Here is a 143,100-nt window from a genome sequence, read left to right on the forward strand (position 1 = left end):
AGTCACCAAGGCACTGGCCTTGCCAACACTGCCCTACACTGGCCACTTCAACATCTCAGAAGTAACAGTACAGACTGTTACACTTCAGATATCTGGATTCAGGGAAAATTTGTGGGTGAGCTGCAAATTACCCTCAATGGGAATTAAAAACCTCTTCTCTCACTTCTTCCCAGCTGCAGGGCTGGCTGCAGTGACACAGACCTGCAGACACAGATCCCTAACAACCACTCCAGGACATCAGCTCTAACTGGGAGAGAAGAAGGGATCACCCTCACGTGTAGTTTCCCATTAGTATGTCCAGGATGTGTTAAACCAGTCTTCCCTTTCTCTTAATTAATCACAACACTTGTGCACCATTCTAGATTCTGGTGCATTGAAATATGTCTGATATCCTACTCCACAGGGTATAAAAAGAAAGATGGGAGAAGAGGGAAGTTAGGTCTAGAGAATAATCTCACAAACAGCTGTTTTGTACCCCGAAACATACTTGTGAAGGAATTTATACATTTGGCCACATGCATTCCTGCAGGCCAGATCAGCTTTCAGTGAGAATTTAGAAATGAACAGACATTTTCTGCTATTTATAAGACTTTCCTCTTATCCAAACAGCTCATCAGACTCTTCAAAACGACCTCTGCAACTTACTAAAGCTACCTGGGTTTCCTACTGAACACAATGACTGAAAAGGTGGTGTTGAGGAAAACATTTATTTCTCATTCTATAGTATTTCTCTGGATTACAACACTTTTTAAAAATTACAATACTTGAAAAAACTTTACTTCCTCTTCCTCATCACTGTCAGTTACATTGACAATGTAAGTGCTGGAGGGAGTAGATGGGGGGGATGGCAAAACCTCCTCCACCACTTCCACGTCCAGCTGTGGCAGGGGGCTCAGAACTCGCTCCTCGCTGCAGGTGCTCTGACAGGACACAATTTCAGGGCCCCCACAGACGTGCTGATTCTCACGTAGCCTCTCTTCTGAGTATGCCCTGAAACGATAGTCTTCATCCAGAGTGGAAAATATCACCCCCTGCCTCTGGTTCCTCTCCTCATAAAAGCCAAAGCACTGAGGCACTGAGCTGGAGAAATTCCCGTAGCCAAACGGAGCTCGGAGTGGGAATGTGCTGCAAGGGAAGAGATTCAAGGTTGGCTTTCAGAAATGCAGGGCTGCACAGTGACACTGATGTTCTGTGCTACTCAGCTTAATCTGGTTTTTAAAACATACAGATTTAAAACTGTGCCTAATTTCAGCACTAGGGCTGTAACAAGAGTCATTCAGATTCTGCCAAAGGAACATATTGGTTGTTGATGCTAGTGAGAATAAGCAGTGTGTAAGCAGGCAAAATTTAAATCTAATAATCATAATAATTTGTTAGGTTTGCTACTGCACAGTCAGGAAAGAAAAATGATGCCCTGTAAAGAATAAGCATCAGATTATTGGTGTTTGAGCTGCCCACGTGCACCAGGGCATTGAAGCCTTCTGTGCATGTTCAGCCCAGCAAATACCCAAGGACATGTGCTAGCTTGGAAATTGTTTGATTAGGGGACCTCTGATTGAAAAGGAAGAACCAGGAATTACTCCTTACACAAGAGTTCTGCAGACACTTCCCACCAGGCTGGGTTTCAGAAATTCAGCACTTACAGCAATCACAGTGTACCCAGGAGACATCTCCAGGACACACACACACTTTAATTCTCTCTGACCATTTCCAGAGTGTATTTACATTATCTCTACCTAATGCTCTTCTGCCAGAATCAACTGCACTTAGACCCACAGAGTGGAAAGAAGATACTTCTGTTTTCCACAGCCTCAGGAGTGCCAATTACTGCAATAATTGTATGGAGCCTTCAGTAACTGAGCACGCATTATGAGCAGGCTGAGGCCAGGGGATCCCCCCACACAGCAGCTACAGGAAGGCAAGAGCTCCTTTCCCTCCCTCCTTTCCCTTTCCACCTGCTGTCTGCAAGTCAAAAGACTCTCTGCCTTTCAGCATATTTTTTTTTCTTACTGGTATTGAAATGGTTTCATTACCTCGAGGGGAAACAGCGAGGTCCAGGTATGAATGAAGGGTGGCAAAATGGAAACTGAGGAGCTCCTCCAAACAAACTGGCTGGTTGTGCAATGGGAGCAGACACATAGGCAGGTGAGGGAATAAAAGGGGTAGCCTGGGGAAGAGGTAGACCTCTAGGAAAAACAGAAATCCCTGGGATCTCACTGTTAGAGACAGAAAACCTGCCACTAGTGCTGCTGATGTTACTTGGGTTTCTGCTGCTGAAGCTCTCAGCAAAAACAGGTGCAGGTCTCTTGAAGGAGAAATTGAGCCCAGGTGACACAAAAGCTTCTGTCTGAGCAGGTTGAGCAAAGTGCTGGGATGAAACTACAGGGCGCAGGGGCAGGGTTGGAACTCCAACAGCCACTGATGTGGTGCTTGCAGCCGTGGTCTGGAAAAAGGTCATGGGCCCAGCGTGTTGGATGGAAGAAGCTGGCAGATGGATGGCTGGAGCCTCACCTTCAGGAAACAAAACAGTTATTGATCAGACACGAATACCGAGTTCTGATAAACAGCATCACAGCAAGCCACAGCATTTCTGGGTACAGACAGAGTAATTCTCCCTGAGACATTTTCCAGCAACTCATGTCATTCATCTAATGTGACACCGTTCTGAGAGATGGGTTTGGAGCCCGCACATTAAAGCATTGTTCCACAAAACCAGGGGTGGAAGGAAGCTGCTAATGAGGGTCTGGTGAGGCTATGCCTTGTCCTAGTAAGGCTTCACAATGGGTTGGAGTGTATCTTCAGCTCAGAAGACCTCACAAGTCTACTGATGTGAGGTGAAACAAATTTATAACAAATCTGTGTGCTGAGGTGCCTAAAACACCCTAATCTCCAACATGTTTCCTTTTTTCTTCCATGTTTCATCAATGAACGTACCCACTAGGCAATTTTACTTTGAAATGTTTTGCAGAGCACAAATTTCAATGTACACTTTCAAATCACACTTCATCAACAGGGCTGCCTTTATAGGGAAGGATTTCACCAGAACAAAGCTGAGTAGTCTTTTGTTTTAATATCTTCAAGTATTACCACACAGCATATTCAGGCATTTCTTTTTCTTGTATCATTGCAAAGAAAGCAGCTCTTTCCAGGATGCTTGAAGAGGAAAATGCCATTGCCTGGATCTGAGCTATTTGCTGTTGAAATCCACTAGCCAAGCACTGACAGAGCTCTTTCTTTACGGAATATGCAGATCAGCTCTTACACTGGTCTGGGGGCTCTCACACTATTTCACTGCCAGTGTGGATTTTTTATAAAAAGAATCCTTAGAGAGTATCTGTGAGGTGGAGAACAAATGAGGGAAAGAAGCAGCTGTGGCTTAACATCTTAATTAGAAAGGAATTGCTGGTAAATAACCACAGTTTCTCTGGGCAATCTGTGCCAGGGCCTCACCACCCTCACAGCAATGTTTCTTCACAATATCTAATCTAAACCTACTCTTCTTTGGTTTGAAGCCATTCCCCCTTGCCCTGTCACCACATGCTCTTGTAAATACAAACTCTTACTGGAACAGGTAAACGCTGAATTTTCAAAATAATTCACTACTGAAAACTCACAGACTGGACGTCCAATGCTGTTCTTAACATTGGAGTTGACAAAAGAGTAAGTAGGTGATGAGAAGGGAAGGGTGACAGCTGGATTTGTAGAGATGGTACTCCGGGAAGTGCCCGAAAATGCAGCAGAACCAGATGGTGGAGAACACTTCTTTTTGTTTGGCTGATAAACCCAACCTGTAAGAGATGAAAAAAAGATGCAGAGAGCTAATATTTTGCACGGTTTCATTATTTATCTAAAGCTATGTTATCTGCAATTTGGAAGGATCTGATAAGACAAATCCAAAACCTCCTCCTTTAGGCAATGGCAATGCTCCACTTGTTTTGGTGAGCTGGAAATGGGGAATTCTACTGGAGATGGAAATGAAATAGAAATATTTGGGTATTGTTTAGAAGTTACCAAGTAGTAGCTGCTTGTGAAATGAAAAAATACCAAACACTGGGGAGTGATGTAGCCAAGTGATGAGGAAACTACATTCAGGAGAACATGACACTCACTGTACTGTGGGCTTTCAGTGTTGAAGAAAACCATGACTATTCCAAATGTGGTCTTTCCTCATTGTTTCCTTAACTCCTTAAGTCTCACATATATCTGCAGGTTACAAGACAGAAAATACAACCCACTAGGAGCCCTGGATAGATTTTGGAAGGTCACGTTTGCCTTTGCCTGACAACATTAACTAAACACTAACAGAAGAATTTATTATGAATTTACACTGAACTGCTTGGTTTCTTACACAGGTTAACTCTTAATGCAATTTTAAAGAAACTTTTTTTTTTCTTTTTTTGAAAAAGAAGAGAGGGAGAGTGACGCTCTTTTCCTTGTTTATGCCGCATTAGGCAGGATCATGAATAAGCAGCATTACAACAACAACAGAGAAAGGATCACAACACCTGGTATCTCAACAGCTTTTTAAAAGTGTTCAAAGTACTTATGCTCCATTATCTTCTGAATAAATGAATTAGTTAAGTGTACAAATTTTAACACTTGACAAAGGGCTGAGAAACATTTTCCACACCGTCATGTGGGAACCTCAAGCCTACACGTTGAAGAATCCCACAGAATACAATGCTGTTTGTGCCTCCTGTAACATTTCCTGTTCCTGCTTTTAAGGAATGGATGCATGTGTCACCACAGGCCACCTGGGCAGCTGTTTCTGGAGAAAGGAAATTGATGCAGCAGGTCAACTTCACAACAAACTCACTCTCTGGCCATTACACTACTAAAGCATTCAGAAGAGCTGCTGTAGCTGCAGTGTTCTAAGCACCAGCTTTTTGGATGCTTTAAAAGATTCATAGTTTTAAGCCACACAGGACTGTGTGCTTGAAATATCTGTTGGGGCTTTTTCCGAACTCTATGAATTGCTATAATGTAAGAGATCAAGTTTACAAAAAGCCCTGCACTTCTAAAGCATTCAGGTAAATAACTAAGCTGTTTACCAGGAAATTCCTCCCTGTGCCTCAATTTTATTCTGTTGGCTTCCTCATAATAGGGCTGCTTCTGCTCCTCAGTGAGTCTGCTCCACTCCAGGCCCAGCTGGACGCTGATCTCCGCGTTGTTGGCCCCCGGGTTGGCTTTGGCCACGGCAGCCCTGTGGATCCGGGCCCACACCATGAAGGCGTTCATGGGGCGCTTCACACGGCCGCTCTTGGTCTTGCTGAAGGGAGTGTCTGGCATCCCTGTGCAACAAGGCAAGGAGAGATCATCACCCTCCAGGGAATACAGCAGGTCACACTCAATATTACACCAGAGGATGTCTGGCAGCAGCATCACCGGAGCTTTGGGACAGATGAAACTCGGGGCACATTTGGAGAGCAGCTCCTACAACATCCTCCACTGCCCTCTGCTGAGTCACTGCAGGAATCAGGTACCTGGCTTCTCTTATGTGTAATTATAAAAAAAAAATAAATAAAGAAACAGGGATTGCTAACACACTAGTTCGGATTTCAGTTGGCTTGTTTTCTTATGAATTTATAAATTAATCGTTGTATAGCACAGACCACACCACTGCTTGTTTATTATCACCACCAGAACTATGTAACCAAAGCCCTGAGGATGCAGGGACTTGGGCTAAGGATGGTGAGGCTGCTTAGTCTCACACCTGTGCACTCCCTACCTTCTCAACCGTGGGTATTGCTGCTTTGGGTTTCTGCTTGGGATTTTTTTTTCTTCTTTTTTTCTCTTTTTTGGGATTTAGACACTCATTTTGTTGGAGGAACCTGTGTTCCCAAAGGACTGTTACGTGATACCTGGATTTGGCTCTATGTAAACACAGGCTGCATTTAAATTGAGCTGGCAAGATGATGAATCCACAGGCCCCTTAAAACTGATCCCTGAGCAAGCAATTTCCTCCTGGAAAAGGTTTAGAAATTAACTCTTTCACATCATCAATAAAGGGAAAAAGTCCTTAAGACTTTACTGAAGTAATTAATTTTGAAAGTCTAGATATCTAAAAATGAAAAAAAGCTTCTAATACAGATGTTTCAAAATGCTCTTCATTTAAGATGTCCAGATTTTTTCAGAGGTATATGAGTACTTCATAGCTTTAAAAATCAAGCAGATTCCTGACCTTAACACTGCAATCACAACTCAGTGTAATTCTGAACAGTGTCCTAAGGGGTTTCACACAGACAGAGAGCAATGTGACAAAACTGCCTTGATTGTAACAAACCAGTACAGAACTCTGTGCTCCCGTGCTTTTGTGTCTTATGCTGACAAGACTAGTGCTAAACCCAGCCCGTGCAAAGGGATGGTTTTCTATTCCACGTGTGTTCTCCTGCCTGATCCCCTGTCACCGCTGTGCCACCCTGCAAGCCCTCCGACCACAATACCTGAATCCGAGGGCAGCACTGTGAGGGGAATGTTTTTGGTTTCAACCTTTGGCCGCTGCGGTAGAGGCTGCAATTGAACTGGCACTTGTTTTACCGGCACCGGAGCCACATGCATCAGCTGCGAGGGCACAGCGCCTTGGGGCTGTACGTGGGACCGGGAAGGTAAGGGCTGAAACAAGACCGGGATATTCTGATCTTGAGGAGGGTTCCCAAACTCGCACAGGGATCCGGCCGGGACATCGCTCTTCTCCACCTTCACCGGGCGGGCCTCAAAGGCCACGCTGGGTCGCTCAGTTTGGACGGCAGCCCTTCTCCAGGACTTATTCCCTGTTTGCTCCAGGACCTTCTCCTCTTTCTGCCGGTCACCGCTGCCCTTTTCATGGTCCCTTTCCCTCTTGATAGCACTGCGCTCCTCCTTCTCAACCGCCGCCGCAGCCGAGATGCACCTGCTCTTCTTCGCTGCTCCTTCGCTGTGCCCGGGCCGCCTCGGCTGCTCCTGCACTTGGACGCGCAGCCCTCCGAGGGGACCCAGCACCTCCCTGTGCCTGGGGGGCGAGGCGGGAGTGGGCCGGGCGCGGAAGCGGCAGTGCCTGGCCCTGCGCTCCATCGCTCCGCCGCCGCTCCTCGGCCGCCGCCGCCGTTGCGCCAACGCTCCCCGCGGCCCCGCGCCGCCGGCGCGCACCGAACCCGCATCTCGCACCAACCGCGGGGCGCGCTCCGAGCCCCGGCCCCGCCGGCTCGGTCGCGCTGTGGCCCCGTCCCGCGCCCACCGGTGGGGCCGCCCCGACCGCCCGTCCCGTGCCCGTTGCTCGGCGCGCTCGGCCCGCGGCTCCGCGCTCCGCAGCCGCCATGGGCACCGTTGGCGGAGCCGCCCCGCGCCCCGCCCACCCTCCGCCGGCACCAGCGAGCGCTGCTCCGGGCCGCCCACAAGGGCTCGGCGCCGCTCTTTCCGCTTCCGTGCCGGTCATGCTGCGCTGCTGCCGGGCGGGCGCGGCCATCGCTGCCGGCTTCGCCCCGGGCTCCCTGCGCGGCCTCGCCATGGCCAAGAGCAAGTTCGAGTACGTGCGGGATTTCGAGGCGGACGACACGGTGCTGCCCAACTGCTGGATCGTGGTGCGGCTGGACGGCCGCAACTTCCACAGGTGCGGGCAGGGCCGGGGCGGGCGCCGCGGGGACCCCGCGGGCGCGGGCTGGGAGCGCTGCCGAGAGCAGGGGCCCGGTGGTGCCCGGGTTGCGCTGGGCTGCTGCTGTCCTGCTCTGTGAGTCCTGCGGGTGCGGGGCTTGAGATGCTCGTGTCCCCCACTCGGCCTCTCCAGGGCGCGGAATTCCACCGGGATTTTGTTTCCACGGGCAGCTGCAGAGCCCGGTGGTAGGGAATGTTGTATTAGGTGTGCTGGGGAGGGATAGCAGCTGCTCTGCAGGGATGTGTATTGGTGTTTGGAGTCAATGTGTGGCATTCGCCTTCCCTCGCCATAAATGGGGCACAGTTCCCTCGGCTGGTAGATAACACAAGCTCTTGCTGGGATATTACCTCTGGTTGTGGTAAAGCTCTTGAGTTTTGAGAAGTTGATTGATAATGTTGCCCTTATTAGTCTGAGAATTAAAGACACCCTGTGAGAAAGGGAGTTTATGGAAAATAGTATTTGTTATCCATTTCCAATGAAAATACATAAACCAGCTGTTTTGAAAGACTGGTTAGGGTCGGATACTGGTGGGAAAGAGAATGAGTTATCCAGAGTGGATAATGAGGATTTTTGTTCCTGCTTTTCATTCCTGGAGGGAATTCTTTTGTTGATATTGTCATGATTCTGGAAGTCAATATTCATACAGAGCAAATATGAGGAAAATAAATGGGTTAGCATTTTAAGTAGCTTTTAAAGGGATTCTTATGCAGCCATTTTTCCTTGAAGGTTTTCTGAGCAGCATGAGTTCAAAAAGCCAAATGACGACCGTGCTCTGCACCTGATGACCAAGTGTGCCCAGACAGTGATGCAAGAACTGGAGGATATTGCTATTGCTTATGGACAGAGTGATGAATACAGTTTTGTTTTCAAAAAGAAGAGCAGGTGGTTTAAAAGAAGAGCAAGGTAAGAGCTGCTTTGATACTGAAGTGAACTTGTTTTTAACATCTCTTTATAATTCTTCTGCAGATTTGCCTTTATGAGGAGGTTACGAGGTTACAAGGAGGGCTGGTGCTTGCACTGCAGTTAGTTCAAGTTTTTCATGTGCATTCTTTACATGTGATCTTTCAGGAAAATCTGTTCAATAATACAGAGCTTGTAAAAAAGTTATATAAACAACTTGTTATATAAACAATCAAAGCATTATAAACAGACATTCTTTTAAGAAAATATTACAGTTCTGTAATACAGAGGTACAACAGTACCTCTGTTGTTCAAAAATCTCTGTGCCATTCCTCATCTGTTTGGCCATTATTTAAGAAATGCTGCCCTCCACTAGAGTTATCACTACTGATACCTCAGATAACCACAAATATATAATCACACTCATGTATTTTTTTTCTTTTTTTTCTCTTGTTCTGTGTTTGCAAGTAAGTTCATGACTCATGTGGTCTCGCAGTTTTCCTCAAGTTACGTGTTCTATTGGAAGGATTACTTTAAGGACCAGCAGCTTCTGTACCCACCAGGATTTGATGGACGAATTGTGTTGTATCCCAGCAACCAGAATCTGAAGGACTACCTCAGCTGGAGGCAAGCAGATTGTAAGTGTCCCTAGAAAAGAGAGATCTGTTGAGTTCACTTGCTCTGAACAGAAATACCCTTTCAGCCAGTATATTTCTATATACAGTTGTCAGTGAAAGAACAGCAGGTAGGGTGGTGGTTTTCAATAATATTAAACTTGTTCTGGGCTTTGTATGGGTACTGGCTGAAATTTGGAGTGTTCAGGCTACAACTACATTTATTTCATCCTGAGAATGAGTTTGGCACAAGAAATATTAGAACTGCTAATAAAATTAATAATTTAATTTTGATGTCCAGAGTTGGCTTAGCCCAGGTATTCTTCTTTAATGAAGAGATGTGAATATTCAAATTCACAGCAGGTAGTAATCAAAAGTGCTGAATATTCTGTGTTAGAACAGACAACTGGATTTGTCTCTAGACCTTTGTCAGTACCCAGTCACTACTGTCAAATGCAAATAATTTACATTATACATAAACACCCTTCAGCCTCTGCTCTGCCCTTTTCACTTCTGAAATCTGTCTTCTAGTCATGATATGCAGTACCTTAAAAACATATTATCAACATTGTATCTTCTTTAGAAACTGATTCTATTAATTCCCCATTACTCTTGGCTGTTTCTTGGATACAGCTGTGGAAATAAAGCTGTTTTTTCCTAAGTAGTCACTCTGATTTTGTAAATAATGGTCCTCACACTCATTTCTATGTTTTCTCTAGGCCATATTAATAACCTTTATAATACAGTGTTCTGGATGCTTGTCCAGCGAGGTGGTTTGACACCAGTGCAAGCACAGGAGAGGCTCCGGGTAAGAGTCAGCTGAAGTCATGGGTTTTTACAGCTAAAAATTAAATTGTAAGGTTTTCAAACTGTCTTGCTTGCCCAGCAGCCCTGGCTTGTCCATTCCTACTGTAATAAGTTTGTGGGTGTAGTCAACAACTTCTTCAATTGTGCAGGTATTAATACCACTAGCAAATAATGTAATTTTGGTGAAGTGTTAGCAGGGTTTTAAGTTTTCAGTTAGCAATTTCAGAAATCATAAAAATGTCATAAAATGTTCAGTATCAAACCACATGAGGAACAGTGGCAGAATTCAGGTCCTGTTTATTGCCAGTCCCTTCTGTAGTGTTTTGTCTCCTTGTGCAGACTTCAGCAGATTATTCCTGTTTTCTCCTGGAATCTGGTGACTGTCTTCTATTTGTCTTGAAAATGTAATAAAAACCCTCTCAGTTTTAGTACTCATTTGGCAGTTGGAATTAATTCCTCTGTTGAGAGAAGCAATTAAACTTTGTGACTTAAAGGTGAAAAACCTTTACAAATGTCTGTCTTGCTTCCGATATTCACCCCTCCTCTACCCTAGAGATACAATTTGTTTTTTTTTCTCTAAGAATATTTTTCTTTTCCTTTCCTCTCAGGGAACTTTGGCTGGAGATAAGAATGAAATCTTATTTTCTGAATTCAGCATCAACTACAACAATGAACCTTTGATGTATAGAAAAGGAACTGTCCTAATATGGCAGAAGGTAAAAAAAACCAAAACACTTGCTTTAGGCTCATATTTTAAATTGTTACACTGTGGCAGACAGACTGCACTGTAAGAGCACCACATGTATCTCCAGTGTATGTCTAGGATTAAATATAATTTAAAATTAATTATATTTGCCGTATAATTATGTGTAAGATGACTCATTGTTTTGGAGATGTTTCTGAGAGCGGTTTCTATGAGCATAGTATAACAACCAGTCTCTGAAGTCTGGCTTAGATACAAATTGTGACCATTGAGATGAAACCTGTGTCAGCAGATGACAATGGGTGCATCACTGGGGCCAGGCCCACCCCAGGATTAGGTCCCAAGTATGTCCATGCAAAGGAATTACAAACTTCTGTTCAATAAGGTGGCTCAGCTCATACTTGGCTTAGTCTTCTTCTCCTTTAAGGTAACTTGAAAATGTTCATTATTCTACAATTGCGTCATTGATTTAGTGGGAGAAATTCCTGTCCTGTGTTTTTTTATTAAATTATTTTTTATTAGAAATTTTTAATCCACTCTGGAGTCTTTTACATCTGCTAATATGTCAACTGTATTTTCAGGTCAATGAAGTCATCACTAAGAAAATAAAACTGCCAAAGGAAGAAGAAGAAAAAGAAGTGGAAGTGACCCGGACTAAGACTCAAGTTGTTCCCCTGCACTGTGACATCATTGGGGACCAGTTCTGGGAGGAATATCCCGAGATTCTGGCTGAGGACAGTTGATAGCTCTGATGAGTATAGCTGGTAGTTTACATTTTGCTCAGCTTGGGCTGTTGGCAAGTGAGGAATACGAATGGAGGCTGCCAGAGTTTGACCTGTAACCCTCTTCAGCAGTTACATTGGGTTTAGCACTGTTGCTGCCTGAAAGGAAGACACTGGTGCTGTCTGATATAGAAGGTTATGCCCACATGGAAAACTAAAATCATACTCTATTTTGAATGCTAGGAACTCATCATGAATTAAGACTGTTCCTGCCTTGTACACGTGTATTTATAAAAAGAGTATGTAGAAATTCCCTGTCTTTCTATAGAATTTTAAAAATGAGATATTTCATTGAACCACTGAACTATAAAAAAGCCTACATATTTGAACAGAAAATTATTATTTTGATTTTTGTTTTCAACTGAGATGGATCAGAATACTTCAATTGGGATTTAACATTAAATCTCAAGGTTGGTGTGTTTAGTCAGATAAGTGACAAACTGTTCAACTGCCTGATGTCTGATTCTTATTGAAATGCAATGAAGTACCCCAGCAGTTTTCTATGGTTGATTTTAAAAGTATTTGTCAAATGTACAGGATTTTTTACTTTTAAGAAATATAAATAATAGTACCCTCCCTGCTGTATTTTATTCTGTGGCCTTTCTCATTTCTGGGACTTGTACTAATAAGTGGTGACAGTTCTAAACAGTGAAGTTAATAACAAAGATCCTGTTGTACAGGCTGGAATTCTGTTAGGACATGGATAGACATCTTCCCTCATGTTGCATGGCCTGGGAATTCACCTGTCTCCTATTGTGCACAATACAGCATTTTTTTAAAAAATAAGCACAATGTAGCAGAACATTCCAGGTGCCTGAAAAGAGGGAGCCAGCAACAATTCCTGCTGCTGTTTTCTGATGTCTCTGGGAATGACAGGGCAGTGCTGCCCATTCCTGTTTGTTAGAGGGAAGGGAGGAGTGTGTGTTCCCTGCTCTATGCACTGTTCTCTTCTGGTTTAACTGTCACCTAAGACCCTTTTGTCAAAATCGACCTCTCAGAAAATATTTCTGCTAGTGGACAGGGGCTTGTCCCAGTGTAACTGCAATTGGAGGGAAATAACTTATTTCAGTGTAGAAATACAGCTGTAATGATAATGATAGGTGTTTATATGGCTGTTACTGCTTCTAACCAAGCTGGTTTCAAAAAAATCCCAGAACAGTAACTGGGCCAGTTGATGCTAATGAAGAGATGGTCAGCAGTTGGGACTGGCCATAAAAATAGAAAGAAAGGATCAAATGTGTCTGAAGAAGATCACAGTACTGAGTTAAATTCCAATGAATTCCCTTATCAGCCTCCTCTGTTTCCACTTCCTGCAGAAGAACTTCCACATTTAAGGCGATGTGGTTTTGGTGATTTTCTTTAAAAAAAACCAAACTGACCAAGTGCTGATGTAAACTTCAACTTTCCAGGTTCTTCCCGAGATTAGGCAATGAGTCTGAGTTTATAATAGCACAGGGCTTCCCCCTACTTCTCTGTACTGATTAAATTCATGGAATGAGAGGATGTATTTTGGTTTTAGTTTGCAGAATGGACTGCATGATTCTGAGGAAGAGGATGTAGCTTGACAGTGAGATAATGATTCAGAATGAATCATTGCACCAGTCATTTACCCCAAGAACTTTTTCTTTCTCTGTTGGTTTTTTATCTTCTAACACAAATGCAATTTATTTGGCTTTGAAATTCCATGGTACTGCTTGGTGCCTGACTTTGGACATTACATACGAAGCAACTGTTCCAGAACTGGTAACAGCTGGATTTAGGGCTGAGCTTGGTAACAGATGAAAGATTAAAAAATAACTTGGCAGTCATGATTTACATTTGGAAAGTATTATATAGGGTTTTTTTATTTTCCATGTAATGGTTGCCTGATACATTCTACTGTATTTTTATGTATGTACATTGTGTGTGTATATAAAAAACCTGTATTAGGTCATAGTGTTTTCTAATTAACTCGTTCTTACAATAATATGGAATACATCAACATAGCTGTTCACATATGGATGCAGACTTTGGAACCAAGAGAAGAATTGTCTGTACAACCATGGCCTTTAATTTGTATTAAGATAAATGCTAGAGAAAGAAACTCCCAGTGGTATCCTCATGCATAAGGGGTACATGTATATGAAAATAACTTCCCAAGCAGCAGCCTGATGTTGGTGGCACACACAACACACAGGTATTTCTGTAGCTGCAGGAGTCCTGTACTGTGACCCAGTGAAGAAAGAGGTTTCCTCTGAATTTGGTGAACAAACTGTGACTGATGTATTGCTGTAACAAGAAGCATTAAAGCTACGGGAACCCCTTATGAAACATTAATGGAGGTGGTGAATCATTATAGTAAAACCAATTAAAAAGTGTTTCCTTGCTGTTCCTGAGTGAAATGACTCTGCCCTGTGTATCCTTTAATGCATTAAACTGCAAATTACATTGCGACTGCCTGTTGCCCAGGTGGCATTTCACGGCCTGGGGCAGGGGGGTTGCACCAGGGGGGGATAACTGGAAATAATCACAGATTTCTTAGGGTTGGAAGGGACTCTGGAGCTCATCCAGCCCGGCCGCCCTGCCAGGGCAGGGACACCTGGGCCGGGTTATCCAGGAACGGGTCTGGGATGTCTCCAGAGAAGGAGACCCCACACCCTCCCGGGGCAGCTGTTCAGTGCTCTGCCATCCTCAACGTAAAGAGGCTTTTCCTCATGGTGAGGTGAAATTTCTTGTGTTTTAGTTCGCGTGCACTGCTCCTCGTCCTGTCACCGCCAAGAGTTTGGCATCATCCTTTTGATACCCTCCTTTGAGTCTTTTGGCCAAGCAGGCCCTTCTCCCGCAGCGTCTCTCATAAAAGGGAGATGCTCCAGGTCTTTCATCATCTTGGCGGCCTTTGGCGGGCTCTCTCCGGTGCCGGATGCAGCGGGGCTGTGTCCGTGCTCCCCGCGGCCCCTCACGGACCGCTCCCGGGCCCCTCCCGGGCCCCTCACGGACCGCTCCCGGGCCCCTCACGGACCGCTCCGGGGCCCCTCCCGGGCCCCTCACGGACCGCTCCCGGGCCCCTCACGGACCGCTCCGGGGCCCCTCCCGGGCCCCTCACGGACCGCTCCCGGGCCCCTCCCGGACCGCTCCCGGGCCCCTCCCGCCATGGCGGCCGCTCCGCCCTCAGGCCCGCGGCCCGCTCGGCAGCGCCCCCTGGCGGCGGCGGCGCGCGGTGCTGCCGCCCGCAGCCCGGCATGGAGGAGGACGAGGCGGGCGCGGAGCCGCGGGGCTCCCGCCGGCGCTCGCCCAGCCCCGGCCGCCTGGACGTGAGCTCCAACCGCTTCGACCCGCTGCTGGCGCTCTACTCGCCGAACACGCCGCTGCCCTTCCCCGCCGCGCCCTGCTTCAACAACCTCGCCGAGTACGAGAGCTTCCAGCGCGGCCTGCGCCGCCCGGGCGCCCGCCGCGGTGCCGCCCCCGCCCGCCGCGGTGCCGCCACCGCCCGCGCGTCCCGCCGGGGCCGGCCGGCCGCCGACCCCGAGCGCATCCAGCGCCTCCGCAGCCTCATGGTCAACCCGGGCCCCGAGCAGGAGGCGGCTGAAGGCGGAACGGCGACGCGGCGGCGCCGGGCACCGCGCAATGTCCTCACCAGGATGCCCCGTAAGGGCGCGGGCAGCGCGGCTCCGGGCTGCAGGGAGCCAGGGCTGAGGGGAGGCGGAGGGTGTGAGGGCCGGGGTCGTGCTGAGGTGGGTGCGGGGTTCCGGCTGGGCACGGCGTGGAGTTGCGGTGGAGTTTGGGGGAGTTTGGGGGTGAGAAGAGAGCGATGGCTGGCGGAAGGAGTGGGGTGACAATGGGGTGTGGGTGAGTGGTGTGGGGGGAATGATTTCGTTTGATGGAAATGACACTTGGGTGCAGAGGCGCTGGCACAGGTTGCCCAGAGAAGCTGTGTCTTCCACTACACCAGGTTGCTCCAAGCCCCATCCCTGGAGGTGTCCAAGGCCAGGCTGGATGGGGCTTGGAGCAGCCTGGTGTAGTGGAAGGTGTCCCTGCACATTGCGGGGGGATTGGGCTTTAAGGTTCCTCCCAAGCCAGACCCTTCCGTGATTCTCTGAAATGGTCTGCAGGAATGAGGAACAGCATTTCAGAGCTACTCAAGCAGAGATGACGTTGTTGTGGTGATGTTCTGCTCTGTTAATCGGTTAATTATATACATCCTCTTGGTTTTAAGGAGAAAAAGGATGAGACACTTCTGTTTTCTCAAAAGTACTATTTTAAACCAGGTATTAGCACCATGCTCTAACCAGCTGAGCTACTCTCAGGGTCATACTTGAGTCAGTCCAGGCTGTAGTGAAGCCATAATCACAGGGTAAGTCTGTAACAGACTGCTGTTACTTAGTTGCTAACCAAACATCCTGCAGGCAGAAACGCTGGCATTTCTGATAACGGGATGGCAAAATAGAGGTGCGAGACAGCTGTGATGTAAATGCATCAGCTATGATGATGATACATATTTCTTGTAAAAATGTTATGTGTGCAGGCAGGGTAAACATCCCCTAAACATGAAGAGGTGCTGCTTGTGCCCCCACACCAGGAATCAAATGACACTGCTGTCAGGTGAGATGGAATGTTAGTGGACTTCATTAAAAATACTGGGGTTCATTTTGGATTCAGATTATCTTTTCACCATCACCTTATTTTTGTTTTTTCTAAAAAGGCAAAGCCCAAAGTCTTCAATTCTGAGTGCCCAAGGCAAAAACCTTTTTCTTGCTTACACAGTAAAACACAATCTGTTCATTGCAATAGGTGCTGCATGATCTTAAGTATCACACTTAGTTTTCTGCACAAATGCAGACGTTCTGTTGGCACAGGATTTCCAGAAAAATTATCTTAAATATTGATTTCAGAACTTAAAAATTAAGAACCATTAAGTACCATGCTTAATATCCACACATCCGTGTCTAGACTTCAAAGAAGACTGGCACAACTGATACAGAAAGTGCTATTCAGCAGCCTGGGGTGTTTTAAGAGTGATTTATAGCCAAAATCCCCCTGTAATTGGGGGGTGTCCGCACCACTGGTGTTTGGAACTTGGACTGTGTTGGATCAGTTCAGGAGGAACTATTTATCATTACTTTGCATTCACCAAGAGGCAGAGAATTCTTGTGCAGGGTAGGTGGAAAGGTGTTTGACAGTGTTCTGAGTTATTTCAACTTTTCTCTTGAGGTTTTTCTAATTATGCCTCTTAATTGAGTCTGCCCTGAGGACAAGGACTTGAACTTAACCAGAATTTAGATCTTTATTTCACCCTTTTGAGGTGCTTGCCCTCTGCTTACAGTAGCTTTTGAGTAATTTTTCAGGGTCCTGGTATTAAGCATGTGCTTGTTTTATACGGGTAGGGGTTGGATTCTGAGTACCAACTAGGTAACTCTTTTTTCTTTACTCTTTCTCTTTTTTCTATCTATCGAAAAATTGTTCATGCTGGTCCTTAACAGCACAGAAGGCACAGGCAAATTTAGTTGTGTGCAGAGCCTGCTCATTGTAGCTCTTGGTGGTTGCAGAGGAGGTGTGTTCCCAAAATAAATGCCTTGCATTGCTGTTTTTATTTTTTCTGAGAATGTCAGGTTGTTGAAGGGGTTTTGGATGATCTGTTCTGCCCTTCTGCTCAGATGAAGCTGATGCTTTGCTGTGGAGGAGACAGAAGCTCATACAGCAAGGAAAAGTGGGCAGAGTGTAGATTTGGTGGAGCTGTGTAGTGTTCTCCTGGGTGATGAGAGGCAGAGGCATAGATGGAAATAAGGGTTGGATGTAGAATTCTGTAAAAAGTTGTAGATGGAGCTCTGACTTCAAGAAAATATTGGAACTTAAAATGTAAAAATAAGTCTGGATTTTAAATTATTATGTAAATTTTCAGGGTTGGTTAGGAAAAATACTGTTTTCTGGTTGGAATCATTGATTTGATATCATGATGGTGTCATCTGTGGTTCCTGTGATGGATCTGACAATCCAGAACATGTTTATTATCAGTTCAGCTGAAGGAGACACAGAGGCTCATGGAAAGACCCCCTAAACAAGGCTGGGAGGTGCAGAGACAGCTTATGCTCTGTGTGAAACCAATTTCCTGCAGTTATCCAGCTGGAGAGGGCTGGCAAGAAGACAATAGATCTCAAAAAATAAATGTGATTAGGTTAATTCAGAGGAAACTGATTTAGATTTCCCTGCTGTGGCCATGAATTACCCTGCAGATCAGCTGTTTTACACAGTCACTTCACAGGAAGCATTTTCTGGTGTGCAAATCTTGAACCCACAGCCCCTAAGGCACAAGGTGAGAGATCATCTCTGGTCACATATTTTATGAATGTGGAGAACCAAGTGAGATTTTAGACTAAGTCTTTTCCCTGACTCTTACAGCAATCCTGGGCCAGTTTTTGCACAAGCAAATGTGTACCAAGGCATGGGTGGAAGATGTAAATAATATCTACCCCTCTGCATAAGTTACACTTGCAAAGATTTCTGGTGTGCAGACAAGGCTTGTGTGAGCTAGGCAAGCTGCACGTTTTACTGAATTCCTTCACTTCTGCCCTGGTAAAAGCATTAGTGACTTGGGGTTTGGCATGGTTTAATTGTTGGTTTCTCCTTAGAGTAATTTTATTTCCTTGCCAAAGGCTTGTATGACTTTGAACAATATTCAGATGGCTGCTGAAATCTTGACTGAAACAATGCATTTTCATCAGTTTAAACTGGTCCAGTTTAGTTAGTTGAAGGATTTTGAGTCATTCATTGTTTCAGAAATCCCCTTGTAAAGAAAAGGAACAAATCTGCTACAATTCTTTATTCACAGCTCATAACTAATCTGAGATAGCCTTAACCAGGCTTTTGTCTTTTCTGTGGAGCTAACTCTGCCCCCATGAGCTTTCTGTTCCCTCTCAACCACTTTTATTTACAGTCCAGATTACTTGGCATGTTTTTGAAATGTAGCAAAAAGATTTTCAGCTAAGGCTGATGTGGCTATGGGCTATGTAAAGCAAAACCTTCATATTTTCTGGTCTTGGCTCTCCCCATTGTAAGAAGAGTTTTGGTGGTCTGGTAATGGCAACCACAGCGTCCTACAGTGCCTGGGGCTTCTTCATTGCTATTGTTGTGAGCACGAGTATCGTGCCAAGCTCTGCCATGCTTGTACATAGAGAGGATTTCTACATGGTTTTTAAATAGATAGGTACTGAAGAGAGAGGTTTTACAAGAATATGTAGTGATAGAAAAAGAGGAAATGGCTTCAAACTGAAAAAAAGTAGGTTTAGATTAGATAGGAGAGAGCAATTCTTGGCAGTGAGGGTGGTGAGGCCCTGGCACAGGTTGTCCAGAGAAGCTGTGGCTGCCCCATCCTGAAAGTGTTCAAGGCCAGGCTGGATGAGGCTGTGAGCAACCTTGGTCTAGTGGAAGCTGTCCCTGTCTGCAGCAGGGAGTTGAAAGAAGATGATCTTTAGTCAATCTTTCCAACTCAGGCCATTCTATGATTCTATTCTATGATTCTGTATATTTTGGTGAAGATTGGTGATGTTCTCTTCCTGTTCTAGTCCATGAGGGCAGCCCGCTGGGGGAACTTCACCGCTGTGTCCGAGATGGTGTCAGAATTAATGTCCACATCCGCACCTTCAAAGGCCTTCGTGGAGTCTGCACAGGGTTTCTGGTTGCATTTGACAAATTCTGGAATATGGTAATTATTGTTCCATCCATTGATTTGTTCCATCCTTTGATTTGTTGTATTTAAAACTTGAAATTTGCAGCAGGTTTAAGCAAATGACACACAGGGAAGGTTAATGTGGTTTTGTGGTTCACAGACTAATTTGCTCTGGTACCAAGTGCTGGGTTTCAGACTTTAGTGTTACTTGGTGTTGGACTGGTACATCTGGGGGTTTCCAAACATCTTAGAGAGGTTTTAGTCAAGAGAGAAGCTTTGAGGAGTTCCCAGCATCTTCAGAGGTTTTGTATAAGAACACAGGAAGGTGGGTTATGAGGACTGTCAGAAACTTCCAGAGCTTTCTCTGCAAAACCCAATCTTTCTGTAGTGGTGGATGCTTCTCTGATTTCTTTCACTAACATCACTGAGCTGCCAGTGACAAAAGCTTTTCCCTGTTTTCTGCCTTGTGAAGATCTTAAAGACAGTAGATAGAAAAGCAGCTATTAGATATCTGTGAGCCTGGAGGTGTGAAAAGTTTGGAAGTGGGGAGGAGGGAAGGATTTTGCAGGCAAGGATCACAAAGATTTTGCAAGTCATGCAAAATGAACTTTTCTGCTGCCTTTATACCTCAGTGTGATTTAGATGATTAACAAACCAGCTCCAAAGCACAGCTTGTTCCTGGAATGGATTTTCTCTCAGAACATAATTTCATAATACTTTGACACCAAGCTGGTCCAAAGCTGCTTCATGTTTTATTTTAATTTTGATCTTTCTGTTTCTTTTATCTTTTTCTAGGCCCTGACAGATGTGGATGAGACTTACAGGAAACCAGTAATGGGCAAAGCCTTCTATGCAGAACCTCAGCTCTCACTGACCCGAGTAGGTGACACCTCCTGTTTTCTTTCTTATTAGCATCTCCTTTTTCAAAGTAATAAAAAGGGAGCATTGGTTTGGAGCCCATGTTTACATTTGAAACATTTTACCTCCTTTTTTATAGATGACTCTAAAATAACTTGAACTGAGCAAAACCCCAAAATGTTTTCTGATCTTTCTGAATGTACTTCAGTGTTACTAAAGCTCCGCTTCAGAATCAGATCAGAGTTTCTGCCACTGCATAACGTGCTGAGCTTCTAGAAGCTCACTCTGTGAGTTTTGATGTGGGATTTGTTTGTGTGTTTTTTGCACCTGTGACTGATCAGGTCCGTGTTTGTCTTGCCAGAGGATTTGGCAGAGCATTCCTCTGGTACTGAAGTTCCTCATGGCACAGTCTGTGTCTGCAGCCAGAGAAACAACACAGCTCTTTGGTCTCTTGAGCTTCCAGTCTGGGTGCTGTGAAGCCCAAGATCTCCAAAGAACTGCACTCTCTAGGATCCAGCTGCAAATAGAGTTGTTTACCACACTGACAACTGAAGAGATGACAGATGAACTTCTGAACAATAAAGGGAAAAAAAAATGTGAAGGGCAGTGCCCACTGAATGGCAACAGCTCCAGGCCTTTTGAACATCAGAGAAGCATCACAAAAACATTTAAACTGTTTCATTGTGATGAGTTTGCTTTCAAATTCCTGCCATTTAAATCTGTTTTCTGGTAGATCCCACCCTTCCTTTTTTTAAAGATCAGTTAAAAATAATCAAGTTGTCATTGTTCCTTTAGCTCACTCTCACAGGCACTGGCGTTCCATCCTGTTGCTGGGAAGAGAGAGGCTAACCAGAAATCTCATTTGTCATTATTTCATAAAAGCTTGTCTGCTGCCAGAGTAAAAGCAATTTCTTTTCCAGTTTCAGCACCATGTATTCTTAGATTAATGAATTCATACAATGCTTTGATTCTGTTGCTGTAGCTTTTATTATTTTTCTGTTATTTGTGGTCTGCTCACCTCCCAGAATACCCACATGTCATCTTTTAGTTTGTTTTGGGGAGCACAAAAGATCCCTCAGTTTTCCAGTGTACAGACTTTGCCCCTTATCTTAGGGATTCATGACACAAGGATGGAAATCTCTCTGAAACTCTGACAACATTAAAAGAACATGGGGAAAAGTGAGCTGTAGGAGCAACTTGGTATATCTGTTTCTCCTGGCCAAAGTTAAAGGCTACCACAGAGCACTGTTGCTCCCCAAATTAAATTCCTTGGTGCTCACATAAGACAGGCATGACCATGCAAGAGACTCATTCACCTGTCACTGTTTGACTTTGGTAGGCAAACAGGGCCTTTATTGCTGGTGGAGATTTGTCACTGTCTTGTGAGCTGATTTGGGATTATACATGAAAATGCAATGTAGAAGTGTGGAACAAGGGGCCTCTCTTGCTTTATGAGTGTGGTCATAGACAAAACTGTATTTATCTTTTACAGCTGTTTGACAGACTCAAGCTGCAGGAGTCCTCGGGGAAGAAGGGAGCTGCCTCAAAGACTGTCTCAGAGGAGCTGGCCCTGACAAATGACTCTCAGACACTGAGCCTGAAAGCTGGATCTGGACGAGGGAGAGCAGAGGAGGAGCGTGAGAGGCAGAAACACTCGGGCAGAGCTGCAGAGAAGAAGGCCCCAGGTGACAGAAGTGACGCTGATGTGGGCAGCAGGACTGCCCACGCAGAGGGGGCCGGTGCTGGTGGGGCCCGAGCAAGGAGCCAGTCCCGGAGGAGGAGGAGGCCCAAGGTGGATTATCAGCAGGTGTTCACACGCCACATAAACCAGATCTTCATTCGAGGAGAGAATGTCTTGCTTGTCCATTTAGCACATTGACTTGGCTGAGCCTTTGTCAGAGTATTTATTTGATAGCATGACTTGCTGCTGCAGCTCCCATTGCTATTTCGAGTTGTCATTGAGTAGGATGGTGCCGTGGCTGGCTCCCCATTGCCACCACAAGGCAGGGGAAAGAATTGTAACTTGAGCATCCTGGGCTTGATGCCAAAGCAGCCTCCTTAGACCCTGCTGGGGGTCTCAGGGGAAGGTCAGCAATGCAGTTGTTTCTGTGATATGAGGGAGTTAGGCACACATCCCACTGTTCTTAAAAGGAAGCTAAATGGAGAGGGTTGTGAGAATTTTGGTGTACTCTGTTACAGGAGCTGCTTGTGGCACACATTTAAGAATAAGATCTGGACCTGCAATAAATCAGAAATGCTCTTTTGCACATTCTGAGTAACATCAAGAGGAAATTGCTATTGAAACCGACAGTTTATCTGCTGCTGTTACATGGATGTCCTCTTTTCCAGACATAATTCCAACAGTAATTTTAATATAATTTATAGGACATTGGAGTCACATCCTGCTGATGACTACTGGCTCTGCCATAGTTAGCTCTGTAATGCCCTATGTGATAGAAAACTTCTTAATTGGAATCTTTTAATGTAGGTGATGGCAGGACTGTAACTTGTTTCCAGCACCAAAGCTTAGGCACTTTGTAATGCTGTGCTTTGGCCCTGTGTCACCAGCAAGCAGATGATGTAGCTGATCCAGAGACCTCCCTGTCTGGAGTTTATCTGTGGGTGAAGATGGAAAACTATCCTTTTGTATTTCACCCACTTGCTACTTGGTGTAACAGTGAATCTGGCAAAGATTTGGTTTTTCTCAGGTGTGTTTGTGCTGAGCACACCTGTCCTGTGTTTAAACACCTTTCAGGCTCTCTCTATTGAAAGCAGAGCTGCTGTGTCTCCAGCAGTTCTCATGGAGCAGGAATCCTCATGGGTCTTTCCTGCCCATGTGAGGGATGCATATCTAATTCCATTTGAGCTTTGGAGATGTGCCTGAAGAGGTTTTGAAGTCTAGAAGTCAAACCTAACTCATCAGTGTTTCATTTTAGCAAGGCTGTTGAATTATTGCAGGTCAGGCCAGGGTTCTGCAGGTATAAACTACTTTCCAAAAAACCTGCCTGCAGAAGTTTGAGGGTAAATGAAGCTGTTCCATTGTGTAGTCTGTTCCCTTTGTTGTCAAAGGAGATTTCATGCTGCTATTCTGTATTCATCTCAACTGCCTTGTGCTTTGCAGCAGCTCTGTGTGTTTAAGCTGAAGTTGGGAAATTGCTTTATAGCAGGACTTACATTGCATATAGATGCCCTGAGTTCTCAAATTGAGTGGCTGTACTGTGGGTGACATGGATTTCTGTTGCTGCAGATGCAGCATTCTGCTTGCTTGGTCGTTAGGGATATGCTTGGTGTTTTGGAGAGTCACAGAAATCATTTAGCAGGCATTCTGGACACACAAAGCAGCTGTTTGCCTCTGGGGGAGCTTGAAACTTATGTCAACATTTCACATGACATGGGGCTTGATGAGCTCAGCCACTGAGCTCAAAGCCAAGTTCAGCCTGGGACAGAGTAAAAAGTACTGTTGAGGCAAAATAGTTTCATCAAGGGTAAAAAAGAAAAGAAAAAAATTAAATACTCTCTACACCTTCTTCTGAAACATTGCTTTACTGCTGTAATCCCAGCCCTCTGTGAACTGAGACTAGGCACTGAAAAGGTTCTTCTCCTGGAGGTTCTTGTTTCCCCTTCCTTCTTTACTTTTTGTGTTCATGTGCTCTGCAGTTTTTCCTTTTATTTCTTCTCTTTTTTCCCCCCTCTCTTCTGTCAGTACTTTGCCTCCTCAGGACATTCTAAACTCTGGTTTACAAAGACTGTTCTTGTTGTCCTGGCTTTCTGCACCCTTTCCTGGTTGGTTTTCTATGTACTAATCATAACCTTCACAAATTACTAGAAACATGTGAAGCTAGAAACAAGGTGCTTATCTCTTCTTCTGACATCCCAGCAGCTTTTATTTTAAGTGAATATTTTCTTCCTTACATTTTGGTTGTGGGGATTTTCCTCTGTTTTCTGGCAGCTTTGTTTTTATTTCAGCTGCTTGGGGTGATTCCTCTCTGCCTTTTCTCTTAGTACCAAAGGCCACTGGTTTGACCTCTCCTCTTTCCTTCATATTTGACCAAAGGGTGTCAGATCACCCTCAGGCTGATATACAGTGACAGCTCATTTTCTTGCTTTTCTTCACCTCATATTCTTATTTCTGTTTTTCTGTCTAGTTTATGCTTTGTGCATTAACTGAGATACAACTACTATGAATTTTCTGTGGCTGTGCTGTCCTTCCTTGCCAATTGACACTTCCCCAAGTTCTCAGTTGCTGCTGGAAGTCTCAGTGTTTCCTTTCATAATGGATTTTTCCCTGAAACCTTACAGATGTTTGTTGCTTCACGTCTACGAGCTTCTTTGTTTACATTTTATGAAAAATGCTGGTGCTTAGACTTAAGTTTGTGCCTTGATTTTTATATCATCCCTGACCTGTTCTTCCAGAATCATCACCTTGGTGAGCAAACCTAGTTAAGGATTATAGTTATCTACTTTTTTTGCACTACCTCATTGTTACAATGTTCCTCCTCTTATCTGTGAAGTTGGTTAAACTGCTCTCTTAATTAATGAATTATTTGTTGGTTCTTCATTTGTTTCCTACTTTCCTGTCCACCTTTCCATTATTTCCAAGCTGCTTCCTAATACTGCTGCTTCCTCTTCCACAACTTCAGATCTTCCAAAAGGTCTTCCTTTTCCCACTTTTACTGGCATTGTGTATTTTTAAGATGCATTATTAAAATGGTATCTTACGGATTTTGTCTCTTTCAAGCATTGTGATTGTGATGAAGCAAGTGGTCCTGTAGGTGTGTTGTCACTTGCTTGTTCAATACTTCAGATAATGTGGCTCTTTAAATAAAATTGAATGTCGTGTTCTGAAATGGATTCTTTTACCTCACTGAAGTATTCTCCTAAATCTATTAAAAAAAAAAAAAAGAAAACAACCTTTGGAAACAAATGAGCTTTGGTTTTCTATGTTTTTTTTAAATAGTTTCTGGTTGTTTCTTTCTATGGTTTTCCTTTTCCAAACTCAACATGATTTTTTCTTTTGTTCCGTATGTTTTTTGCTCCCAGCCCTTCCTCTCTTGCTGCAGGTGCTGTGAGCACAGACACACCAAAGTCTTTGTGCTGAGGAATGAAGAGTAAGAAACAGAGAGCAATGTGAGAGTGAAAAAGCTTTGAGCAGATGAAAACCTCCCTGGAAAGCATCCACAGGTTTCCACCTGTCCTGTATTTCTAGGACCTTGCTCAGCCTGGTGCTCAGCAGGGTTCTTAAAGTGTGTTTGGCGTGAGGTACCCAGTTTCTGCAGGGTGCAGTTTTCTGCAACAACTTCAAAGGAGCATTGGGATAATTTGAGAAAGTTTTAAAATGATTTCTTATTTCTGGGATTATTTCTTAGGAAATGTTTCTGCACGGGTGCTTCATTTTTTTCTCAAACACTTCTTAGGTTGTGGTAGTAGAAAAGGTAAGGCCAAAGGAGAAAAAATGCTTATAAAAAATGTGGGTTTGGTTCCTTCTCTCAACTGACTTGTCCAGCTTGTCAATGGCCTGGAAGGTTTTTTCTGACCTACAGTGAAGTAGGTAGCATGTCCTCCATGGGTGATTATTGAATTAATCAGTCAGTGCTGTTTTCCATCTGCTTCTTCTCCTTCAGTGTTTGGATGCTGCTTTGCAGCATTCCCTCAGCAGGGCAGTGTCTCAGCAGGAACAGGCCTGAATGCCCACTGGTTTTTACCCTTCCCTAAGGAATGTTACCCCATCCAGTTTTGAATCCAGAGAGTCTTTGGCTGTTCTTGATTTTCATACTGTTCTCTTCAGATTTTTGGAATTATTCAGTCAAAAAAATTATTTATCTTGGATAATATCACTTTTTGGAGTAAACTGATTTTTTGAAACTTTTAAAAAATAATCTTGTTATTTCTTTTCCTTCACTAAGTGCTAGGTTTTCCTAGTTTGTTGTTGCAGTCACCCACTTGCACCTGTGATTCACTGGGTGAAGAAGTGGGCAGGATAAAAGAGGCAGAGAAAAAAAGGTGTCTAATTTTTATTGAATTTGACATTCTGTCCAACATTATGCCCACACTCTCCCTTTCTGTTTCTTACTGGCACTGACCTAAGTAAGACAGGTGGAAATTATTTCATCCAGATTCTTGAAGGAAAATGGAGCAGGAACAGCAGAAAACACTGAGTCTATGAAGATGTTTATCTCCAGGTAAACTTCCTGTCTTTGGTTAAAAAAATCAGAGTTATAAGCACCAGCTTACACTGCAAGCTCTGCCATTGGATAAAATTGGAAGGCACAGTCCTGCACCCTTTCCAGAGGTGATTCCTCAGCCAGGACGGCTCTTGCCTGAGAAGCTGCTCAGGTACATGCCAGTGTCTGCCTCAGAGCAGAACTGCAAATACTGCCAATTAATATGAGGATGTTTTCTCTCCTGCCTGCACTGCCAAGTGTAAAATATCTCAGAACTACTTAATTTCATGCTTTTGCTTCTTGATATTGGCTTTAAAAATCCAAGTTTCTACAAATAGCAATCCTAAGACAGTCTGTTAGAACATTAGGAAAGGCTGCTGCTGACTAGAAATAGTATTGGAAAAGTAAGTTTTTACAGAATTTGTGAAATTCTGATTGTAATCAAAACATTGCAAACCAGGAAAGGCTGAGAGGGTTGGGATTGTTCAGCCTGGAGAAGAGAAGCTTTAGGGTGACCTAATTGCAGCCTTGGAGTACCTGAAGGGAGCTTACAAGAAAGATGGGGAGAGACTATTGACCAGGGCCTGGAGTGCCAGGACAAGGGGGAATGGCTTCACACTGACAGAGAGTAGTGTGAGATGGGGTATCAGGCAAAGACAAAGGAGGGGAGAGGAATTACTCAGGTGGTGATAACCCCTTGACATGGGGCTTTCTAGGCTGTGCCTTTGGCACAGTCCTGCCAGCACTGGGCAGTTGAGCTCTGTGGATGAAGGGGACGATGCTGAGGCAGCTCTTGAGTGCACCCCCCCTTACGCTGTGAGCCTTTCACAGCACCTGAGCTGCCCCTGGAATCCCTGCCAGGCTGCACCCCTGATCACTGACATGTTTGATCCTGCCTCTTAATATTTTACAGAGGAAACCCAGTGGGAGAAAAAGGAAGTAAGTGAATTTGCCCTTTTGGGTGGGGGTGGAGAAGGCTTGGTTTTCCTTGATGGCTTTCTGGGGTGCAGGAGAAAGGACTACTTTAATGGGGAAGAAGCAGAGATGCTTGTCTCATGATGTTCACAAGTCCTTTCAGATGTCACTGTAAGTGCTCTTGCTCTTAGCTGGTGGAACTGAAGGCCTGTCAGGGAAGGGAAATGCCTCCTGACATTCCTGGATAACTCTCTTATTAGCTTCTAGGTTTCTGGTGTACAGCTGGATGACTTTGTTGAAAAAAAAAGAGTACAACTGAGACTTTCAGTCAGTCTTGTATTCGTTCAGAGTGAAAAGTAGTTTGATCAGCTTGTGTGAAAACATATCCATCCTTTTTTGCTCTCAAAAGATCAGTGCTCTCCCTCAGGAAAGAAATGAAACTGCTCCTGTAGCGATTGCTTCTGATTTCCACTGCTTCAGAGCAAAGTGTAGCTGTGCCAAGGTGTCTTCAGCTGACACATTATTCTGAGAGGACGAGATGAGAGAAATGCTTGGTTTCCCTAAAACTAAAATGGGCATTCCAAAGGGAGCAGATGGGTTGACCTCTTTTCCAGTGGTGCACACCCACTGTAGTTGCAGGGGTTGGGACTTGTTAACCAACCAGTCACCTGTAAAACTTCCTTAGGTAGCCGCAGAGGACCAGCATGGGCCACTAGACTGATGTGGGGTTGGAAGTCAGGGGCTGATAAATTCTGCTCTCTTCACTGCCTCTCACTCACTGAATGGCCTTGGCAAGTCCCTTCCATCCCTCTCCCTGGTGCTCCACAGCTGTCACACATCCAAGAGCACTCCTTGCCTGTCTTGTGAGGAGCTGGGGAAGTGGTAAGTGCTATCCAAGTGCCAAGTGTTGTTATCAAAACTCTCTCTGTCAGGTAATGCAGATACATCAACTCTCTGCCCTCTCCAGGCTCGTGACTGTTAGTTAACCTCACCTTGGCACACAAAAACCATGTGGGGAATCAGGTACAAAAACACTCTTCAGTCTTGAAATCACTGACGTCTTCAAGGTCACATTTGGTGACTTCAATACCTGTTTCACAGCTGCAGTTCCATGTTTGGGTCAGATGGTGATAAATGAGGGTGTAACTCATTTGTAATTCCCTCTCTGTCTTCCTAAACATTTTATTTCTTAGGAAGCTGATGCTGCTATGAACATATTGGATTATACTGAATTTGCAATATTCTGCTTTCCAGATATAAATGTTTATATTTAAAATTGCTAAGACTGCAATGCAATAAATGTATCCATGTAACAGTTTGCCTCAATGCATGATTTTTTTTTTGTGCTCTACCAATACAGTGATGTGTGTCAGTGAAGGAGCTGGGACTGCTGTAGTTAGGAGAGATGCTGGGTGTGGAGAATGTGTGAATAAAGCACTGCTATCTGATCCCATAACTGGGGACAAACCAGTCATTTGTGTGTTCAAGAGGGTATTAATCGACAAAGTAACAGTACCATGATACTTGTCTTTTAGAGATGCAGAAGAGAAGCGAACTTCATGTTGATAAGTGTGACCACCAGTGGCCTGATCACCCAAAGGTCTGTTGCTTTAGTGTGTGGTCTTCCACAACGCTGTCAGGAGATGGTTTTCCAGGAACTGGGGAGGCCAGAGCCACTGCTCAGTGTCTGCAGAGCCAGTGGGGAACCTGACTTCCAGGAACCTTTCTAATCCCGTGGTAAGTGATGCTGATACGTTTGGATCAGAGATATCTTCTTAGGGAGAAATTCTTCCTTGTGAGGGTGGGGAGGCCCTGGCACAGATTGCCCAAGGAGCTGTGGCTGCCCCATCCCTGGGAGTGTCCAAGGCTGGGCTGGAGGGGGCTTGAAAGAACCTGGTGTAGTGGAAGTGTCTCTGCCCTTGGCTGGAAGGAGTAATTCCCACTGCAGCCTCGGAACTGTGGGATGAACAGGCGCTCCCTTTCTGTGCAGGGACCCTGCTCTGAGAACCCCATCCCAGGCAGGAGGGGATGCTCCCCTCTGGAGGGGCCCCCTCTCTGCGAAAGGATGGGGGAGATTGTCAGGGCTCTGGATTTCTCCCTTCCATGGGCACTAAATTCTCCAGAAAGGTTATCCAAACACTTCCCTGTGTGCTACAGCCCTTCAGGCTTCTCTTCATTCCCCTGGGAATCTCAGCCAGAGCCTCTCCCTAGGTCCGAGCAGCGCAGCCATGGGAGCGCCAGGCGGGCTCTGACGAGCAGGACTCCGCTGATGCTCCCGCCGGGAAAAACGAGAGATTCGGGCTCGCCGGAGGTACCCCCAGCCGTGCGGTGTGGGGTCTGCGGGGACGGGCCGGGCCCTTTTGGGTCCCGATCCCGATCCCGCTCCCGGCCTGGAGCAGCCGCGGAGCGCCGGGCCCGCGCCCCGCGAGGGGGCAGCAGCGGGCAGGGAAACCCCGCGGCGGCCGTGAGGGGACGGAGGGGACGGAGGGGACGGAGCGGCGGCGGCGCCGCGAACACCGCCCCGGGAGCGGCTCCTGCTGGCACCGTGTGTGCCCGTGTGTGCCCCGTGTGTGCCCCGTGTGTGCCCCGTGTGTGCCCGTGTGTGCCCGTGTGTGCCCCGTGTGTGTGCCCGTGTGTGTGCCCCCTGTGTGCCCGTGTGTGTGCCCGTGTGTGTGCCCCCTGTGTGCCCCCTGTGTGCCCGTGTGTGCCCGTGTGTGCCCCCTGTGTGCCCGTGTGTGTGCCCGTGTGTGTGCCCCCTGTGTGCCCCCTGTGTGCCCGTGTGTGCCCGTGTGTGCCCCCTGTGTGCCCGTGTGTGTGCCCGTGTGTGTGCCCCCTGTGTGCCCCCTGTGTGCCCGTGTGTGCCCGTGTGTGCCCCCTGTGTGCCCGTGTGTGTGCCCGTGTGTGCCCGTGTGTGTGCCCGTGTGTGTGCCCGTGTGTGCCCGTGTGTGCCCCGTGTGTGCCCGTGTGTGTGCCCCGTGTGTGCCCGTGTGTGTGCCCGTGTGTGCCCGTGTGTGCCCCGTGTGTGCCCGTGTGTGTGCCCCGTGTGTGTGCCCGTGTGTGCCCCGTGTGTGTGCCCGTGTGTGTGCCCGTGTGTGTGCCCGTGTGTGTGCCCGTGTGTGCCCGTGTGTGCCCCGTGTGTGCCCGTGTGTGTGCCCCGTGTGTGCCCGTGTGTGTGCCCCGTGTGTGTGCCCGTGTGTGTGCCCGTGTGTGTGCCCGTGTGTGCCCGTGTGTGCCCCGTGTGTGCCCGTGTGTGTGCCCGTGTGTGTGCCCCCTGTGTGCCCGTGTGTGTGCCCGTGTGTGTGCCCCCTGTGTGCCCCCTGTGTGCCCGTGTGTGCCCGTGTGTGCCCCCTGTGTGCCCGTGTGTGTGCCCGTGTGTGTGCCCCCTGTGTGCCCCCTGTGTGCCCGTGTGTGCCCGTGTGTGCCCCCTGTGTGCCCGTGTGTGTGCCCGTGTGTGCCCGTGTGTGTGCCCGTGTGTGTGCCCGTGTGTGCCCGTGTGTGCCCCGTGTGTGCCCGTGTGTGTGCCCCGTGTGTGCCCGTGTGTGTGCCCGTGTGTGCCCGTGTGTGCCCCGTGTGTGCCCGTGTGTGTGCCCCGTGTGTGTGCCCGTGTGTGCCCCGTGTGTGTGCCCGTGTGTGTGCCCGTGTGTGTGCCCGTGTGTGTGCCCGTGTGTGCCCGTGTGTGCCCCGTGTGTGCCCGTGTGTGTGCCCCGTGTGTGCCCGTGTGTGTGCCCCGTGTGTGTGCCCGTGTGTGTGCCCGTGTGTGTGCCCGTGTGTGCCCGTGTGTGCCCCGTGTGTGCCCGTGTGTGTGCCCGTGTGTGTGCCCCCTGTGTGCCCGTGTGTGTGCCCGTGTGTGTGCCCCCTGTGTGCCCCCTGTGTGCCCGTGTGTGCCCGTGTGTGCCCCCTGTGTGCCCGTGTGTGTGCCCGTGTGTGCCCGTGTGTGTGCCCGTGTGTGTGCCCGTGTGTGCCCGTGTGTGCCCCGTGTGTGCCCGTGTGTGTGCCCCGTGTGTGCCCGTGTGTGTGCCCGTGTGTGCCCGTGTGTGCCCCGTGTGTGCCCGTGTGTGTGCCCCGTGTGTGTGCCCGTGTGTGCCCCGTGTGTGTGCCCGTGTGTGTGCCCGTGTGTGTGCCCGTGTGTGTGCCCGTGTGTGCCCGTGTGTGCCCCGTGTGTGCCCGTGTGTGTGCCCCGTGTGTGCCCGTGTGTGTGCCCCGTGTGTGTGCCCGTGTGTGTGCCCGTGTGTGTGCCCGTGTGTGCCCGTGTGTGCCCCGTGTGTGCCCGTGTGTGTGCCCCGTGTGTGCCCGTGTGTGTGCCCCGTGTGTATGCCCGTGTGTGCCCCGTGTGTGCCCGTGTGTGTGCCCGTGTGTGCCCGTGTGTGCCCCGTGTGTGCCCGTGTGTGTGCCCCGTGTGTGCCCGTGTGTGTGCCCGTGTGTGTGCCCGTGTGTGCCCGTGTGTGCCCCGTGTGTGCCCGTGTGTGTGCCCCGTGTGTGTGCCCGTGTGTGCCCCGTGTGTGTGCCCGTGTGTGTGCCCGTGTGTGTGCCCGTGTGTGTGCCCGTGTGTGCCCGTGTGTGCCCCGTGTGTGCCCGTGTGTGTGCCCCGTGTGTGCCCGTGTGTGTGCCCCGTGTGTGTGCCCGTGTGTGTGCCCGTGTGTGTGCCCGTGTGTGCCCGTGTGTGCCCCGTGTGTGCCCGTGTGTGTGCCCCGTGTGTATGCCCGTGTGTGCCCCGTGTGTGCCCGTGTGTGTGCCCGTGTGTGCCCGTGTGTGCCCCGTGTGTGCCCGTGTGTGTGCCCCGTGTGTGCCCGTGTGTGTGCCCCGTGTGTGCCCGTGTGTGTGCCCGTGTGTGCCCGTGTGTGCCCCGTGTGTGCCCGTGTGTGTGCCCCGTGTGTGTGCCCGTGTGTGCCCCGTGTGTGTGCCCGTGTGTGTGCCCGTGTGTGTGCCCGTGTGTATGCCCGTGTGTGCCCCGTGTGTGTGGCCCGTGTGTGCCCGTGTGTGCCCCGTGTGTGTGCCCCGTGTGTGCCCCGTGTGTGCCCGTGTGTGCCCGTGTGTGTGCCCGTGTGTGCCCCGTGTGTGCCCCGTGTGTGTGCCCGTGTGTGCCCCGTGTGTGCCCGTGTGTGTGCCCGTGTGTGCCCCGTGTGTGCCCCGTGTGTGTGCCCCGTGTGTGTGCCCCGTGTGTGTGCCCCGTGTGTGTGCCCCGTGTGTGCCCATGTGTGCCCCGTGTGTGCCCCCTGTGTGCCCCCTGTGTGCCCCTGTGTGCCCCGTGTGTGTTCCCTGATGCTCCGCACGGCCCAGGGCAGGCCCCGGGAGCTCCGTCTCCCCGCCGTGTGAGCAGTGCTTGCGCAGCATCATCGCTCCCTCCGCAACAGGCCCAAGTTCCCCCCTGCAAACAGCCGTCCTGGAGTGGGGCACGGCTGGAGTCACTGGGACAGTCCTCACACAGTCACAGAATAACTGAGGTTGGAAAAGATCTCCAGGACCATCGAGCCCAACCTGTGACTGATCCCCACCTTGTCAGACCAGAGCATGGAGTGCCATATCCATCATTCCTTGAACACCTCCAGGACAGTGACTCCATCACCTCCCTTGGCAGCCCTCACCTCAGGTCAGCGCTGACAACAGGGGGTGATGGCATTGGTCAGAACTGAGTCCCTGTGTGTTGGCCTAGGTGCATCTCTGCAAGCTGACTCTGGTTTGCACCAGAGCCTGCAAACATGGGAACTCCGTGATGGGCAAAACATCACTGGATTTGTCACAGGGAATGTGCAGACATATATCTGAAGACCTTGCAGGGCAGCAGCACTTGGTGGAGGAAACCACGGCCAGGCCAGGCAGGAGCAGCAGCACAGCTCTGCCAGGGAACCCCTGCGGGTGTTGGGTATAGAGGAGTCCTGTAGCTGTCCAGCAGGGATGAGGATGCGGCTGGAGCAAACACCGGCTGTGGGAGCAGTGCAGGAGCTGGTGTTGGATCTTCTAGAACACATCAGGAAACAGTGGCTGGTGCCCAGGCTTAAAACAGGACTCTGTGGGTATCCTTATCTTGTCACATATTTACAGGCAGGAATCACAAATCATTTATACACAATGATGCATTGAAGTAAATCCTATAAAATACTGTTGTTTGAGAATGTGGGTGCTGTGGTAGAGTTCTGTGTAAATGCACCAGAACAGGCTGGAAGAAGGAAAGCAGCCCCTTGTTGTCCTGCCCTCCTGGGGACGAGGCTCAAGCTCGGTACGTTTTTTCCATCAGAGCGTGGTCAATGGAACAATTGTACAACGTGTTGATCAGGAAAAGGATGTGGGAGCTTAAGTGGAAAACCTGATGCTATCGTGCTAACGGCAGAGAGCAGCAGGAAGGATGGCAAACAGGATACTCACCATGCTCAGAGGAAAGAGCTCGGAGCTGGGGCTGCAGGGCTGGAGTCAGCCAGGTCCGTTCTGTGAGCTGGCACAAGCTGGACCAGAAAGCAGAACGTTCCTGGTCTTACACTCCTCTGCTGGGAACAAGGGCTCCCTGCTGATTCTTTTGGGGAAAAGCGAGCAACTGTTGGGCAGCATCCCAAAGTTGGTGGAAAAACCAACTGGAGAAAAAGTTACTTAACAGTTGCCTTGGAGGCTTGGAAATGAGAGCAGTGGGAAGCTGAAAAAAGGAGTGGGGGATACTCTTGGCATGTGAGAGCAAGGAAATGGCTTTCAGTTGTCTTCTTTTGGAGGACTGTCTCGAGGGGAAGGGATCCCATTTGGAATAAGGAGCAGTCAGTGTACATGGGACAGATATTGACTGCGTCTGGAGAGGGTGTTTGGATGAGAGGCACTGGCTGTGTTGGCTTCTGAAGTTGCTGTGTTTGTGGTGTTATGAAAAGCAGGGGTTTAAAAAGTTAATATCTCAGCTGGGCAGAGTATGCTGGTCCAAAGGCAGGTGTCACCCGGGTGGGCTCTGGTCCCCTCCCACATTGTGAGGGCTGGCAGGTGATGTCCCAACACTGAAATGAAACTGGGTGGTGGAGTGAAGGTGCACGGAATCAGATCATTGATGTAACCTTCCCCAAAATCAGCCCAGAGGTGTGAATTTCAATCAACCCCAGCCCCCTCCTGTTTCCTTTGGAGCTGGATATTCTGAAGTGTGTTCCTTGGTGTGTTGCTGGTACTGCAGTAACATTTGTGAGTGTGTGTAGCCTCATTTGCAAACGCTTTGCATCTGGGTTTGCCCACCCTCCTCATGTGCTGACAGTTTTATACTGATAAGATAGTGGCTATTAATTAGTTTATTTTAAAAGCAGCCATGTGCCTGTCATCCCTTGTTGGGTCAAAATGCTCTGAAGTCACCCATTCCTCAGCTTGGTGTTTTAATTAAAAGGACCCTTAAAAGAGGGTGGTTGTGTCTCCTGCTAGTGCAGTCATGGCAAGCCTTAGTGCAGCAGAGTGTGAATCACTCGCCCAGAGCATCCTCTACCCTGGCCTGACATCTATTAACAAGTGTAAACTAGTGAACAAAGAGCTGTGTTAGTCACAGTATCCAGTGTAAGGGTCTCCCAAAACTGCTGTAGGCTGACACGGAGAGATTACAAAAGGCTGCAGCCCCTGACCTCAATAAAGGCTTCAAAGGAATCTCCTGAAAAGTTTTTGCTGCCCAAAAAGGAAATTCTTCTGGTAATGTAGTGCTTTAATAGCCAAAACTACACCAAGGTTTCTGCTGACTGGGTGAAACAACGTCTTTGTTTCACGTGTGAATGCTGTTGTGTAATTTTTTTTTCTCCATTTATGGAAAAAAAAAAAAAAAAGAAGGACTTGAGGCTTACAGGATGAAGGTACCAGCTTGCTCAGGCAGCCACCTGCAGCCACCCAGCTGGGCAGGGCGTGAGGGCAGGAGAGGGGAGCAAGAGCCACACAGGCACCAGTCCCTGGGATGGGCTGGGATGCTGAAATCCCAGCTCCCAGAGAGAGAGGACAAGAGCAGGCAGTGACAGGACAAGGGGGGAATGGCTCCACGCTGAGAGAGAGTAACGTGAGGTTAGATATTAGAGAGAAATCCTTCCCTGTGAGGGTGGTGAGGCCCTGGCACAGGCTGCCCAGAGAAGCTGTGACTTCCCATCCCTGGAAATGTCCAAGGCCAGGCTGAACAGGACTCTGAACAACCTGGGATAGTGGAAAGTTGGTGGGTTGGCAGGAGGCTTGGAATTAGATGATATTTATGGTCCTTTGCAATCCAAACCATTCCAGGATTCTGTGATCTATGAGGACCCTGCCTCAAAGAAAACAGTGGGAAAATCAGCAACTGCTCAGGCACCCACATTTGCTGTGAGTCTGGCCCTGGAGCAGGAGCAGAGAAACCATTCCAGGGCCCCGGAGGAGCCCGGGTAGGAGGTGACAGTGCCACCCGGCCCGTGGGACTGCTCCGGGAGAGGCTGCGGAGCTGACACGGCGGCCGTGCCGGAGCTCGGGCGCTCCCCTCGCTGCCGCTGCCGCTGCCGGGCTGTGCTCCGTCGCACACCAGGTCGTTCCCTTTGCCCCAGCCCCGTTCGCCTCTTGTCAGGCTGCGAGTGCTGAAGGCAGAGCCAGACCCGCTCTGTGCTGTGCGCTGGACCGTGCTCTGCTGGCCGTCATTCCCCAGGCCGGGAGCCGCGGCGATGCTGAGTGCGGGGAGAGGGGAGACCGGGCGGGTCACCCGGCCGGTGCAGTCTGTGTCTAATTAAGTTGAAAACTGTCATCCTGTCTCTCTTCCTGCCTGCAGCCGGCCCGAGGCTTCGGCCGGGGGCGGTGGGCAGCTGACCCTCATCGCCACGGCTGCCCCTGTGGGGCAGGGCACGGAGCTCCCATCACTTTTCCAGCTCTTTTCTGTTTGCAGATATTTGACGTTTCCGTGAGCTGCAAGCCCCAGCACAGGGAGTGGAAGGTGAGGAGCACCCGCTGTGGTTGTATCACATCCCAGAGGCAATGTCCATGGACAAAGCTCAGGTATGACTGCCGGCAGTCAGCAGCTCCCTTTGTCTGCCCAGTGCCACTCCCTGGGAAGGAAAGTGGCTCTGGGACTGTTGTGTGTGTATGAGAGAAAGATGGAAAATGGTCCAGCACCAGGTAGGGAAATTCATGCGCATCAGACTGGGCTGGAAAAGCACTTGGAGGCCAGTTCAGGAAGCTCCAGGTAGGAGCAGACACTTCCTCATCTCCTTTACCCCTCTCAGGGGCACTTGGGAGGATGTGCTCTCCTGTCCGGAAGGTGAAGGGACAAGGGGCAAACAGCGGCAGGTGGAGAGAAAACTGAAAGAACCAAATTTCCTGAGTTTTAGGAATTTAACCCTTAGTGCTCTCCAATCCTGGATTTTGTTTGCAAATCAAAAATGGGGAAAGATTTTGGTAACCTTATAGTATCACCAACAGTTTGTTAAAAGACTAATTGCCAAGTAGCTTATGCATGTGGGACCATTAGTAATTCTGTAGCTATGCAAATTAAAACAGTGATGTATGATTTATAGCTTTAATAATGTTCTGAAGGCTCTTAAATTTTAATCACTTGCAACATCCTTTTTAATATTCAATTACTTTATTAACTAATTAGGTCACTTGCTGAAAAAGCACATAAGGCTGGTGCTATTTTAATATCAGCTGAACATCACAAAATACCTTTGAAATGGTGTAAATGGTTTATTTATTTTAAATAGATCATTAAGATGCTGTAATTAATAAATCAATTACAGAAAAAAAAGACAAGGAATTGATAGATGCCAAATCACAATAGTGGTGGCTTCTGTGCTTACTTTATAAACGTTCACAGAGATGCTGAACTTGGTGAATGTGGCCACTGAAGCACCTTCCTGGATAATTCATATTCAGCTAAAGGGATAAGGTCTGAGATATGCTTGGTTCATTATAGATGCTTTTTGTATGGATTTAGCTTTCTGATTGATAAAAGCTCCACAGATGACCTTGAAAAGTGAAAGTACTTAAAAGGACAGCCCTCCTTTGCCTCGTGCTCTTTTGTCTGCCTCAGAAAAAGATAAACCCGTGGCATCTGCGAGCGCTGCCGATGCCGGGCTGAAAGGGAGAGCTCCGGGCAGGGCAGGGGCGGGTCCCACTGACCGAACTGCTCCCCTCACCGCGGGCAGCCCTTGCTGCTGCCCGGGGGCTGTGGCGGCACAGCAGCAGAGCAAGGAGAGAAAATTCCAGCCCTGCAGAAGCCAGGAAAATGCTCGGCTGTAGTGCAGAGTTTACACCTCCCCTTCACACCAAACCTTGAAGTAAAACTTCACATCTCCGGAGTTAAACTTGTCACCGGTGAGGCTGCAACTCTGGAAGAGACTTTGAGTAATCTCTGTCTTAAACTAAGGGTAAGACAAACACTATTCTAGGAATTAAGTCAATCTTATTAACAGATTTTGGTTTAAATTATATTGATGTGATGACACAAAGTGCAAATTTTCTCTCTTGAGAAGCTGCTAGTAAGATCTGCAGTAATTACAGAGCACTCATCTTCCCATTGTAACTTCTCTTGCTTCCATTTTCTTGTAACAAAAACCTGTAAATCCAGGGGCAAAAAGCTTCATGTTAAAATTTCTGAACAGAAGGCTGCCCTTTACGATTGAGCTGCAAAGAAAACTACACCAAATCTCAAATGGTAGGGTTTTCTGGGAATTGAAACATACATGGTGTAAGTCTGGCTCTAAGGCAGAGTCCAGGTCAGGTACCAGACTTACCCCAGGTCCCAAACCCAAAATAAATCCTGCCCCTGTCCCCATCCCAGGGGCACCTGCAGCCCAGCTCCTCTGCAGCTGTCAGTGCCCTGGTCCAGTAGTGGGAAATAATGGACTGAGCCAAAATAATGGATTTTCTCTTAGGAAAATTCCACCTAGGTGCCATTCCTCACTGCTGCAAGAGGCTGCTGCGTGGGGTGTCCATCCCTTGTAAGGAAGGGCCCACTGGACTAACACAGGCTGTGCAGAAGGGATAGAGAGCCCCAAAATAAATCCAACTCACATTTTATGGGAGCTGCCACAGAAACAAAGGCACAGAACAACTGTAAGGTACCAAATGCTTGGGAGAACGTATGAGCTTCCTGCCTTGGAACGAGCACAGATACAACCCTTCAGGGGTCAGAGATACCTGTACAGTCACATGAGGTCACTGTCCCTGTTTTAAGGGGATTCGTTTCACCCTACAACAATCCTGTTGTACAACACGGCTCAGGGGCTGTTGTGAGCCTCCTAACAAAGCCCCAGCTCTCAGTCAAATAGGAGCATTTTTATCACATTCCTGTAACTTCTCCCCAGTCATTTATTCACGTGAGCGATTCCTGCGTGGCTCCAATCATTGGTGTGGGAAACCCCACACCCTCCTCTGCCAGACCCAAAAGGACACAGCTGCTGGAGTGGCAAATAAAAGGCCGCCGGTGCCTTTTCTCCAACCCAGCCGGTACCGGGAGAGATGCGGAGGCAAAGGGCGGCAGCAGCGCTCGGCGGGCCCAGCCCGTGCCCGCCCCGGAGCCGCCGTTAACCTCCCCCGCTCGATTCAATGTGACAGTGACACTTCACAGCACATTGCACCCAATCTCATTTGAAGCTGACAAAGATTGTTTCTGTTTTATATCTATTGGTTTATTAATGGCCTACAGCCTCTTAAGCAGATGCATATTCATTAGATAGCCAGCTGTTAGGAGGTTCCCAGATGTCGAAAGTAGCTCTGTCTTGGTATACATTCTTTTTTTTTCCCTTCTCATGGAACAAAGTAATTGTAGCTCGATTAAAGAACCAGTTAATTACTGAGCCAGTACCTTATGGCACGATTTAAAAAAAAAAATCTGGAAATTTGTGAGGAGTAAAGACATTTTTAAAAACAGAGATGAGCTGAGCCTTTGCTGTGTCGTACACACCCAGGAATTATGTAGAAGTAGAGATTGGATTACTCCATGTAAAGAACCCTCAGCTGCAGAATCCAGGGATACACTGAGGTCTGCAAAGGCACCTTTCTTCATTTTCCCCATTCTGCAGATTTTCTCTTACCTCTTATCATTCCTTAGGTGAATAGTGGATGCAGAAACACATAAAAAATGAAAATGAGACACATCTCAGTTTTTAAAGGTCATTTTACATGGAGAAGAAAAATTCCACAGTATCCCAGCTAGATAAAACTGTGACCAGATCATTGAACAAGCTGTAAAGATTGACTTACAAATTCCAGGGGCCATCCCTCTGAGTCTCACAACATTAACCCAGCTCACCGAGATGTCTTTGCAACTTCTTTTCTCAAGATCTAAAAGCAGCTCCCAGAAGCAGGGCTACCACCAGCATCGTCCCACCACCACCTCCAGGAAGCCCTTTGTCCATGGAAATGTTTAAACTTCTAAAATCAGCTCCAGGTCCATGGGATACGGGAAAAAAGGTTCCTGGGGATTGTGGTTTCTGCCTACCTGCACACAGCAAAGCCCCACTCTGTCCCAAGAAGGAGCTGCACTTCCATCACCAGGAGAGGAAGAAGAGTTTGAAACCCTGAAACAATTGAAAACCTGGAACAATTCCAAATTTTAGTCAGTGACGCCTTAGAATAAAACTTGTGAGGAAGGAAAAAAATTAAAACCAAAAATGCCCTCAGCATTAAAAACCTTAATCAGAAGCCAGCGATGCCACTATAAAATGTCATCTGCTGTGAGCGTGTTTACAGTCGAGCACAGAGGAACACGGAGGCAATTTTGTAGAGTGACTCCTGGAGCAAAGGCCTCTGAGAATAAAAGTGTCTTTAGATATTTGTTATCCTGTTATAGCTGGTATCACCTTGAGTATACAATGCCTGCCTGCATTATGTAAACACTTCATTGATAAATCCCTCCCCCCCTCCCCTAAGCTGTGTCAGACTGTTCTTAGCTGACAGATAGAGCTGAAACAGATGCTGCTATAAATACCCTTGTTTAGCCGTTTTGAATATAATTTCTTTTGTAGAACATGGTGGATGCTCTAGTTATCACTGAACTTGCACCTGTGCTGGAATTTATTACTCCTTTGTACACATCAAGATGCATTTTTTTAATGATTCTATAAAAAACCCAAACACAGTTGGGTTCTGCTGCCCTTTTCTCCTCTTCTGAAGTAGAGACAACCTTTACAAAGGATTGCACCCATTTTAATTGAACTCTTTTAAAGTTTAGAAGCTACACAATCCAGAGGTGGTAAAAGTTTAACTCTCAGGACCAAACACACAGTTTGTTTATAGAATCATGTAATTCTATATATTAAATTTTTTGTTTCTGTATACAACACCCAGTCAGCCAAAACTTTCTGGAAAGCTCACAGATACAGCTGTGCTTCAAAATGAAGCAAGCAGTTGTACTAACACAGCAGCGTGATTTTGGGTATATTTGATTCTATAATGCAGCAGGTGATAAGTGGTAGATCTGTCCCCATTCACTTAACAGCTCATCTGTATTTTCACCTGGAAAGGTAATTTCTAGTTTAAAGATATTATTTTGTTCGTACCTGAAATATCAGAGATGGATACATTTTATGGTATTCATCTTAAACAAGTTCAATATTGTTCTAAGCAAATACCCATTTTCTATTCAGTCTTTAAATGAAGATGTAAACCACATTCTGCTAAGCACTGCTACCTGTGATCCATGTGAACTGGGGAGAAAACTTCCAGGCTTTCATCACTGCAGAAAAGGTGCACAGGGACGTACCTGGCCCATGTTCTGAAAGAATCTTTCCAGGGTTTCTTTCCTGATGTTTATTTTGGTTTGAAGGACTTTGTTCTCAGCCCCCTGCAGAGGACCTGGCTGGCTGACAAAGCTCCTCTCACACCCCACACTCACTCCCTGCTTCATAAGGAGAACACTGATCCATGGATGAGCAGAGATCAGTTCATCCCTGTGGCTGCTCCCTGAGCCGGGGCACCCTCGACTGAGGTGGGCTTGGCACACAGACCCACCCCAAAGTGACCACGTTTTCCACTGGACTTACTCCAACCCTGACAGATCTGCTTCGTTATCACCAATGCCAATTAGAAGCAAAACCAAGGCTCCTCTGAAGAGACGTGAACAACCTGACCAGGGACACGTCCCTTCAGCCCAGAGCTGACTGCTTCACTGGCCAAACCCACCTCAGAGGGACAGCACGAGGAGCAGACTCATCCTGCTCACCCCAAACCCTCCAGGGGGGATTGAGAAGCACCGCACCCTCCAGCACAGGATAACAGCACCGGCTCCAGGTTCAGCTCTCCTCAGCCCCATCCCCAGCCCTGCTAGGAGCTTCCTTCCCACCACAGTTCTGCAGACACTGAACCAGTCTGAGCCTCCCCATCTGTTCCAACCAGAGCGTTTGAGGGTGATTATTCCAAATAAGAGTAAAGGTTTCAGAACAGGAACCAGAGCCATCTCTCCTACTCAGCCGCTGAAGGCTGCCTTGATTACTTTGATGTAACAACACTTGAAAGCTCCTATTCTTTGAAACTAATTTAAACACATTGAATTGTTGAAAGATTAAAAACCGCAGTCAGCTAATTACACTCACTCTCATCTCTTATTCAGCAAATGAATCACTTTTCATTACCACTTAGCTGAAGTACATGAATTTCTGCCTAATTAGAAATGTTGTAGATGGAGCATTAGCAAGGCTGGAGCGGGTCAGGATATCTTGCCTGCTTCATTTTTAATTCCTAACGGTAGAGCCAGATAGGAAAGGCTTCAGATAAGAAGTCATTAAACAATTTTAAATTATTTATAAAAATTACTTTGCCCAAATTATAATTATTTTTTTTCCCCAAATGCTCTCATAAACGTCAAATGGAATGAAAGGAAAAGCAGCCCAACATTGATTTTAATGAACATTTTAATGTTATGTATAACAGAACATTATGAATACAATGGAAACAAAGTTTTATCAATTTAATAATAAAAAAGAAATTCAACATAAGAAAAGGGAGGCAATAAATTTCATACCTACAGTATAGTGCGTATTCTTAACAATATTCCCAGCTTGTGAATATAACAATGTCTTTGTGTTCCAGGTTCTAAAATCTTGATTCATGTGAAATTAAATGCAGAATTACAGAAGGAAAAACAACCCCCCCCAAAACCTTAATTCATTCTTTTGCTTTCAGTAAATCAGTAAAATCTTTGACTGCTACAGGTCTCCTTTATTAATATATATATTTTTTACTCCTCTATTGGATTCCACAGCTGCTAATGCCATATTTACACAAAAGAATCACCAAGTGTTGTATAAAAGTTAGGATCCAACGCCATTGGATTAAGTTAGGTTCTACATTTACATCACTGAATGTGATCCACCTGCTGCTGATGCCCTAAACCAGTGGCTCCTCAGGGACGTTGGTGATAAAAAGGATGCCAAGCGCCACTGGAGAAGAACTCCAGGAAATGCATTTCTGGAGTCTTCTGAAAGGAAACCTTCCAGCAGTCTTGGATAAAGCTTCTCCCAGACCTGAATGGGATATCAGTTGTAAGATAATGTTAAGAACCCAAAAATCTGTTGATCACCAAATTGCTGAGAGAGGATTTTTACAATAAAAATTTGGGTAATACAGCAGCGTGGCTGGAACATTAGCAAAAGTATATATACATTCCAGGTCCCTTTGAATTAGCCATAGTCACATATGTAAGCCATTTTTGGACAAAAATATATATTCTTATAAAAAACTGATCATAGTACTTGAGTGACTTCACAATTGTGGACTCAGTGGTAGTAAAAGGAATGATCCAATTATGACAAAGCGATCAGGGAGAGGGGGAAAAAAAAAGTCAAAGCTCTTCAAGAAAAAAGAAAAGTATAAAATTAGATTCAAACATTTTTACCCAGTCCCCAATCTAGTCTTCCATCAAGTCTCAAAGTTAAAATTGGTTCTTCTACGTAGGAAAGGTTTTTTGATGGTCTTAATACAAATTATTTTGCAAAATCATCCAACACATTCCTTAGAAGAATCTCTGACCTCTCCAGAATTTGAACACTAGTTATTTCAACACTTAGAAAATAGCTTTTGGTTCTTTATGTAGACACTTTAACCGATAAAGAAAAAAAAAAGTATTGATCAGTGTTGCCCATCCCTTCCCCAGCTATATTTTGTGCAGCTAAAAATCCTTCATTCAGTCTGCCCATTTATCTTATTTTAATCTCGTTTTATTTATTTATTTTACAATCTTTATTTGCTAAAATTGGCAAAATTTGCAAAGGCATCTTGCTTGGGCTGTACAGTCCCAGGAGTCAGCGAGGTCATGGCCATGTTGGGTACCCCCATTCCTATCGTGCCCATGCCCGTGGCCGGCACTCCCACGTTCATGCCCATCATCCCCTGGTTCATGATGGGCGTGGGGGCCATGGAGCCCATGCCCATGGCCCCCGACATCACCCCGGGCATCGCCAGCCCCACGGGCCCCCCCAGCAGCGCTGGCTGGCCCCGCACGGGCAGCACGCCGGGCTGGGGGCTGAGGTTCACTGCTGCAAAGTTCTGAGTGATCACATTCAGCGGCTGTTGCATATCTGCGGCAAAGAGAGAGAGCAGCGGTCACTGCGCGGGGCCTGGGGACACCGGGGGGGTCAGGGGAGCCTGGGGACACCGGGGGAGCTCAGGGGGGCCTGGGGACACCGGGGGGGCTCAGGGGGGCCTGGGGACACCGAGAGGGCTCAGGGGGGCCTGGGGACACCGGGGAGCTCAGGGGAGCCTGGAGACACCGGGGTGGCTCAGGGGAGCCTGGAGACACCGGGGTGGCTCAGGGGAGCCTGGAGACACCGGGGTGGCTCAGGGGAGCCTGGAGACACCGGGGTGCTCAGGGGAGCCTGGGCACACTGAGGGAGCTCATGTATTTTAAGAAACTTGTGAGGTCACTGCTGTGAATACGATGGCCAGGCCTGCAGCCATTTTGTGATTCGGACATCAGGAGGAATTTCTTTACTGAAATAGTGGTCAGGTATTGGTAGGGGTTGCCCAGGGACATCTGGAGTCCCCATCCCTGGAGGTGTCCAAGGAGCTCAGGGCTCTGGGCTGGGTGGGGATGGGTCACAGGTTGGACTCAGAGATCCCTGAGGTCTTTTCCAACCAATAAATACTCTAGAGAAGTTCTAAAGATTAGAAAGTCAAGATATAGCAATGGTGCAAGCTCCACAGCAGAATCTGCACAGGCACAGCCTCCTGAACATACCAATCTCCATTTAAAGAACATCACTTGTGCCACAATGGCACAGTGGTTTACGAAACAAGTGTGACTAAAGGAAGGAAAACAGTAATGGAGAGAAGACTTGGATCTCAGGGACAGCCTATGGAACACAGACAGGGCTGAGTGTGCAAAACAGTGCAGTGATCACTTACTCTGTTGCTGCATCATGGTATTAAGCGATGGCTGTTGGGGCTTGGAAGGCTGCATCCCAGGTACTAAATTGTCCAAACTGATATTTACACTGGGATCTGACCAAGTTGAGGGTAGAGTTTTGCTTGCATTTTTCTGGACCATCTCTGTCCTTGCATTATAAAGTGAATTAGGTTTCGGCATCATCGGGTTCACGCTTTGCAGAGGCTAAAAAAGAAAAGTTTGTTGGGATTCACTTGAAACAATTTAGTGGTAGGAAACAAGACTAAACAAGTATTCAGTTTTCCACAGAAGATAATAAAAACCCACAAAGCCATGAACTCTTCCAGAGTAGGGCTGCCAGGTGCTGTTCTACAGTTACATTAAGGGAGTATTTGTAAGCAGAGTCCCACATCAGTGTGGGGTGACAGTGACCAGCAGCAGTTTTGAACTCAAACATGCCAATTCTTCCCTCCCAAGACCAAGCTGATCCAGTTTCCAACCCACTCCCCACTGCAGCAGGCACTTCTGTCTTCTGGAGAAGAGACCAGTCCTCACCTCCACCTGCTTGAGGATGGAAATCTGTAACATTCTGTGGAGAATGGCTTTCCACTACCAAACTCAACTGCTCCAACAAAGCAGCTACACCTTCCTAGGGCAACAAAGCCCACCTTCAAGGAGACTTCTCTGATTAGGAGGCAATTGAAAAAATTTCAATAAAATACTGATCACATCTGAGTGACCAGGTCTAATGCATTCCAGAAGAGGAGTGAGTTCATTTTCAAAGCTGTGATTAAGGAGAAGGTCATTAGCAAACTAGCAAGAGCAGCATACCTGTGACCTGGACATGGGCAAACTGACACCCACGGAATTGGAACTCATCATGGAGAAATTCATGCTTTGTGAGGAGGTCATGGTTGTCTGAGAGGGTCCCATCAAATCAAAAAGATCCACAGAGTTGGAAGCAGCTGGAGGCTGGCCCGGAGCTGGCTGTGAGCCACCGAAGAGCTCTAGAGCTGGCTGCTGTGCTGTGCTGCTGAAGAGCTCTCCAGACGGAGCACTGGCACAAGGAGAAGCTTGGTTGAAGGCACTCCAGTCACCAAAGTCTCCATTTCCACTTGTTGCTGTACCTGAAGGAAAGGCAACAGTGTGGGAGGAAGGGAGACAGAGAAGACAAGACTTAGAGAAAGGCACTGAGCAAATGCCATATCCCATGAACTGAAACAAATGAGAGCTGATCTGTGCCTGTCCAGATTAACATCTGCAGGTAGAACCTCCATCTGGACATCATTCCCTCTCATGAATATTCCAACAGTTTTAACAAGGTACGAAAGGAAATATGAAACACTCGTACACAGAAAGTAGAAGATGTTTGATAAGATGTCACCTGTGGATGCCAGGCAAGCAGGGACAGGTTTGCTTCAGTTGAAGTACAACTGGAAGGTAACTTGGGGTAGACTGGAGACTACAGTCAGAACATCCAGAACTTGGATGATATTTATCAACCTTTTTTTCTTGGCATTCTGGTACTTGCAGAGAGAGCAGTTGTCAGGAACAAGCAACTGGATAAAGCAAATTCCATCGTGATAACGACAACTACATCCAAATTTGGTTGTATACAACTGGAGCTTTTTGTATAAAACCATGCTGAGGGGAATAAAACCCAGAACTTTGAGAGCAGGTTGCCAGGGAAAGCTTATTGAGGTGATAAGGAATAAGCATTTCCCATCCACGAAGTGCTCATGTAAAACACATCCGGTTTTTTAAATTTGATTCCTGAACTAAATGCCTTGATTTGAAGCAGAAATTTCATTTTGATTCAACCATTTCTCTCAGTAGCAGCTTTGCTGAACTCTCGTAGTTCATCACTTCAACACTGTTCCATTTCAACAGATGTGGGTTTTGGAGACAATTGTTATTAAATCAGAACACAGAACTCAGAGCTCTCTCTGTATTTCTCTGTGAAGGCAAAGCCAACAGCGTGAGCTGTTTGTAGACACCTGCAAGGGCACCTCCTCAGCATCACAGATGTTGTGACACAAACCAGTGAACTGAGAGTGTGTCAAACCTTGGAGTCAAACAGGAGGAGATGTTCCCTCCCTCAAAACACGTGTTTCCCTATGAACAGGGAAAGTGTTGATTCACAGCAGTGATGGGGGAAGAAAGGCTTAAAACAGCATTTGCAGAAGATGCTGAATATAAAGCAACACCATGTAAAAGCTCACAGGCTACACAGGAATCACACTTGGAGCCTGGGCCACTGGCCAGCTCAGCTTTTTGGTTTTCTCTCACTGATTCACTTTTGGCACTTCAGCTACATCACAAACAACAGTGCTGCCATAGGAAATGAACTCTGAGTGCTGGTGAAGATTTAAATCATCTCTTGGATTTCTTTAGCTGACTGAACAAAGACTCAAACACGTAGAGCTGGGGCAGATGAATCCAGTGCCAGCCTCTATTTCCTGCCCTATGCAATGCTGCTTCCATAATGTATTCCACCCACTCATGGGTAACTGCAGCAGCCTTTTACACTTTGTGTAAATATTTATCAACACACACCTTCAACCTGTAGTCATCTCCCTTTACCAACACATTACAATTTAAAGAATAGTAGGAGAGTAAATTTGTTCACAAAATCCAAGTATTGCCAACAACTTCAGTGCATGAAGTGGGCTAATATTCATTAGCTCAGGGCCTTGCTAGAACATCTGCTTTGATCTTCCTCACAAAGAGGCACTATATTAGAATGTTTCAATTAGTATTACATATTAAAAATTAAAACCTACTTTAAATATTCTTGATAGATAAGTAAATGCTGAGTGTGCTCCTTCTGTGTTCAGACCTGTGCACTGAGCACCAATAATGGAAATGGGGGTAAAAGGGAGAAGGTTTTGCCCCTTCAGTAGGACTTCAAAGATGATTAATCAAGAAGGAAAAGATTTCTAGAGGGGCTTACACTGTTCAGGAATGATTAATCATTTCACAGGACTCCTTGTCCCTTGCATAATGGTGATTGGAATAGATTAATCATGTTAATGCAGATAAAGGATTGTATCAATTTAGACTGTATTAACACAGGAGTTATTTGCATAGTAGGCAGCTTTATGTTTGCAAAACAACTCGGGTTTGAACTGTGAAAGCCTGTAAAAAACCAGAGCAGCTCTTGCCTACCAAGTAAATTGAGGGTTTCTGAACTAACCCAGGCTCAGTAGAGCCTTCCCAGCACAGCAAAATAAAGCAGGAGATGTAAACACGCTGATTAAAGCTGCCTCCCAGGTAGATTTGCTGCTCAGCCTCTTTGCTGTTCTTTTCTCATTTCCCTGGCTGTGAAACTCCCATCACAAACACCACTCCTGCTCAAATTAACTTCACAAAGGACAGCCAGCCAGCTCTCCTCACTGCAGGGGTGTCTGCAGCCCTGTAGGATCCCACAAACATTCCACCAAAGGAAAATGGATCACTTTAGGCTGTTTCCAAGCATATTTTATTGATTTCCAGTCCCATTTTAAGGGAAACCTTTTTAGATGGTGGCCATGTCTCCTGATAAGCTTGTCTGTCTGCAGGTAAAATGTCTGCACTGAGCCAGGCTGCATCTTCCTTCCTCCCAGAGCACTTGTGGTCCAGCTACACACACACAGTTTACCCTGGAAAGGGAAGGCACTTTCAATAATGCCACACGGCCTCTCTTGCCCTCCTGCCACCCTTCAGGAGCTCTGCAATCCCTCAGTCAATCCTACCTTGCGACGATGGGAAACTCGCTGAAGCAGCAGGTGAACTAAAATCAGCAAATCCTCCAAAGGGGTCACTTGATCCACCTAGAACAGAGGGAAGCCAAACGCTGTTACAGGACTGTGCAAAGATCCATGGCTGCAAATGTGTGTGGGATTTATGAAGAAAAGCTGTTCTGCACTTGACACGATGGATTTATTGATTCTGCTCCCTAAGTCAACTCTGTTTTCCTGTTCATTGCCAGACTATGTTTATACAAGCCTGAGCAACAATAAACTGGATTATTTCCAACTGCCTTGCAGATCTTGCAGCTTTGTTTTCCATGGGAAGGACTAAAACATGCAAGTTTTGTCACCTCTAAATATAATTTCAGAGATATTAAAAAGACTAACAAGTTTTTAACTAGGGAGTGATGCTACCAGTTTGGCACTTTGTAAAATTAAAAATTTGGAAGCATAATATAAAAAGGCCAAACATTCTTATTGTATAAAAGTTAATTTATTATGCTTCCTATGAAAAATTACACGTCACCTTATATTTAGTTTTTGTGTTACTTAAAGCATGAATGATTCTGCAATGATCTTGAAATAGGACTTCAAGGACAGAGCTTGCATTTGTGTTCATTTTTTATAACTTTGCTTCCTTTCTACAGCAAGAACATTAAGTTTTCCAGCTAGGCATTTGTATACAACATATAAATAATTAACTTCTGAATACAGCATAGTAACGATTTTTCACTAAAAAGATACGGCCAAGGTATAAAAGCAGAAGATTTAAGATTTAAGAATCATATCGTAAAGCTGATTTTTAAAATAAACTCGGGAAAGTTACAAAAATCACCTAGTTATGGTTGGTACTGCTCTTAAGCAGGGATTCCACTGAGCAGAGGAAGGCAAGAAGTGGACCTGATCTGTTTGTCCTCAAAGATTTCACCTCCAAGCAGTCCCACCCTCAGAAGAAGCTGCAGCAGTTCAATTATTCTGCTTTTAGTGTTGTGCGTACATTATATAGGTTACATCACAGCTGCTTAGCCTGCAGTGCTTAGGAGGCAGCCAGGTGGGACTGGAACATCTGTGCTGCACTCAAACACCACCAGGGACAGCTTCCAACATCTGGTGCCATTTCGGAATTGTCTTATCGCTGCAAGACATTCTGCCCCATCTGCTGCTCTCAACTGGGTTAATTAAACCAGAACCATCTTCTTTTTAATAAATGGCCAGCAGTAATAAAAGGAACCATTCGCTTCCTAATACATGTGTACTTGTATTTCTTTTTAATGTTATTTTACTGTAGACATTGCCAGGAAGGCGACTGTTCTTCCAAGGGGAAATGCCTTCTTGCTGAGTGCGTGGTGCAGGATATAAAACACGAGCACAGAATGCAAGGATGGTCTCTGGATTTTCAGACACAGCACTGCAGAAACTCCTTTAACACCTCTTTCAAGAGGGAAACAGCTTCATATCGAGTTAAGAAATTTCTTCAACACAAATTCTGAAGTGATCTAATAAGCATCTTGTGTTTATACACAAGTTTTATTCTGACACTCAAGAATGAAAAAAGGACAGTGAAATATCAAACTAAAAACCTGATCTGATCCTGTTTACCCTGTCTACTGCACTGAACATTTTCAAGTAATTTTTTCCCCACATACGGGCTCACAGAGTTCAGAGCAGGTTAATGGTTTGAGAGTTTATATGCTGAATGAGCAACGCAGATGACACACTCCTGACCACATGCTTGAAGGAAAAAATAAAAATCAATGCTCCCTGACAGTGCCTAGGGATTAATTTAATTTTAAAAACAGAACTAGGTTCAAATCCAAAATAACCCCTTAACATCTTCAGTCAAGTTTAACTTTTCCTCACCATCTCTTGCCTGTTTTCAAGTGAAATTGAGTTTCAGAGAGAGGCGACAGAGATTAGGCTGGACGCAGTAACTCTCTAAAGAAAGGTTAAGGAACCTCAGCTCAGTAACGCCAAAAAATCCTCCCTGCATGTCTAACCAGGGGTTTTACATCTTCTCTTTCATGGCAACCAAGCACCCCCTCACATACAAACTGTGTTGCTCCAGTAAAGAGTAACACTGAGCCCAATCAACCCTTTCATACCTCCTCACCTGCAAACACAGAGATAAGCAAACCCTGAGTTCCCTGAGCTCACATCACTTCCCTGCCAGCTCCTTCACAGCACACATCAAAGGCTGCATGTGACCCCTTCCCTCTGCCCTGCCTGACCCTGGCAATGTTCCCACACCCTGTGCTCAAGGAGCAGTGGTCAGAACAAGTGACCTGCCCGTGGAGGACACTGCTAATCCTCTCAACGTGAGCAAGCCTCAAAGAGTCCCACACGAGATCTGTCACTGCAGATGAACCCTTTCCATCTGCCTGCTCAGGTCAGCAGAGGTTATTTAGCAGGACCAGCTGGTAATGTGCCTCTTCTCAGCACCATTTCTAAATGCTGCTTTGGAAAAAGGAGGAGAAAAGATAAAAAAAAGAAAAAAGGCTGACTACAGCAACGAGCCAAACTGATGGGAGATTTAAATACACTGCAATACAGAAGCTGCCATAGTTCTGTTTGAAATATGGGCAGGTTCACTTTGAAGAAGAAATATTTATTCTCAATAGGATCTTATTTTTATAAAAATAAAAACATAGACACTGTATATAAAACAAAAAAAGGTTCCAATCTCTTCTGCCATAAAAATCAGATGGAAAAAAATTCAGTATTGACTTGGGATAGTGGTTCTGATTCAGGATCTTAAACTTTCATGGAACTGTGGTAACTCTGGTACACATTTAGAGGATGAAGAACATGCTTTAAAATGAGTAATTTCACTTTTAGGTATCAACTTCTTTTTGGTTCCAGGGTTTGGATGAACCAAGTACCAGAGAAAATAAGACAAAGAAACAAGTTTGCCATATACCTCAGATGAAAGCTTCCATGAAGATTATCCATCTGCCCAGCCTTTGAACTGCACTATGAGAAATGCTTGAATATGAATGGATTGCACTTGCTTTTAGAGTTAATTATAAATAACTGCATTACATACACAGTTTCTGACAGACTGATCTAGCAGTTAATCTTCGTGCCCATAACATTTATTAGTCCCATGCAATAGCACACACAGTACCTTGCTACTAAGGATTCTTTCTAGGCAGTTTTCCATTTCTTCAAGTATTCATTTCTCAATTTATCTACTTTATCTTTATTCTAGCAACAAACAAACTTCTCCTCAGAACTGGAATAGACCCCAAACATACCTGTGGAAGCTGGCTGGCTGGCTCCATCAAACAACAGGTCCACCAGGTCGTTAGAGGACTTGCTGCCAGAGGGGACAGCAGCCTGGAGAAGAAATTACACCAGATCTCAACTCATGGTGTCATTATTCAAATGACATTAAGAAGTTTTCTGGAGTTTTGAAGGATTTTGTTTGCTTTGAAGAGATAACAGATTTGTCTTTAAAGCAAACAATCATGTGGCTAAATGTGAAATCAATAATGAGAAGCTAAAGGCTCATAGTTTTTATAACTGAAGAATTTGGTATGTTTTCAGTAAGTGTGCAGCTTCACAGAACATTTAACACTTCATGCCAGAATTCTCTTTGCTCCTGAAGAGGGTAAAACATGCTAATGACTATATTTAGAAAATTCTACACCTTAAAGAAATCACAACTAATTACAATTATACCGTTCCATAGACTGTTGTAAGCCCAACTAAACATTTTTGATAAAACAGCTCCCTTGAAGGCAGCATCACAAAACCTACCCTAAATTAGAATTTTTCTTAGAGGATAGAAGAAAACAGTTTCCAAAATGATGTGCTGTTGTGCTGTCTCACCTTTGTTGTAGGCTGTGCAGGATGAGCAGCAGAATTCTGTTCTGGACTTGCTTTATCTCCTGTGTAATGAGCTGCTGCTCCCAAGTCAATGGTTTTTGAAGGATTTGCTGAGCGTTTCTGTCTGATGGTGGTAATTTCTGTAGCTTGTGCAATATGAATGTGTTTTGTTGTCACAGTCTCCTCTTCATCCTTAAATTCAGCTTTGGGAGATTTGCCTCTTCTTGATTTTTCCTCATCACTGTCACTAGAAAAACAAAAGTGATAGCACAGCATTCGTGATGGATTTCTCAGTTCCTTGAGTGGACATTTGGCTTAAGCTATGAGTTTTGGTTATTGCACTGTCTTGTAGCACCAGTTCATGATAAAAATGCTGCTTTTTTCTACATCTGAGAGAGGAACTGTTTCACCCTTACATAACACATCACAGCACACAGCATTGCACCTGTTGTACTGTGGGGAAAAGCAGGTTATTTTGTTAAACGTGAACTGCAAGTCCACGACAGAGGATAATAGGAAATCAGTGTTTAAACCCAGTACATTGAATTACCCTCTGACAGGAACTCCCCCATACATTATGTAACCCTTCAGCAACAGAAAGTTAAGTTGGCAGGTGTGCTCAGTACTTACACCAAAGACAGAAAGCAATGAGCCACATTCTATACTGTCTTTTGGTTTGAACAACTCTTGGATTTCAGCTCATTTCCTTTTCCAGGGAAACAGGCTTTCATATTCTTTACGATGTTTGTGGGAAAAGAATGCTTACAGAATCATGCAATGCAATGTTACCATTATCAGAGCATGTAGAGTTGTTCTCAAAATGTACAAGAATAAAAATATCACCCTTCTAGGCAAAAACGTTTTAGATGTTGCTCTACACTATTTGAATCATTTGTTACATTTTCTACTTTTGTATTTTTATTGTCTTTCACAAAGAAAGTAATTGGCCCCCACCACCAGTCATGTTGCCTGTTACCATCAGGATTTGTACATAACAGTGAGAATTGCTGTGGAGAAAGCTTAAATACATTGGAACATATTTTGAAATTGTAATTCCCTTAGCAACAGAGTAGAAAGTGGAAGGGTTTTATATTTTAATAATGCATTAGAATACTAAAACTGAAAAATTTAAGAAAGGCTGTCCCTTTGTCAGAGGGAATGTGACAGTAACTGCAATATACTCTGGGGGGGAGCCTTTGTTCTCTGCTAACAATGGTGGCTTTTTGGGAACACGTTGCATGTGCCATTTCCTCTGTGCGTGTTACCTGCTCACCACTGGGGATGGCTCAGCTCAGTAACATCACAACACAAATGCTCACTCCTTTTTGCAATTCTTTTACTGTTAAAAAGATAAATTTCACAGCTGCTGACCAACCAGCAGCTCCTGGCCTTGGCTTGGGCCAGCCTTTCACAGGTAAGGGACCTCAAACGGCATAATTAAACTTTATTTTTTCACAGCACTTCAACCCTGCTGTGTGAGCACAGCCCTGCTGCCCCACCTGTGCACAAACCCCAGAGGGAAGCACAGCCACACTCCCATCTGTGACACCAGGATTTGAACAGGAGCTCCAGAGCAGAGGGAACTGCACATTATTGTGCTGTACACAGGGCATCCATCCCAAAAGCCCTGCAGGAGGGTGGAGGATGCTGCTGGAAGCATCCAACACCAGGACAACACAACTAAGGCTCAGTCCCTCCGTGTATTGTATTTAATACCTGCAATGCATTTCTTGTCCACACTACACAGTCCAAGAATGTTCTGTGGGCTGGGGAAACAGTGACAAGCAAAGTCTGATTGATACAGAACTGCCAAAGCTCAGTCTCACTAATGCAAGAATGGAAAGAGTCAGTCTTTGGTGATATACAGCAAAATAAATGACTAAAGGCTCTGAGGAAAGAAATCAAACATATATGCCAGAAAGGAGAAAAAATATTACAAGACTCAAATTTCTATGACAACCTGTACTGCTTCCAAATTCTCTCAGGAGAGCCACTTTTTATTTTTCTTTAATGGTCACATTAACAAAAAAATATTAGAGATTAATGTTTGCTCAAAGTGTGTTTACTGTGCTCAGTAAAATTGCACTGCTTTATCTGAGAATTGCACAGAGAACTTAAAAATAAAATTATAGCAATGTACCAAATAATTTAAAAACTTCTGCAAAGAAAGTATATAATTACAGCTTTGAGAAATCAAAGTATGGACACATGTTCTTTGCCTTAAGTTTTTTGTACTGAGGGTTTTTTTTTAACAACCTATAAGAAAACAAAAACAGTTTACTGAGTCTTTAAGTATATCTAAATTACACCCCAAAAAGTCATTCTTTAGCTACAAGTTGCCTTTAAATACGGCTGTTGCCTCCTTGCTCTCTGGTAAAGTTTTTATTTCCTTGAAGCAGTTTTTTCCATCTATGCAAACCACTGGCTTTTGCAAGTAAAGTCAGAAATCCACAAGTCTGGCCAAGTTCTTCTCGTGTGTAAAGACCATGGCTTCCAAATTTTATTGGCCACAGGTAAGATGTGTAAGACACATTTATTCTTTGTGCTTCAAGGCTTTTATTTGCCTTACAGTACTCAAGCAATAATGGTTTATAAAGTTATTAAGACAGAAACAATAGAACATAACAGCACGTTTGCCAGCTGAGTGAGTATCACCATTTAGTCACTTTTTCAAGTGAAATGGCAATTTAATTGTTATTATATGGCAGCAGGCTACAAATAAGCCAGTACATTTTGGCACTTTTTTCTACAAAAGATTGCTGAAGTGTGAAAAGACAAATGCAGAGATTTCATGAGGCATTTACAAAAGAATGTTATTTTAAGCCCAAGTTATATGATAATTAAAATTTCATGCCACCTTCAGTTTTAATATTTAAACATAGTATTTTGCTAATAGAGCATGCACTAAGGCATGTATTTACAGTATCTTTAAGGATAAATACAGACACTCCATATCCTTCAGTTCAATCTTCTTAGATCCTCTGATGGCTTCTGTAGAGCCAAACCTCTTCATTCAAACCCTTGGATAAAATCCCTTCCATGGTATTTGCTTCCCATGCCAAGAGAAGAGAAAAAGAAATTCCAGGCTGGGATTTGAAGCAATCTTAGAGAAGCTGAAGTGCTGCAGCCCAGACTCCTTCTTACAGCAGAACAACCTACAAGCACCAAACTGCCTTTGCTTATGTATGTCCCCAAAATTCCTCTTTTTATTCCAAGTCCCAAGTTTATCACTTTTATAAAATTTGAGACAAATACCCCACCTGACCTAGACCAAAAAAATAGGAGAAAAATCAAACAGAAGAGACAAGGGTTGCAAGAGCAAAGCAAAAATGAAAAATATAATATTAGCCAGGGAAAAAGCAGTGTAACTTGGGGTAGAGATGTACAGTGGAGAGTCACCAAAAGAGGCTGCTTTTGCTAAAAAAAGCAATTTAGACTACAGAAAGGACTGTCTACACCACTGAAAAATACAAGATTTTATCCAGCACAAGTAAGAGACAGCATCCATTCAGAAATAAAACAAAGGAAGTAAGATTTAAACAAAAAACAGAGCCTACTGTACATCCTCTATGTGAAACGTGGCTGGTGAGGTCTGCAGACATCATGGGAGAAGTTGCTTTTGAAAGATAAGTACAGAAATGCACAGAAATGTACCATTGTTACATGTGAAATTGTTTACTTTTCTTCTGATCCCTTCTCTTTGTAGTCCATTGATATTAAGTTCTAAGAGGGAACCCTGATGTGTGCAAAGAATACCAGTTTTATGATTTATTAATGCCTCAGCAAGAGGACTACATAGGCTTTCCCCCAGAAATGCTGCCATTGTTATTATTTTTTGTTTCTGTGCAAAATTGCTTTAGTTTTGCATCACACAGATGTGTGCATGTGTATTCTTATGTTCATATACATGTGTGAGTATCTAAAGATACTCTTGTAAAAAATATTAATCAAATCTCAGTGTAAATTTGAATTTTCAGTTGTTTCCCAAAAGGGAATCATTTAAATGTACTTGAGCACTTTCTCCACAGCAATTTCAGATCCTGTTAAGTACAAACTTGATCTCCAGATAATTAAATTCAATGCACCTGTTGAAGTGTGACAGATGTAAAGTTCTTTTCATAGCCAAAGCTGGGTAGATTTTCTCCCTTACTGAAGAAATTTAATGACCAGATGTAAAATACAAGAATTTTCTTGAAAAGCGCCAACAGAAATTGCCTTTTTTTTTAAAGAAATCACCTGCAGGCTGTTCTTCCTGAGATCAGCTCAGGGAAGCAGCCCTGTATCAAAGCAATTTCAATTTTCTTCCTTGGCACTCCAGCATTCAAAGTGTGTGTAGCATTAAGTGGCAGCCTTCAGCACACTGGCATATGAACACTGAATTGCTGAGACAAGGAAAAGCTTGGGCTATTTCAGCCAAATCCCCTGCTTTGCCAGCAGCTGGGGCAGTAAGGGAAGGCAGCCAAGAGCAGTTAACTACTGCCAGAGCCACACTGCTCCCCAAGGCCAAGGGGGACCTGCAGAAGCGCAGGAGGCAGGCACTGAACGCAAATCTGCTTCGCCTACAGACAAAAAGAATGGCAGAGGATTGTAACTCATATCCAGCAATGTCAAACTGCTTCTGAAGAGCAACCTCACAGCTAAATTCAGCTTGAAACAACTCCAGTACCTGCACCTTTCTGGGGAGTCTTCTCTGTCTTTCCTTCGGAACTTGCTGATGGTGTCATCGATCGTGCTGCCGATCTTGTCACTGAGCTCCCCCAGCTTATCACTGAAAGGAAAAGCTGACTTCTTATCCCACTCCTCGTCCCATTTGGACTTGGGCTCAGGATCGTATCTTTCACCTGGTAAGACAGAGACAAGAACTGTTAAAGGTACCAAATAAAATGCCTGTGGTCTTTGTGGAATCCCTTTCAAGCCCCCCTGCCCTACACACACACAAACTGTACAAGTTCACAGAGCACACTGAGAGCTCCCTCAGCGCTGAACCAACTCTGTCACAGCAAGGCACAGCATGGGACACCCATCATTAAGTGGCAGGAATGGAGACTCAAAGACTTTTGTTTATGACAGTGACACAAGCTCAGTGCAAGGCACATCAGGACGCTGCTGGGCTCTGCTGGAGAAGCACCAGAGGCACAAGAAGCAGCTGGGCAGGAAGAGCCCATGGCATTTCTGGAACAACCCCTTAGTGCAGGATATTCCATGCTGGCTGTGTGATCACAGATAAATCACTGGGCTTTTTATACTCTGACATTAATACACAAAAACATAGTACCAAAATACTGAAATACTTAATTTCCACACTATGCAATTAAAAAAAGTTTAAAAAAATTTCCAGAAGAGATGAAAAAAGAAAAGGCAGTAAAGCAACTCATCTTTTCAGGGGCCACCGAATACCCTGAACATCTCTCCTGAGCACTATTATCAAGAAATCAAACCCTTTATTTTCTAATTTAGTATTCCAGACCTCAATACTGGTACTTTAGATTACAAACAGCTGCCAGTTTTACTTGAAATAAGCACATTTGTTGTACAATCCCATCAAGGAAGTCTAAAACACTAAAGTCTTGTTTATTTATACACACACAGCCAACCTCAGTTTAATTCAAATGAAAAAAACATTTTAACAAAGACATGAGTATCAGAAGCACTGCACATTTTAAATTGTATTGTGATCTTGTATCAGATCTTTGGCTCAAAATATAGGTGCATAAAGCAAACCAAACCAGCTCAGTTTCCAGACAACATCTGTAGGCAAACATTTTATATTCAGGGCTATCATACACAGGAAACAAGCCATTTTTGTACATTTTTTTAAAATATGAAACAACAGCGATTTTTTTTTTACTTAGGCTGAGTAAAATTGAGTAACAGAAAGGAAGGACAGTGAAATAATCCCTACTTCAAGTTACATACAAATGATATTGCAGCTCATGTGATGCTCAAGGTGTACTCAATTAAGCCATTTTAATAAAAAGAAAATGATGATTGCAGCAGTAAAAGGTACAAAATTTGAATTATACCCGTCTGATAACTTAGTATCTTATAAGGTGTATTTTTAATAAAGACATAGGTGGAAGTCTCCAGTGGTATTTGTTTAGATCCATAAAACTTTTCCAGTAGAGAACCTGCTACAAATCCATGAGATACTCAGTGAGATCTTTATCATTGGAAAAGGAGACACTGCTCAGAAATGTACTGCTGTTAAATTTTGCAGGAGAATAAAACGGCCTTATTTCAGTTTATGTCAGGCTCTCAAGCATTTTAATGCAGATTCCTTTAGAGGGGTTTTCCTGTGCAATAGAAATTTTAAAATTAAAACAGACACTAAGTAAGAGCTCAGTATTTTCAGGACAAAATAAACTAACAAAAAATCTTAATACAATCATTTCATATTTAAATAACTAGAATCTTTCTGATTAGAAATCTCACTGGGAAAAGAGTTTGTTTTGTGCTGCTAGAAAGACTTTTTTTTTTGTACTCAACAAATGAAGGAATAATTCAAAACTCTTTATCACAAAAACTAAATACAAGACAAAGAAACTAGTCCTTTAAATTAAAAAACCTGAATGATACCCAAAGAGCACATGGAGAAATGATTCTACCCAGCCTACAGGGATAGATCACGACTCTGCACAGAGAAGTCAAAGATAAACTCAGTGAAAGAACAGAGGGACAGGTACTCAAAGTACAAATCCAGTGACTCATAAGTATTTCCTAAAATGAGAATCACCACAATTCCAAGCAGGTAGCAAAAGCCTAAAGGAATGTAATAAAACAAGAAATATCCTGCCTTGGAAATTTTTAACTGCTCTGCATATTTGGAAAAGGAAGAATGAAGAAACAACCTGTCAAAACCAGGAGGGATCAAATCTAAGTGGAAGGCTCACAGATAAGAAGAGTAAAAAACCCAGAAAGCGTCAGACACAAACAGGTGAAGTCTGAACCCTGCACAGCTACTGCTGAGCTCTTAGAGCAAACCCTCCTCTCAAAGAAATCACCAATTCCAGCAAACCAGAGCCTTGTGCCACTGGCACTTTGGTACTCATCCCTTACTAAAGTCAGCCAAGGATTTACTGAGGCCAAAGAAAACAGACTGGCAGCTGGATCATGGATGGCGTGCTGGGATACATCAGAGGGAAGCCCCAGTGCAAGCTCAGATCTCTGCTACACACTATGGCAGGGGCTGGGAGCAAGGAGAAACGCACTCGGTCCTGCATTTAAAGATCTGACAGATGCCAGGAAACACGCACAAACCCACAGATGTATTCCAAGGCTCCAGACAGCATTCTTTGGGAAAACAGAAGTGGATTGGCAATCCTTGGCCAAGGCAGCGCAGTACTCACTGTATCTGAACCCTCCGACACTGTCCGAGGACACCCCAATGTATTTGTCTTTGTTCTTCTTTGCCTTCTTCCTCTCTTCCCGAAGCCGATCGTCGTCCTGAGCGAACTCCACCATTTCTTTCACCTTCTGGCGGATGTTTATCCCCTGGTCCTTGCCATTCTCATCTGGGCAAGCAATGCAGGACAGAGATGGTGGATGGAAGATGGGAGGGAAAAAGGAAAATAATAAGAGGCAGCAATATTGAACACCAAATTGATAAAAAAACTTGAATCATAAACAGTGGTCAAAGATTTTGTGACTACTGCATGAGGTCCATGCATCTGTTTAAAAGGGACCAATTAACACAAAATTTAGATAAATGAGTTTGCACTGAATGGTGTACTTAAACATAGAAGAGATTAACAAAGACCGAGACAGAACTCTTATTCTCCACTTGAATAATTTTAACCCCTCAAAAATCACCCCTTTTCCTCAGTCATTTTTGCATAGCACAGTTTTTGCAAGTTTCATTGCAAGAACTCAGCCTCATGGCAGAACTGATTTTTTGAAAAACTGCTTTCAGTTGGGAAGTACTATAAGCTAAACGTGCTCCTTTCCAGCCTTTTTCACATTCAAAACACACACTGGCCTTGCTGCCTTTGCACTGTAAATATTATTTGGTGGGAGGAAAAAACCCCAGCTTCAAACAGATGTGTGTGTTTTGGAGCTCTAACCTTTTCTTCCCATATGATTAAAGCTATTCCTTTATGGACACCACAGGGGACCAGTCTCTAGTGCATATTTTAATATAAACCCCAACACTCATGTTGTGTTGGTTCTGTTGTTATTAGCCAGTCTTTTCTGCAAGTTCTTGTCTTCACTAATTAATACTCTAGGGCCCCACGTCTTGGATTCTGCACTCTTCACACAACTGGCAACAGTCACATTTTAATTAGACTGGGGAAGCTTCTAAGCTGGTTCAGGTGACTGACAACTCCAACTACTGTTTTAATTTGCTTATAAGATTTTTCTATTGCTCACCTACAAAGTGGTAATTTTCCAGGGATCGCAAATCATAAATGTGTTCTCTGGCACTTGTAACAACACGCTCTGATCCATTCCTTATGAGGTAAGCTAGGAGCAGCAAAGACTATAAAAATACAAAGCACCTTATGATTGCATGAACAAAAACTCTACCTTTTTTTTTTTTTTTTAAAAAAAACCCAAACCTACCCCCCTCCCCAAATTAGTAAGTAACTTTTCCTTTTAAAATAAATGCTTATTATATGGGTCCCATGGAAAAAAAAAAATTTCACGTGAATCTTTTGCTCTTTAGACTATCAAAACTGGATTTTTAAAACTTTTTAAATCACAGTTACCTTTGTCAGCTACTGCTTGTTTTAAGATAAATCAGTAGCAATTAAGAGAAAAAGTTAACCTGTGAAATGAAGCATTTTCTTTTGCCTCTTTTGTCACAATTTTCCAATGGCTTTCACTGAAAGATAACTTGTACAGGAATTTAAGAAGCCTTCTGCAGGATTCCATGGATATACAGAACTGCATTTCAGGATGATTTTAGACAAGTGACAAAACAAATGAAGTTTAAACAATACTTTAATTTCAGTTCTTTATGTCGTGGATTTGTACCTAGAAATAAATAATGCACTTTCTCTGAAGTAATGCCTTTATCAGCTGAAACTATAATTTTATTTCAACCAATCTAAACCTGATAAGTAATTCCAAGAAGTCTTTATAACATTAAGTAGCTATGTGTGATTGCATTAAATATTAATTTCTATTGTACTTCAGGGAAAACAATTACTACGACTACAAAACATCAAGCACCTGTGAAAAGCACAAACCAAGCTTTAGAATTAATTGTGTCTTGCTACAACCCTGCCATCAAGAAAAACAAAGTATAACCTAGTCTAATACATCAATTCTAAAAAAGGAGGTTATATTTGCATAATTCAATGAACATTGAACACCACTTTAAGTGCAGCAAAACACAATCTCAAGCAAAAAGTTTCTGTACCAAAGAGAAGGAAAATGCAAATGACTCTGATCTTTTCCAAAACACAATTAGGACATAAAACTGTCATGTAAGATCTGAAAGGAAACTTGGCCCACTCAAAGGTAAACTATAATTTTAAAGCATTACATATTGGCAGAAAATTAAGATTAGTCTGCATTTTATTTCAGGTATTCCTGAATTCCTTCAAAAATGTTTTCCTGATACCACAGTAACTTAAAATCTCCTTCTCACGGAGCTCTGCAGCAACTCCTTTGGGTAGATTCAAACTGTGGGTGCTACTCTAATACCTGAATAGCAGCAAAACGGAATTGCTCTGTTGTGTTCATTAAGTAACAACTTAAATTGCTTCTAAAACCAGAAATTCAGTGGGGTTTTTTTCATATACAGCATTTAAACACCTTTGACTTCACCAACAGAATTACAAAATTACAAAAAATTCTTTTTAGGGAAGAAATTCTCTGTTGCTAGAGGAGAAAGTGCAGTAGGATTATCTAAACAAGAACTCCACCAGGACACTGCAGGAGCACCAAGCCTTGATCCTTACACACCTTATAAACTCTCCTCCAGTTCTTTTTGTTGTCTTTCAGCATCCGAGTCCACAGCATGTTCATGAGCTCTGGAAACTGCTCGTACATGAACGTGGCCCTAAAGGAGGGAACAAAAGCAGCACAGAAATGTTGTTTTCCCGGGTTTGCCACAAGAGCCTGTTCAGACTCAGGGCTGGCAGTAGATGGCAGGAGTGATCTAAGCCCAGGCACATCGGATGACATTCAACAGAAAAAGCTGCCCCTGTTTTAACTCCTGCTTCAGTCATTTATATCCCAGGACTACAAAAGAAAAGGGTAATTCTAAAAATCTGAGGCAGTAAAAGAACTTCCACTAATTTGTAATGAAAATAATGCTGAATATGAACATCCTCATAACCACTGCAACCGATCAAACATGAGAATTCCAAACTGATTTTAACACAAAAAAAAGGCTCAAGGAAGAATTCAACTTGTTTTGCTGTTTTTGGAAAAGTTACAAGAAAACATTTTGAAAATAAATACTCCAAGAAAGTCAGCTACATTGAAAGAATAATAAGGATACATAAATGAAAAAATCATGAATTTAATAAATACCTGGGTTTCATTTTTGGTCTGACAGTTTTCAACAGAGTCTATGATTATGCATTAAAAAACTTAAGACTTTATTTACAGCAACTTTTTGGTATTATCAGTCTGAATACCACAGAGTTGATCTGGCATCAAATTTCACATTCTTATATAAAATATACCTTTCTTTTCTTCATCACTGAGTCAAATTATCACTTACTTGGCAATCTCTCCCATGAGTTGCCCTGAAGGTCCCCATGGATCATCATTGGTTGCTTCTCGAACCTTAGACTCTATTTCTGAATAATTCATAACCACATTGGTGCTGCAAAGGAAAAAAATTCACACACATGAAGATTAGCATCAAAACTGAGAAACACATGAAAACTTAATAATGACACTAGAGCGGATCTCACTTAATGAGATACCTCTACAGAATGGGAAAGAAAACAGCTTTAGTGCACAAGTTACCCTGAGGACACTATACACCACATTTAAGTTATCTTTAAGAAGGTTTTACTATTCTATTAGTCTTCAAGAATACAGATGAGAAACTGGGGATTACATTACAGCTGGATTCAGTCCAGTAAAAATGGCTTTGGGTCAAATTAAAATGCAAACTAAACCACCAGAGTCAAAGCTGATGGCTTCTGCAGCTAGGTATGGTTTGCTTACAGGTTTGTGAAGGTAGTGTTATTTCCAAGAGGCTTTATAACTCAATCAGAGGCAATTTTTTATTTGGAATATTACAAGAGAAAATCAAGAACATCAGTATCAAACAGGTGTTAGTGAAAAATTAACAAAAAATCACATGGAAGACTAAAGGGAGATGAGATCCACTAGAAAATCTGTTTCCTAGCTTGAATATAATTAAGAGAAAACAGCAAAAGAAGCTGCAGAGCACTCAGTTACAATTACAGCAACACAAATACTGCAAGGAGCTTGGGCTGTCTCTTTGAGAGGTCACAGAAAAACTATACTTGGAATTTTTTTTCTGTCATGTTAATATTAAAATAGTAAGTATGTGTTTTCTTTTAAAATTAATCTTTAAATCATGTAACTTATGAGCCCAGCAACCTCCTCTGTGCTCCTAAAAGCATCCAGATGTGTTTGATAACACAATCATTTCCCTCATCTTTTAAGGTAAGCAAGCAGCCCTAAAACCTCACTCACAGTGAGAACATTTGAAAAGTGCTCTGTGCTTCTGGAGCACCAGGGCTCCCACCAACAATGGAATCAGCAGTGAAAGGAGACCCAGCGGTCTCTGTTTCCCTTCATACCTGGAATGTACTGAAACAACACATTTACACCTAGCATGTCACAAGTTCCAAAGTTTACTTAAAAGTGCATCATAACTGATTCAGAAGCTAAGAAAAACCCCTGTGAGTACTTTCAACACAAACCAAGCCACAGCAATAAATTAATGAAACTGCAGGAATGATGTAAAGATTTATAATGCAATGTGGAGAAAGCATACGCTCCTTAAGAACCTCTTCTGAACCTGAATGACCTAAAAAGAGAAAAAAAAATCAAGATGCTCTGTAGTCATCCAACAGTTATCCCTCTGTCCATGTAGGAGTTTGCACAAAGCAGCATTCAAGCAACTGCTGTTCAATTTTATTTGGCATAAGGATAGCAAAGATCTTGGAACTGGAAGTTATAAACAGCAGAAACAAGAATGAAATCCCCTTAAGTCTGAAAGGGGACACAGAAGGTAATTGTTAAAACAGAATAAAATTTCTGGACTTAATCTTGGATTCTCAGCATGAGAATTCCTGCTGTCAGATCCTGATGTATGATTTTATTCAACTTTGTGTCTAAAGAGAGCATAAGCTACATGACTGAATAAATAATCACCAAGCTCACAGAATCTATCTATATTACAACAAGCATGTAAGAACACAGCAGCAGTTTGGAACAACAGCAATTAAGGTTTTACAAATTCATTTATGCTGAATGCACCTCAAGCTTCTGTTTCTGGTATTTTCTTTACTGTACATACAAATGTAAACCTATCCCATCTTTATTTCCTACATGAGTGGAAAAAACACAGCCCCAAAGCTCCAGGATTTGCAGCTTCCAGCACACTGGTTCCCTTGTCCAAAGCAAGGAAAGGCAGGGAACTGAATGGAAAGGTTCTGCTTGTTTTTATAACCCCTCCTTCTGCATTTGTTTGAGAGACTTGATGGAGGGGAAAGCATAAAATGAAGTATTTCCTTAATATCTTAGAGCAAAGAATTTAAGAATGGAAAATGCCTGAAGAGATGCAAACTTAGTGTACAAAAATAAATGGCAGCATTGGCTATGCAAGGGCTCAGGGCACGTGGCTAAAGCAGCAGTGGGGCTGGAAGGGGGAAACGGAAGGAAAACAAGGGAAATTAAGTAATGCCAAGAGAAAAAAGGTGCAGTTAAGCCTCTCTAAGTACAGAAACATGCTCGACTTCTAAAACCCTCCTGCAGAAAAGTTATTGTTCTCAGTAACTAGGAGAAAGCTCTTTTATAAATGCCAAGCTGCTGAGATCTAATGGAATGAACCATTCCAAACCAAAGCATCTTAGAGCCACATTTAATTCAGCAACAAATGTAAACTTCAAGGAGAGAAAAAAACCCCTCACTGTTGTATAGTTTGGCATCATTCCAGGTCACTTAAAAATAACCATTTCTAAAAAGGTGGAAATACAGTTTTATTCTTCCTTTCCCATGTTTTCCATGGCCCTCATTCCCTGCCCTACCCATGATTCCTGTGACCTCTGCAGCAAAAAAATAATTTATGTCCAGATGTGAAGGGAAAAAGTGACTAGCTTGATTACCAAGACTTCCTGTGATTGATATAAATTTAATATCCGAGGACACTTTCCGACACCAGGGGGGGCTCTCTGATTGGTTTATCCTGGGCAGCTTCCAGGGAATCGTGCTGGATCGCAGGGACAAACAAACAGCCGGGGCTGACAGAAAGGAACTCCTCAGGCAGGGCTCACACCCCCCTTATCTGCCAGGGGACATCTGGATTCAGCCCAAATCCTTCACAGAGACCCTGCACCACGGGAATATCGCGACAAGAACATTCACAGAAACTTTTGAAATGGTTAAAGATATTAAGCAGGAAAGTATATTTTGAAAGTTACATTCAAAATAAGGGTACAGCAATAAAGGGGTTGACAGGAACATCACAAACTGTTACATTCTTCTGTGTCTTACATTTAAGTCTATTAAACAGATTAATGACAACAGATGCTTTTTACTCTTTACTGCATCCCTCTCAAGTGATTTCAGTGCAATTTTCTTTTTTAAAAAATAAAACTGTTTTCAAAAGCCAAGAGAGGGCACTGTCACATCTCTATGGAACAAGCAACACTGTGACAGTCAGTAAAATGCTTTTAATTTTCTTGGAACTTTAAATGTTTGCATTTGCAATTTACAGCAACACTGAACAGGTAGCTCAAGTCTGAGACTTGAAATTCCTCTTAAGTGAATAAATGGACATTGCTAATCAAGTCAGTGGTAATAGCTATAAATACCTGACCATCTCCAACTGCAGGAGAAAAAAGGACATATTTCCCCTTAAAGGTTTTACATGTATTTTGTTAACTATCATATGACATATATTGAAAATTATTTGTACTGCATATCCTGAAATACTACTTTGTTCACAACTTTGTCGCATTTTTCAAAGAATTCAATCAATTGTAAATGGCTTCAAATTTTGTTCTAAGTTACATTTTGAGATTTGTACATTTGAGATAAAGACATCATCTGGGTCAAGGTGTCATACCCTACAGAGTGCTAAAAAACCAAAAGATAAGCAAGAGGAGGGGAGGAGAGGAGAGGGATGTGAGAGGGGAGAGCAGTATTGAACATATCTCAATTGTGTAATTTGAAGTAAGAATGATATTTGGCTGGTATTAGGGAGAACAAGCAGGCAGCAAAAAGAGACAAGAAATTCTGTACCTCCTAAAATAAAACTCAGATCAGAGAATCCGTGAAGGTACAGCCAAAACATTCATCAAGTATCTGCCACTCCAACCTTTACAGCTGCAATAGTCAGAATGCACTTAAACTTTCAGGCGTGAAAAGGATAAAAATCCTACGGGGCTGAGATTGTCCTCAGCACTTTTCTTTGAAACAGGAAAATGAAAGGCAGCTTGTGGATGGTCTGCATGAAAATAAAACCTTACACACTTCAGAGATGACACACAAACCAGGCAGACTTTAGGAGCAGCCCTGTCCTCCCTATCAGCAGATACTGAACATAACCCACAACGTGGACATAAATGCACATGACCACTAGTAAGTGATAAATGTTTCTGCAGAAAACTTCTGTTTGTGTTTCATTTCAACAGACTCCAACAGATATATCTGCATACTTTGCTCAGGCTTCTGATCTTACACAACACATGAATCAAGCTGTAATGCTTAGAAGGACAATACTGATGGGCATGAAGTATATTCTGCTCTAAGTTCCATATTAGTGCTTCATCACTGTTAGATTTTTTCCTACCTCCCCTATAAAATAGCTACAAAATAATTACTGAAAAAGATTTTTTTTTCTCTTCCAGACTACAAAATTATTTTTAAAATGACTTGTATGCTGGCAAAGTAAAATCATTGTACTTCCACCCAAGATGCTAATAAAAAATTAAATAAACGCTACATCCTGAATTGAAATGTCTGTTTCAGAGTGGAGATTTTTCATTGCTCAGAACCACAAGGTGTTCTCTACAGATTCATATGCTCTAACTGAAGTCAGTTATCTGTTAGGAAATTACAATCACTTGTACACAATTATAACTGTACTGCTTCTAGTAATAGCTTCCAATTGGTAACATCACAATTAGTTTTGTTGTGCCTGAACTAATTATCCACATCAATCATTGCTGCTTCCACACTAAAAAAAATCCCACCCTAACTCTCCCTACACCATATACCTTGAATCAGAAACTCTTTGGAAGCATGGATGGGGAGATGCAAGGCTCTGCATAGCGTCAGCAACATAAATGGAAGAGTATTTTCTCAGCTAATGTCTCCTCTAAAATTAACTCTTGAACAACTTTTCACAGCAGCAAACCTGCTAAAGGAAAAGATGCAACAATTTCTGTTTATGTGATTTAACACTTTGGTGAGAACCGTGGATTCAGCATGAAGCACTAGAAGGAGTAAATACTTCAGTGCCCTTGGTCTTCCCTAAAGAACATCACACAGATATTTCCCCTTCATGCTCCCTCTCAGCATCTCCTTTATCTTCCACATTCCTTCCATGGTCAGTGGGGTTCTGCTCCCTCACCACCCTGGCAATACATTCAAGTGCATGAAATCACAACTCATCAAGGAAGCTTGCAGTTCATGGCCACATTTTGGGAGCCATGCTCTTTGGAAGAACTGTTCCTAAGATAATCATTCATCAGGAAGGGAACAGTGTTATACATCAAATTTTCACATCTTCGAACATCACATAAACTCAGCATTTTGTGTGAATGCTCAAACACCAGCAGTTTCTTAAACATGCAGGAACCTTTCAACAGCATGTGCATAGCTAACCTGCACTCGAAAAAATAAGCATCATGAGAAAAGGAGGTATTTATACACTAAAGGTAATGAAAGAATACTAAATATCCATCCCTCCATTCAGAATGGAACTTACTTGAAAACATATTAAGGAATCAGAAAGCCTAACAGATCTTTGCCAATGCTTCTGCACAAATGTAAAAGCCTTGAATATGCCCTGGGGCGAGAGTCAGAGCACCCCATTAAAGCACGGGCAGGATTAGAGCTGCTATTGATGTGGGTGGTGTCACCGAGGACACAAGCACAACTCTGGGCATCAGAGCCACAGAAGATTTGTGAAATGCCAGGTCTAATCTTATGACAACGAAAATAACCAGGAGCCACAGAGAGGGGACATTACAACAGTTTCTTTATAGTGATGATAAAGGTATTGGATTGGACAGGGTGAGCCTAATTAGAAACACTTCTCAAGCCTCTGGGAAGCTGCCCACTGTGCTGAGGGACTCAGCCACAGGAACAAGAAATCTGGCTACACAGTTAAAATTTTTTTCAATGTATATTTCAAACCAATTACAGTATCACGTATACAAGGGACTCCTATGTGCATAATATTATGCCTTTAACTATTACTCCAAGGACACCACTGGATTATGCACCTTCTGTTTTCCTTTTTTTTTAATTTTACAACTGGGAACACTAAAATACTAAAAGCTGAGATGAGAAACTTTGTACATTTTACCACCATTAACAGTTTCCAATGAGACACCACTGTGCAAATATCTGCTTAAGGACTGAGCGCAGAAGAATAAAAAATTCAAGCTTTACTCACACGTATGTACCATACATCCAGTATGAACATTAATGCTATTCAAACAAACAGCAACACTAAAGAATTTTTTTTAAAAGAAAGAAATTAGTCTATTAGAGCAGGCAGGATCTAGATAAACAGAGGACAAGAGAAGCTCTGTTACTGTACAGCTCTATGAAGTGTGGTGCCAAAGTCTTACAAGAAGCATGTAATTTAATGTGCCAAAACAGACACAACATGATTTTATCTTTTGAATAACATGTTTAACATTACCCATTCAATAGGCAGTCTCACATACTAATAGGCAATCTCATTATTTTAGTAATTTTGTTAGCAGTTTCCTTATTTTTAGAAAGTTTTCTCCGTGTTTCCCGTGACTTTCACAGTGAATAAAGGCAAAGCACACTTTAAATTTGGCCATGACAGAACAGATGTTACTGACTCTGAATCAAATCTCATCACCTCAGCTGGAGCCATAGCAAAGGAGACCATTACAGTAACAGTCCTTACATTACACAGGGACAAACTGGAGAACTGGAGAAGGGACAAGGCAGGCCCTGGCAATATTTTCACCATACAGTTATCTAGAAGACCCCCACCCACAGACACACATGCATTTAAGATGAAGCCCTCAGAGAGGAGTGAACACCACCTCAATCTCACAATTCAACTCCTATGAGTCATGCATCTGAACTATTTTTAGTAGCTAGATTAAAAGGTTCCTGTAAAGGAGGGGTGGAAATGAAAGGAAAGCTTTCTGAGAATGCAAAGAAGTCGCTTTAATGTTCAATGATCCCTTTTTAAACTGCGTGCAGAAGTTAGATTCAACTACTGAGAACACACAGTAAATAAAAAAGCTACACGACTTGCCTGAGTACAGGATACATCTCCCCCATTCCCAGGTGTAGGAATCTTGGCATCTATTAAACTGTTAATTAGTTTCCAGAAACACTTTTGCCAATTAAAAAAATCATTTAATACTTATCCATCTGGGCATGAAATACTTTCAACAGAGCGTTTGAACTGGTGAGCTAAAAAAGAACCACACAGTGCTGCCTCCCAAAGCACCAGAGGCTGGGACGTGGAGCCAGCAGCAGCCCCCAACCAGGGGCAGCATCCATCAGCTCCACTTGATTCTGAGAGCATCCCCTCCTTTACATGGTCACTGCTCCAAGAAACTGGAAGTATTTAACACAAAGTCAAACAGAAAAATGCATTTCAGGACCAGATTTAAAAATGTATTTCGGGATAATATTTCACTACCCTGTGACACTGTCACTCATTATCTTAGAGAGCTCAACGTGCAGACTGGTTCACAGACAGAGGACATCATTTATCCACCTTTTATCCCAAACAATACAATGGATATCATTCAGGAATCTGTGCACCTAATGCTAGTAACAATTATTCAGCGAAGACATTAATTGCCTTCCAAATAAAGATGGTGCTGCTCTTCCTTTCAGTGAACTCATGTATTTCATCTCAGCCAGCCTCTCTCCCCTTGCTGGGTGAAGACAAACTAACTAAAAAACATGTAACAAACTTAATGCATTTTCATTTTGCTCCTGTCAGTAATGTCACTTTTGTTATAAAACATGCAGCTTAGATTTAGAGCCTTACAGATAAAACATATGGATACCAAATAGGAAGCCAGCAGTCCACATTCAACAAAGAAACAGATGGGGACCCATCTGCCAAAATGCCTGGTGAAATACCTCAGGTTACAGAGAGGTAACAGCACAACATTAGTGAGATTTGACCGTCTTAAGTTCTTTATTTTTCAGCCACTCCTCAGAACCATTACAAATATGACACCAGTCAGTTTAGTCCATGAATGCCAGGTATGATTCCAAACCTTCTATGCAAGGAGCAGTCAATACTCCTTCTGACCAATGATACAATCTCCTTTATGTACAGTAGGATTTGAAATACATTTTCAGCTTTTCAAGTTCACTTTCATAATTTATGTGGCAGATGTGCAAGGCAAACTGCACAGAAAGAGATAAGCCAAGAAAAACATCCTGATGGCCACAAATGAATTACAACTTGTGGGAGGAAGGAACTATAAAGCTATTTCCTGTGCCTTACAACTTCTAATCACAAAAGACTACCAAGTAAACAAAATAGCCCCAAAGCCACCACACACACAGTCAGAAGGAACAGTGACTTTAAAAATTAAATTGCAGCCTGGTAGAGAACTCAGACCTTTCACTTAGAGAAACCAACACTGAACCTTACTGAAGTCTTCCCTTTCAAAGTTTCCCCCTCTCAGAAGTTCCCAACTGCAGAATTCTATATCCTAAATGGTTTTGTAATTGCTTGCTACAGCTGAATTATTTTTTTGCAGATGTTGGGAACATGAAGCATGGGAAGCAGTTTTAAAGTGTATTTGTGCAAGGAACAAACACTTCCTCCCCCACTCGATTTAAGACCAATTTCACCTCTCGTACTGCAGATTCCCTGCAGTATGTCAATGTTGATACTTTCCTACTCTTATATAAAACAATCCCTTGTGGTTCACCAACAGATACATGGCTGCTTTATGTAGCTTAATATGTGGTAGTAAATAATTTCTCAAACTCATGAAGAATTTTGCCATGTGGATAATATTGATTGTGGGTTTGTACCACCTCTATACAAAGTGTGTACCTTCATTTAAACTCCAAACCCATTTCTTTATTTCCCCATTTTTAATGGGAAATTTCCATTCCAAACACCCATCCTCACATTATTCAGTTACCTTCCCCTAAACTTCACCCGTTATGGACTATCTTCCCTTCAAATGCAGATTTCTGCAGTTGCATTTTTAAAGGCTTAATAGTGTTATCATTTTATTATACTTAATTCAAAAAGCATTCTTTAAGAAGTAACTTACAAAAACAAATGCTACACTCCATCAAGTAGAATGAATCAAAACATTTCCTTTTAACTTACATAGTAAGAACGCCATAATAGTATTTCCACTGGTTTTCAGTATTAGTTTTTAGGCCACATTTTTAGTTTAAATTAGTGGACAATTACACCTAAAGCATTCTTGTGACAAATCCAATTAAACTTAAGCATGAAAATCAATTCCACAAACAAGTGGAAGAAAGCTGCCATTGAGGCCACACCTACACTTTGGTGGGACAGTTACACACTAAAGAGCAGCTCTGGTTTTGATTCAGAGCTAACAACGATGCTGCTACAGCCCTGTGCAGGATTTCAGTCTCCTCGCCTCTCGTGAGCGTCCATCCAGCACATCAGACTGGGGTCGCTGCTTTGCAGCTCCTGTTCCTGTGGATTTAATCTCTTTCAAAGTTCAACTCGCTATGGTCACTCAACAGCAGCTGTACAGTCCAAAAAGAAGTGGACATATGAAATTTGTGTAACCTTTCGTAACTGCACAACTAAAGAGACCCCCAGATCACTGAGTAATTACACAACTCAATTTACTATTGCTCAATCCTCACACTTATTTTGCTACTCTGCTCCTTACACTTCAGGTTTTTTCTTCTGTAACAATCAAGCTGCAACAATTTTAACTTTTTTTTTTTTTTTTTACACTTAACTACATCTCATTATAGAATTCAGGTTGCACTTCAATCTTCAAGAGTCAGCAAATGCCATCAGGAATTTTCTGTCAAATGATTCATCTTTAAATTTTTTCCCTATTTGTGATCCAGTCAGGTAACACAACTCCTACTGGAAACAAAGGTTTGACCAAGCAAGACAAAGCATAAATTAAATCTAATCCAACCGACACTTCTGTAGAATGCTTTTTATATTAAAAAATACTAGCACAAAAATGTCAATCCCAATAATCCCTGGTAGACAAGTACAACATGAAACTAAAATTTAAATACATTATTTTGGGGGAGAGAGAGAGAGAGAGAGGCACTTATCACCATAGCTTACACCCTCCAATGAACTGTGTTTCTTTGGGCTTTGTAGCATTCATATAACTTTGAGAGTAACTTCCCCTGAAGATAAAAAGCTGGTTTCAGATGTTCATAAGGTGTGGTCTAAGTCCTCCTCCAAACTAGTACAAGTGCTACTTCCTTCCTTGTATGCACACAGAATTGAGAGACCACTTTCATGTCCACAGCTCAAGTATTTTAAGAAATCTTCAGTAGATACTTTTAATGTACTCCCAGTCACTGAGTTTTCTAAAATTAGGGCACAATATTTTAACGCTGAGAGAGAAATATTTACAAGAAGGATAAGATCCTATCCTTCTTTCAAAACAACAAACAAAAGGGGTAGAAGTTTTCAGAGGACAAGGAGGTCATAGCTACGCTCAGCATGAGGCACCAGTGAGCTTTGAAGCTGTGCAACTTTAACTCACTTGTGTACCCCAGACTTCCTATTTCTGACCACAAAAAAATTTGAGAGTGACCTTGAATGGAGGCAGAAGATAGAGAGGAAATGAAAGAAACCAAACACCAACCTCACAGTAAAAATAATACTAACAGTACTTATGACACTCCACACCCTCCCAGAGCCTCTGTAGTGACCTCTGTACATGGAAGTACCTCAAGTTTTCAGAATTTCACAAGACGTGGCATTAATGCTTTAAGATGATACCCAAAAGGTACCACTGCTTTGATAAGCCTCACTCACCCTCTAAAGCTCCTGCAATTCTGTGCTCTTTGTAACCATTCCCTCACTAGTGTGAAATGTGTTCACCAAAAAAACTCCATACCAGAGTTTTCTGACACCATGGAGAGCTTATAACAGTTCTAAACTCACAGTAATGCACCGACTGGCCAAGGAAAGCTCCTGATCCCATACATGCTTGAAGTGTATTAGCTGAATAGTCACAGGTGAGAGATTTTACTAGGAAAAGCAGGAACCTTCCATGGGAGTCAGTGCACCTGTGAACAGCACAGCTCCATCCCCTGCAACTAATCACAATGAATTCTAAATAATCCAAACTTTCCCTACTCAAAGAACTGTTTCAATTATTTGTCAATTGACCGAGTCTTTGCTGAGGACAGAAGAATGGAAATGCAGTTATACAGAGTTTAATATTGCCAAAAACCACACACCCCAACATTAGTGGGCCATGCTTAATGATCCTTGTAGTTTCAGCTATCCTTTCATTGCAAGCCGAGTACCATTAAAACATTGCCCTAATTCCAGATTTATTACAAATTAAGCATTACTCTAAACACATGCTTGCTGTTCCACCAGGGAGGGCTGATTAAAGTTTAAACAATGAAGGCACTGAAGCTTTTAACACACAAGTTGATCATTCTCTGCTGCCATATCACCACTTTGGCACTGTGACATGCCAAGCACCCCTGCACTTTGCAACATCAATCGCCTTCTGCAATTCTTTTTGAGGAATAAATCTGAGTACAGGTAACTCCTCAAAGCTCTAACTACACAGCCGTGATCTGTACAGCTCCCCATTCAACCTGTGTGGTAGCAAAGTACTGCTAAGGAAAGCCTGGGACATGTTATCTCCTCAACACAGGCATGGTCCAAGCAGCAGGTGAAGCAACTGAACCAGAAAACCTTCAACTGCACTTTTAATATGGCCTTGTACCCTGGAAAATGTCCTAAGGCTGAGGCAGCAGCTGAACTGCACTTCTGAGAAGGAAAAAGGAAGAGGAAACAACAGCTTATACAAAATAATCAAATTGCAGGTTCATAAGCAATTGTTTTCTTTCATTTATGCAAATGCCCTGCAGTGGAATTGCTAAGCAGGAAGTATTCAGGAGGAGTGAGAAACACTTGAGATCACTACTTTTATCCTGGCTATTATAAATTGAAGTGCCTTATCATTTACTAAGCTTATTTCTAAGCTTACAGGAATTAATTCTACAGTTGCTACTGTTTGCAAAAATCCCAAAATGCACCCCTTCAACATCGTATTTCAGACCTTTTCTTTCTGGAAAATAATCAAAATAAAACCAGAAAATGAATACCTATGTCACTACAGAAAAACTGATGAGCTCGTCTTCTCAAAATCAGCTCCTTTCAGTCTGCTTGTTTGCTATTTGAAGCTGAAAGCAAGAATTATTCCATTATTCCATGAAGAGCTCCAGTAACTGCTACTCTCAATAGCTCTAATGCACCTGCAGAATTTCCTTTCATATCCAACACTGAAATCCAATCCAGAACTCCATTACATGGCAGACAATGCAAGGAAGATGCTGCCTTTATGTAAGATTACATGGAATATGTCTGGATGCAAGAAACTTATTTCTTGACTCCACTGTGCACAGACAGAGCAGAACACACAACCAAGGTCCTTCAAACTTCTGTTCCAGGGTCTCCAAAACTACTCAGTCCCTCTTCTCACAAAGGAAGCTGTTCAAAACACTGAATCTTCCCCTGCATCCCCCCTTGCTAAGAAGAAAGAACAAGAAATTCAACATCTTATAATTAAATTGCAATTAAGACTTTGCAGTTTCACAGCAAGTAGTTTGTACCCCTTTAGCATAAGTAGGGCTGTGCAAGGGAAACCTTCTCGTATTATAATCTGACAATGCCAAAAGATGCCCATTATATTGTGAAAGAGTAAAGGCAAGGATGCAGTGATAATTCTGCAGAATAAGCTGGGAGCATCCAAGATTTTACAGGTAGAGACAAACTACAGTCCTCTTCCTGAACTGGTTCTGCCCTCAGGCCTTTAATCCTGAACTTCCAGTTCCTAGGAATGGCACAATTATTTAGTTTTCCGACAGTAAATTCAAAAACAAAACAAAAAAACTCGAACACTTTCCTACTTCAGATCCTTCATCCGTTAATAAACCTGAATTACCACATTTCTTCTCTGCTGCAAGTTCATCCAAGAATAAAAAGTAGTCACCATAATCCTAAATAGACTAAACTTGCATAATGCCAATTGTCTTTAGTTATTCTATTTTCCATGAAGGCAGGTGACAACCTAGCAGTCCTTCTGCTGCTCTGTTAAGCAGCTGGACAAAGAAATTTTGGTTAATAGTTAATGACAAAGTGTTCTTCCAGACCTATTCACAGTTGAGTATTCAAAAATGGGCACGAGTAGTAAGAACACAGCATTCGCAATAAGTATTGCAACAGCAACATCATATTAATGTTATTTCATTAAAATTTTCAGGTTGGTATCTCACATTAACTAAAAAATGTAGCTTGGCAAACAAAAACCCCACGAGTTCACAAACATGCACTTTGACAGAAAACAAGTGGGTTTTTTTGTGAAATTAATCTGGTCAATTAGAGACAAATTAACTTTCACATTTCCAAGCCATGTTTATTTGTGGAGGATAATGATGTTTCCTCTCCTTTCCTAGGTATCCCTTTGTTAAACTGGTTCCTCCAGGAGATCAAGTAACTCATGTCCTAAAAAGGTAACAGGAGCTGTTCCACTTGCCTCAGAGACCCAGTTTCTGGTTCTTGTCCACACAAAGACAGTAATTTCAAATGACATCGTATATTTGCAACAAACAAATTTCACAATGGCTCAGCACAGGCACTATTTATTTATTTACTCATTAATGGTAAGATCACTGGATTTTTCTGAGCTAATGTCTGCAGCTTCAGGAGTTACCGTTACTGTGTAATTAACGAAAAAACAACACTGGCAGTTTAAAGGCTGAGACTGCACTTGCCAATTAGGAGTCTATTAGCACTCTGTATTCAAGCTGTCTCAAGAAATGCAATCATCTGTTTGGTAGCAAGGAGAGCTACAACACTGGGATAGAAGTTAACTCATTTAGACAATAAATACCTCTGAACAGAGAGTTTCCCCCCACACTTCACATGATCATATAGAGAAACAGTTTAAATAATTAAGTAATTGTCAAAACAAGGAATAATTGAAAGTGACAGTAATCTTTAAGATATCAGCTCTATTTGTAGATGTAAGTTACCAAGACTAATTTATTTTTCAGAAGATGCATTCACCTACTGCAACTCCAATAAAATTATTTAAGGTTATCAAAAGCCTTTTTCTTCTCTTCACATCCCAAACGGTCTTAGAGAACCTTTCAACCGAGTAGCCTTGTAGGATGCAAAACACACACCTCCAAAAAACCGCACAGGGAGGTATTTGTTTACTAAGTATAAAGTAATGTCTTGAGAGGAAACACTGAGCACAGTCTGTAACCTACATTAGGATGATTCTAAACAGCTTGACAGGATGGGAAGAGTAACCACCAAGAAACACATTTATTGCTCTGACTCAGACTGGAGTAGGGAATAAAACCCTCCCTAACTCCCAATAGGTCTCATTATTATTACAACATATTAAAAATATTGCAGAACAGTCTCATTAAATAAGTTGAATATACACTAATATTTCTAATTGTATCCCAAATGAACCAGTTAATATCTATTAAGCATGCAGTCAATATTTAACTGGTCAGGATAGGACACACCCTTTGGATGAAGGGAGGAGAAAGTACAACAGCTTAGAGGTGGTTTCCTTATAACCCATAAAGAGACACTGACAATACTGGTGTAATGGTAGTTTCATTCTTAGTGGCAAACCAAACACCTCTAGAAAGATTTAATCCATTTAAAGTAACAGTCTACACAGAATACCCACTTCACCACTCTGATATAACCCAGTATTTCTATCACAATAAGCTGCAGAAATTGAACGGAAAGCTTCTCATGTGAAGATGTGGTGGATCCTGAGATCAATTCAAGTCTGAATCCCTCAAAGTAGCACAACACAAGACACAAAACTGTATTTCAATTTATACCCTTTCTCAGAAGAATGGAACCAAAATATCGATGTTTACCCTCCCCATCACATCAGTGACACAAACAGAAAGGTTGGCTTGGGACCTTCAAGCTGTGATACACGATAGAAGAACCACTTCAAACAAACTGAAATTTGCAGCTAACAAACCACTAACAGTACAGTTTTAAATAACAAAAATAAGTAAAAATGTTTTATCATAGACAAAGTCTCCCACAGCCAATCTTCCTGTCCTTTCCCCATCACCACAAGCATCTGTGCTGCCAAGAGCAGCTGTTTGTAAAACGTGTGGCCAAATCAGTTATGAACCCTGAAACCATGGGGGCTTTTTAGCTGTTATCAGCAAGAGAGCACAAGCAAATACTGAACCACACACCAGGAGCACAAGGAAGGCAAAGATAGGAAATGGCCGGGTACGAAAATGAGTTAGTTCTCTGTGAGTAGAAGAATGATCTTGGAGCTCTTCAACCTGCTTGTGAAATCACATGCTAAGGGTATATAGCATTAACTTGTACTTTGCCCCCAGCCACTTATTCTTGCCCAAATACCGTTCCTTCCTTTATGCCAGTACAAATATTTGTGTGCCCATGGAGTTAACTATACCAGGGAACCAATCCAGTGAAGAACTAAATTGGCAAAAACAACTGGTTAGTCAGAGATTCTCTCATCGAGCAGAAAGTCTGCAAGTGCCAGCAAAAGGGAGAGAAGTGTGCAGGCTGTGGCAGACGGGAGGCTGTGAAACCTCTTTCACCATCAGCCTACGCTTACACTCACTGTGAAACTACAAACTCCGATTTCATGGCTGGGGTTATGTTTTCTTATTGGTGAAAGTGCTGACTGTGTTTGAGATTTCAGGGCAACTACAAGGGGAGACTTCACCCTGTGTTCAATGTCCTCTGCTTACTCCTTTAAGGGTCCCTCTCCTCTCCCATCTCAACACGGCTTCCTCAAATGTGCAACGCAATTGTATGGCAAACAAATTTAGGGGACTACTCCTACTCAAACCCAGATAATCCTACCAAGTCCTTTTGGGAGAGAAAGAGATTCCAGTTGGGTCTCTTCCTCTTTCCAGTTGCTCACACAGCAACCCAAACACCATCATTACACAGCACACAATGCAAGAATAAGCAATGAATACTCTTCTTAACAGGTACTGAAAAAATACTCACGAGTACTCAGAGCACCACAGCCCATGCAGATTTCTGGAAAGATGTAAAGTATCAACTTGTAATAATTTCACATGACCTTACCTTAGCATATCTTAAAAAAAATAACTACATCTCAGTTAGAATCAGATCTTGTTTTGCAGAGAGGCAGAATAGAAGGACCATTTTGTTTGGGAGAGATCATTTTCCTCTTCTACACAACTGCTCTTTCTAAAGAGGCTACCAAGCATCGTTCAAGTTTCAGCTGTGTAACAGCTCTTCATTCCTAATGAAACAGGTAAACAAAGCTCCTGCTCCAGATGGAAACACAACAGCAGCTGTCAATCCTTGTGTCTAACTGGGTCCATATTTGACCTGTGTCAATAAGATCCAGATCACTAAAAGAGGCTGGAAAAAGACCAACTGCAAATCTGACTACTTTATTCTCTTGGTACATTTGCTACTAATTCGGCTTTTCATTCTCTTGCCCTACAATAGTTTTGCCTTATGAATACAAAAAATTGAGATAAGTATTTAAACAAAGTTTGTTAAACAGTCAACTTCTAACAAAATGTTATGCTATTGTACATCTTTATATCAGTAAAAAAGCTATTAAAGGGAACAGCTCTTCTCAAGGAGTTTCCATTTCCTGACCCTCTTCCTTAAATACCATCTCAATTTAAGTTCAGAGCACACAGTGGTAATTTGGAAGCTGAAGTTCCTCACCAGGCACATGCCAGCACAGTATTTAAAACATACTTGAAGCAACAGGTCAACAGGCAAGCCACACTCTGAATGCTGGAGATGAGCTCAAACTGGAATTCTTGTACTGACTTTGGACAAGTTGTACTCAAACTTCAGAATAAATCAATGGAAGACATTCCAAAAGTTCCAGAATAAAGCACACAATTCTCAATCCTTACATTTTTATGTTCTTGACCTACCTCCTGTGAAGCAATGCTTCACTCATTCTCCAATGGCTCATCTTTTAGGAAAAAATATCATTTTCATATAAATACAGAAATTAATTTAATTTGAAATTAAATTAGAGACAAATAGAATCAGATCAGCATTTTAAGGTTGTATTTTAGGACAACTGCAACACTTACAGTTGCATATTGAAATAGCAAAGCCTTGGGAGAAAAGCAGCAGTATCTCCAATGCTTTGGAAGTAATTATACCTTGTATATGAAATAATTATGCAAATCAGCTAATATACTATAATATTAGCTAACTAACTGGCAACACAACCAAGAGGAATTAGCATAGAACTGAGTTAAGCACCTTGATCTTTAGGACCACTGCTGCACACAGTGATGAGGTAGGGCTCTTATCTTTGACCAGCTTCAGGCACTCCCCAAGCAGGAGCCCAGTCCTGCTTGGCAAGGACACACAAAGCTCTGCTCTAGAAACATTTCAAGAACACTGAAGGTGTCACACATTCATCATTTAGATTCCCTGAAAATACATAAAGCCAACATCTGAGCTAGCCTTACACAATGTAATACAGACTATTGTCAGCTACCACAGGGTGTAAAATGGCAATAACACATTTGAAAGAGCACTAACAAAAGCACCACTTGGAGTGTGCTGATGAAACTGTGCTTGGCCACAACTACCTTATGCCAACTCTTAATAAATCCATCAGATTGTCACATTTGCTTGTTTGATGGATTACTCCACCAGCTTGCCTGCTTGAATATTCAAACAAGAGAACAGCATATCTATGTATGGGAGGTAACAGAGCATAATACTTTCACAGATGCTTATCTCCCATGCTCAATTACATGGCCCAAAGACTAGAACTCTTTTTCTTCCTTATTAATACCAGCAACTTTCTGGAAGTTTTTTAATAAAAGGAGGGAAGTCCTAAGAAGTAACTTGCTGTTACAAGTGCTTGGCAGACACAGCCATGCGTGGCTGCAGAGCCAAATGCTACATTCCAATCCAGCCCTCCTTTGTACTGCCAAGACTTTCTTCTCCCTCCTAGCTCTCTGGTGACCAGGCAGAGGACAAACCCTTCCAGGGCTGAAGATAATCATCATCGTCTTGCTTGTAATAATAATACAAAATGCTGTTCTTAAAGCTGTTATCAGCAGGACACCTCTTTAGCACCAATAGGAGAATAACTCATGCAGTGAGGGTTAACTATCTGTCCCTTACATAAAACTGTGCAAGTGTTCACTGCCCTGAAGATCTTGCTTATGCAAACCAAAATAAATCTTAAATATAGAGAAAACTAAATGATCCTAGGACTGAAGCAAAGGAGTTTCAGGAGATTCAGATAGCAATGGACAAATGTTAGACATTTACCCTTCTACTGGATGTAATATATGATGGATCATTTACAATAATACCTGCTATTACTGAACGAGCAAACAGCATTTCATTAAAGAGCTCAATAGCTTGGGTGGACAAATCCATGAACCACAAGAAAATCGCCTGTAAATAAGAACAATTACAGGCACATTAAAAAGAGAAAGCAGTTAGGCTGGAGGATTGAAATCCCTCAGCTAAGCATACATGGGATCCTGCCTATTTCTGGGCAAACATGAGCACTCTACAGGCAGAGAGCAATCCAAAGTGAACGGTAAGGTCTGTAATTGCAGGGTAAATGACTGGGGTGCATTTATCACATTAGCATCCTGCAGACAGCATGAGGTAGCAGACAGCAACGTAAGACTAGGAGTCAACAAATGCAGAATTTTAACTGTTACCAGCACAATGGCACTTGGTTTACTTGACAGAATTATCTTACTAGCTTCCCTCATCTGTGACCGGGAGTGAAGTGCAACGTCTCATTACGTGCTTTAGGCTACAACAGCGAGAAATTGCAATGACAATAGAAGCAGTAATTCACTCTATTTTACCAATAATTTACCCTCCTCTTTACAGACTGTACAATTAGAAGCACTAAAGAAAACATGCTGTTTATCAACCAGAACTTCTCCCCTGCCTAGTTCTATTGGAGCTCATGACAACAGCTCCTTTTAATCCTTCCTTTTCCCCAAACACTGAAAATCCTTTCTCTCTGCATAGACGTAGCATCAGAACGAATAATAGAGGACCCAAGTGCCTACCTCTAAAATAAATTTTAAGGTGTTATTATGCTTCCCTATTACAATCAATTCTAAACAAGACTATTTGCTCTCCATTTAAAAAGAAATTAAACTATTACATACTGGGGCAATTCATCAAGCTTGTGAAGTGTAGGGAAACAGCTCTGCAACACTTCACCTCCCACTCTACAACACAAGGGAGTGTAAACATGTAACTGCTGGGCCACTAGAAAGGTGTGGCTAAGAGCAGTATAGCAAAGCAGTTAGAGCTCAGTTAGGTGGACAAAACCGAACTGGAAGGAGAAGGGAACAAAACAGGACTATGGCAACCATCATATTCCTATTACTGGCAAGAAATTCACAGGCTCTCTCCTTTAATTTTTAAGTAAAAGCAAGTGACAACAACCTCACTCAGGTGAACTAATGCAAATGAACATCTGGGTAATACTGTCCTTACCACATTCAGATCCGTCACCTTCATCCCTTTTTTCATGAGATTATGTCTTATCCTTTGATGTGAGGAGAGGTGCTCTCTCACATTAAGGTCATGCATGCAGATCACAAAAGCTACGAATGGCAATGGCATTTTAAAGAAAGTGGCTGTAAAATCTCACCACATTGTTACACAGGCAGCAATCTCATCTCAATAGCTCCAAAGGTTTTCCAGCCTGCCTGCTGCATGGCCTACATGTCTGCGACAGAAACCTCAGGCAGCAAAAATGTTATCATGACATCTTAAATTATAAGAGAAGTTAGTGCAACGAGGAGTCCAGCTGGCCCTGCTACCTATATACACAAACACTGTGTTCAGTTTGAGCTGAACCCCTCGTGCAGGTTAACAACATGCAGGAAACCCTTCAGGAAAATAAGAATCAGCAGTTTCTGCTTCAAGAAGAGGAAATTCAACAGAACTAAAGAGAGATGATGGCCTGGCTTTTGAAACTGGCCACAAAGCCAAGCTGATACCTTGAAGTTTCTGACAAGTTAAAACCTGTTTTAACAGGGTTTCTTAATATTCCTTGGTGTGTTTTGTTTGTTTTTGGTTTAAGCCAAGGGGTTTTCTTTGTAGAACCCTCCTAGAAATCTCACATGGAACAAGAAGCACATGTACTTCTCCAACAAGACTTAAAAGTGAAGTTAGCAAGTTGCATAACATTCTGTATTTCCACAGCCAGGACTCCTGAACTTGCTATCAGTGACTATAATAGCTTTTGCCAGTTCTGCTATCATACAGAGAGGAGAAACTTGGTTAAGACCCTTGGTGATTTGATTATCAAAGTACAGATATACCTGTACCAATAAAAATATGACTTTTCTTGTGTAAGCTGCTTCTAAACAGCACCAGGCAGCCTGCAGATCCTTAGTCTCATGCAGCTCACAAGCAGTAAATGCAACACTTGGCCTCAAGTTTCACCACAACTGCAGGATTGTTTCAGAGCAGGCACGGGGTAACCTGAACCCTGTGCCGTGGGTGCTCAATATCTGGGTCTGCTCTCAGCACAGCATCCAGAGACAAAGCTGCAGATCCCTTGCTGCAGCAGAGCAGTGGGAGAGAGGGAGAGCAGGCTCCTTCCCACCTGCCAAATGTTCCTGCAGCTCACACTCCCACAGCAGCTCGAGTGTGTGGCTTGTGCCTCTCTCTGTCTGGCCACCTCCTGCCTGGAACGCTGAGGCAACACAGCTACACTGCAGCCCTCACCCAAGGCTGTGACAAAAGAGAATCGCACAAGGAATCTGTGACATTGCCTCAGGAGTGACTCAGAACTGCCACCTGACTCACCAACTTTGCACCAAGCACCACGCTGGCCCCGAGCCATCACAAACCTCTGCCATTTAAACAGACTTCACTGTCCTGGAGCCAGCCAGCTGAACACAGAGCACTGCATTTATTTTCCAACTGTTTCGTTTACTTTCCAATTCAGTTTTGAATTACTGGGGAAAAAGAACCCATACAAGTGAATACAACAGTGAAAAGCTGACTTCTTAAGTTAATTTATTCACATAATAATAGGAAATAGAATTTACTCCAGAAGGAATAGAGAGTATGTAGACCCATACCTTCTAAACTATAAAGTAATGAGAAATTCAAAAGAAATTCAATATAATTTCACACACTTGAACTCTTGAACACACTGCAGTACCCATTAAGAAACTGGAGGGTGGAAGAATTTTGACAGTTATTTTGAAATTGCAAGAATAAACCTTATGACAAGCTGATTTTACTAGGTACAATCAGGTTTTATTAATTATTTGATTGAAACTGCAACCTTATTCACAATGCCCAGCCAGAAACAAGGTACTACTGTTCAGTCAAACCTAATCAAGGTACTTAATATTTAACGGAGGGAGTTGCATTGGCATTGAAAAGCAGTGAAGTTAACAAAGAGCAGAACAAGACACGTAACAAAAGGATTCCACCACATCCTAGAACAGTAAATCCAATACTCTACCACACAGTCTTCCTCCTAAACGTCAAACACAATGAGACTACCACTATCTAAAATAACTGTCTTATGCACAACAGGATGCAGATCCGTACTCTGGAGTCACGAGAAAATGCTACCATAAAAATAAGAGGTGACTGTGGTGTGAAGAGAATTACAAAGCAGAATTTACCTGATGAACTTCACTGCCCAATTCCAACCACACCAAAGAAATACAGAGACCAAATACTTCAAAAATACTAAACACAAATTTGAATTTCTCATATGTATTTTGCAGTTGCTAACTTATTTTTTGGTTCTAAGACTTTGATGAATGTTAAAGGGTTACCATTTTTACCTGGCTTTTTGCATTTAAAGTAACCCACAGCTATTTATCACCACTTACAGAACCTTCACACCTCAAAGTATCTGAGAATTGTGTAAGAAAACTCTTCTATGTTGAAATAGCTGACCTAACCAAGTTCTCAGTCACTAAAGCACAAATAAGGATAAAAAACAAACCCCAGATGAGTAAATTGAAACTCTAAGATAAGTATCAGCAGAATATGGAACCAAGATGCAGAGCTCAAAACCACTATCAAAGCTATCAAGGTCTGAACTAGGAAAATTTCCAGCCATTTGCGCATTTTCAAAATCCTCATATAATCATATCCCCTTTTTTAAGGAAAGGGCAGTTTCTTGTTAAAGTTCAGAATGCTGCTGCCACAGCATCAGCTGCTATTTATGAGGTAGATTATATCATTTAGCTTCCTCTTCAGAGAATTTTGTAAGTCATGGCCTTAAGACAGAAGACATTATAACAAATCTGCACCACACACAATGGGACTATTGATCCTGATGTCTTTAAATACTATTTACTCTGCAGGCTCCACTTTCCTCCTGCCCCTCCTCCCCCCCCCTTTTTTTTTTTTTAATAAACAACCTGCTTTATTTGCATAATGTTATTCCCAGAAAACTGAAGTTTATTCAAAGAACCAATTTTTTATTATTGGATATGTTAACTTCTTGCATCTGTTCTGGAAATAGAATGCTTTTTCCAATTCAGATTTTGATGTACTGTTGGACTTAATAACTTATATCCTTAGAAGTAAACATTTTAAAACCAGTGACAAAATTATGCTACAGTGACAATCAATCCTACTGACTGAAAGTACACAAGTAGTACTTGGGAAAAACTTTATTTCCCTGAAAGGTCCTGGAACTCAAGTCAGGGTTGTACTCCTAAATATCTCATCTGTCACGTTATTAAAACTACTTTACCCAGGGTTGACTTTGTATACAAGAAGCTATAAAAAGTAAATAAGTTCATCAGGACAAGACTTAATCACAGTGGTTTTTAAATGCCCTCCAAATCCTGGCCTAGAAAAGTCTCTGACTGGTACACAGCACCACGAGCAAAAAAATTGATTATCACAAATAAGCTGACACTTCTCTTCAGTTTGCCATCTTTGAGCCTATAACTCACACAGGCCCCTTTAAAAACTTTTTGGAGAGACAAAAATTAAATAAAAGTTTAACACAGAACCTCAGTTTTGAAAGACTTTTGACTTGTAAGGGCAGGTATAACTGTTTGTCACTAATATAATCTGGTATATACCCATCTACAGACCTTCAGCCAGTTATTCCTCTTAGCATTCCACAATTCATAGAACACAGAATGGTTTGGATTGGAAAGTAACTTTAGGGAGATCTAGGCCAACCCCCTGCCATGAGCAGAGACATCTTCAACTCACAGAATTTCTGGAGTTGGAAGGGAGCTCTGGAGATCATCCAGTCCAGCCCCCTGCTAAAGCAGGTACACCTGGAGCAGGCTGCACAGGATCACATCCAACCAGGTGTGGAATATCTCCAGAGAAGGAGATCCACAACCTCTCTGGACAGGCTGTTCCAGAGCTCTGTCACTCCAAAAGTAAAGAAGCTTTTCCTCATATTCAGACAGAACTTTTGTGTTTCAGTTTATGTCCACTGGCCCTTGTCCTGTCAGTGGGCACCACTGAAATGAGTGATGGAGAAGTGCTCCAAGCTTTCCCCTATAGACTTATTATTTGAGGAGGAAAGCCAAGTTTTGCTAAGTTCTCCACTGTATCAAATTTTTCTCATGCCAAAGAAGAGGGAGCGGCTGACACACGCAATAATAACGTCATGCGCTCCATCTGCAACACAGTGATCACGATAACCAAGTCCATAGACAAGTTTTCAGTGGGAGGAGGCTCTATTCAAGGAAACAAACTTGTAAATATCTGAGCTATTTAAATATGTACGGGGTGCGAACGGACATCTCAGTCCTCTGCCACGCTCCACCTCTGAACGGCCCGGGGTTGTGAGTCAATAGCAGTTACAGGCAAACCTGTCCTTAGGAAGGAGGGAAACACTTTAGAGAGCATGTGGTGACTTGGGAAGCTCTCTGAAAACGTGCAGAAGATTCTTTACCCCCCTCCCGCTTTGAGAGACTTGTCTGTTCCCCCTCAGGGGCCTAAGGGCCACGCTGGGAGCCAATCCAGCAGAGACAGATTCCAAGGGTCGAACACCAAACCGGGCACACACAGCCCGGGACCCTCGCACAGGAGAGGGCACCCAAAGCTGAAGCCCTGATCGCCAAGAGCTGCAAGGGCCCAGATGCGCCCGAGAGGGGCGGGAAAGCAGCCAGCCATAATGGAAAGGCCACGGACTACCTGAAAAGCAACCCCTGCCTGCCTGCAGCCCCGCAGGGGCCACAAAGCCAAGCCCGGAGGGCGCTCAGGGGCCACCCTGGGTAGCGACTGGGGGACAGGGACGGAAGCAGGGACAGACAACGGGGCCGGGGTCAGCCGGGCACAGAGGGGGTGTGAGGCCGCCACCTCAGCAGGGGAGGGGCCGCGGCCATGTTGGGGGGGGCGGGGGGAGCGCGGGCCCGGCTGAGGGGCCACGGCCGAGCCGCCCCCGGCCCCCCGCGCGCGACCCGCCGTACTCACGCCTTGTCCACCAGCTCCCGCACTTTCCACATGTTCAACATCGCACCGACCGCCCGGAGACCCGCCCGGCCCCGCTCCCTCCGCCGCCGGCCCCAGGAGGCCCCGCTCGCCGCACTCCGGCCGCCGCCGCCTCCGCCGAGCCAGGGACGCGGCGCCGCTCCCGGAAATGAAGGCTCGGGCGGCCGCGCGGGCTGCAGGGAGATGGAGTCCCGGGGAGGGGTTCCAGGCACGGGGCCTGCGGGGCGCCGCGGGGGCTGCCGGGAGTGGTAGTTCGCGGCTGTGCGCGGGGCCTGCCGGGAGCGGGCCTGAGGGGCGTGAGGGGGGCCGGGCTGAGGGGATGTTGATGGGCGTGAGGGGGGCCGGGCTGAGGCGGTGTTGATGGGCGTGAGGGGGGCCGGGCTGAGGCGAGGTTGATGGGCGTGAGGGGGGCCGGGCTGAGGCGAGGTTGATGGGCGTGAGGGGGGCCGGGCTGAGGCGAGGTTGATTGGCGTGAGGCGAGGCTCTGCCGGCCGCGTCCTGAGGGCTTCTCGGGAGCTCTCACACGGCGGGGGAACGGAGGGGCTGTGCCCGCCTGGGGGGCACGGACTGGCTCAAACCCGCCCTCAACCTCCCTCACACTCCTGCGGCATGCAGTGTGAATCCGCAGCCCGGCGAGGCTGTGAAAGAGTTGGTTAAAGTCAAAACACTGGCATAAAACTCATGTCGGACCAGAATGTGGTTTTACACTTCTAGGGCGAGGAGCTCGTTTAAGAGCAGTATTCTGTCCTTATGGCTGTCAATCTGCTGATCATGGTGTATGGTGTGGAGGAAATTGCACTGGAATTCCCAGATCCCCAAAACCCAGATTTCGGAAAGAAATGGCTGGATGTGAGCTGCCCCAAAGCCCACCGAGGCACTGCACAGGCAGGAACCTTGTTAATTTGGAAAAAGACCAAGTTAATGAACAAAACTCATGGAACAATCACCCACATAAAAGCCGCCTCAGGAGAATACTGACTGTTTTAACACACTTGCCAACGGCAAGACCATCTTCATTGTATTGTCCTTGCAGGAATCACAGTTACAATGAAAATAGTGAAGTCATCAAAGTGAGTTTACAATCAGGTTTGTCAGTTTCATTACATTACATACATTTATTTTCTCACAAATTGTACTCGTGAATTTTAAATGACCCACTTTCATTCTTGATGTATGTTATAAATAAATATACTTTGCCAAAAGACAATATACTTCTGCAAACTTTTATCCAAAGACAAATGCTAAATGTTTTCATTTTATTATTCCATCAGAGCTGGCAAAACAAGGCACGAGAAAGGCAACAGCACTTGCTGCTCTAATAAGTCACTTCTCAGCAGTATTAGAGGTTTATTAATGTAAAGGATGTGGATGGATCAATCCTCAGGTACATCTTTCAAATTTTCAGTTTTCTGTGGCTTAGGGAGTCAGTTCTGGAGTATTCATGCTAAAACTTGCCCTTTAGGAGCACTGGGTGGACTTTTGTTTTATGGATTTACTGACTGCTTTTTGAGCCTTTTTAGAGGAACCTACAGGACACCTCACACAATGAATTCAGTGTTCTGACACATGACAAAATGGTTCCTTTGTGTGTTTTAAATTGTCTGCTTCATAGCATTACCAGTTCAAGAACTGTGAGAATTAGTACATAACAGTTCCCCAGCACTCCTTTCCTCATCAGTTGCAAATTTAGAAATCTGTAGATTTCTTACTACACTGTTTATTACTGCCTAAGACTTGCAACGTACTTAATTTCTGCAGAAGGCTATGACCAGCCTTGAGATGGTTTATGGCCTTTTTTTTTCAGTTCCCTTCATAAGAGTTCTTAACAGAGTTTTCATTTTTGAATGCTGCTGAACCCTGAGGTGATATTTTAATCTGCAGCACAGTACCAGTGGTGACTGTGGTTGTGTGTAACTGAACTCAGCACCAGTTTTGTTGCCCCCACAAATGTCAGTGGCCTTTGGGGACTGGGAGGAAGGAGATGCCCAATTTCATACTGTAACACCTGGCAAAGCAAACTGGGTGAGGATTCGTGCTGTACAAGATCAGCCTTTTGGTTTTTTCTGTGAATACACTGACATTTGTGTTCAGGAGCAGATGATGTTTATAACCTGTGTTTAATGAAGAAATAAGAGAAAGTCTAATAATTTGAGCTTGCAGAAACACACCTTTTCTGATTGGCTGGAAATGTTATTTTCGAGTGTGGCTTCACTCCATATTGGATCCAGATCAGATTTCTAAATACGGTTCTGATGAACTGCAAATTCTCCTGATTCTGCTGTGGTGCAGTGAAATTGATGCTCTTGTTTGAGCTTTCCTTGAGCAGCTGCAGAGTTCTGAGTGCTGGGGCAGAGCTGCAGCTCAAGGGGGGCTGCCAGAGGCAGATTCCAGAGTCCAGACTCAGCCACACCTCAAAGTGCACATATCCCCAAAATGCACCCATTCCTCATTGTTTTCCTGTCAGGGAGAACATTTGAATTGAAACAGTTAAGGGTCAATAAGCCATCGGGATTTGTCCGATTAGTTTGTTTTATAGAAATTGTTCTTTCCAAATTGTTCTTTCTTTTGAAAAAAAAATTTACAAGCCGCTGTAATAGCACACTTCAGGAAAAAAAAAGAACGGTAAGGAATATTTTAAGTGCAGACATAGGAGAACGACAATATATGCAGAAGAAAGAAAGGCTGGAGCAGGGATTTAAAGATGAAGGTGAGTTTCTTCTAAGCATTACTTGCTGTGTCTGGATGCAGTAATGGGGCAAGAAGAGATGACTGGCATTTATTGTCAATTTTAAGGTATAGTAAAAAGCAGGTCTTTATGTGACATTGAATGCAACATGACTGACAGTAATTTTGCCATCCCCATTCTGTCAGTTGCTGATAAAGTGCATGAGAATATGTATAATTTGTGAATGATGTGAAGACACTTTCTGGTTCATAAGTAATTCCTTAAAAAAAAAAAAAGATCTGATCGGTGAAGGGAGAGGGTAATGCAGTTTCAAAGCAATGCAATATTCAGCATAACAGGTAGTACTTGTAATATATATCATGTAGAGGAACTGTACTTTATTATAATTTGAGCCATCAATTACAGGAGAAGCAGTTAGAGAAATTGAACTAATTTGAGCACTGCAATAGAGTTTGCACCTGGCTATTCCAGAAGTTAATATGGGCCATTTGGTGCACAAAAAGTCTTGCACATTCCAGATGCCTGGAGAGCAATATTGTTGTTAATATCAACCATATTAATGCACAGTAGAGACATGTCCAAGTTAGTGATTAATTTACAATTAAAATGCAAGGGGGAAAAGAGGAATGTCAAGGAAAATCAGGTTGTGGCAGTGTAAGGAGGCTATGGCACAGACTGAGAAAAACTTTTCATTTAAAGCAGTATTTATTTCCATGATTTCATAAAGCTCCACTTTTTACCCACTTACGCAGCTGAAATCTGAATTTCATAACGTTTGTTTTTTCTAAGAATTAGTCAGTAGGGCAGAAGCAACACTGGAATAATGTTTCCTATTTGTAGGCTGGTTACCATCCAGGTTTTTCTGAAAAATTGCAGCTTCTCTGAGTCCAAATGTGTCTTCATAACACATCCCAGCTGCACAAACATCATATTCCAACCAGAGGGTCCCTAGGTGGGCTGTTTCAGAGCATGTCCTCCTGCTCTGCCACAGAATGGTTTTTCCTCTGGTGAAATCCTCCAGTCCCTTCCATGGGCTTAGAACTGCCTGTGAAGCTTCCACTGCGTGAGCCCACATCACACTCATTTCAGGAGAGGATCTTGAGGGGCAGGCAGGAACAGGGAATGCTGGCAGGGAACGATGGAAAGTGTGGGGGTAGTGAAAAAATGTGTGAGTGATGTTCTGGTGTTATCCCTCCTCACGCTGCCCTGCTGAGATGATCCACCCATTTACTAACAGCCTTTGCATGGCCAGGACCTGTCTGACTCACTGTAAAGGAATGTAGGTAGCAAACTTCAAAGTTTTTAAGAAGTGAAGATGATTCTATTTTAAGCTTTAGAGCCAAGGCTACAACTGCCCGTGTTATGCTCGTGGAAGACTGGGAGTGCCAGGCAGAGGTGATGATTTATCTCAGGAGCTGGGAGGACAACCCTGCCCTTCAGACAGCTTCTGCCAGCAGAACCTGGGCAGAAGTTCCTGCAGGGAGGCTGTGCTGAATGTTAACATCAGGCTGCATCCAGCCCAGTGCTGCTTTTCTTTCTAGCCTCAAGAAATGAAGGTTTATTCCATGACTATGGATTTTCACACTGTCTCCTCACAGTCTTTTGAAACGATTGAACCAGTTCACTTAGGAGAGGCAGAGGTGGTTTGCTCTCGAAGTGAATTACAAATTTATGCAGAATTCTTACAAGTTGTCTCAAAACAAATGACTGAACAGGAGAGAATCTATTGTTACTGCTCCTGAAAAGATGTGCTCAGCCTTTAATGAAAAGCGTTTAAGGTCACAGTTCTCAGGGTTCTCCATTGTCCAGTAAGCAGTAAATTCTGGCTTTTCCTGTGCCTGGGGCTTTCACAGCATTGCTTTTTTGTTGTGGATTCCCTGATGTCTGGAAAGGGGTGAATTCCTGCTGCCAAAATATTACCATTTAATTATCAAACCAATCAACTGTGAGACAAATATCCCCAGGGAAGCAATCTTCATTAGTTCAAATTTTTACAGAGCTACTTGGGGTTTTTTTGGTTTCTCATTTTCTCCCACATTAGTGGCAGTGTATGCATGCCTCCAAATTGGGATGGAAACGTGGGGTTTGGGGATTACCAATTAATGGATGATATTAGATGTTCTGAGCTTTCCTTCAGGCTGATGTGATCTGATCTGACACTGTTCTTGGGGAGGCTTTGGAGATGCAGGTTTTAAAATGTTACCACTGTTAGAAGTTTAAAATACAGGGAAACCCCGTGTGAGTTATGTCCTGATGTCACCAGAGCTGTCTCTGTCACACCCTTAGACACCTCCTTTAAGTGGATATGGTACTTTCCATGGGAAATTTAGGAGTTTGTATTTGAGCACTGATCCTCAGTAGAGTCCTCTCATAGGAACCACACATGATCTTTATTCTCCTTCCAGAAACTCAGGTCCAGATTCCTCAGTCTTTTGTTACAGCTCTATTCTAAGACTGGAGCCTGGATTGTTCCTGATTGCTGTTGTGCAGCTGTTCCAGTAAGTTCTTTTGTCTACTGACAACAGTTCACCTCTCTGGCATTTAAACTATACAGTAGGAGGAGAAAAGGACAGGTCACTGTCTGCTTTTTGTAAGTCAGCTGCTGACAGATTTGTCTTGGTTAGCAGCCTGGGTTTCAAGTTCCAAAATGCCTGTGACAGTGGCCAGAGTGAGAACACTGGTAGCAGAACAGGGCTGAACCAGAAGCACATGCCAGACCAGTGAGGTCAGAATTCTTAGGGATGGTTGCAGCCTGTAAGTGTTCCCATTTATTACATTGTCAGTTTGATTGTAGTCCAAGTCACTCAGCTCTGTGCCAGATCCCTGAGCCAGAAAGGTCTTGTTTGCCTGGTTTCCTAAGGATACAATTCTTCTGAGATCTCCTTGTCTCTGTATTTGTGTCTTTCAGTCCCCTTGCAATTACTGTTGGGCCAGTTTCAATCAGATGAGATAGAGGGGTGGCCAGCTTGAGGAACTGAGGTTGTGTTTTGTGAAAATGCACAGCTGTGTGGGGAGAGATACCAGAGGAAAGCTCTGTGGGGATGTAGTAGGAGTGGGAAGGCTGTAGTAGGAGTTCAGTTGGATACTGAGGATCCCCTTGGAGAGCATTCTTAACAGTGTTCCTCAGGGAGTTTGTCTTACAGGAGACTCCAACTACATGACAAAGAGGAAAACAGGTGTCCTTTACTGCTCTCTGAAGACCTCATCTCACTTTGCCTATTCTCATACAGATCAACTGGTGCCATAAATGTCTTACATAACCCATCAGATGAAGCCCCACTATGGCTTTCCATCAGCTGTGAACACAAGAGGAGAGAGTTTAGTCTTCCTGAAATCGCTGCAGCTTTTTCTCTTAAAGGTCATAGTACATATTTTCATGGATGCAAGCTAACAAACAAACCCAGGGAGAACTGAAAGCAGTACTTGAACAGACAAAAATTAGTCTAATTTTCATTTTGGCTGGAAATTAAAACTGGCACAGTAACACTTCACAGTATGGTCTTCAAAATCCCCTTTTCAGAATATTTAGCTGGACTTGGATCAAAATACTGTAGATGGAGACATTTTCACAGATTGGCAGACTAGGACTCTCTAGGCTGGAATTATCCAGCCAGTTTTGGTCAGAGGAACTGGCTTTCTATCTCAAAGTGGGAGACAATGCCTTAAAATGCTGCTGGTTTGTTTTTTTTTTTTTCACCCACCACAATTTTTAATTAGGTCATGTTTCAAAGAAAAGAATGGAAAAAAGTGCTCTCGATTTTTCTAATTCAAATAATAATCAAGAAAGTGCTGTTTAATGAGTTTCTTTTCTCTGTATTAGTTCACATAATAATTTATATGCATCAACAGGAAAACAAATACAAGTCCTGTCATGAAGAGTTCCCATCTGAGTAACTTCTGTTGAGGGGAAGAAATGGTGTTTTAGCAACTTTGACCTCTGTGCTTCCCTCATTCCTTCTTCTCTATTTCTATTGCTTGCATGGAATGTGGTTGTTTTAGTTCATATTTTTTTTACAAAAATAAGGCTTTAAAAGCTGCTGTTGGCTATTAGTATTTTACAAAAGCATACTGCAAACACCATCATCAGCATAATAACTGCTGAGGTTTTAATGAAATAAAAGGAAAGCTGAAAGAGAAAACTCAGTTTCAAAGGTGAAATTGATAAGGTTTATTGTTAAGTTGGGAGATATGTCAGATGGAAAAATATCATAAATTAACAGCATATATTTCTTGTCCATAAGAACCAGATCTGTTCTACTGGGATTCAAGTGGAGATTTTTTACAGCACTAAGTAACCTTATGCACAGTTATTTACTACAGCATCTTTCGTAGGATTATTTGGCCACCATCAGGTGAAAGACAGTGAACTGAACATATTGATCATCTCCAGTTCCAAAATTCTTCTGTGAGGTTCTTGGCAATTCATTCAGCTTCATTCAGTATTACATTTACTGTGTCTGGACCTTCAGTTCTTAGATCCCATCAAAGCAAGAGAGAGCCACCATCTACCCTTTCTCTGACACTGGGGATCACTTTGGGAACAAAATGACCCTCATTTCCAGCTGCCTGTCTCCTCCTCCTGGAATAATTGCTAGACAGATCTAGAAATTTGCCTTGCATGCAGTACCACCCAGTTAAACAAATGTTGCACAAGACCAGAATGCAGTGGCTGGGTTAATTTTGTGCTTCTTTCTTGGTTTACAATATTTTCAATTCCTTTGGTTCCCATTGGTGTGACTTTTATTTACTGTCTCCCACTGTGTCATGAACTAAATGGTTACCTTTGGACGAAGGCTGAGGGCTGAGTTGGGAGAGGAGATATTGGCAGCCCCTAAGCTTTGAAGTGCGTGTTCATTGGAGTTAATCAGTTTGGGGACTCCTTGCTGTTTTGGAAGACAGGAACAGAAAAATGGGACCATAAATGCTGCTGGACTGAATAAAAGGTTCTGTTATTGGGAAAAGGAAAAAAAAAACCACACCAACCTACCACAGACACAAAGAGGTAAGAGCTCTAGAGAGGCAGGAGTTGTCAAAAGGCCTTTCCCATCAAACAGACTTCAGAGAACCACAGCAGACGGATTTTCAGTACCAGTCAAATGTAAGAGTGTAGGAAGTTGACATGCTGTCCCTTGGAGAGCCGAGGTATTGACAAAAGACATGCAAACTTGAAAAATGTACATTTGTGGAAAAATCCATCCTGACAAGTGACTGCACTTAAGTCGCCAAATGGACTTCACCCCTGGGATGAAACTCAATTATTGTTGCACATCCAATGAATCCATCCATGGAGAAAGCACATGGCCAATAAAAGGGAACTGTTCAGTAATCAGATCTTTCAAAAACTATTTAGCTCTTTGCCACTGAGTCCTTGCTCTAAGTGACGTGTGCTTCCCTGCAAACCTGCTTGGCTCCTCGACTGGCTGGTGGGGAGTGCTGAACCACTGGGAGCTCTTCTGCACCTCAGACACATCCTGCACGAGCCACTCAAAATCAGTCCTCAAACCCTTCTGAGTTGTCCGACATCAAAGCTTTTTCAATTGCAGCTTGTATTTAGTGCACATGAAGGATGCTTTTGTGTTTGGAGATCTTTTTACAATACTGAGAGTAGAAGCTATTTATTGCCTAAAGGATTGTGTTAAATGGTTTAACCCAGTCAAAGCTCCATTAAGTAAGGAGCTTGCAAGCTGCAGTCATTAAGACAGTCTTCCATTCTGAGTGAGGAAGCAGCATCTGCTGCTCAGAGTTTATCTTTCCATACCAATATAGACTAGGTGCCATCTCTCTTCTTCTGAGATTACATTATACTTTGCACAATCTGTGTACTTTTTATTTGCCATCTTCTTGATTTCAGCAGGTCCACAGTTATTATCATGAGTAAATCCCTCTTAGCAAAAAGTCTATTTTGGGTAATTTTATTTTCTGATTCACAAATGAAAGCCAGCCCTACTATTGGCCTTGAAGCCATTTGTTTTAGGATGCACCTGCACTCATATTTGTTTCATAACAAAAACATCTTTGTGAAACTGAAACCCTGCAACTGTTGTTCGGGGAAAACAGGCAACAGTGGCTGACAACAGATGCTTTTAAGAACATGCATATTATGTGTGTTTCATAAGTTTACTTAGTTGCCATGGCCAGATTTGAAACCTTTGCCTTTTTACCAGCCATCTAGTTCATTGCTGTGTCTGCTCTCATAGATCTGTCATCTGTCAGATTTTTAGATATTGTTCTCTAGAATAAATTGAATATCCAGTTTTTCATGACAATTCAGAATGCAGTTTCACTCAGATATGTGAAATTCCAGTACCAACATCGTGTACACACATATATGTGACATGAACACAGACATCTGCCCTTCCACCCATCAATAAGAGGAAAAATGTCCCGGTGACAAAACTGCACAGTTTTTTGTCTTTATTTCTTTTTTACTCCCATTGTTTCAACCATTTCATAATCTGTCTGCCTTTCTCTTTCTCTTTACAAGCTGGCAGTTTGGTCTTGGAACATTCTCTGGGCTGCCAAGCAACAAGCTTCTCCTTATTCAGATTTTCAGGGAAGAATGCAGCACATCTGTTTACACTGTCACCCTGACATAAGTTTGAGCCCACTCTCCAGAGTTATCACGCATTATTATGTCAGGCACCAGCACTGAAGGAGCATCAGCCATTAAGTCTTGCATCATCCCAGCCTCAGAGAAAACTGTTTGGCACAATTTTATTCATATACTGTGAGTGGATGTGAACAGGGTACTGGATTTAACTCTTGTTTCAGCCAAAGACTAACATTTCTAGCAATGACATTAGCAGTTTTATCTCAACAAGCAGAAAATCCACATTCTTTGAAGAATCTCCTTGGGGAACTGAAAAAACCCCTGCCTTCAAACCCAGTAACTTGTTTTCATAAAAACACCCCATATTTGCTTCATATCTATGACAAATCTTCATCACACTCAAAGTTTATCCAGCAGTTTTTTCTCTATCTAACATTCTTTTCAGGATTTGTCTTTGCTGATACAGTGACTCAGCACAACATGGGCATGGTATGCAAGTCTACCATCAAGCAAATATTTCTCATTGTTTGCAGAATCCCTAGAATTCAGCAGAGGAATAGACTGGTATTTGAGCCAAGAAACATCTGAATGTCATGTAAAGTTCAGTTAATTATTTTCTAAATAGTCACCAGCGCTGCTCTAGCTTAGAGTAGAGTTCAACTGGTATTGTTGTGATCACACTGGAGCCTTTCAAAGGGGGGGGGAAATGTTTGCTTTCATTCTGGCCTGCCTGGTTCCACATTGTGACAGAGCCATTTCACTAAAGGATGCATTCACAAAGACTTAGAAAAATCATGGCTGTGGTCTTTTAAAAATTGCACCATTGTGCTTCCAGGCAATCAGCTTAGTCTGATTAGCACTCTGCACATATTCCACGTGCCCCTCAGCCAGGAGCACACAAACCAGCTGTGGGCACGGCAAAATTCAAGTGAACTGTGCTGCCATTGTAATCTGTATCTGTGTTTATGGCACTGTAAAATAAAGAGGAAGCATTTTTGAGTGTTTAAATTCAGGTCTACAGGGCTTGAGCTTTCTGGCTCTGGTCTGGGCTCCCTGACCTGTTCTGGCAGTGCTGAAGGGAATGGGAGCTGATGATAAAAGAGTTGCTCTAGCAGCAGTGAGTCAACACTAGTGAGCAACCTCTGAACACATCTCAGCAGGAGTCCTCTAACGTCAGAGATTCCAAAGGTAACACAAAATCACCTGATTTGCAGTTCGTACTCCAAATCTTGACTTCTACAAAGTGTGTTAGAAGAGCTGACTTTGTTCTATTTCCAAAACCCTGGAAAACAACATGAGGAGCATGGGAACACAACCTTGCTCAGGTTTACAAAGGTATTTAAACATACAAAGATGCAGACAGACACCTAATAGGATTTATAAAAGTGCCTAAGGGAGTTTGGGACCTAATTCCCATTGGCTGTCAATGGGAATTAGATGTGTAATCTACTTAGGCAATTTGAAAATCCCACTGGCTGCATCTTTTCATGGCTAAGTACCATTACAAGCCTTAGCCATAATGAATAGAATTATTATTATACTTGGTTTCATTTCCTTAAACTCTGATCTTGGTATGAAGGCTCAGAGAAAAACTGCTTGAATCCAAGCATAGATGAGTGCCATGGATATGAAGTGTCGGGAAGGAATAACTGAGCTGCTGAAACCATCTTCATATCACCACTGCATCTGCCCAGAGAGCTCCCAAGGGGTCGTGGTTTGGTCAGCTTGGCTTTAATCTGTGTCATGTAAAAAATGCAAGTGACTTGGTGAAGGAAAATGCTGCTCACTCACAGCAAAGTAATAAAGAAAACAAAATCATAAGTGCCCAGAGGCTGTGACTAGACAGTTGAAAGGGTGTCATTTTTCCTGCAAGGAACAGCATTGGAATCTTCTCACCACTCCATGGACTGAATTAAGTCCCATCTGGTGCTGGAGAGAATTTACAGCTTTGGGCAGTACAAGGACTCTTTGGTTACCCTCTTTTGCTCAGGCAACCCAGACAGAGGCTGCAGTGCAGAGTTTAACCAAGCAACACTCTATTCCTTTCCCTTTTTCTTGTCAGGCTTGAACACAAACAATAACCAGAATTTCCCTCCCCATACAACTTCACAAAATCTGTGAAAAACTTGATTTCCCTGTATTTCTACGTGGTGTACTTTTCCTTACAACCAACTTGAACTTTTTGTAATTGTTTATCCACTTTACTTGCTTAGAGTTGTGTTATCCAAGTCAGCCATACAAGAGTCAGAATGACATGTTAGGATAGGACAATGTTGGGATGGGTTTCTACACTGTCTGAAGCTGCAAAAAGTTACTAATTATTTACAGGACTTCAATAAATGTGTATGAACAAAACAAGGTGGTTGAAATGCTCTGAGCTTAGTGGAATTGGAAAATACTCTTTGTGTTCAATAAGAATAATTTGACACTGAAAAATTTAACAACCACAACTCTTTTAAAAATGTTACATGTATTGCTGGGTGAGACCCTTGCTGGGAGTCAGATGACACCAAGCTGGAGAGGAGTGCTGGAGGGCAGGAAGGCTCTGCAGAGAGATCTGGATGGGCTGGATTGATGGGTCAAGGCCGACGGTGTGAGGTTCAACAAGGCCAAATGCTCAGTCCTGCACTTTGGCCCCCTGAAGTGCTCCAGGCTTGTGGCAGAGCGGCTGAAAAGAGTCCCAGAGAAACAGTGTGGTCAGCAGTACTAGGAAGGGGATTGTCCCTCTGTACTGGGCACACCTCCCTTGTGCTCAGTTCTGGGTCCCTCCGTTCAGGAAGGACATTGAGGTGCTGGAGTGTGTCCAGAGAAGGGCAGTGCAGTTGGGGAAGGATCTGGAGAATAAGGTTGATGAGGAGAGGCTGAAGGAGCTGCTGGGGCTCAGCCTGGACAAAAGGAGGTGCAGGGAGGACCTTATTTCTCTCTAAAACTCCCTGACAGGAGGGGGTACCTGGGTGGGGGTTGGCCTCTTCTTCTAAAAAACTAGTGACAGGATAAGGGGAAATCACTCAAGCTGTGCCAGAGGAGGTTCAGGTTGGACACCAAGAAAAATTTCTTTGTGGGAAAAGTTGTCAAACATTGGAACAAACTGTCCAGAAAAGTAGTGGAGCCACCATCCCTTGAAGCGTTGAAGAAATGCCTGGATGTGGCACTCAGGGCTCTGGTCTGGTTGACAAGGTGGGGATTGGTCACAGCTTGGACTCAATGATCTTGGAGGCCTTTTACAGCCTTAAGGATTCTGTGATTCTTAGCAGAATTTCTTGATTTTCTCCTAGCAAGAACTCTTCCTGTTCTGGCACATCTGCACATGCACAGAGCTGAGCAGTCAATTTGCTGCAGAATTTAAAACTTGGAATTCAGTTTGGTTTTTTGAATCAGACAGAAAAGGTCACACACTGAATGTGTCTGTAATGCCCACCGACAGAGCTCAAGGAAAGAGTGTCCTGTGGAAACGAGTCCATGTCCAGGTGCAGTCAGCACTGGGATCAGGGAGTGAACTGGCACCAGGAACCCACACAAGCCTTGGCTGAAGCCAGCAGAATTCAGCGTTACTGTAGACAGCAAAAGCCTGCTGAAATCTTGCCACAGCTAGAATTTCTTCCCAGCACACCCATTGCTGAGCAACAATGTGTGTCCTTTTCCAGAGAATGGGATCAGCCCAGCCTGGCTCTTGAGAAATACACCAGCTGCACTTGAGAGAGCGCTGGGATGAATGTTCAAGGAGCTGTGCAGCCCAGCAGAACACTGGGTTTCCATAGCTCAGGGTGCTTAGGCAGTGTAATCCCTCATGTGAAAGAGACACCCTCTGCCCGAGGCACTAGCGTTGAGGTGCAAGGGGGATACACAATTACAGGGAGGGGATTTCTGTGTTGAGAAGCCAATTGAACAGGAATAAGGACAGTCGGCTTAATTTTTTTTTTCTTTTTCTTTTATATTTTTTTTCTGGTAAGTCGATTTGATTACTAATGAACTGGAGGCACATTAGGACTAACTGCTTCCTGGCACAGACTACACAGACATTGTGCAAGATTCCTTTCAGCTCAGCTTTGCTGACATGTTTGGTTCTGACCTCAAATAGCTCAAGTTTTTCCAGTTCTGACCCTCTACAAGTGAAAAGGCCTCTGTCAGTGAACTTGTGCCAAAATACCTGGGGAGCTGGGGCAGACTGGAAAGACTGGGTTGTTCTGCCTATGATCTCAGGCAGGGGGTTGAGCTGCTCTGCAGCTCTGGGAGGCCAGTCTGCAGAAGAGGGAAGAGGCATCAGGTGGGATGTGGAGAGTTAGTTCCAGTGGGATGAGTGAGCACACTGACAGCCAGCAGGCAAATGGCTCAGTTCCTTATTTCCAGTGGAAAATATTTCAATTACAGTTTTTTGTTTCATCAACATTTTTCTTAGATCCTTTTTCATTTTCTGAATAAAAGGAAATCATCCTTAGCATAATAATGAGTGAATATTGTCATGAAAAAGTCAGCTCTCACTAAATGCCCCCTGCTCCTCCAGCAGACATTTTCCAACAAAAGGCTCTGAAATTTCAGCTGTCCCTGTATGTGCTCCAGATGAGTTTTACTTGGAGTCATTCATGTTCCTTCCAGTCTCTGCATGTTCTGTTTTCAGTGTTAGTCTGATTCAGCATCCCTTGACAAGAGCAGACATCATCCTGTGGCACCATCAGGACTGAGCTGTACTCATATCACAGAGGAGATAGAGGTTCTAGTTTCATCTCATCTCTTCCTCACCTGATAATGATCACAGCAATGATTTTCACTCTACCTGACTCTTGCCTGTCTTGACTGGCAAGCTAGAGAACTAATTCTCCTGCCTCACAAGAGGTTTATAACCATCCCTCTGAATATGCTGCACTTGGGATATTTCCTAAATAATTTTATTATTTTTAAATCTACTTCCTCTTTTAACTGATGAGAGAAAATCATCTAATGGGGAAATCTGTGTATACAGTTTTATTTCCCTGTGTTTTCTCATTTCTGAATTTTTCTTTATCATTTTATTTGGAAAATATCCTTGAAAAAGTGCTTAATTGCCCACCCAGTCCCAGGGAAGAATCTGTGTCTTTGTGAGAACGTGAACATGCACATGAAGAGAGTAGTATGTCCATGAAACATCTCTCTTCCTTGGCTCTGCAGTTTGAATCAACAGCTGAAACATTTGTTACTATATTTGGGGAAAAATCTGGCATTCGATTGACACAATAATTGTTTTATAAACTTGCTTACTTGTATCTAGCCACAGGTCTTAAATCCACTGCTGGAGAGGTTGAGGGGGAGTTTGATAACATTGAGAGTTCTGCTTTGTCTTTGATCTCTGTGTGGTTGTCTGTAATTATCAAATTTACTCACTATTTCTTGATCGTGTTTGCTCTCTTGAAGCCCTGCAATGATTTTAATGCTTTTTACTCAGATTAATCTGAGAGAAAATTTAGTTCTATTGGGAGAAGGGAGCACTAAGAAGCTTTCCAAGGCCTGATGTTCAGTAGTTTTTAACTGCTGGAGCTCTTCCTAGCAGCCGAAGGGCTGTGTAACATAGAGGGGACTTCACTCAAGTCGAGCTCAAGGGGCCTGGGATTCATCTGGAAGTCTATTTTTGACTAGCTGGATTTAGCTGGTCAAAATTTACACAGTTGTGAACAAATGCAGCTGTGCTGGTAGAGGATGTTGCTGTTCCCAGGAGATGAGCATCATCTGCCTTGCCAGGGGTTACTGCCCCAGCCCTTCTGCCAGTGAAACACCCTGAATTCAGGCAGCACCGGATGGATGGAGGGATGGATGGATGGATGGATGGATGGATGGATGGATGGATGGATGGATGGATGGATGGATGGATGGATGGATGGATGGATGGATGCAAATGATTCTGCAGCACACTCACATGAGCCTGGTCTATCAGCATGTTTAAAGAGGGAAAGGTTCTGTAGTCTGGTGGGCAGGTCACTGTCACATAGCTGGTCTCACAGACAGATGAGGAAATCTCTCCCTGGCTTCAGTCATGACAAACCTTCCTCACTCCTCTCGCTGTGTCATAGAACACAACTGGTGGAATTGTCACTCAGTCTGTGCACACAAAATGTTTAGTGCTCATCCCACCCAGCAGAGTACAATGGAAGCACAAACACTAGAGATAGGAAAAAATTGTATCTTTTGAGAATAAGTGTCAGAGTCTGACCAAAGGTCAGATAGTGACATGGAAACCAGCCAGAATGAGAATTGATTATTTTTAGTAGGCAGCTCTGTTTTCAACTGTTGTTCTACCTGGGTTGTTGTAGCCTTAGAGTCACTCCTCCTAAGCACACAGTGAAGGTTGCTCTTGAAGAATGAGGGTGGAAAGGGATTAATCAGTTCTCCCAGCAAACATAACGTGGTACAGAAGAGAGGAAGGATTTGTCCAGCTTTAAAGTACCCCAAAATTGGCAGCAGTTACAAAAAAAGCTTTAAACTGATGGGCAAATATGGAAAGCAAACAAATTTGCTCTGCTGAGCAGGGACAAATAGCATCTAGATAATCTAAGAGAAAGATTTCGCTTTTGCCTAATCCTCATGGCATTTCCAGCCCAAAGATTTCTGGGAATCTGGTGGAGTTCAAATCACATGACATTTCTAGCCAGCCTTGCTGACCAAGGACTTTGGGATCTGCCCTGACAATTAGTCAAAATGAAATGCTTTGGGCTTAGCTATTAACAGTGTCTGTCTGGAGCTCTGTGCTGTGAGTGGAGCACCAATCTCCATGAAATCCCAGGAAGCCTGACTAATGCCCTTGACTGTAGCAGACTCAACCTAGACCATCAGACGTGGGGCCGAGATGTTTATTTTGTGCTTTACCCATTTTTAGGGTCAGTGGGGTTACTGAAAGAAGCTACCAATCTGTATGGTACCCTGAAATAGTGCTGCTACAAAAGTACCTGCTGTCATCTGCTCTTTACCCTGGGATTTACCAACTCCTGCCTCCTCTTTTCTTACTCCACACCTTCAACATTGCTCCTTCCTCCCTTCTTCCCTCATCCCCAGCCCTGCGGATTGAAGGCTGTGGTTTCATTTTGTCTTCTTACACATTTGAAACTGCAGCTCCTGCCTCCAGTTCCAGGCCACCGCTGAGGCTGGGCATGGTCTGGGCTGTTGGTGTCCAGAGCTGCTCCAGTGTTCCTGTTAGGCTTTCCAGCCCCACGGGCTCTCTCACACAGCACAGAGCTCCTGCTCCGACCTGCAGGAGCTGGCTCATGCCTGGCAGGACTCGGGCTCTGTGGTGGGCAAAAGGAGCTGCAGCGCTGGAGCCCATCCGTCCTTGGAAGTGCTGTAGTTGCATTTCAGGAAATGTTTATGGCTCGGGTAATGTGCAGTAACCTTCCTCTGGACATCTTGGAGACAAGCACTGGTGCTTGTCTGGGCACCTGCCACAGCTCCACAGAAGGGATCTTGGTGGGAGTTGCCAGAGTGAGTTGGATTCAGGCTCTCAGCCTTCAGCAGGCTCCAGAGTACTTGGCACGGGGTCAAGGCTCTCACAACAGCTGTGCCCCTTTGCTAATGGTTTGACAAATAGGAACATTTTTGCATTTGTCACAAAATCCCCAGGCCTGTCGCTTTCAAGTTTCTCAAGGCTTTAATTCCATGCCAGTATATTGGGCTGGGGGGAGAGAGGGAGAAGCAATGCTCCACAGATGTCCAAGGCTGGAATATCCTGGGAAGCATTAATCCTCTGAAGACAAATATTCCGTGAAGAGAGAGATTTTAAATATGTGCTGCGTTTCTACAAACACTTTAAGCTGGCATAAGCCAGCTCTGCAACAACTCCTTTCAGAGTGCAGTCCACCATTCCCATTCCTCTGCCTTCTTCCTGGCCCAGTACTGCTCCTTTCCCCATGCTGGCACCAGCACACATGTGACTGTGAAGTGAACCAGGCCAGGGAACTCTGCCAGATTAAAACTAAACATTTTCCCTTTCCCCAGGTTGGTTTCAACCTGGATGAGTTCCCTGATGTGGTTCATTGCGGGGCCACAAGAACACTTGTGCTGGCACAAGGTAGGGAGTAGCAGAGGGAGTGAGGAGGAATGTGGGCTGCGGCTGTGGGGAAGGAAAGGCCATTTCCTTCAGCAGCAGTGCTGGTTTATGCTGGCTTAGAGACTTGGTGTATCTGTGGTGTTAATTGCTGAAAATTATGTGCTTCAAACTGTGTGTCATAGCTGAAAGATTTTCAGGAATAAAAGCCTCTCTCACTTTTAAAATGGCACCCGATTTCTTAAGTTCTTCTTAGGTTAAAGTTTGGTGGGTCAGAGTCAAAACCAAGTTTATAGTGTTACTATGCCAAATAATTGTCAGTCTACCTAGGCATGATAAAAAGGGAGATGGGGCATGGGGCAAAGAAAAACTGCTTCTAAAATTATGCAGCAGATTAGGAGCAGAGGCACAATGACCTGGCATGTCTCCTTGCAGCCTGGTTCCCACCAGTGGCTTCCCTCTCTCTCTATAAGGCAAGGAGAAAACCAAGTCAGTTGGCTGCCACACGGCACTCAGTTCCCATGTGCATTGATGGTGAACGTTTATTATGTGTTTATTTAAATATCAAGGAGAATAAATCATCTGAGTGGCAGCTTGGTGAATGATTTTTCAGAAGTTGTCTCATTTATCCTAATAAAACGTGAACTAATTCATTTATCTGAGTGAAGCTTTCTCTGGATTTATGGTGATGTAGCTGAAAGCAGGATTGGCCCCATGACTCTGTGGCAGCATTAGTGAGGATTCTGCTTCCAAATACTACTTGTGTTCTACTGAGTTCATCTGAGGCATCCACTAAGTTTTGGAGCACAACTCTGCCTTTCATTTATAGCTGTAACCAACAGGAAGATACCAAAATCTGGCCCATTCATGGAATAATGGACATCAGCAGAAGTTTTCTGGTTTTGCTCCTGTGCAGTTCCACTGGGCAAGGGACTCATTTCAGCCATGCTGGGCCATGCTGGGGTCACTGTGTCTGCTCTGGCCAAGGGTTTTTCTAACAGGGAGATTTGAGATGTTCATTGTGCTCCTCGTGTATGTAATGCACACTGAATCAGCCCATCAGATGGATTTTGAAGGGGAGGTTCTTGTGCATGAGAAATTCCCCTTTCTAAGAAAAAGCCCTTTAATTGCAGTTCTTTTCTTCCCCTTTTCTTTGGTTCCTTAGAATGTTATTGTTTTCAACTGAGAGGATAATTTAAAGTGACTCTTGACCATATTCCCACCTGAGGAGAGATATACTTGAAGTGATTTGCATATTTATTGAATATATGCTCCTAGGATGGCCACGCTGCAATGTCGTGTCTCATTTACAGCTCGTTCCTGCTGGCTCTCCAGCTTGTTAAAGGAAAGACACTGTAAAAAGAAAACAAGTGTTATATGTGGACTACAAACATAAAAGTGACTGAAGTATGGAGGACATGGGATAGATTGGCAGCCTGAAAATATAATAAACCATTAAAGAATTAAAAGGAGGCCTGCTGAGCTTGTTGTTTAATTACTTCTAGTGATGAAGAATGCCAATAATTATGATTTTTAAGCCTCTGTGACATTTACTTTTGTAAGACCTTCAGAGGTTGGCTTTAGTAAAACCTGCTGAAGCTACTCTTAAGGAGCTAAGATGAAGCTTGCAATGCTAGTTTTTACAAAAAGAATGCATTTTATGCATCTGTGCTCAGCCTACTGGATGCTCACAGCCTGTAGCAAACACATCCAGCCCGAGCCAGTCAAAGCAATGGGGTGGTCTGGTCACACATTTGTGACAGAGCCTGAGATGAGTGGTAGAAATGGCAATTCAAAGAGTGGGTTTGTTGGAGTGCCTTTGGCATTTCCCATTTTACAGGTGTATCACTAATGAGAATTGAAGTGGCCCCAGATGTTGGCAGTGGTAGAATTTCTCTGATAAGACAAAGTTAAAGGATTAGTAAACTCTCAGTTCCTGGAGATTCTCTGTGATAATTTCACAACCCAACATTTTGATAGCCCTTTTAACTCAATGGAGATGATAAAAAAATTAAGATTATAAAAATATAAGAGAAATTAGGGTCATTTTAAAATGCCATGCCATAACTTATTTGAAGGATCTCATCATTCCAGAATAATTTCCTATGCACTGCAATAATATTGTCCTTATACTAGTCTTTGGTATTCAGATGGATTAAATTTTACCATAAGTTATTAGAAACTATAAATAAGATCTCAGTCTGATTAAAATCCTTCAGAGAAATGTAAAATAATAATCTGGAGAAAAAAAATCACATCTTAATTACAATATCAAATAAGATTATTTGTAACAACAGTGATACACTGTTTTGTTTTAGTGTCAGAAAAAATGTGTATATTTAATGAAAAGATGATAGCCATGTGGTTTTTATACATAGCTATTGTTCCTTATTTATTTTGGTACGGGTGAGAGTAGAACTTCATCCCGAATTCTGAAAGGCTTTCTGCATACTATATCACCTCACAAAATCATTCTTGTGAAAAAATCTAGCATTTGAAAACCTTCACTTCAAGGAGTTTGAAAAGATTCTTTTTCTTTCTTTTACACCTCCACAAATATTCTTCAATTTTTTTTAACCAGAATCCTTATGAAGACTTTATTCTTATTTCGGTTCCCCAACACCCAGAGAATAAGTATTGTTGCAGAGACAAGAAGAGATACTTTTTGTTTTACCAAAAAATGCTTAAAAATATTTTTAAAGGGCATGAGATGTTTTGTGTTAAATATTGCCAATGCTGAAAGATGCTGAAGGTTTCATTTGAACAGCTTGGTGCAAGGTTCCCTCTTTCAACAAGTCTGTGTCTCAAACTCTGTTGTGCAATAAAACCAGCTGCCAACTATTTTGAAAAATAAACTGCCTAAGTTGGATTCCTGTTAAGCAATCAGCTTTAATCCTCTGGAGCTTTGTTCCTCTTTGTTGAAGTCTGGGTTAACCTCCATCATTTCTTGGGCTGTAATAACTTGGTTTTGTAGAGCAAGCCTTCCTTAAAGCTCTGCTTGGACACAGGGCACTTCCCAGTTCCCAGGACAGTTGATTTGTGTGTTTGGATACCTCTTTAAGCACCCAGCTCTGACCTTTATGAGATTCTGAACAGCACAGAAGAGCACTTGCACATGGAGAGCAGTTTCACAGTTATCTTGAGCTGACCTAAATCAGCACAATGCTGAGAGGACTGGTCTTGCCCTCCTATCTCTGTCTGGAGACAGGTCTTTTGGAAAAGTAAGGATCATTTGGAGCATGGTTTCACAACAGCTTAAACCAGTCTGTGCTGGGACTGGCACAGCTTCTGGCTGTGCATTCCCTCCATGCTCACCGTTGGATCAGAGTTCACAAACTAATGACTTTTTTCTTCTTGTAGTGTTAATTTTTCTGCCACCTTCATGACCTGAACTGGGTCATGCAGGAGGGAGTCCAAGTCCTTTTCCTGTGCCAAGAACAAAATGGAATGTGCACAGCAGTATCTATTAGGACAGACCTTGACAAAGAGGCTATGAGACTGTCAGCAAGAGAAACACATCTGATCCAGTCAGTTGGGCTAGGACTTTCCTCTTTTGGTTTTCCAGTATATTTGCAAACACACTCGTATTTGGTTTTTTTGTTGTTGTTGTTTAAACACCTCTCTTTCTTGTCTGGGACAGGTCTGCTCCCTGCTCTGGCAGCTGACAATGCATTTCCTTCTGCTGAGAGTCCTCGCAGACTCCCCAGGGTTGCCAGTACACAGAGAAGAGGGTTGCTAGAGGCACTTTCACACCTACTAATGGAAGAGTCATCAAAACTGGTCTCTGGGAGAAATGATTTCTCCTTGAAAGTGAAAAGAGTTAAATCATGGTGGGTGCTTCCTGACATAAAATTCAGCCCATGAGAGGAGACTGGTGGCAGGGAGGGACTTGTCTCTTTTTAGGACTATACCCACCTTCTGAACACTCTGTCTCTGCTTGCTTCTTGTCTTACAAGAATATGCAAAAGATGACAAGTATCTTTTGCAAGGTCTGCAGCTATTTACTACAGAATTTGTAGAGAAAAACAGTACAGCCTTCCTGTTTCCCCTCCAAACCCAGGACCGTGAGATTATTGCTGCAGCAAAAGCATTAAGGCTCTTGCTGGAAGAGTTTTTCTCTCGTTTGCATGGGAGTTACAGGCAGGACTTGGGTAACAGGCTAATACCCATCAACACATTTTTGATGTCACTGCGCTGTTCCCCTCTACTTGAGCTGACAGCTGATGGCAGGACTTGGCTGCATCTCCCCTGCATTGAGATGTCAGATGCAGGGAGATGGAGCAAGCTTGAGCAGCCAGCCGTGAGCAGAGTGAAGCAGTGAGGGATGACTCTCTGCTCCAGGGCGTGAGGTGCCATTGAGAGCCTGACCTTTTGAATACAAAGCATTTGTCAGAAATCCAGAGAAAAACGAGCCGAACCAGTCAGGGTGGCTCTGCCTTTCTTTTAAGGGAAGCTCATGTATTTAAGCAGACACACCTACCCCCAGGCATGACCCAGACACTGTATGCAGGGATCTCTGATGGTACTGGGGGGGCTGTGTTCATTCCAGTTAGCAGGAGAAGTAAACCTCACACCCTTGTGTGAGCTCTTTGCTCATTCCAGATGGAAGTCCAGTAACTCCCATTCTAGCCAGGGCAAGGTTGAAAAGGGTAACAAGATGTTAAAGGCCCCATGACATGGGTGTAGGCAGCTCTACAAAAAGGTATGTGAATCCTAAATATCCTGTCCTGCACCTTGGAGTTTCAGTGCTCAGTGACTGCCACACAGCCAGCCTCTCTCAGAGGCTGTCTCCCAACACCTCTGAGACTCCCTGAGTCACCACTCTCCAATGCAGATCTCCCAAAATCTCATGCCTGGAGCTCTGGACTCCATGACTGAATCCCCCGTGATGTTCTCCCACAGACAGCCCTGTAGGTTCTCAGCTTCACACCTTGGTGGTCGTGGCAGGAGGATGAGGGTGTGAATGGCAGCTCAGATCGGGAGAGGGCAGTGAAGTTTATGCGCCCTAGAGTCCCTGTCAGAGGCACTTCTGTGCATCACAGCTAAGAGTTGTGTCCATCCAGATCTGGAGAGCTGATACACAACATGCATCTTCCCATGTGAGAGAGGTCACAGGCTGCTCTGTGTAGCAGCATGAGTAGTATAAACCCTCTTTACACTCCACCATTCCAAGTATGCTTTTTCCAGGAGCATTTCTTCCCTCCTCTATTAGATCTGCCTTAAGCCGCTGCAGACCTGCACCCCCAGTAACCTCCCGGGACTCTTGGAAACGTCCACCATGGCATAACACATCAGCACATTCCAGAGTCACTTTTAATTCTGCTCTCCTCCCTAAGCCGTTCACGCACGCAAATCTCCTCTGTGGATTAAGAAAGGCAGAACTCCAGCTGGGATGGACCCCCTCCCGATTCCTGCGCCTTTCTGCAGCAGCAGACAGAACAATTCGCCTTCCGAGCGAACCTCGGAATCCTGCGGGGTAAAGACCCAGCGGGATGAGGAACCGGCGGGACGGGGAGCCGCGTCCTGGCTGTCGTTCCGTGCTCGGCCCTGACACCTAGTGGAACAATTCCTCTAAAGCACCTCAAGCTGAGCGGCAAAGATCAGGGTTTGCTTCCCTGCGAGGCTCGATGGAGTAACCATTCGTCTGTATGATCGTTTCTTGTATTGCACTTCACACTGCCAAAGGATTTGTTGCGGGAGAAAGGAGGAGGTGGCTGCATGAGCAAGCAGAACACACTTTGGGTAGTAGTTTTTACCTTTTGCTCCAAATCTGAACTTCCTTTTTGCTGTCAGGTGGATGATCTTTTCACTGCAGCAATGACAAACATCAGTTTCACAGTTACTTCTTGGTTAACACCATTAAATGAAAACCAACTGTGACACAATCCCAAGAGACCATAGGGTAAAACTGTCAGAGAGCTCATAATAAACCTTGTGAAAGATGCAGAATTGCTATAGGCTAAATTTTCCACCTGGCTTCTCAGAACACAGCTGTGCCACTTGTAAGTACCACTGTTTGCACACACGACCCTTGCTCTGTTTTCACAGGTGAGAAAGGAGCTCTCAGTGCACGGAAACACTTTGTCTATATAAACCAGATTTTTCAACTGCTCAGCTGGAAGTGATGCACATAATTGTCTTTCATAAGGAAATGCATAAAAACCTCATTGCAGCTGAGAGGCCAAATGTGGTTTTTTTGCTCTTGGAAAGTTGTGGAATGTTTGTGATGCACTTTGTGTAGGAGCTGGAAGCATTACGATGAGAGTGACGACAAAGATGACCAGCTGTTGTTGAGGTACAACAGGAATCTTTATAAGATTTAGAGACTCTGCATTTGTGGTGCTTGATCACTAGCACAGACAAATTGAGTTTCCCATGGCCAGACAGCCCTGCAAGGGGCTGGGTCTAAAAGGTTCATGCCCTCTCATATGCAAGTCAGATCTTTAGAAAGGCCAAACCTCATTCTTCTACATTCTTCAAACAGGGACACAGAGAAAGGGGCAGGAATGCCTTAAATGGCCCCTGGAATTTCCATCCCAAAGTTGGAGTGCTCAGAGATGTGCTTCAAGGTGCCTGGCCAAGTGGCTGACTAACCCTGGGGCCAGTTACTGCCCATCAGCTGACTCTGCCTGTGAGGCACGCCTTACCTCATCTCTAATGCCAGCAGAATTGGTTACTGGCCTGTGCTGATTGTTGGTAACTTATTAAACTGCTTTTGGTTGTGTGTCTGGACCTTAAAAGTCTGATCTGAGACAGCTGAAGTAGAATCAGAGCTAAAGCTTTTTGTACTTTCTGCTTCTGCTACCTGTTTCTTCATCAAATTCAGGGGAGAGGCAGTGTCAGAGAGCTCCTGCAGAACAGGGGCATCTCTGCTGTTAATGTGCTGGGCACTGCCTCAGTCTCAGGGCCAGGGCTTCTCCTGGTGGGTTTATTTAGAATTTGCACAGTTTGATCACTGCACAAGTCTTAAACAAGGAATTAATTGAGATTTTAATAAATGGTCACTGCATGCTAATTGAGTACCCACTTGATTATTTAAAGATATTATGTGAAGTTTGTGTAATTGGTTACATTGGTATTAAATTAGCATATAAAATCTCCTGCAACTCTCATATGATTTAATGAGGCTGTTATCGTGCGTGAATAAAACAGTGATTGATGAGTGAAAACCTCTTTTCCGAGCACCAAGATTGTTTAATAAAGTCAGAAATATTTCTGACATGCACTGAGTTACTCATGTTATGCAGGTCACTTTTTGACAACAGAGTGACCTATGTGTATAATGAGGACTTTGAGACTGAAGTGGATTCCTAACTAACGCAGCATGTGACTGGATTTGGACCTGCAGTCTCACAGCAGCTCATGAAAAAAAGAGAGGTCACTCCTCTGTCCTGGCTGAACTCCTCTCTTTTTAATTGTCAAGCACTGAAATGAACTGAGCTGTATTTCAGGGGGCAAAAGAATAGAAAATATAAAAGGCAAGCAAAGGCAAGCAGTAATCTGGAGAAGGACAATTTGAAGCTTCTTCTCACATTACTGTAATCCTGATGCCAGTTCCATTTGACAGCTCAGAGCTGCCTCATGTGTGGTCTGTCTTGGGTGTGCTGAAAACCCAGCATCAGCCCAGGGACAGCCCAACCAAACTTCCCCTCCTCTGGCTATAACTCCCATCTCCTACTGTTCTGGCAACAGAAAGGTGCAGTGTCCTAAGAGAGCCTTTGATGGCCATTACAGGAATTGGTCTTGTGGTGTGTTGCACTGATTTGGGGCCAGAGCATGTGGATAAATGGCACCAGTAGATGCATTTGAGCAAAGCCACTCCAGCAGCGTGGGGGAGAGGGGACATTACCCTGCAATGAACTGCTTTGCTGGAATGCTTTGAGGTTCACTGGCAATTGGTGTAAAGGACGAACAGCCACATTGGCAGGAACTGAGGGGTGTTTGCAGGGGGTGTGGAGTGACTCCTGCTCCTGTGTTCCAGGGTACTCAGCCGCATAAGGTGAAAATATGGATGCTAGGATTTGATGTAACTGAGCCCTGCTCTGCCCGTGTGGAAAGCAGATGTTCTCAAGTTTCCAGGTGTTGAGAAATGCTGCGCCAAGCTTGTGGAAAAGCTTGCCAGGTAGTTTGAAGATTGCTAGTTTTCTCATCTCCTGGGCACACTCCCAAGCCAGTGTTCGATGCCTGATACAAGGCAGACAAACATCTGTCAAGACTGATGTAGGCAGAGCTGCTCCTGCCTTGGGGCAGCCAGACAATCTAGGTGATCTTTTGAGACCCTTTCCAGCCCTTATCTAAGACTAATTTCCTGGAGAAGTAGGACCTGTACAGACTTTCTTCTTGTCTATTCTCCCCCTCCCCAACAATTTTGGAGCCAATTCAATTTTAAACATGTGAAGAATGAAGGAGAATAGATATCTAAGGTTGGGTGACTGTGCATGTCCGTGATTCCTGGGAATCATGCTACCTGTGCTCCCAGCAGAAGATGTGCCCAGGTTGGTATTTTGTGTTGCCACATTTCCATTCTGTGCTCTGGGCTCTGCAGCAGGATGAGTGTGCAGGATCCTGGCGTCTGTGTGAACAGCCCGTCCAGGCCTAAAGATACAGGGACAAATTTTGAAAACAAGGTTCATTGCGTTCCTTTCTAGAGGTCTGATTCCTTATCTCTTTCCCTCCTGCTCACTGGCTTGATTTTGCATGCTTATCTGTTACATCCTCTTCCTGCCCAATAAAAAGCCATTTTTGGAGGCGGATGTGCACATGTGCCTGAGTGCTGACCTCTACAAAGCTTTTTAAATATCCCAAGCTGCAAGCACACATTTAATTGACTGTTGTTTGAGTCACTATTCGTATTTATTTGCACTTACGGCAGAACTTACAACATAGCAGACCTAATGATATCAGGAGTCTTGGGGTGGCTGGTTTGCTTCTCATTGTGGGGGCTGTGTGGGGTGCAGCCAGATCATTCTTCTTTCTGCCACAGAGCCTCCAGGCAGATTCTTGTCTGAGACTTGTGCTCAAACATGTAAGGTCAAATCACAAGCTGTGCTTTTGATTATGCCAGGGTTCATACCAAGGAGGAACAAACTCAACTGCATGTTGATTCTTCATCAAAAACTCTCCCTCAATTTGCCACTATAGCTCTCCAGTCAGCATCAGAAAAGTGATCCCAAAGTGTCTCAGCCCAGAGAGCCACGGGGAAATCAGGCACTAGGGTCTACAGAAAGGGTGGTGGCCCAGAGCACTGTGAGACAGGACCACATTTCCCTGGGTGGACATGCAGAGCCTGCAGACAGGGCAGTAACGTGCCCCTGAGGGCAAACAACACCCATTGCCCTCTCTGCTGGGCCACTGTGTATGGTGGCAGCTGACAGGCAGCCTGGAAACCACTGCCTGACAGGCAAAGCTGAGGGGGAAGCTAAAGAGAGCACTCAGACCAAGGTGTGACTCACTGAAAACACACTCCAGGCTGGGGCTGGTTCTTGCTGCAAAGAGAGAAAACAAAGACGGTAAGGAATAAGGTAGAAAGCCACAAAGTGATGAAGCAGCTTGCTTAGGGTCACACAACAGGAATGGTGGCAGAAGTTGAACTGAGCTTTCTTGGTGCCTGGTTTAGTGCTAGTTCAGCGCAGCTTCATGGCTTCCAGCATGTTGTGACTGCAGAGCCCTCAGTCACTTAGGCCTGTTATTATTTGTATGTGTGCAGAAGCAGGTTTCTGAATTTCACCCATGCTGGTCTATCCTCCTGGGAAGTCAAATGGAAATGCTGCAGCCTATAACGATCTCATTCCCCTGCCAATGCACTGGAATCACAAGCGTTTGCCTTCACTAAATATAGCAAAGAGGGACCTGTGGTTGATCAGTATTTCTCCCATTAGTGCTGTAGGTGGAACTGCACTTAATAGGAATTACACTAAATGGATATAGGAGACATGGGGATAATTGACCAAACTTGTCTTAAATGTGTTTGTGGAGAGAAAGAAGCCACAAAATGACAGGCATTTTCCCCATTAGCCTCTCTAGAGAAGTTGCAGGCACTGTAGGCCAGATTCTCAGCTAGAGGGATTTGCCACTGCATTTTTGTCTTCCCTGGAATCAGGCTGATTTACCCCAGATGCAAACAGTTTATTGGAGTTGCCTCGAATATTAAATGTCTTAGGCTCGTGGAAAAGTGAGGAAAAGACATAACTACTTCAACCACAGGTTTATTGTCATGAGTTTGAGCTTTTAAAATAGGAATAACTGAGCCTGCTGAATAGCAGAATTAAGGCCAATATGCCCATTGGTGTAAATGAACATGCAGCTGTATGGCCAGAAATAGGATTCCACACATTATGCCAGGAAGTAATTTAACACTGAATATATTATTTCCTTAATATACAATGCATGCGAGTTGACGGGCTCATTTACCAGAAGGTGTATTTTAGTACCAGTACACCTGAAACTGCAAAATAGATAAGTCTTTTGTCTTTCCTCTTCACAAACACAGAGCTGTTTATTTAAATGAAAGGGGACTTAATGCACCATTTGTAGATGTGCATTTTGTTCTGGTATTTGCATTCAACATTGATTCCCTTTTATTTTAAAGGAGGCAGTGGAAGGATTTGTAAATTATCCCCAGCCACTCTACAGTCTAAAAACCTGAGGTGGTGGGTTTTTTTTTTTTCTACAATCACCACTGGGGATTGTGCTACATGGTAACCTCCATGTAATGGTTCTGGTCTCTGACCCCACCTCCAGTGAAGTCTTCTGCCAACATCTCTTTATCCTACTGCATTCATCTTCTGGTGACACAGGGATTTCTCAGGCCTTGGAAAGATCTTCCTTTGAGGGGACTTTATACTGCAATGTACTGACATGCCTCATGGCTCTAATTCAGGAAAAAAATCGTGAAGTTAAGTGTGTCACTAAGATTGAAGGAAGAAGCCTTATTTTTAAAAAATTTTCTAGCCAGCATAGTGACAGGCAAAAAAATAACATCTAGGGATGCTTTTTTTTTCCCGGTGTCATGCCAGTCTAATGATTCTAGGACCTGAGTCATGATTTTGGAATGCTCCATTGACTCCACTGGAAATTAAGCACTTCAGGTTGAAGTGCTTATATAAGTCTTGTCTTGAGTAAGATTAGATTTATACTTGTGTTTAAGTGCTTTGCTGAACAAGGGCACAATTAAGTTAAATATGATTATTTTGTTTCCAGAGACAATCCCCTTTCACGAGTCTGCAGGAAACAGCTCCTGCAAATGCATTCATCCTAAGGAATGAACACAAATGCCTTTACCAAGACTCAAATGAAAATAGAGCAGTTTATTTTAAAGAGAGGCTGGATTTTCATCTTTTCTAATGAAAAAAAGGAAACCTGATTAAACTCTTTACACTTATAAGTGCCCTACTTTCGAATCAGACCTGACACTAAGTAGGTTAGTGGGAGGGGAGCTTTAACAAATTTCCTTTAACAGAACTTGATGTGATCCTCTGACCTGAATTTTCGGGCTTAATCTGCTTTAAAGAACATGCTTGAACCTAAATCAACAGCAAAACTCACAAAAGAGCTAAGCTGTTAATTTAAAACAACAACACCACCACCAGAGCAATTACAACCCCCCAAACAAACACAGAGCTCCAGCCTAGGATCATGCACAGTCAGGCTGTGGTGATTTAGCTCATGCACGTGTGTGTATGAGTGTGCTTGTGGGCTCTCATGTGCTTCTTTTTCTTGCCTTTCTTTCTTTTTTTTTAAAGGAAGAAAAGTGGCTATTGAAAGTGTTAAAGAAACAAACCTGGGACTAAGCCCAATGCTACTGAAAGGGGCTTTTGATGATACATCCCCTGAAAAACTGCAGTCCTCCCATAAGTCATCAGATATGGTATTGCAAAGGCATTTAAATGTGAGGTCCTGTCAAGTTATGCGAAAGCCCCATGATATATTGCCCAGAGGAGTTTATCTTGCTCTGGGAAAAAAAGACCTTGGAACTGACACTTTATATTCCGAAGCCAATAAAAACATCTTAAAATAACGCCCCCTCCCTTCCTCAAAGAGCAACTGACAGTGAGAGAGAGAGCAGGGGTGGGAGAGCAGTGATCAGCAGTGATTCGGTTTCTGGGTCTGAGAACTTTGTTGTGGGCAGTGCAACTCCAATGATTTATAATTAACTCCAACATGAAGAAGAAAATGCCAGGCTTTCATAACAGCGCTACAAAAATAACCACATTCTCAGTGTTTGCAAAATTGGAAACAAATGTCCCAAGGAAAACAACAGCTCTTTACAGCCCTATCCATGCTTTGGAGCAAGGAAAATGCTGGAATTCAATCAGGACCACAGATGATGAGCCAATATCATTTGTCATGGGAAATTCATCTGGGTAAAACAGGATTGCTCCATTACCCTTCCATCACTCTAACAAATAACTGGATTGAAATCTCTTAAATTAAAAGCAGTTGAGACCTCTTCTTCTGTTTGGCAGAGAAATATTGTCATCCTCTGTACCCCAAGGACCTGAAAGTGAAAAGTGATAGACTAAAATGTATACATTTCTTGCATACAGCTGGTGACACAAGATTCCTGAGTTCTGGCTGATCACATGAGCCTTCTTAGATAGTTGCAGTTGCTTAAAGATACCTGATGGTTTTGGGGTTTGGACCCAGCACTTTCTGGTTGATGGGATTTTAAGTAGGGCATGTTATTTCAATTTAGCAAGATATTACTTTTAAAGATGGGAGTAATCCCAGTACAGCCAGTGGGGCTACCAGGCAGAGATGTAAAGTATCTTGCTGACTCAGGACCCAAATTAGACAAGTAGCAGTGGCATAAAGGCCCCCAGAGGATCACAGCAAAAATCCTGAACTGGGTCATGAGGAAATAGTAAAGATGAAAAGTTTCTCTAAGGAGGATTCATAAGGGAAGCCCCGAACAGATCATTGCTGGCTTCCATTATGTTAGTAGTACTCTTGTGCTAATGGATCTTTTTTCTTAAAAATTAATCTCCAGGGTCCTGGGATTTTAGAAACCTCTCTATTTCTGCATCTTTATCTATCTCTATCTTTAAAAAACTTATAATTCTTAGAGTCGAAGGTTAAAGAAAAGCTGATGTAATCATGACTCCTTTTTTCCCAAATGCCAGTGCCTGTCCATATGCACAGAGGAGCAGATACATTCAGAAAAGAACACAGAGCAAAATGTTCTTTTTGAATTCCTTTGTGAATCCTTATTTTGTGGATCCTGAGGTGAGATGTGTCAGGGACATGCTCAGCACTCCACAGCTGAATCCTCTGGGAGCTCCCCCATTTTTATTGATATATTTCATGCTAAGTATGATACAGAAAGTAGTCATGCCAAGCAATGATGACAGCCCCTGACCAGGAGCGTTTACAGTATAAAAAACACAAATCAATAAAGCCACTGCTACTACACAACAGAGCAAATGCAACACTAACCTGACAAAGGAAGACAAAAGCAAATGTGTAATGAAAACATCCTCCCAATGTGTTTTTTATACTCCGGTGACTCTATAGCCAGCATTTATAACTACAGCCACCTATATAGCTGTCACTCCACTCCTGATAAGATGTATCCCTGTTAAGGATGACAGTTCCTTTGGAGCTACTTGAAAGGGAAGTGCTGCGATTCTCAGTCATTATTATTTTGGTCCAGACTTAACATTTTTCTTTTTTTTTCTCTTTTCTTCCTCTGCTCCAGCTGAACTCCTGTCAAATGCACCCATTGGAAACAATAAGATAAACCACCTCTGTCATTTACTTCCAATGCAGGAAGTGTTAACTGTGCTCTCTGTTCATTAGCACTCCCGGCTTCTCGAGCAGCCATCCGCAGAGCTGCTGCGGGATTCACCGGCTACGAGCCTCTGAAACCTAATTTTGATTCATGAGCTGGAATCTCTCTGGCACAGCCCTTGTGGAGCTTGAAATCTCTCTGGTTTTTACCTGGCCTTGTGCATGCCAAGCTGGTATTTGGCCGTATGCAGAAGGTTTTGCAGAAGTAACCTAAGATCTTTTGCTGAAGATTTTGCAGTGTGGGAGCTTTACAAGGTGGTTTTTGTGTGCTGTAATTTGGAGGTTGCTGTCAGACTTCTGCAAAACCTAACTAGTTTTCTATTTTGCTGGCTAGTACAAATCTTCTTGTTTTGGAGAATATATTCAAACATCTCTCAAATTAACAGTTACCAGAGGCACTGGGTACTTTTTGCTTTTATAGAAGAAGGACTTCACTTTTATGTCTGTCTAACTCTGAAAGATATTTCTGTGTGGCAAGTGCACTAGAATTAGTCCACTGGAAAATATCCATTTAACAAAACTCAAATATTTTCACAAGTGTAACAGCTTCATCAACATTTATATGAGAAGATTTTTCAAAATTCACTTACGCAAGACTGAAATGCTTCATTTGATAAGAAAGGACCTTTAATTCCAAAAGGGTCAAAATGTTTCATTTCAATTTCAATGTGATTTCTTATAACATATGAATTAAATTAAAAGGAAATACAGTGTGGACACATTTTGACCTTTCTGACAGAAAACATGGTTATGCAACATAAATGAGGACTGTTTCAACAGAAAGTTTGAAGTTTTTAGTTTTCTTCAAAATTCAGAATGAAATACACTTCAAAAATGTTGATTTTCCTTTTCACATTTTTATGTTTAGAACAATTTAAATTTTCTCCAAGAACTGGAAATGTTTATTATACTGGCATCTACATGGTCAAGATGTTACTATTCCAGTTTTTCCTAGAGATTAGGAACATGATTGTCTTAAAAATCATATTAATATTGCATTTACTGGCATGTAGCCATATCTGAGAATTCTTGAGAACGCTCTGTTTTAATAAATGGATTATAACTTTGATAGTGAAAATCTGCCTAAACCCTGGCTAAGAATAAGGTAAAGAAAATATTATATTAATGGCTAGAGAACCTGCTGTACACAATGGTCATTTCAGTGTCTGTGCCAGTATCAGAGTCCTGACCAGGTGCAATTGGAGTGGATACTCGGCCATGCAGGAGCTGACTGTGGACTCTGTCTGGCCAGCCTTTCCTTCTCCACGTCCCCACAACTCACACACCAGCACTTGGGAGATTCTTGTGTCTTCCCCAAGTTTTTCTCGAGTGCATTGTTGTGCAACACTCTGGCAGCTTCCAGTGCTTCTGTAACTACACATCGATGGGAGAGCTTTTGTCTGGGAGGAATTTGCTAGGTTGAAGGAAAAATGAAGGAGGCTGTATTCCCTCTTCCTTTAGGATCTCACAGTGTGTGGCATTTTTCTGGCTGTGGGATGGAGGATTGTCCTTATAGCTGCAAAGTCCTTTCATGCACATGACTTCCAGTCCTACTCCCTCAGGTGTCACTGATTTACCTCTGTGTTCTCTAAACTGGTTAAAGCAGCACCTTCCAGCTGCTCCTCTCTCTGCTGAGCTACCAGTCATAAAATCCCTCCTCCTGATGAAGAAATGCTCCTCCTGGCACTTGAGAGATATAACCAGCTCTAAACCATGGACAATTCTGTGTATTAGCCAATGCTAGTGTGGAGAGGGCTACGACTAATGTAACCTCCTGTATGTATCGTCTGATTTTTTACCTGATTTCCTAGATGAGACTTGTTCAATATTTTATTCCTCTCTGCAAAATTAATTTTTCTATTTTAAACCTTAGAGATGCTTGTATTGAAGCAACAAGGGAGGAGCTTGGCTATAAAAGACTGTCCCAAAAATGCCAAATAAAACTGGTCTTTGTTTTTCGCCATTTCCGGACTCTGCAACATTTTAATAACAAATCCTGAAACCATATGACAGTAATATGGAGCATCTTTTTATGATAAACATAAGTAATGAGTCTTGTCAAAGAGACACGGGAATGAGTAACACATAATGATCTCCATTCAAAGAAAAAGAAAGAACAACTGTTGGGGAAAAAGAAAAAGTGACGTTTTCCCAAATCTCTGCATATCGGTGGCCATAAAGCAATAAAATTCCAGGACACTGTGAGCTTAGGCACACAGAGAAGTAAATGGGAAAAAATGTTTGGGAAGACAATGTAACATTGTCTCATAATTTACAAACCCCTAATGATTTCCAAAGCTGGTATGCGAGATTTACCCTCCTTTTTTGGCATTCAAATTGACGCAGGGGCTTTTTCCTGCCAACTGGAACATTCTTTAGGTGTTTTTTTTCTTCACATGAAGTTCGTTGTGATCCCATGCTTGCTATTATTCATAAATTAATTTCTGGCATCACAGTAAATTCTAGGAAAACCAATAAACCACAAACGTACAGCTAATTCTTTGTCATTTTTCTTTCTTTCTTTCTCTCTTTTTTTTTTCCTGTGGGAAAGAAAAAAAAAAAAGCAGTAAATGTTTGCCGAGGTGCTGGATCCACAGCAGGAATTTATGTTTCCAATTGTTCTTCCTAACTTGTCAAAGAAGTTTTATTGCAGTCGACAATCTTTATTGGGTCTGTTGGGCAGGGCCAGCTTCAGAACGTATCTTAGAGTGAGCCTGTGTAATACATGGAAACACATTTCCAGTGCCTGGTGAAACTGGGGCAGATCCCAAAACTCTGACTTGGTTTCTGCTCAGTCTTTACTATGAGATCAACAGGGTGGGTTTTTTGTGTGGAAAAACTCACCTCTGAAAAAGTAATGGGGCCCTTAACTATTGCATGAGGTAAATGTTCACAGCTGCATTTATGTGAAATTTCAGGTCACCAGGAATTGTCATTTCAGAAGTAGAAGGGGTTGCTCACCAAGGTGTGCATCTGTGCTTGCACACTGCCCACGTGTGCACCAACTGCTCTGGGGCAGAATGTGGTGCTTCTCACGGCAGCTGTGCCAAGCAGGCTGACATGGGCCAGGCAACAGAAGAAAACATCATTAACAACCAGGGGAGAGCCTGTCACTTGCAGCTCATTCCCCAAGACAAAGGAAAATGTGTGTCTAGTCCATTAGGCAACCGAGATGTGAAAATAGCTCCATTTTTCTTGGTGTGATAATACAGATTTAGAGCCTCATTTCCATTAAAATTACTGGGTTGAAATGTCCACACCAGATTCTTATTATGATTAATCGATATACAGGCAGGTATGTACACACAGTAGATCTACCTCGTCTCTTGGTCTCTTTAGACCGAGCTGGGTTCAGATTCAATTTCCTTTGGGAAACAACAGGCAGAGATTGTAAAGTCCTTCCCTGCTTGAAGACTTTGCTCCAGAACTTAATGGAATTTAGGTACCAACTTCCTGCTGAAGTATTAGGAGTATCTAAGTGCACTGGGGAGCTGGGTGTCCCAGCTGCAGCTCTAGGAAAGCTTCAAGAACTTCAGCTGCTTAAAGAGTGCTACATCACTGGTGATCGTAGGGGGTTTCTTGGCCATCTGGAAGCTGAGCTCCAGCACCTGCAAGTTTTCTCTTTGAGTCTTTCATGCTACAGCTGGGGAAAGCGTGCATGAACTGCCATGTCCTGCCCTTGAAAGCATGGAGGTTCCTTCAGGCTTGAGGGGCATTGTTGGCAAAAAGAACAGATTTACAAACAGAAGGGATGAATGAACTCTCAGTATCCTTCTAAATGAGGAATAGACCTGCTCGAAATTTTCATATGTGAGTTGACTAGCCTCAGCTCAAGTACTACAGCAATTAGGAAAATCTTGCTTTTTCCCAGCAGAGAATGATTAACAGAAAGTTGTGTGTTTTTTCTTTTAACCGCTGTTCTTTCTGAGTGAGTCCTGTCAAGACTCAACCAGGCCTGCAACCAGGCACTTGGAATTCCCAGCATGCCAGGTGGTAATGCAAGAGGCAAAACTCCTACAAAGTGTTTTTCTTGAAATTCCTCACCTTTCTCACTAGAGTCAAGTGCACACAGGCAGGATGTTTGCACAGGTCTGCAGATCCCTTTCAGCTGCTGGTAAAGAATAGTAAGTAATAAGCAGTACATGCACATGTGTGACACCCACAGCCCTGTGGGGTGACGTGGGAAGGATGCTGCTGGAGGAACTGCTACACAGGCCAAGTAGAAGCTGCAGGTTTTTCCATCCAGCCCTCTGTGTTGTGTGGACAGGTCTGGGCTCTGCTTTTATTAGCTTTGTGATAGCTGCCATCTTCAGTTGCAGAGTCTCCGAATTCAGTGGTGTGCCAGAGCTGTGGTCACTTCATTTCAGACACAACCCATCAGCTGAGCTCCAGTAATATCCTGTGTGCACTCCTGGCTTGCTCCAGCAGCAAAGGAGCCCAGTTTAATGTCAGTGCCTTTCCCTAAGGTCAAGTGGGGCCAAATTATGTCACATATGATGCTGCCTGGAGCTTGTGTGTGCTGGGCTCATAATTCAGCAGAACACAGTAATTTGTGGTGTGAATGTGTATCTGAGCCTCTTGTCCATTTTGGTTTTTGGGGCATAACCGTGAAAGCTTTTTGGAAGGAGATGCCACCTATGAATGGCTCTTGACTGGCAATCACACATCTCCTCATCAAGACCACATGGATATACATGCCCAGTTCTGGATGAGAATCTTCCCTTTCCCCATCTTCCTCTAGCTCATTTCTTGTACTCCTCAGCCTAAAGAGAACAAAATGTGATGGTATCCAGTTCACTGCAGGACTGTGAGCAGTGGACAGTCAGCTGTGGGTTGGCAAGAAATGATTAATTTTTCCAGAACACTGCATCGCTCTTTTATAAAACATATTAGTGTTGTTATAAATCAATGAACATGGTTTATAATAGCAATGATGCCCTTGAAATCTGTTAATACTGCAGTCAGTGGTGGTTTGCCAGAGCATTTAGTGCCCTTGGTTTCACCTTGGGCTATTAACTAACAAATCGGTTATTAGCCAGTGGTAATGACCAATTTTCTAGGGATGATTGCTTAAATATTGCCCACCTTGAAAAGAGAATTATTGCTCAACTGAAAACTGAACCCTTATTTTCAACTCGACAGAGCTAATGATCTTATCTGATTTCTTTCTCTTCCTCCACCTACTCGAAGGTGGTCCAAGATCGTATTACCAGAGAATGGCTTTGCCTTCTGCCTTCTGTGACTTGAGTCCAGGAAAAGTTCCATATTTAATATTTATTCCCTAAGCATCGGTGGATGAAGACAGATGGTAATGAAACCAGCGTTGCTGAAAGTGACCACAATGATAATAGATTCTTTATGATGTCCAGAAATTCTGGACTCTCAGTCTCAGCTTAAATGTAGCGTGGCGCCAAGCCCGTCACCTTAAGCTTAGTATTCCTGTCATCTCCCTGACCTGTCTTTAGACCTGATGAGTGCAGGCTGCACTAAAGGCATCAATCTGTCTTTCTCCCCCTATAAATGTTTTAAATACCCAAAGCTGGTCCCAAATGACACATTCTGCAAGAAAACCTGTGTGAGGTGGGGGCTGGGAGGCAAAATGTCTAGGGTGAAAAAAAAAAAAAAGAGAATCTTCACTCTTGAGCTCCTTGGGTGTATGTGTTCGTTAACATGCTATACATTGGAGGGATATGCTTGTGGTTTCTGATTTCTGCTTCTTACAGACATCTTCCCAAAGCAGCCTGTTTTAGATGTTTTTGGAATCCCAGCCATTTTTTCAGAAGTGCAAACAATTACATATGAATTTAGTATATGGAGAGTGGAATTATGGTTGTTAACTTTTGAGGATCCTTTAGGACTCACCTAGGTGAGTGAATGCAAGGTTTTTGTCTAGAAGCTGAATTTCCCTCTCTTCTCAGGCTAATTCTGCTTTTAAATAAAACCGCTGCATTTCAGAAATGAAAACACCTAAGTGTGGTTGTGACCAGCAATGGTTTGGACCTTGCATGGATGGGATGGGCTTGGAACAAGAGGAAGAATTTGGGCAGCATGTTTGGATCCTTGGATTCCTGGTGCCAGCAATGCTCTCTTGCAGCTCACACAAATTGCCCTGTAGGATGCAGTTCCTGCTCTGTGATTCCTGCCCAGCTGCAGGGCCAGGCCCACCCATGGTAAGGTTAAAACAGAAGTCCATGATTTCCACTGGCATGGAGGGTATTGTACGCTCAATTCTCTTCCTCCATCAGGAGTGTGTAAATGAGATTTTAAACTTGTGCTATGGCACCAGATGGACTCAGCTTCTCCCTGCCCAGAAGTCTCTCTCTCTTAAAAAAAGAAAACCAACCCTGAAAACAAACAACAGTGTTCTGTGCACAAGCAACTACTTTTTTATACCATCTTCTACTTTTATTTTGCTTCATTTATCTTATACCTGAAGGCTGTGCAGTCTGTGCTGTTATACTGGAAGTTGTTTATGGAACTGAGCTCAGGAAAGTGAATGGCAAAAATCCATGTGTCCTAAAAGTTGAGATGCAAATGGCAAATATTCGAGTAGGGGTGAAGATGAATTCTTAGCTAAAACTGGAGAAGCTTGTGTAACTAGGGAGGGATTTGATGTCTTTGTGAGTATCTTGTTGCCACATTTTTTTACAGTTGGACTTACAGATGATCTTAAAGACCTTTTCCAACCTAAATGATTCTATGCTACTATAATATAAAACAACAACATTTTAATCACTACAGAAATTGTGCAGCATGGGTGTAATAAATTGTGTCTTACAGAGCAGCAATGGAAAATCAGGCCCACTGAGCAGGCATTGAATCTTCTAAGATGCTGCTGGATAAATAAATAAATAGACTTTCTTTTTTCTTACTTTCCAAAGAAGAGCAACATGCAGTGCTCTTCATCTGTCTGAGACAGCAGGAACAGTCTGCTGGGGACATTGGGGAGCATCTTTCTTGCCTCTACTCTACACTGCCAGTGTCAGGTTGCTGGTGCTGGGTCTTGTTGAGATTCCCAGTCCAACAGGAGTAAATAATGGATGTTGCACCAGCTGGCTGGTTGGCCTGTAAAATTCTGTTTCTAAACACAAGATAAAAGGAGAGAAAAAAAACATGGTTGCTCTCCTGTCCATATCCCTAATATTGCTTCAATCTAAAGCATATAATATAACTTTTACTTAGCAATGTTTTTAGAAGACTTTTCTGAGTGCATTAGGCTAAAGCACAATCATTGTGTATGATAGGGCTCTGCATTTATTTTTGTATTAGTTAAATTAGCTATGCTACTTCTTTGCACTGGCTAAAACGCCTGCATCCTGGTAACCATCAAGAGTGCTCTAAAAACCGAGAATTAACAAACCAGAAGGGTTCTCTGGGGCGGGTGCAGGCCGGGTGTGAAGGGGAAAGGGGCTGTTGAAAAGCCAGCTCTTCAAAAGCTGGCTGCTGTCACTCCACCCTCACTGAGAGCTCAGAACCATTCCCACAGAGGGCAGCTTCATGCCAATACCAGCAGCATTGGAACCACCCCTCCTTGAACTAAATATCTTAAGGACACTCAGGGAGACACACCTGAACTGACTCCCTTGACCAGCTGGAAATACTTGAAAAATGACTACATTTCAGAAGGTGTGTGCTGGACTCTGCTTGAAAACACTGAATGGGCTGAGCCCTCAGAATTAGAGTCCTCGTGATCACCAGGCATTTTAAAAAGCCTGGTGATTGTTGTGCTGTCAAACTTTTGAGGAACTGTATGAAACAGGTAAAGCTCAACAATAATTAGGTCTTTGCTTTCGAGACAGAACATGAAGTCTCAAGAGAGGCACTAAAATTTGGCATGACGAAGTGCAGAACAAATTAAATCATCATTATGCAGTTGAAATTCCCTCCTTTCAGTAACCCACAATACAGACAAATGCACCTTAATTTGCAAAATTTATTGCCACCAGCAATTGCAACCAGCAAGATTGCCATAGTCTCAAGAAGCAGTGATTTTATTTCTGCTTTCAGCTGACTCCTTGCAAGTCTTCATGACACTTTCTATGTGCCCCAGACCTCAAAGAATAAATTAGCTCAGTAGGTCAGTAGAGAAAAGGTTAACACTGTTCCTCTGGGGAGAAAGTCTGCTCAGAGCTGAGAAGAGGGATGGGGCAGCTGAAGGGCCTTATCTGTCCTATGCAGATGAGACTCTTTGTGAAAGAAACAGCTTTAAAAAGAAATGAAGAAAGGAGGTCAGGGGCTTTGTCAGAACTCTTTTACCATGGCAAGGGTTTTGTTTCTCTTTCTGGCTTTACTTGCCTTTCCTCAAGGTAGCTCTAAGGTGCTTTTAACAGGTAGGATAATTTCCTTTTAGAAGCACTAGGGGCTGTGATTTGGGTACTCTGTACTTCTGTTCTTCTGAGGGTCCCCTACAGGGCACCAAGAGGGAATTTCCCCTAATTCTTTTTGATCTGGGGGTTGGCTGCATTTGTGTAGGGATTTTAGGTAGGTAGCAGCTCCTATGCAAAGGCAGGTTGATTTCTGAGGGGCATGGGCTGCAGTAACTTCTGCATGAGAACAGCAGGCTTGGAGCTCTCTGGAAGTGTCTGGATTGCTGTATGGGTGCAAACACCACACATGCAGTGAGGCTGTCCAAGAAATCCTGGACAGATGGTATTCTGTGATCTGGTATGTTCTCCATTACTGGAAACTTTTCTATTGAAGTTGGATGGCTTTCTGAAAGATAGTTGAATTCATCTGCAGCTATTGGACTCAGTGTGGAATTTAATTTAGAGAAGCCCTATGGCTCATGTTGTGCAGGGGATTAGATTGGGTGATCAGTAGTACCTTCTGGCCTAAAATCACAACTGCCTAAATCTCTAATATATCTAGTTAAAAGCTGGGTTTGGCTTTTACAATGGCCAGGTTGCCCTCAGCAGTGTGAGTTTTTCTAAGCCTCACATTAGAAAGGACTGCCAAAACCTTCTGCTACAAGGAGCACAGGCATGTACGCAGTGTGCTATACGTCTGCTCCGTATATTTGTGGTGAGCAAAATATAAATCTTTCCAGTAAAAGAACTCAGAAGAAGTCTGTTTGCCAAGTTACTTTCCTCTTTGCCTGGGAATTTAAGGGAACTTTTTTCTTTTTTGCTCATACAAGCGAGAAAACAATGGAATAGATTCTCTAGTTCTGACCCCTGTTCTCTAAGGCACGTGCACTCACCACCCTGGGTTTTGCACAGCTTCACAGGGGAAATCAGGAGCAAAAAGTTCAACTCTTGGGGCTTATCTGAGCAGGAAGTTAGTACAGAGTAAGTCTGGGGGTATGTTTTAGGCACTGTAACTGTTCTGTGTTAAATCCCAGAGTGGATGTTCCTCTGTACTAAAGTGCCTTTGTGCAACTTGGCTCGATCCACTTTCCAAGGGGATTAATTTAAACTACAGAAGTGGCACTTGTGGCTCAGGAGTTTGTGAAATGGCTACTGTGTTTTAGATTTTAATCCTCCTTTATTTAATACTTCTTTGCGATATGGTCAAGTTTTTACTAGAGCAGCACAGACTTTTTAGAGTAGCTGCAGAGAACCATGTTGCAATTTTTCAGATGGCCAGAATAATGTTGATACATTATTCTCTTTTAGTAGATAGTGAGATATTGCATTGTTCCCAGGCTTCAAAAAAACCCCGCCTTCTGAGCAGCATCTACTGCAAACCTGTTGTCAAAGCAGTACCCTGAGAGCAGGAAGATTATGAGCAAAACAATCCTGAAAATGTCTGTATGGGAACATCCACCTGAATGACACTTGCAGGAAATATTCCTAAGTCTGAAGAAACAAATTTGTAATCATTCTGGTTTTAAATCCAGTAAATGTTAATTATGGCCATGTCAGAGCTATGGTCTGTCTTGGAGAAGCTCTGGCTTAAGCAGTGCAGGTGCAAAGTTGGGAAGGATCCCTACAATATCATGTTGTGGAATAACTTTGCTATTACAGCATGGAAGGTGCAGGTGCAAGTGACCTATTAGATGGAATTTTCTCCAACAAAGTGGTGAAGTTATTCCTCCTGGTATTTTATGTGTTGATTTACCTCATTTTGTTGTGAAACTCTTCCTGGCAATGCACATGCCGGTAGTGATAACTGAGGTGTGTGCACTGAAAGTTAACCAGCATTAAATAAAGGCTGTATGGAAATGGGGTGTTAGACCCCTTAGATGCTTCAGCACATCTGTGCCTGTCTCTGAGACAGTTCTACTGGTGTGAACACCAGTAATGAAGGCTCAGTCATCACTGCCTGCCTCAGGCTTTCCTCTAGCTGAGATTCCGGTGCTTTCTGCTGTAGTGAAGTTTTGATGCATGTTCAATGCCAGGGCTGACACACAGGACATCAGAACTGAAGGAGCAGATCCAGAATGACACAAACACCAGAATGGCATGAACATCTGGAAACTCCATTAGGAATGTGGATTCCCAGATGCTGTTGGGGGGGGCAGGAGATTGGGCTGCAGACGCCAGACGGTCTCACCTTGCCTTGGCTGCTTAGAGGGAGAGGAGATGGAGGGGTCAGTAGCAGCAGAAAAACAATGAGGAAGGAAGATCTACTCGAGCTTGTCTCCATTCTCTCATCTCTTTCCACTGCCTTCCGCTGCCTTGGCCAAGTTGCCTGATGAATTTTCCTACTCTCAGCTCTTGGCTTTTTTCTTTGAAGTCACGCTGTGCTCTGGTCCCAGGTGGCTTCTCCTGTGCCCCTGTGCTTCCCCTCTGTCAAGCACATCATTAAAACCCATTCCTTCCAAAAGGTAATTTATACACTCATAAGACTCCACATTAAATATCTGGGGATTTTCAAAGGGAAACAGTAGAAATCATTTCCAAACATGCTAACTTTACTATCATTTCTAATTCTACCATTCTCCTTCCCCTTCCCCCGTGTTTCTGTTGGTTTTGCTCAGATTCAAGGATACCAGCCCCAAGGTGACACTTATTTCTTATGAGCCTGGGAGACTGAAAAAGATTATATTCAAGTAAATATGATACATTGCTCATTTATAACAGCTAATGAACTGATGAAACTGCCAGGTAGAGTTTTATCTTTACAATCTGACTTGAGAACAGTTTTTGATCTCCCCCTTCAGCACTGAAGGCTATTTTTTTCTCACGCTGGTAGATTCTGCAAAAGGCAGCACATCCTATCCTTTGAGTTATGGGAATCCCACTGTTTCTGTAAAGACCTTCCTAAAAAGCCAGGAACAGGTAAACAGTGAACTTAGCTTCCTCTGGTATTAGTTTCTTCTCCACCTGCCTGTATAGATTCTAACATGCTACTTGTATTATGTAGGTCATGAATAATAAAGTATTTTGGCTAGAGCTAAACAAAGGCAACAGGTAGGAAGGTCAGGTTTGCTATTTCCTTTGCAGACACATGCAGGTTTTTTACTGCACAGATGACCAACAAACCCACCAATATTCTTGTAGGGCTTGTGGGGTGTCAAAGACCTCTTTGTTTCTTTGCTATGTGACTGTGCTGTCAGGGTAAAATCTTCAGTGATGTCAGATGAAAAAAACCTTCCCACTGACACGTGAGGGTGGTTGTTATCTTTTATGATAAATCTTGGTGATGATCTGCACCTTTCCCCATTGCTTGAGCTGGCCACAAGCCTTCTCCCCACAGCCTAGGAAACCTCTGCTGGTTTACTTAATACTTTTCCCTCCAGTGTCCTTTTGTGGTGGTCTCAGCAAAACCTTGAAAGGTGAAGGTGAAACATCAAATAAAAGACTCCTGCAGCAGTGCTGGTTCAGCCAGGGGGAGAGCAGTATAGCATGAAATAGCATGAAAACACCTGATTATGTTTTCAGCTCTGTTTGGCAGGTCAAAAGACCTTAGAGGGAACACAAAGAGACACCAAATACTGTAGTAATCTTGAGCTACATAATAATATTCATTAGTCATTAAAAATAAATAATAATTTTAATAATAGTATGAAATGGTAAACAGTTCCAAAGTGGAAGGATATGCGGCAGTCACTTTACTTTTCTTATAAAAAGAAGACAAAACAACAAATACAGTGTGTAACCAAGCAATAATATTCTCTTTTATAGTCTCTGGCAATAAGTTAATAATGGTTCTATGCTGTTAAGGGCTCAGGACAATTTTAAAGGGATTTGATATTTTGGTCATCCAGGGAACCATTTTTAAAGTGAGGCTGCTCTTATTCACATGATGAAGCTCTGAAATCATAGAAGTTGACCTGCAACAAAAGCAAACCAAAAAAAGGCTTTTTGATTCTATCATAAACATTTGACTGTAAATCATCACCAGCCTCAGAACCCACTTAAAAAAGTATGATGTTATTTGACATTTTCTTAGCAGTCAAGCAGAAAGCTCCAGCTCCTGGATCATACAGATTTAGTTTAATGTTGGAGTACAGTAAGGTACCCAGTACCTTTCATGATTATATCAACAGCACGTTCTGTTGGCTGACACATCAGGCCTGTTTAAAATCATTAGACCAAAGCAGACATGCTTCCCTTCACCTTTTTTTTTCTTTTCTCGTAATTTCTGAATTGATCAATTATGGGAGATTTTGAGAAAGTAGTAATAAAAACTAAACAGAAGGCAGACAGTTTAAGAGCCAACTGTTAAATCATCATTATTAGCAACAAAATGGTGTTTTATGACTTTGAAATAAACAGATTTACTAATCTGAAAACTGTCTCTCTTGCTCCTTAGTCTTTGCTTCACAACTGCAATTTATAAGAAGCTGTCCAGCTGCATTTCAGGGACACAGGAGAAAGCAGTTTCTGTGTGTAAATTAGAAATAGATTTCAATTTTCTTGCTGCTGTTGTAACTAAACAGCCTGTTAACCTATTTAAATAGGAGAACATACTCTGTACTCCTGTTCTAGAATACATCAAAAATAATGTGATTATGTCTGTTTTGATACAACCCTATCTTACTGCTACCTATATGCTTTCACATGAATGATACATGGAATTAGTTCCACGTTTCTTCTCTTACAATTAGCATATTAATGTGCCAGACAGATAATGCTAAAAGCCTGGATGCTTGAGCACACACAGTGCCTTCTTCATGGAGCTGCAACACTCAGCCCCTGTGAGTCCTCAGGAATGTATCTGTACATGCTCTGCCTCCTGCTTGTCCTGAGAGCAGCCCTGACCTATGGACCACAGCTGAGATACTTCAGGCGCTTATTTACTTTGTTGGCCTCAGAAATTCCACTAAAAGAGAAAGGCTCAGTGTCAGGCTGCCCACAACGGGGCCTTTGCTTTTCCTAGGGATGTGTGTGGATGTGTTTGCACGTCATGGCTGCGCATTCCCCGATATCTTGGACAGTCCAGGGGATTTCTACATGCCCAGAGCTGACACACATGGTTTTGCTGTGTAACTGTCTGTATGTTCACTTCTGCATACAGGCCATGCATTTCTGTGATTATGCATGCAACGTGGAGGTTCAGACAGTCTCCCATGACTTTATGTGTCAGGGATCCAGCATGGCTGGTAAAAGTCCCTAATCTTGAGTCTATCTTGGTGAAACACTAATGAACTTGTAAAAACAGGAAGCAGCGGAAAACAAATGAATTTCAGCTGGTGTTTGAAGAGCTGTCAGATCCCCTCGCTGAAATGTTTCAGAGGAACATCTTTCTGATAAAACCTCTGAGAAAAGTGGAGGAGTTTCAGAAGAGTGATTGGAAAAACAGGATGCCGACTGGCAGGCTTTGCTAATGCATTGCATCTGTAAAGAATCCAGCAACTGAACACAGCATTAGCTACGTGAGAGCCACGGAACTGGGGAAAGTTATTACATCTGAGCGTGGTGGGAAGAAGGGGGAAGGGGGAAAGCAGCTGCTCCCTTTATGAATCTTGCAGTTTGCAGTTTTTTTGAGCCTTTGACATTTTCTATTCCATCTACTTTGCTGTTCGCATGCAGCCTTAATTCCAACACTGGTGAACAATGCTGCTTTGCTGTCCAATATCATCTTTCCTCTGAGGCTCTCCCAGCATTTCATGAATGTTAGGGAAGCTTTGCCATGCTATGAGACATAGTGAGGGCTCGCTGGCTTCACACAGGATGCTGCACCTCTTCACATCAGTGTCTGCATGTCTTTGGCAGATGTTATCCTCATTTTACAGTGTCTTATATCGTGGGATTACAGGATACTTGAGTTTCTACTAATTTCACCTTTTCTCCATTCCAAAGTTTCTGGTCACTGTTAAACTGACCTTCTGGTGCCAGAAACTGGTTTTGGGGAGCTTCTTCCACTCCTGTCTAGGACAGGACTGTTTCTTTTTGTCTTAACTCCTGCTTGACTCACGCTGTTGAAAATCAGGGTGTGGGAGTATGACTGGAGCAGAGCCCATAAGGATAAATGAGCTCAAGGATATTCTTGCTTCCTCTGGTTTGTATGTAGCTGTGCTTCAGAAAGCTAGGAACTGGGTCCTGATAGCCAGGAGAGTGTTAAAAATGTACAGTGAATTGACTTGACAGAGAGTGTGAAGCACATTGTAGCAGAACTATTGATTACACAGAACCAGTCCTGGCTCTGTGGCTTTACCCACATCCTTCCAGTTCTGCTTTTGCTGGAGTTGTCCCTCAGAGCTGAACGGCCATCCAAGGAACATGTCTGAGAGCAGGAGCCTGTCTGGAGGTCTCACTGATGAGTCTCTAATACAACATGCCAGCCTTACAACATACAACAGGGTACTTCCCATCCTGCAGTGAGTTATCTCTTGTTTCTTTGCATTTAATCAATCTGCAATTCAGTGAAAAACTTACACATGAGCCCTCCTTACTCAGCAAAGCACTAAAACATCTATCTCCAAAAATCCCTTCAGAGAATGCCTCTGAGGATAGGCATGTGCCCTGTTTGGAGCTGGTGCACCCAGAGCATTGTGGTGGAGCTTTGAGCTGTCCTTGGGTGTCTTTCTGGGGCTGTCACAGCCCTTCTTGGGGGATTGACTCTGAAGGTTGTAGGCTTTGTTTATGCTTAAGTGGTTTCTAACATCTGACTCATGGCAGCACAACTGCAATTCCAAACATCCTGATCTCTGCAAGAGGATCTAACAGTGGTCCCAGGAAAGCCAAGGACGGAGCAGCAACTGAAACAATATAAACAGGAATACATTTGAGACAACAAGATGCAGAAAAATATCCAGCAAAGCTGGTCTTCATTAAACCCTTTCTCAGCTGTCTCAGCCATTCCCACTGCTGCTTCGATGCATCCCAGTTCTGCCTGCTCCTGCAGCCCTTCCCTGGAAGGCAGATGTGGGTGAAGCATCAGGCTGGGACTTGGGAGACTTAATTTTGCTACTGAGTTGGGCAAAAGCAGTGTCACGTTTCCCTTTTCAGTGCCTGTCCTGTGATTCTTATCACCCCGACCTCCCCAAAGCCCGAGTTCATGCTCAGTTTCATGTACATGAATCACAGCAGCTGTTGTTGATGGGTTTCCATGTGTGTGGAAGGGTTTGGGAGGATCGTGGGGGCAGGCTGAGAGTAGACCTTGCAGGCAGATGCTCTCTTTGAGGAGACTATTCAGGGCAGAGCTCAAAACGCCTCTGCTCTCCTTTCTGAATATCAGGCAGTGTTTACAGAGATATAAAAATATTTTTCAATCACATAAAAATATCTGCTCCTTAATTTCTGTATGCTCTGCTCCTTCCACAACTAATTAATCATCATGATGTCCTATGAAAAATGTAATTATCTCAGTTGTCACTGTCCCATTTCACAGGCAAGGAAAACCCTGGGGACACCTTGCTGTACTCTAGTGGTTTTTTCTTGATCCCAGGAAGCCTGGGTGCCTCTGAAGCATAAGCCAGGGTTTACAAATCCTACTTTGGTTCTGGAAAGAAATATATGATGAAATTTATCATGTGCTGTAACTTACAGAGAAGAAGAACGATTTTCACATTTCTAACTTAATGCTTACTTGTCTTTTTGTTGCTTTGCTTTGATCTGCTTCATCTTTTTGAGGCAACTGGCTTCCTAGAGTTAGGGCTGCTGTCTGTGAGCTGATTACGCTGTGAGTTTGAACACCGCTCTAACCCTGGCAGGCCCTTCACCTTCTGTGTTATCTATTATTTTTACTGGATAAATACTTTGATGTTGTGGGTGTTTTGTTTGCTTGTTTTTATTTGTGTAATCACTGGGTTGTTTAAAAGAGATATCATAATGATGAGTTGGAATTTTTTTCATTCAGATTGCTGATATTTTGATGGTAAAGCGTTCACTTTCGTGACACACATTTGTTAATTTGCCAAAATTAAGGTAGAGTTTTAGGCCTGTTGTAGAAAGGTGATAGGAATGTTCAGTCACAGCTGTAGCTAATGTGTGCTTCTAACAGAAGTCAGTGCAAAAATGGAAATTTGGAACAATGGAAAGTCTCATGTTTCTTGGTCTGAAATTCCAGACATCTGAGTTTAGAAAGAATTTTAATTTTGGAACCCGGTTATGCAGTATCTGTCACACACATCCAGCTTCACATTATCATATTAATTAGTGTTGTCCAATGCCAGCTTTGACTGAAAATCAGATACTGGATGAGAAAGACTCTGACCTTGGGTGGCTGTGGGCTTGTGTCCCTTAGCGTTGGCTTCAGCCCCATCAAAACTGCTGGACCCCTGTGAACTCCGACTCCCACAAATGTGCAGTGTTGACTCTGCAAATCTGTTTCTCTGTGAAATCCTCTATTGTTCTGTGTTTGAGGCCTTGAGAATTCTCTCCATCAGAAAAAATAATTTGCCAGATGTCTTAATAAGCCCTGTGCGTTTATGATTCTATATAAGGAGGATTTTTTAAAGCAGCGGATGTTTATTTTTGGCAGCTTCTGTCATTTAACGATTTTCCTGCTCCAGCTACCCTCCAAAAAACTGATAAGTGTATCCTCTTCCCATCTTTCAAATTTAGAGATGAGCATCAAGAATGGGTCCAGCCTGTATGTTTGGCCCAAGTCCAAACACCGTCTGAGCATGGCAGATCTGGGGAAAATTCCAGTCCAGGTTACAGAATCTTTGGGTCTGCTATTTTGTTTTTCATCACTCAAGCAAAATTGATTTAAAGGTTTAGCCTATACCTCTATTATTTAAGAAAGCATCTATGTGTCTACGTAACAGGAAAGAGAAATAGAACATCGACTTGAAAACTCTCCAGTTCTAATAAGGGAAACAGCTTTCTCATAGGTTCCCACATCATCAGTCAGCTCATCACATGCATGCTGCTGCAAGACATTTTTTTTGTGATGAATTGAATAATCACATCTGTTTCTCAAGCTTGAGAAAAGTTTAAAAAGTCATTAACATTCTCCCATTTCCACCATTGGCAGAATCTGCCTTTTTTTTTTTTTTTAACCAGAATCTTGGCAGTGCATACACGTGTGCATGTGAAAAACTTGTCTGTGTGTGTTTGTGTGTGCCTGCAGCTGGTGAGTGTGTGTGATCATGAGCACGCCCAGACAGACAGCACCCACTTGTGCACAGGCACACGGCCACCACCTGCAGGCACGGACACAGGGATGAAGTGCAGGATCACAGAATGTCCTGACTTGGAAGGGACACACAAGGATCATCCAGTCCAGCTCCTTGCCCTGCACAGACACCCCAGCAATCCCACCCCGTGCTGGAGAGCGCTGTCCAAACACTCCTGGAGCTCTGGCAGCCTCGGGCTGTGCCCATTCCCTGGGGAGCCTGGGCAGTGCCAGCACCCTCTGGGGAATGAACCTTTCCCTGATATCCAACCTAAACCTGACACAGCTCCAGCCGTTCCCGGGGTGCTGTCACTGTCACACAGCAGAGCTCTGGGCTGTCCCTCCACTGCCCACCCTGAGGAAGCTGCAGCCCCTGGTGAGACCCTCCCTCAGTTTCCTCCAGATTGAACAGACCAAGTGCCCTCAGCCACTCCCATGCAGCTTCTTCTCCAGGCCCTTCACCATCTCCACTGCCTCCTTGGAGCATTCTCTAACAGCTCGGTATCTGTCTTATATTGCAGTGCCCAAAACTGCCCAAGCACTCGAGGTGCGGCTGCCCCAGCCCAGAGCAGAGCGGGGCAATCCCTCCCTGTCCCAGCTGGCGATGGGAGACCCCCAGGACAGGAATGTCCCTCACGGTTGCCAGGGCACTGCTGGCTCACATTCCACTTCCCATCCAGCAGGACCCCCAGGTCCCTTCCCGCGGCTGCTCTCCAGCCGCATCCCCCTCTCTGTCCGAAAATGCAGGGTCACCCGTCCCAGGTGCAGAGCCCGGCACATTCCCTTGTTCAGCCTCATGGAGCTGGGGATCGCCCAGCCCTCCGATGTGTGTGGATCGCTCTCAGGGCCTCGAAGGACGGGCTGTGTGTGGAGCAGTGCCCGCACACGCCTGCTCTCCTCCCCAAATCCCGACTTTTCCCCCCAGGAGCGCGCAGCACGCTGCAGGCACATGCAGGCAGGAGACACGAGAGGGCAGCGTCCCCTCTGCTGCCGCCTCTGCCGGGGCTCGCTCCCATTGTTATGTTTATGCAAACAGCCTTTGACATAATAGCTTTGAAACAGTTGAAAATTGGATTGTGCCTTTAGGCCAAACATTCAGACCACCACCTTGGCTATATTCATCTGCCACAGTAAATTGGGTTCAGCCTTGGCTCCGCACACTGTATTTCAGGGAAGGATTACAGCTTAGCAATAACTTTTGTACAGGAAAGACAAATGCAAACTCCTGGCAGAAATATTGGAGCTGTTTAGTTGTGCAACCCCCTATCTGGAGGAATACAGATTGCGCTGAGAATTTCTTTGGACATCCGAGGAGCAAATAAAACAAATTCTCAGGCTGGAATCTCCATTCCTTTCTTTTTCAGCTTCCTAATGCAATCTAATTATGGTTTAACCTCCTGAAATAAATACCTAATAAAAGATGAACCTATTAGAAGAGTAAATTTACTGCCCACTAGTTAGCAGAAATTCTTGCCGTGCTCCCTTTAAGTGATAATGTTATTGGGATAGAACATTGTTTGACTGGTTAATGGTCCCTCCACTGCAAGACAGATTATGTGGAAAATAAAAGTCACAGCACAGCCAGTCACAGTGTCAAAGCCCATGGTTAAAAATACTTTTAACATAAAAAGATGTGTTGAAAAGAAGGGAAAGGGTAACAGCCCCTCCAACAGGGGTTCAGCAAAAATTTAAGCTCTGGTCTAAAAGGGAGACAGTGTTCCCCAGATTTGCCTGTCAGTGCCACAATTAATTTTCTACAGGCTGAGTTACAATTTTTCTGCAAATTTAAGAAAGGGAAGGTTTATTTGGTCCTGATCCCAGAGGCAATGTGCTAGTTTCAACCTTTTCCAATTCATCCTAGCAGCTGTGATGTGTCCACAAAATTTGGGGCTGTATTCTTTCCTCTATCTCCAAGAAGGGTGGACATCCAGGTGGAAATGAGGAGATGGTGTCAAAAGATCTGCACGCTGGCAGGAGGGATCTGAAGGTGAAGCTGGGGTGGGGACAAGGTGAAGGCTTGGGAGAGAAGAAAAGCAGCAATTCCTCTGGCACTCTTCCCCTCTGCATCTCTAGTTTCCATCGTGGTGCTGGCCCATCAGTGGATTAATGAGGCCATTGACTTTGCCAGGGGTGGAGAATATAAATAAAAGCAATTTCCTGGCCTAGCTCCCACTGAAACCTAATCCACTGGGAAGAGAAAGGCTCTCCTCTTAAGACGAAGGCTTTTTTAGATCCAGTGGTAGCTGAGCTGCTGATAACTTTATTGTGAAAGCAAGATGATTTTTCAAACTATATACTGAGCTTTCTAAATTCACACAGGCTTGCACACCAGCTGCTTCTGGTGTGCAAATGGGGTGACACGTGTGTTGTTAGCAGGAATGAATTACAAAAACACATTTCTCGTGTATCTGAGTATTTTCCAGGATGGCATTTGCCCAGATCTCTTTGTACTGTACCTGTGGAAGTCTTCCACTTGGACGATCTTAACTCTCCTTTGTGTATTGCATATACCAAGATCACATCCCCTGCTTTTAAGGCTACAGAATACAGCAAGAATTTTACCTGCCTGTCACTGCCTCTGAATGAAGGAGTCCCTTTATGTTAGCATTGGAAGGAGTAGTTACACTTAAACAAGAAGCAGAACAAGCATGGAAAACTCTGCTGTGTGCATCCCCCATCAGCTGCGATGTTCTGAATTCTGAAGCAGAAACTCCTCTATGTTCACGTTTTCAACAGGAACTCTGCCCTGAGATAAGGAGCCTCCAGTACCTTCCACAGTCAACAGACAGCAGCTTAGTTGAGTGGGACAGCAGGAGCATTACACATGCTCTGTTCTAAGAACAAAATTGTCAGCATTAGCCCACTTCATTTATTTAGTTAGTTATTTTTCTAGTTACACTTTGCTCTCTTATGTGACAGCTTTGCCAAGTGGGTAAAATATTTGGTGCTGGCCTCTGCCAGAAAACAGAAGTTACTAGCTGAAAATGGATAGGAAGTCACACATAATAAGAAAATCATATATTTCCATAGTACTATGAGGAAGTTTTGCTGCTTGAAAAAAATGCTTGTTTCACAAAAACACAATTAATATTTTTTTTTCTGTCTCCAGCTATTTCTCCCAGAAAGAAAAAAAATATCACTAGATGTCTTCAGTATGGTCCCCTGCATTTATCAGCCTCTCACACTGAATACAGCAGTATTTTTATGGACAAAACTGAGTGAGCTGGCTGGATTTTGCTGTAGCAGACTCTGATGTGCTAAAGGCTCTTTGTCATATATCACAGTCAGAAGTCATTTATTATCCTGCTTTCCTTTGGGAAGAGACTGGGGCAAAAGATCCAAATCCTACCTTTCCTTTTCCTCAAGTGTGTGTTTTATAATCATCACTTATTAGCAGGATTATGGTAGCATCTAGGTAATCTTGCCAGGATCGGGGCATTATTATGATGAACAATGACAGAAGTCTATTCATTAGAGTCCAGAGAAATTGTTTTGCTTGGCTGTAAAAGCACTTGGGCCAAGGAGGTCAGACAGCTTTATTCAAAGTCCTCTGCCCGTGTTACCAACTCTCGTGATATTATCAAAGTCTCCCACCATCCTGGGCTTTTCAGTGAGCAGCACCTCCTGCTGTCATGTGAGTCCACAAGAAGCTCAGCCTTCATTAAACCAGAGACATGATTCAAGCCCTGTTGATTTCAAGTGAAAAGTCTGAAAAATATGGGAAGCAGAAGGCAAATAATTATCCACTTGAGAGATATAGAGATAATACATATATATATTAATTTTTAAAACTTTTTTTGGAAGGTCAACTTTGTAGATTCTTGGAGCTCAGTGGAGACAGGGCAGGAGGTGATCTTGGAACTCCTTAGCCCTGTGTTTTTCCATTCCTGAGCCTGCGCCCCCTAATGCTGGTGCAGAGCAGGAAGGAGGGTGTGAAACACCTTTTTGTGTGACTCAGGGCCCTGCCAAGGCAGGAAGGATTCCTCATAATCTGAAGGAGGCAGGAAGAGTGTGGGCTAAATACTCCTAAAAGAATTACTTCATAAAGTGAGGCTCTGTTTCAGTGTAGCCTACCCATCTCAAAAGGAGGCTACTCCCTTTGCATTTAGAGGGTGAAAAGTTGGAAGCCAAGAATAAGTAGAGGGAAAGGGGTTATGATAAAAATACATCTTTCCTCTTTCTCAAGATTGTCTTCCCCACAGCCAAACACACACGAATGCCACTGACTGTATCTCATTTATCCTTGGTTTCTCCTTTCCCTGTCTAGCCCCTTTGTCTCCTGTCTCTGTGCCTTCTCAGATAATTTACCCATCCAGGCTCCCAGGCTCTTGCCCAACTCTACCAGCACTTAAAATGCTGTTTTTCAGGAAAGCACTACTTACAGCAGACTAAAGAAGAATCTGAATTAGGATTAACCCAAAGAAAGCAATTCCCTTTACTTGAATTGTTCTGATAGCCCCAATTTCTGTATTGTTCCCCTTCGAGTACAGAGGGGTGAGTTCAAATAGGATCTTTTCTGCCAATGGAATCCTGAAAATACTGAAAATAGAGGAAACCCTGATTTCTCTCCTTTTTTTTCTTTTTTCTCTTTGAACCACAAATCCTGGGAGCCCTGTGGCCCTAACTGATGGGCAGAATTTGCTAAAACACAGATTGCCCCACTCACAGGAAACCAAAATTGTTGAAACAAATGCTGGAATGAAACTCAGGAATGAAAAGGCTTTCCATGGATTGGAAATGCCAGTTCTCAGTTTGTTTAGTTCTCAGAAGACTTTGAAACATTTGGGTTGATGTTTTTTGTTTTAGAAACAAAATAACTGCCTGATCTCCTGAGCCTGTGCCAGGAGCCCACACTCCCAGGAACCCTTTTGTGCTGTCTCCACATTATTTTCCAACAGAAAAGTAATTCACAGGAGAGTTTCCATCCAGTTTCACTAAGAACCTCTACTCAGTCCTAACAAGCCTGGTACTACCAGGGGAATCCTGGACCCCATTTTGAGGTCTGCTTATTTCTTGCTCCATCTTGCTTCGACCTTTGCCTTGCAATGCCAAACTCTGTGTGAAGAGGGGCCTTGCTGCCTGAGTAAAGTCTTCCAGAATTCAAGGTCTTCCCTCCTTTTCAGAGAGCCTACATGGAGAACTTTCTGTCCTGTCCTTTCAGTCAAAGATTTTTTTTCCTTTCCTCTTTCTTTTCCTTCCCTCTACAATTAATTAGCTAATAATTTTGCTACAGATCCATTCTTCATTAAATAGCTGAATTCCTTTTGTTAGATCTGGTCGGAACAAAGGTAGGAGAATTTATGTCTTAATTTTAGTTCATTATGGCGGAGAGCATCCCACCCCATCACTCTCCCTCTCCCCCTCCCCCTCTCCAAGCCCTCCCTCTTCCTTTAGAGGATCAGTTATCACTTTGCCCCTAAACTCCTCACATTCTGCAGAGGCATTGGAGGAGCCTTCACTGCCCTTTATCTTCTGCTGCCTCATTAAGAGAAATGAACCTGAGTCTGAGAGAAATGACACAAGGGAAATAAAAATATAATCCCTTGGTGCCACCTATAATGAATTGTTATGAAAACCATGAAAATATCTGTCTGCAGATATTGTTCTTTGATTTGAAGTCAGTGTTGTAAGCGGTAATTTTTGTCATTAAAGCTGTTAATCTGTGCAGTGTTCCTCATAAGTTTTTATGAAGAAAAACAGCCCTGCTGCCTACATGCTCATGCAGGGAGCTTCTGAGCACTGCTACATGAACAGGGTGCCTTTGAATAATTATCTTTAATTATAGCTGAGGTGGTTGTCTGTCTCAGAGATGGGGCTGTTTCATGGCAGCCTGCTGGCCACTGCTGAGAGGGTTTGGAATGAACTGGTTCATCTGAACCTTGCTGACACCAAAGTCCTCAACTGGCTGCTGGTGGGGGACGTGGGAATGTCCTGGGGCACGGAGCTCTCTGTGTGTGTGCAATTAGCTGCACTGATTGCCCCAGCCCTGTGCTTTTGTGTTTGGGATGGGGTTGTGAGGGATCAAAGATGAGCCATGGGAGCAGAGGTGTGCTAGGAGTCCTTCCCCAACAGTCACAGAGCTGATCTCCTTCCTGCAATCCATTTTCAGCTTTTCTGGAGTGGGGTCCTCTTCTATCACATCTGAGTGTTTCCCTAGGATGCCAGGCTGCTGCTTTTCATGCAGTGCATGCCAGGTCAGGGCACAGGGGTCCCTACAGTCCCCTTCACCAGCATGACTGCACTCTGTTACCCCCAGGTGGCACTCCAGACAGAAACCACTGATGCTGTGGAGGGCAGAAAGCATGGCAGCCATATGGTGTGTAGATTCCTTGGACTGAAAGGAGCTATGGGCATACTGGCCTGGAGGAAATGGCCTCAAGTTACACCAGGGAAGGTTTAGACTGGACATTAGGAAAAATTTCTTCACTAAAAGGGTTGTCATGCACTGGGCAAAGCTGTCCAGCAATGTGGTGAAGTCACCATCCCTGGGGATGTTTAAAAGACCCATAGCTGTGACACTCTGGGACATGGTTTAGTGGTGGATTTGGCAGTACTGGATTAGTGGTTGGACTTGATGATCCTAAAGACCTTTTGCAACCTAAGTTATTCTGTGATTCTAAGGAAAATCAGACTTTGAAAGGTTTTTTGCACCTCCGTCACAGAATTAGCTCCCTGCTGAAAATGGCTATATTAACCTGCAGTCTGATCTTGTAAGGATTTCCTTATTCCCATCAGAAATTAGGTAAAGTCTCAGTGCTGATTTACACTAGGCAAACATTTGGCTTAATTGCTTGACTTCCTGGATCTTAGCACAACCACAGACACCCCCAGCTCTGCAAATATTTAGGTTCCCATTTGTGGAAAAGATGAAGGATGAGACTGATCTCCACTGACTTTGCAGAAAGGGCATTGTGAAGTGCATGAGAATAGAGGCAACATCAGAGACTTAAAAATAGAAATAAAAGACCAAGAAAGAGAATGAGTTAATAAATCTTTCAAGACACCAAGTTGATGGAATAATGAAAACAACTACCAGGATTTGCAATGGCCCTTGCCCCTTAAAGGAAGCCTCTTCTCCATTTGGTCTCTGCTTTAAAAACAGAAGGGTTGTAAATAGCTTATGGATGAAGGCATAAGACATTCATTGTCTTTTCTATTCTTATGCAACTGTCCACTCTGAAGTCCTGGTATTTTACTCTTAAACATCTGGAACTAGGATTCCTGTATATAATGCCCATAATCTCTGTAGAGAAAGTCATTTATGTTTCCTGAAATTCTCAAAAGTATCCCTAGCATCAAGTCTTTTCTTTAAGCAGCTTGAAGCTGTAAGAATTCCTGAGAAAAAGATCTTTATTGGCTCTGCTTCAAGGTAGAGAAATCCAAAATGTGGCAAATTACCCTTTATGCTCCAGGCAGAGTAGCAGTACAGGACAGGCAATTCTTTCCTTGCTTCTGACATCCTACAGCTCAGCAAGTATTTTCTAGCATTTTGGGGGATGTAAAAACAAGCTGATCAGGGAAGAGGGCTCTGCAGACACCATTAACATGGTAGGCTGAATCTGCTGACAGTAAGTCAATGATTCTTTCTGACATGACTCTAAGAGTAGCAGAAGGACATCTGTAGGATGACTCATGTTAATGGAAGAGTGGGATGTATGACTTGAGATTTAGGACAGATGTCAGGTTCAGGGAAGAGTGGTGTAAGGAAGGTAATTTTTATTGGCATAGTAGCA

At 43.5% G+C, this 143,100-nt stretch overlaps 4 protein-coding genes across 7 annotated transcripts; 2 read left to right on the forward strand and 2 right to left on the reverse strand.

The window, feature by feature from the left end:
• Window positions 1-701: 701 nt before the first annotated feature.
• Window positions 702-7,285, reverse strand: SOX30 (SRY-box transcription factor 30). Its single transcript, XM_063413481.1, has 5 exons — window positions 6,444-7,285; window positions 5,052-5,291; window positions 3,615-3,788; window positions 2,034-2,511; window positions 702-1,125 (listed from the first exon to the last, which is right to left on the reverse strand). The coding sequence occupies exons 1-5, from the start codon at window positions 7,048-7,050 to the stop codon at window positions 756-758; spliced, it is 1,869 nt and encodes a 622-aa protein (XP_063269551.1). The 5' UTR covers window positions 7,051-7,285; the 3' UTR covers window positions 702-755.
• Window positions 7,286-7,380: 95 nt separating this feature from the next.
• Window positions 7,381-13,366, forward strand: THG1L (tRNA-histidine guanylyltransferase 1 like). Of its 3 annotated transcripts, XM_063413483.1 has the most exons (6): window positions 7,381-7,585; window positions 8,354-8,530; window positions 8,996-9,165; window positions 9,861-9,949; window positions 10,557-10,664; window positions 11,233-13,366. In XM_063413483.1, exons 1-6 carry the CDS (start codon window positions 7,410-7,412, stop codon window positions 11,392-11,394), a joined length of 882 nt encoding a protein of 293 aa, XP_063269553.1. In that variant the 5' UTR covers window positions 7,381-7,409; the 3' UTR covers window positions 11,395-13,366. The 3 variants fall into 3 exon arrangements, with proteins under 3 accessions (XP_063269553.1, XP_063269554.1, XP_063269555.1); XM_063413484.1 differs by lacking the exon at window positions 7,381-7,585 and having other exon boundaries at window positions 8,391-8,530; window positions 9,000-9,165; XM_063413485.1 differs by lacking the exon at window positions 7,381-7,585 and having other exon boundaries at window positions 8,464-8,530; window positions 9,091-9,165.
• A 1,250-nt stretch (window positions 13,367-14,616) lies between these two features.
• On the forward strand, window positions 14,617-24,777 carry LSM11 (LSM11, U7 small nuclear RNA associated). The gene is made up of 4 exons (XM_063413457.1): window positions 14,617-15,057; window positions 18,969-19,108; window positions 19,868-19,951; window positions 21,423-24,777. The coding sequence occupies exons 1-4, from the start codon at window positions 14,652-14,654 to the stop codon at window positions 21,807-21,809; spliced, it is 1,017 nt and encodes a 338-aa protein (XP_063269527.1). The 5' UTR covers window positions 14,617-14,651; the 3' UTR covers window positions 21,810-24,777.
• A 17,003-nt stretch (window positions 24,778-41,780) lies between these two features.
• CLINT1 (clathrin interactor 1) lies at window positions 41,781-87,049 on the reverse strand. 2 transcript variants are annotated; one of them, XM_063413416.1, is made up of 12 exons: window positions 86,873-87,049; window positions 62,504-62,608; window positions 61,738-61,834; window positions 60,196-60,304; window positions 59,175-59,339; window positions 56,501-56,669; window positions 51,832-52,075; window positions 51,255-51,336; window positions 48,004-48,081; window positions 45,101-45,396; window positions 44,290-44,494; window positions 41,781-43,463 (listed from the first exon to the last, which is right to left on the reverse strand). In XM_063413416.1, the coding sequence occupies exons 1-12, from the start codon at window positions 86,911-86,913 to the stop codon at window positions 43,126-43,128; spliced, it is 1,929 nt and encodes a 642-aa protein (XP_063269486.1). In that variant the 5' UTR covers window positions 86,914-87,049; the 3' UTR covers window positions 41,781-43,125. The 2 variants fall into 2 exon arrangements, with proteins under 2 accessions (XP_063269486.1, XP_063269484.1); XM_063413414.1 differs by having other exon boundaries at window positions 56,495-56,669; window positions 86,873-87,047.
• Between the last annotated feature and the right edge of the window lie 56,051 nt (window positions 87,050-143,100).

This window comes from Prinia subflava, chromosome 16, assembly GCF_021018805.1.
Source record: "Prinia subflava isolate CZ2003 ecotype Zambia chromosome 16, Cam_Psub_1.2, whole genome shotgun sequence".
Taxonomy (NCBI): Eukaryota; Metazoa; Chordata; class Aves; order Passeriformes; family Cisticolidae; genus Prinia; species Prinia subflava.

What these genes read in the sequence shown, in the direction of transcription:
- SOX30 (XM_063413481.1), bottom strand. Translation starts at nt 7,050, where the DNA reads ATGGAGCGCAGGGCCAGGCACTGCCGCTTCCGCGCCCGGCCCACTCCC. An exon ending in AGTGCTGCCCTCGGATTCAG is followed by an intron (nt 5,292 to 6,443) that starts GTATTGTGGTCG and finishes CTTGTTGCACAG; the next exon opens with GGATGCCAGACACTCCCTTC. An exon ending in CAGCATTGGACGTCCAGTCT is followed by an intron (nt 2,512 to 3,614) that starts GTGAGTTTTCAG and finishes TGTTTCCTGAAG; the next exon opens with GTGAGGCTCCAGCCATCCAT.
- THG1L (XM_063413483.1), top strand. Translation starts at nt 7,410, where the DNA reads ATGCTGCGCTGCTGCCGGGCGGGCGCGGCCATCGCTGCCGGCTTCGCC. An exon ending in CAGCTGGAGGCAAGCAGATT is followed by an intron (nt 9,166 to 9,860) that starts GTAAGTGTCCCT and finishes TGTTTTCTCTAG; the next exon opens with GCCATATTAATAACCTTTAT. An exon ending in CTGTCCTAATATGGCAGAAG is followed by an intron (nt 10,665 to 11,232) that starts GTAAAAAAAACC and finishes CTGTATTTTCAG; the next exon opens with GTCAATGAAGTCATCACTAA.
- LSM11 (XM_063413457.1), top strand. Translation starts at nt 14,652, where the DNA reads ATGGAGGAGGACGAGGCGGGCGCGGAGCCGCGGGGCTCCCGCCGGCGC. An exon ending in TGTCCTCACCAGGATGCCCC is followed by an intron (nt 15,058 to 18,968) that starts GTAAGGGCGCGG and finishes TTCCTGTTCTAG; the next exon opens with TCCATGAGGGCAGCCCGCTG. An exon ending in CTCAGCTCTCACTGACCCGA is followed by an intron (nt 19,952 to 21,422) that starts GTAGGTGACACC and finishes TATCTTTTACAG; the next exon opens with CTGTTTGACAGACTCAAGCT.
- CLINT1 (XM_063413414.1), bottom strand. Translation starts at nt 86,913, where the DNA reads ATGTTGAACATGTGGAAAGTGCGGGAGCTGGTGGACAAGGC. An exon ending in TGTCGGAGGGTTCAGATACA is followed by an intron (nt 56,670 to 59,174) that starts GTGAGTACTGCG and finishes CTGTCTTACCAG; the next exon opens with GTGAAAGATACGATCCTGAG. An exon ending in CAGCCAGCCAGCTTCCACAG is followed by an intron (nt 48,082 to 51,254) that starts GTATGTTTGGGG and finishes CCTCTGTTCTAG; the next exon opens with GTGGATCAAGTGACCCCTTT.